Source organism: Erythrolamprus reginae, chromosome 2 (assembly GCF_031021105.1).
Source record: "Erythrolamprus reginae isolate rEryReg1 chromosome 2, rEryReg1.hap1, whole genome shotgun sequence".
NCBI lineage: Eukaryota > Metazoa > Chordata > Lepidosauria > Squamata > Dipsadidae > Erythrolamprus > Erythrolamprus reginae.
In genome coordinates this window covers 203,262,046-203,388,321 of record NC_091951.1, presented here as the reverse complement: position 1 = coordinate 203,388,321, position 126,276 = coordinate 203,262,046, and the positions used below count along the sequence as shown (strand labels likewise).

Below are 126,276 nucleotides of genomic sequence, written 5' to 3'. Positions count from 1 at the left end.
AGCTTAGAACTAAGACACCTTAAACATGATCGAAGCATTGCCCACAAGATTATATGCTGCAACGTCCTGCCTGTCCTATTGTCTCTCCTGCTTCAACCACAACAATACAACAGCACGTAACAGATTCAAGCTCAATATTAACCGCTCCAAACTTGACTGTAAAAAATACGACTTTAGTAATAGAGTTGTTGAAGCGTGGAACTGATTGCCAGACTCCGTAGTAGCATCCCCTAACCCCCAACATTTTACCCTTAGACTGTCCACGGTTGACTTCTCCAGATTCCTAAGAGGTCAGTAAGGGCCGTACATAAGTGCACTAGAGTGCCTTCTGATCCCTGTCCTATTGTCTGTCCTAGATCCCGTATATCTTCCCTTCTATCCCTATATCTTTCTTCTATTCTCTCATCGATTTATTTTATCCTATATTCTCTCTTCTATTCTTTCTCTAATTCTATTTCCTCGAAGTTGTCCTCTATTACCTTCATTGTGTATTATTGTATATTGGAATAAATGAATGAATGAATGAATGAATGAATGAATGAATGAATGAATAAATAAAAAAATAAATAGCAGCACCTATAGCGTCTCCAAGAGTCAGTTTGGGGGTTTGGTAGGCCTGGGTCTCTGCCGGATCTATGGACCCAAGTTGCCAAGTTACTGTTGTGGTTCCGTCTGAGGCCCCTCAGGGAACGGCTGATCTTCTGTCGGTTTCCAGCTCAGAGGGAGAGGCTGAGGAACAGGAGGTGCAGGCAGACGAGGAGGAGGAATCCCAGGCTGAAGAAGAGGGAGGACAGCCAGAGTCCCCCCAGAGGGAGCTCTCCCCAGCAAGCAGCCTGGATTCCTTAGAGGAAAATGCACAAGCCATAATTGATCTGCGACAGAGAAGAGCTACTCAGAGAAGGGATCAATTGGCTAAGTACTTTCAGCATTAAAGAGGCAACAGCTGGGTTTGGGTGTGGTGCTCTTTGGAAAGGCTAAAAGGCAGACCCACCCTTCCTGGCTTGTGGAGTTTTATCTTTGAGAGTCTTGGGACCTGGCTGTGAACTTTGGCGTCTTGGAATCCTGGTTTGTGCCTTTGACTACTGAAACCTTGGGGTGGGTGTGTCAGCAAGAAGCTTGCTGTATTGTCTGGACATCAGGACTCTGCTGTAAAGTATTATAGCCTGTCTGTTGGGAAGAACAGGTTTTCCTCTGTGTTTATTTTTTCCAGCTATAAAATACTTTTGGCTTTTACCAGAGTGTCTGGCTGTTTTTTCCAGTTGGTGTTGAGGTCTGGGGGAACCCAGACAGAACAGTTACTACCAGTCCCATAAAACCAGTCTGAACCAGGAGGAACCCACCTCTGGTAAGGAGCAAGGGTGACCTAAATGCAGGACCAAAAAAAATCTGCATTTACAATGGATTTTTTTCCTTGCTCCATATCCTTCCAAATGAAAGTGACTATGCTTTAATCATTTAAAATCCTATAGGTTCATGGTAACTTTAGCTTTCATCTTTGCCAGCATGGTCCAAGTAGATAAATGAACTGGTTCCAGTGCTGGCTGATCATTCCCATCACCCCAGTCCAATGTTCCTAGAGTACAGTGTTCCCTCGATTTTCACGGGGGATGCGTTCCGAGACCGCCCACGAAAATCGAATTTCCGCGAAGTAGAGATGCGGAAGTAAATACACTATTTTTGGCTATGAACAGTATCACAAGCCTTCCCTTAACACTTTAAACCCCTAAATTGCAATTTCCCATTCCCATAGCAACCATTTAGATTATTACTCACCATGTTTATTTATTAAAGTTTATTCAAAAAAGTATTTATTAAAGGTGAATGAAAGTTTGGCGATGACATATGACATCATCGGGTGGGAAAAACCTTGTTATAGGGGGGGGAAACCGCAAAGTGTTTTTTAATTAATATTGTTGAAAAACCGTGGTATAGACTTTTCGCGAATTTCGAACCCGCAAAAATCAAGGGAACACAGTATATTGTGTGGAGAAAGGCTGATCCGCTTCAAAAGATATATTGTAAATGTCCCTTCAATCATGGCACAATTGTTTAACTTATTACCCTCTACGTAAGAGAAGAAAGGAAAGAGTGCGGGGAGGGGGAAGGAAGGAAGAAAAAGAGAGAGAGAGAGAGAAATAGAGAGAGAAAAAGGAAGGAAGGAAAGAAGGAAAGAAAGAAAGAAAGAAAGAAAGAAAGAAAGAAAGAAAGAAAGAAGCATCTCTTCACATGCCACTTTAATAGTTTGAATTTTTTCCTGGTCTCCAAAACGACTTCATTTAACTTCTATTTACTCACCTGCTAATAAACCTATGCAACTCACCCTGTAGATTTTAAAATAAGACGTTTTTAGAGACTGAAGCCAATATAAACAGAGGATAGTATTTCCATAACCCAGGAATTTTCTGGGTTGAGCCATAACAAGCAAAGTGGGTATCAAGACACCAACAAGTTTTCTCTTGTTCATTTATTCTCGGCTCTCTTTGTCCTTCATTCTCCTCCTTGTGTTATGAGAAGCAAGTTGGCAGGTGCGTTACACAGCGGGTGGAAATGGTGAACAGATGGGACAGAAGGAAGGGCGGGAAAATAAGGAGAGTAACTTTCCAATTGCAGCCTACCCAGAAACTCAGTTTCTCTGTACGTGCATACAAAAAAACCCAAGCAACATCAGATATTTCCTGAAAGGAAAAAAGAAATATTTCCCACCTTACTCTTAAGCTTACATAACCCAGGAGCTCTGAGGTAGAGAATTGCTTTTCTTAATATATTTGAATTTGGATCACATGCAAAACCACCCATGTTGTCCAAAAAAATGATCTTATTCTATATGTATATCATAGAAACATAGATATCTGACGGCAGAAAAAGACCTCATGGTCCATCTAGTCTGCCCTTATGCTATTTCCTGCATTTTATCTTAGGATGGATACATGTTTATCCCAGGCATGTTTAAATTCAGTTACTGTGGATTTATCTATCATGTCTGCTGGAAGTATGTTCCAAGGATCTACTACTCTTTCAGTAAAATAATATTTTCTCATGTTGCTTTTGATCTTTCCCCCAACTAACTTCAGATTGTGCCCCCTTGTTCTTGTGTTCACTTTCCTATTAAAAACACTTCCCTCCTGGACCTTATTTAACCCTTTAATATATTTTATTATTATTTTATTTATTAATATATCTTAATTCTTCTTTACAATCATGCTTTTTCACATCTGAACTCTGAGACCAAAATAGAAGTTACAACAGGTCTGATTCATACTTTGTACTAACCTCATAACATCCATGATTTGCAAATTATATTGACTGGATTCATACAGGTACTAAGCTACAATGGAGTTAGGTTGCTGGTGGTGAGCACAAGGTCCATCTGAAATACGACCTCATCCATTTACAATGCGGTGGGTGGGTGGATGAACAAGAGAATCTGGTGCGTATTACTGACACGTGGTTAAGTGAAGTTGGAGATCTAGTCTAGGGGTTCTCAACCTTTCTAATGCACGACCCCTTAATACAGTTCATCATGTTGTGGTGACCCCCAACCATAAGTCTAGCGCCAATTCTCCCAACAGAGCTTTAAGTTGATTGGCAGGAACGTCAGAGGGACATGCCCACTGTAAACGCCTTATTGGTTGGATTGTAGAAACATGTTCTAAGGTGCCAGAATAGAAGCTATAGTATGTAACACCATGGGAAATTTGTCTTTCCCCATGGTCTTAGGCGACCCCCCTGAAGTGGTCATTTGACTCTCAAAAAGGTCCCGACCCCCAGGTTGAAAACCACTGATCTAGTCCGTCAGCAGCTTTCCCTGAGCTCCTAGATCTAGGACAGATGAGAGAGCTGCCCCAGGCTTATAATGCTAAGGGACTTCAATTCCGCACCATGTCCAAATTTGCTGAAGATTTCAAGACAAAACTAGCTCGTCCTGGAATATCTAACCCCCAATGGAGATCATCACATAGATCTGATGTTCATCTCCAAGTATAGGACATGTGGTCTGAATAAAGAGGACATAATTACCAATCCTTTGACATTGCGAGATCACTTCTTGGTCAAGCCATACATTACTGGCATCCCTGACTCCTTCTGTTAGTATGTCTTGGTACGAAACCTTCAACACACATTAAGCAGAGTTGTTGTGGTGTAGGACAGTGTTTCCCAACCTTGGCAATTTAAGGATATTTGGACTTCCACTCCCAGAATTCCCCAGCCAGCGAATGCTGGCTGGGGAATTCTGGGAGTTGAAGTCCAGATATCTTCAAGTTGCCAAGGTTGGGAAACATGTTGTAGGAGATGTGGATTTGCCAGACAATGACTCAGACTTAGTATCAATCTATATACAACAATATTATTATTTACAAATATACAGACTCAACAATATAATACTTTAAGTTTACAAGCCATGCACACAGCAAGAATACAGCTCACGACAAAATATATCTCTAACAAAGTAACTCCCCCCAAAGGGAATGGTGTTGGCGCCCTCTTATGGCCAGCCAGTAATATTTCCTTAAAGGTACAGTCTTTACACTTTTTACAGGCTAACATGGTTAGCTACTGTATGGCAACACCCAAGTAGGTTATGTTCTATATACTAACAATCTCCCCCCTAGGGGTTGACAATAGTTTCCATTCATTGTTTCATATTGTACCCATTACACTACTCAGCATGTATTTTAGCACCTTGTGCCTTGGTAAAATTGTCAGCTCTGTTATCAGTACTCTCACAATATTCTAGTTTGATTATTCCATCTTCCACACACTGTCTCACATTCAAATATTTCAGGTCCGTGTGTTTAGAGCTAGTCTTAACGGAGTGTAAAAAGCCAATAAGTGTATGAGGATAGCCATAAGATTACAAAGGACAGTGTTCTTGCAGCCACTGTGACACATGTTAGATTATTTACCAATAACATTGCTCATATTCCTTAAGGATTGGGTACCACATGGGCAGGACCATGCATGATGAGTAGGCAATGTCTTGTAATCATATGGGATTCAATGATGTTCTGGAATCTGAGAAAATTAATAGCATTCTATGTACACTAGTGTGAGTTTCATCGTTTGTGGCCTAGGGCAAAGTACATTTAATCTGTTGGAAACTACTTAGTATGGTATTTTTGTGAAGACACTTGGAGACATCAGTAACTAACAGCTCTTTATTGTATAGTAGCAAGATCCAGCAGAGGAACCAGCCAGGAAGCTCTCTCTTTAAATAGAGGACTGCCAGTTGATTCAACCAATCAGGTGTCTTTATTTTCCCACTTCGGAGAGCGGATCTTGGAGTAAACAGTTACACTTTAAACCTTAATACATAAGTTTTCTTGTTGACAGCTGCAGGTAAGAAAAGGTGCCAACGATCCATCTCAAGCTCCATGCCCAAGCATTTGTCTTGAGACATGCTGAATGGATTGGCCAAATGTTGCCATTGAACATCATGGCAACATTTGGCCAATCCATTCAGCTGGCTTTCTCTAGCTTGAGCATCAGGTTTCTCATTTGGCCTCTTTGTGCGCATTGGATGTTAAATTTGCTGGCCATAGAGGCCCACCACTGGATAGAAGGAAGCTGGTTTTGATTTTTATGCAGGAAACTCTAATAAGCTGCTGATATTCTCCAAGCAGCAGACTGACGGGAAAGAAGCAATGCTACTCACCAACCCCAAAACACGTATGTACTGTTTTTGATAGCCCAGGTTGTTTGAACCATTGCAGCTGGATGAATTGCACAATGGGTTCTCCCCCCCCAGCTTCTGTAGCTGCCATAGCATAATGTTAGGATAGGATTTGATATCTGTACTTCTGACATAAATGCTTTATACTCTTTTATTCCATTAGCCAGAACAGGGCTGTACGTAAAGGTCACATAGTGAGTCTGCATTTCTGGTGAAATCTGCTTTAGGAAGTGACTGGCCATAAAGCGGTTCGAAGTAACTCTCCTCGAATAACAAGAATGTGTCAGCAGGATGAGAACTGTGTGATCAAAGGATGCAATTTCCATTTCCTGGGGTAAACAGGACAAAGACTGCGATAACAGACCTTGCTTTGTGGTAAACAGGAGATAGCTGTATTAACAACAAAGGGGCCCAGGAAATTGGCCATGAGAGACATTTGTTCAGTAGAAACTAGTTACGTGCTATATGTAGATAGGAAGGACTCGGAAGTTGTGTCATATCTTAGAGTTACGTAACTGGATGTTTGTATATCACTTGACATGTACGTATAATCGTTCCCAATTTACATATCCCCCCAATAAAAGGACGTGCACAGCTCAATACTTTGTCATTTCACCCAGAGAGAAATGTGTCCAAGTTTTCTTTCTAGGATTCGCGTTCGTGAGTGACCCCCCATGGCTGGGGTTGCTCTAAGTCCCTCTGAAGACTTCGTTCCCCTCAGGGACTTTGCAACACCCTCAAGCTTCCAGCTTAATTCATCAACAGCCTCAACAGGAAATAGGTAAGAGAGGCCTCAGCTTGCAAATGGAAGTTCCAGTGCCCGCCTGCTAAAGCTTGTTCGGATGCATGCAGAATATTCCAACCAAACATATCGATGGGATTCCCCAGATCTTCTGGAGAAGGAAGACAAACCTCTAGACCTCGTGAGGGAGAAAGAGATTATCACTGTTTCGCTGAACAAAGAGAGTCGTTCCACAACCACATTCCTGTTTTCACCAGTTTATTTGACACATTTGTATAGGGGAGGGAAGCATGACAGAAAACGATTCTCACCCATCCCACCAAGAATCTTGAGAAAGTCTCTTCACTCCAAGCAACTCAGCAAAGCAAATGTCCAGTCCAGCAGGCAAGCTACAGACAGGTGGTGCAAAAGGTGGAATATAACTACTGGCCTTGCTACCTGTTTCCCTGTCAAGCACTGTCTTTATGTTGGAAATCTTGTGTGGCTACTCTATTGTTTGGGGTGGGGGAGCATCCGTGGCTCCGTTTCAAAGACCAGGTCTCATTCCACTTGCAGTGGATGCCCGATCAGACCTTCTTAACATGTGCTAGCAAAACATTTGCTAAAATATCAACAGAGGGATTTTTAAAATCATCCTTTGGTCATTAATACCTCCACTACGCCTACACGTTGCTTTTTCCCCCTTTTTTTCTCTTTATCACAGATAATCCATTTAGCTAGAAACAAAATGGAAACACTATTCTACAAAGTAAAAAAAAAAAATCCTGCAAATTCTTCATTCTCAAAAATTTTGAGAAAATGCCCCGGTTCACTTACTCCTATATTCCAGGATTATGATTATTTGAAACGATAAAAATAAAATTTCAAAGCACATTTGCTTTTTAAATATATATATAATTTGCTCTATATCTCACCTCTATTGATCCTTTTCCTCTTTCCCTTTCAAGTTCAATATATATTGGATACTGTAGCCTAGAAGATAATTCTCTGCCTTACAAGGCAAAGGTTGCAGGTTCAAGTCCCAGTGGGTATGGCTAGCTGATGAGGCCAAAATAAGGCCGAAATAGATCTATCCTAGTCTCCCTTAATTTTCAAATTCAGCAAAAAAACATGTGACATATATATATATATATTCCTACATATGTATGTAAGCAAATAGCCCCTATGTCTGTACTTTTTAAAATGTTCCTATTTGCTACTTTGGAATATTGACGTAAAAGAGGGGGGAAATGCACACCAGCATTATAATTGAGGGTATCAGGATACCTGTGGTCTACAGCAGTGTTTCCCAATCTTGGCAACTTGAAGATATTTGGACTTCAACTCCCAGAATTCCCCAGCCGGCGAACGCTGGCTGAGGAATTCTGGGAGTTGAAGTCCAGATATCTTCAAGTTGCCACGGTTGGGAAACACTGGTCTACAGAACATTTTTTAATCCATCTAACACCCTTAAGGGACCTCTTAATGTTGCAAGTTAACCCTTTTATTGTTTCCAAATGCCAAAATACAATAATTGTACTAGGAGTCTTTACTGAAAACTTGATAATATTCTGGCATAAATAAAAAAACAGTGTGCAGGTGTGCAAAGCACCAGCACATGCATTTTCAAAATAACCAGAAGGCCTGAGAGAGTAAAGGCTTGGTGGGATGGCCTGTAGAAGTTTGAGAAGATCCTGTCATAGTCTGCTTGCTAATGTCGATGGGTTTTTTTTTGCAGTGGAACGCTAAAGGCAAACACACCACGTGGATTCATATTCCAGTCCCACAAAGTACAAAACCTGAAAAGCAATGCTCTAATGGAAACAAAGATTCGTGGATGGAAGCAGCCTAGATGCTCAAGCCATCCTACAGATGGTGGTTCACTTCTATTACAGGAAGAGGGATACTACACTAATAGTTTTAATTGTAATTAGCTTGGAGCATCAAGCTCCTCCAGAAGTCCATTTCTTCTTCTGACGGGACCCCACTGGCCCTTTCCCATCAAATTCTGACATTGTCTCCCCCAGCCTCACAATTACAATATAAACTAAAAACCCAACCAAGCCCAGACGTGAAGATTCAACAGCAGGTGGAACAAGCTTTGCTTTATATTACCTACAAGTCAAGCATCAGATTGGCCAGTTGTTTCCTAGGCCAAGGAGATGCAGCAGTGTGACCCATATTTTGGGTGTCGCACAAGCTTCTTCTTAAACAAGCAGCTCATTTTAAAAACATTGCATATATTCAGCAGTGATCTTAACCATCCAAAATCTCACTCACTTACTTTAAATGATTACAACATCGCTCTAAGATCAGAAGGAAGTTATAATTCTTTGGGGAATCTGGCAGAAGGCAGGCATACCCTTTCTAAGGCTCCCCAGGCACCCATCCAATTTCCTTTTGGTCCTGATTCAACTGGAGCTAAGACAGCTCAGATTCAAGAGATCTCAGGACAACTTTGCTGTGGCAGCTCCCAACTCCCTCCTAAAGAAGTCCCAACAACAGAGTTGTCAGTGTATCCCTGCAGCAACACCAGCTTTTCCCCTCTGTGGAAATCTATCCCCCAATGACTCATGAGGGCAGGAGGAGAAATAGCTTCTCAAATCAATTTTGAAATTTACCCCAACAGCTGGCAAAGAATGGCTGAGAGTTTTTTATCTTCCCGCCACCGCGTTCTCCGCCGCTGATTCTCCAGTAGGTTGCTGGCCTCGACGACGGCTAACATGGATGGAAGTGAGGTGAGTAACGCAGCGAGATTGCAAAGGCTCCCACCAGCTTCAGGAGGATGACCTCTGGCCCCAGGCAGGTTGCATTTGAGCCGGCTCAAAGCAGGCTGGACAGTGATGCTCTTGGCTTGACTGAACTCCTGAGCCCCTCGGGGCAGAGATATCCCCAGGTGGGGATGGGGAGCACAAAATGAAAGGATACCCCACACTTGGAGGAGGGTGCTGACGCAGCGTTGGGGCTGTGAAGCCGCATGCAGGAGGGTAGCTCATGCAAGGCAGTGGCCCAGGCTCTTGAAGCACCTGTGGGACAAGACAAGGGTTCATCATTCTAATGTGCCTGCTCTGAGGACAATCTCTAGAAGTTGCCCCTACCCCTTTTTTCCCTGCTCGGCCTTCCTCAGATGCAGCCTATCTGTTTTGAGGTCCTCCCTCTGAGCCCTGTTTTTCTTGTGTGATTATAGATGAGTATCAGATGCATTTTGGTATTGTACGGGTAGAAATAGAAATGGGAATGGGAATTGGAATTGGAATGGAATGAAGTAGAGTTGAGTAGAGTAGAGTAGGGTAGAGTAGGGTAGAGTAGAGTAAGATAAGGTAGGGTAGAGCAGAGTAGAGTAGGGTAGAGTAGAGTAGAGTAGCGTAGAGTAGGATAGAGTAGAGTAGCGTAGAGTAGGGTAGAGTAGAGTATTTATTTTATTTATTTGTTTGTTTGTTTGTTTGTTTGTTTGTTTGTTTGTTTATTTATTTATTTATTTATTTATTATTTAGATTTGTATGCCGCCCCTCTCCGCAGACTCGGGGCGACTCAGGCCCTCTGGAGGTTGGAAATGACCTGTTTCCCAACTTCTGGTGGGCCCAGTAGGCTCATGTTTCGCCCTCCCCAAGCTTCCCTGGAGCCAGGGGAGGGTAAAAACGCCCTGCCCCATCCCTCCGGAGGCTCTCTGGAAGCCAAAAACGCCCTCCCAGAGCCTCTGTGCGAGCCAAAAATCAGCTGGCCGGCACACACATCCACACTGGAGCTGAGCTAGGGCAACAGCTCGCGTGCCAGCAGATATGACTCCACGTGCCACCTGTGGCACCCGTGCTGTATGTTCGCCCTCACTGACTTATAGTATTGGTATATGTAAGGATTGCTTTAGGCAATCCAGAAGTCTGGATGAAATTAGCCGGAAGCAAACTTGTTTTGCAAAGACAGCTATATTAATTGTGACAGACCGAAAGCTGCACATGAGCATTTTTCTGCAGTTAAATAAACTCTTTGGTGTGCAGTCCTAAAAACAGCAACTGGCCTTCTCAATCTAAGACAGGTAATAATTCAGTAAAAAACGGGATTCAAAGAAACCTAAGCTGATGTTAAAGTTATATTTTGCTTTAGTGAACCCACCTCTGGGGGGGGTCACCATTTTCCACGCTGTCCTCCAGATGTTGCCTCTCCAATTTCTTCACCCTCTGCACCTGGTCCCATCTTGGTGATATGGCGTAAAAAGGATGTGGCATTGATTGCTCGCTGAAAAAACAAAAATGGGAATCAGACCCTCCAGAAGGATGGAAAATTGTCTTGATTTATTTTATTTTTTTCATAGCAGGTGAAAAAAAGCTACCAGGGGAAAGTTATCAATGGAACTATTAACATATCCATCAGTGTTAATAAGCCCAGCTATGTAGGCAGCTGCAAAGCTCACAATAATAGCTGAGTAATATACAAAATGATATCATATCTCCTTTGATTAAAGAACACAAATCAGCAGATAATCAAATAAGCCAAAGTTGGAAGGGGTCATATATAGAATTGCAGCAAACCTGTCACCATGAAGGATTAGTTTACCTGTTAGTGTGTTGAAGAAATTCAGGGTGATTTCCTCTCTAAAATATTGAACTTAACTTTTTGTAAACATCACCTTGAGTACTGAAGTAGAACCAATGAAAAAGGAAGGCTGGTGTCATTTATTTTTATTTAATTCTAATTCTAGTCCACCTAATGATCAGAACACATTGTGTGGATTACTAAGTACCCGAACAAAGTAAAACCTTAGAGATGAAAACAGTAATCAATAAACAGAAAAGAAAAAAAAATATACAAAATTTAAGTTTAATTATAGTTCATCTTTAGTGTTGGGCGAACCCAACGAAGTTTGGGTTTGGTGAACTCACCCTAACTTGGCCGCGGAGTTCGGGTAATTTCGCTGAACACGAAACTGAACCCAAACACTTCTCCGTGATGTCAAAGCCCCACCCCCAGAATCCCATCGTGGGATTCCCCATCTCCTTTTGCTTGCAGCGCTGCTGCGGGGTCCTTTTCCGTAAAAATAAAAATTTTAAAAAGCTTTGGACGCAGCGCTGCAAACAAAAGGATCGTGGCTTTATTTCGGCCAGTCAGAAAGAAGTATCTGTGATGTCAAAGCTCCGCCCCTGGAATCCCATTGTGGGATTCCCCACGATCCTTTTGTTTGCAACGCTGCGTCCTTTTCCGGGAGGGCGAGAAGTGCGAGTTGAGCACTGGCTTCAGGGCAGCCGGCCAGGAGCGAGCACAGAGGAAGCTCCGGCCGAACGAGGCCCTGCGCTGACCGATGTGCGGTGGCTGTGGCAGAAGCACGCAGACATCCTTTCAAGTGGGGCTGCGCATCCCGATGCGTGCACGCCCAAGCACCAGGAAGCCCCTGCAGGTCAATGCGAAGCCACCGCCGCTGCTGCCGCTTGCTCCAGCGGCATAAACATGGCGACTTCCCTGCATGAGGGGCCCAAGAACCAACTCGACCTGCTCATCCGTGCCGGTAAGCGGCAACGTGAACCGGTGGGCCTGCTCCTCCCCCCCCCCCAGCGTGGAGGGCGGCCTAAAAAATAAAAAAAGAAAGAAAGAAGTGGCGAAGGGTGGGCCGAGGAGGGAGATGGAGGTTGTGCATGCTGCTCGCAGGCTCTCCTCGGGTGTGGCACTAGAGTAATGGAGGGAGGACAGAATCCTCCCTGTCGTCAAAACTCCGCTCCCGGAATCCCATCATGGGATTCCCCATCTGCTTTTGTTTGCAGCACTGCTGCGGGGTCCTTTTCCACAAAAATAAAAATTTAATTTTTTTAAAAAAAATTAAATTAAATTTTAATTTTTTTTATTTTTATGGAAAAGGACCCCACAGCAGCGCTGCAAACAAAAGGAGGTGGGGAATCCCATGATGGGATTCTGGGGGAGGAACTTTGACATCACGGATATGAGTCATCGGAGAGGGGCGGCATACAAATCTAATAAATAAAAATAATAACTTCTTCCTGGCTGGCCGAAATAAAGCCACGCGCCAGGAAGAAGTCTCCGTGTCGTCAAAGCTCTGCCCCTGGAATCCCATCATGGGATTCCCCACCTCCTTTTTTTTTGCAGTGCTGCTGCGGGGTCCTTTTCCATAATTTTATTTTTACAGAAAAGGACCCCGCAGCAGCGCTGCAAACAAAAGGAGATGGGGAATCCCACGATGGGATTCCAGGGGAGGAACTTTGATGTCACGGATACTTCTTCCTGGCTGGCCAAAATAAAGCCACGTGCCAGGAAGAAGTCCCCTTGTCATCAAAGCTCCGTCCCCGGAATCCCATCGTGGGATTCCCCACCTCCTTTTGCGCCTCCCTCCCAGCCTCCTGACCGGCCGACAGCTCCCCGGTGTTCGCCTTCCTCCACTGCCACTGGGGCCGGCTCCTCCTCCTCTTCTCAGCAGATGACAGTCGGGTGGTGGCGCTTCGCGGTGTTCAGCACAAACGCCAAACCTGAACACGGACTTTTAAAGTCCAAACTGTGCAAGTTTGGTTCGCCCAACACTATTAATCTTTCCTGGTTTTCATGAAGAGCAGAACAATTTGGTCAAAAGGGAAGTTTTATTTACTTTCTCAATTTGCCGTCTAAAATGTAGACTAAAGCATGGTGAGCAAAGTTGAATGCTGCCAAATCTGTATTCTTTCTCAAACGTGACAAGAACTGGGAGCACAGAGGGGCAAGGGGGAGGCTTCACCACCAGGTTTTACAAAAAAAGATAAGTTTTTTAAAAGTTGAGAGAGGAAGCTTGAGGTGTGTAAGAGCCACAGAATGAAAACAAATCACAAAAAATGTGAGTTTGAATACTGTAGAGTCAGGCATTGTTCACAGGAATCTTGGCAAGTAACACACCTGTCAAGAAGCAGAAATCTGCTAGCACTAACCAATTTAATTAAAAGGTACAGCTTTCGTGAGCTGCAGCTCTATCGTGTCAAGAAGGTGAGAACTAAGCTGCTAAATTTTGCAGCAGGCTCCTCTTCTATTTTTCTACCCTTAACGAGGTCTCGCTAAAAAGATATAATTCAACTAACAGGTCAGAGGATAAAAGTAGGAAATCCAGTATCCCTTTCTTTGAAATTAAAAAAGGATGTGCCCAAGGAATGCAGACCCATCCCCATCTTGAGTTGACCTTCAACTTTTTGACCTTACCTTCCATTGACTGCGAGCAAAGTTCTTCTGAATCTGCTCACACACAGATCCATGAATATCCTTCTCCAGAGCTGTATCCCCAGAGATCCTGAAAGGTATAAAAGAGAAGGAAGTATTTCCTGAATTGTGCGTGATCTATTTCCTTATACACAATCAGGAATCTTGACAAGGAACACACCTGTCAAGAAGCAGAAATCTGCCAGCACTAACCGATTTACCCTGGGCTTCAACCACACTATCTGGTCTTCAAAGGGCAAAGATGGCTTGCTGACTTTGCTACTCACTATCATAGGAATTTCTTGGAGGGGTTTTGTACATATCCAACCAAAGGCAAACACTTTAACCCTGCTATTGTGCTCGGGTTTATATGACCCTAAATGAAATTTGAGACCCTGTCGATTATATTATATTATATTATATTTATTTGATTTGATTATTTGTCATGCTGATCTGAAATTTGTGATTAATTGTCTTTTCCTCATTTGAGGGGTTATTACTATGAGTGTGGGTTTTTTTCCATTTTGTTTATTTTTTGCTACATGCTGATTGTTACATTTCATTACACCCAAAACAGTACAAGTGCATAGTAAATGGGAACACAACAGCAGGGGGCATGGGTTAAGGTAGTGGAAGTAGGGGATGCATATAATTTATTTATTTATTTATTGTTAGAGTTGAAAGGGACCATGAAGGCCATCAAGTTCAACCCCCTGCCCAAGCAGGAACCCTATAGCACACCAGTCAAGTGGCAGTTCAATCTTCTCTTAAAAATGTCCAGAGTGTTGGAGTTCACAATGTCCGCTGGTAGGTTGTTCCATTGGTTGATCTCTCTGATCGTCAGGAAGTTCCTCCTTATCTCCATGTTGAATCTCTCCTTGGTCAGCTTCCAGCCGCTGTTCCTCGTCCGGCCCTCTGGTGCCCTGGAGAATAAAGTGATCCCCTCCTCTCTGTGACATCCCCTCGTATACTTGTAGACTGCTATCATGTCCGCTCTGGCCCTCCTTTTCTCTAGGCTATCCATATTTTGTTATTCTTTTTACTTTAACTTTTAAAATATTTTGATTAATTTTCCACTTTTAAAAAGAAAACACAATAGTGAGTATAAGAGTGGTATAAGAGAATATTGGTCTCTCCAGCATCTGCAGTAGGTTAGGACAGGGCAAAATTCTTTATTCTCTATCCATCCTCTGCCAGTAGAAGAACTTCAAAAAAAAATATCAAGATCCATAATCTTTTAAGAGATTGAGAGAATGAAAATTGGAGCAGTGTGGAAGACTAGTTAAAAGAAAAAAAGTTTATCCCCTCAGATATTGGGACTTACCAGGGATGTTGGAGAGCTTGTTCACAAGTGAATCGTTTCTCAGGGTCCCGTTCTAGAAGATGTCGGATGAAATCTTTGGCTACAGGGGAACAAAAACACAAAACCCTCATGATTTAGCTTAAAGTTACAAGAGAAAGCTTTCCCCCCCCCCCACGCAACCAAACAGATATAACATCCCCATTATGTCTATGTTTAAGATTTTAGCCACTGAATCATCAGCTTTGTCACTTAATGTAGCAAAACAAGATGGGGGAGTATCAAGGGAGAGTGATGTGTGCCAGTTTATTATCACTCGGAAACGGTGACAGTCTGAAAGAAAATGCCACTTAAAAAGTCTCATTTGGGGCATAGAATTTTTTTTAATTTTTTCTCCATCTCAAAAAACATACATAAGTGAAAACATAAAATCAATGCCTAACAATATATATATATATATATATATATATATATATATATATATATATATATATATATATATATATATATATATGTAGATTGTTCTGAGTTCGGGTTTTGCCCTGTGTAATGTTTTGCATGTCTATGCGACGTTTCGGTGAAATCACATTCACCATCATCAGGCTGGAGTTCCAATCTTTGTGTTTTTGCAAATGAATATTAGCAACTGACATTTCTTCTTAGCATGTAGTGTGTGCTAAGAAGAAATGTCAGTTGCTAATATTCATTTGCAAAAACACAAAGATTGGAACTCCAGCCTGATGATGGTGAATGTGATTTCACCGAAACGTCGCATAGACATGCAAAACATTACACAGGGCAAAACCCGAACTCAGAACAATCTACATACATATACCCGTGAAAATTTACGAAAACAAATATATATATATATATATATATATATATATATATATATATATATATATATATATATATATGAAATTTTCTTATCTAGTAAGAAATTAACGAAGCATTTAAAAAATTATATTTTCATTTCAGCTATCCTATCTTCATCACTCCAACCATTAAGCTAAAAGCAGATAAGAATAAACATTATATATTTAGAATAATATAAATCTTAAACTACATTAAATGTGTGTTACATAGTTATCTAATGCTGCCACCATTCTCTTTTTATCATCTGGGTTTCTACCATCAAATGTTTAATTCTTTTACATTATTTTCAAAATAATTATTTATTTTAACTATTTTTATCCATTCATAAAATTTCCTCCCAATTTTATAAAATTCCGACTCTTCTTTATCTTTAATTTTCAACCTAGTCTATTCATTTCAGCACATCTTCCTCTCTTTCTGTTGATATTCCATTCAACTTCCAATTTTGTGCATAGATAATTCTAGCAGCAATTACTATATGAACAATTTGATATATTTCTTCTTTATTAAACAGGAATATTCCTAACAGGAATATTTCAGGCTTTAACTCAATAGTCTTTTTCAATAACTTCTCAATCCATATTTGAATTTCTGTCCAATATTTTTTAGCTTCATTGCAAGTCATTGCACATATGATAAAAGGTCTCATTAAGATGGTAGATCAGGAGTGTCTGGAGGGTTGAGGGAGGAGCAGGGGTGGGTTCTGGTTTCCCCCACTGCCAGTTCACTCAGAGCCATGCCGTGCAGGCACATTGTGCTTCGTGCATGCGCAGTACTTTTAAAAACAAGCAAAAAACAAGATGGTGCTGTTGTGGTTGGCTCTGGGCCAGCTCCTGCTCTGAGGACTGTGGATGTTGGTTTGGGAGTATCCTCAAGTTCTCAGAGAGTGGTTTTACTGCCAACAGCTTCGGACAGTGAAGATTCTGGGTCAAGGGCAGACTCTGAGAGTGAAGCAGGATCGGACGGTGAGGTAGATGCAGGCAGCCCATTAGCTAATCACCCCATTAGTGCGTCATCAGACTCAGAGGAAGATAAATTAATAGATGCTCACAGGCGCAGGTTTATGACGAGAAGGGAACAACTGCGCAAGTATCATAGACGATAAGGGAGGACATCTGTGGCTGGAGCAATTAGGCTAATGGGGCTGCTGATAAATTGCCAGCGTCGCTGAGAGCATGCGTGGGAGATTATCCGTTTGGAGAAGGACGAGTGTTGTTTGATTTGGACTGTTCCAGGATTTACAAAAACTTTTTGAGTATTTCACAGTTAAGTACATTTTGTGGACGAGATGTGGCTGTGACACCTTCACAGCTGCCTTTATCTGCTCTGTTTTTGTTTTTGCTTTTCGCAGCATTCCAGGCTTGTGGTTTGTGGGAGAGCACTTTGGCTGTTTAAAGTACATGCGTACAATACTTTTGTTTGGATAAACCGACTCTCTGTTTACTTTACAATAGCGTGTGTGTTTGAATTTACATTTCTGGCTTAATTGGGGTTCGTAACGTAAAGCCCGGCATAACAGGTGCCGCCTATGGTGCAGCTGAGAGAACCAACTTGGAGGCGTGACAGGCCTGGGTCGCTGCCGGTTCCAGCGACCCAGGCTGCCGAGTTACTACCAGTTCTTTAGAACCAGTCTGAACTGGGAGGAACCCAACTCTGGGGAAGTGTCAATAAAAGTCAAAATGGCAGCTTCAGACATGCTATGCATGTTAGAAAAGGGGTGGAGCTTTGATCACATGGTCATAGTCTCAATCTTCTTTTTTTTAACCCCTCCTGGAGGATGTTCCTTTCCTTTGTGCCTGACAAGGCTTAATGATTCTCCTCAATCCTTTGAGAGTATGAAGTATGTGACAGAGTATTGCCAAGCAAGGGTTAAAAAAGATGTACAGAGGTTTAGGGGACCCTTCTTATCCAATTTTAGTGCAAATTTTCCAGCCGATTTAAATCTATAAACACACAGTTGTTAAATTGTTTCAACTCAAAAAGAGTCTATTTTAGAGGGAGGTGTGCATGGAAATGTATTCTGCTAGAAGAAAAATGGTTTGCAAAATCCTTACTTGGCAAAAACTAAAGAACATTATTTTAAATATTAGATTTGTTATACGCTGTTGTATTATTGTTGTTAGCCACCCCGGGTCTACGGAGAGGGGCGGCATACAAATCAAATCAAATCAAATCAAATCATTAATTCTGAACAGGGTTTCTATTGCTTCCAAAGTTAGAACTGGCACAAAGCTCTTCCCGTGCCACTTTCTTTACCCAATTGTGCCACTCACCTGACTCAGAGATATCATCCCAGTAAGGGGAGTCAAACTCATATTCAGCTTTCAGGATCTGGTTGAAAAGCTCAGAGTCGTTCTCATCATAAAACGGAGGATAACCACAAAGTCTGCAGATTGGAACACAGGCACCAGATCTTACATACGCATGCAGGAAAAACATCTTACAACTTGTTCCTTGTGCTTATAAACACAAAAGGATGGAGAAATAATGAAGAAGAAAGATACCCACAGGATATAGGAGATGACACCGAGCGCCCAGGAATCCACAGCTTTTCCATACGGCTTCTGCTCCAAGATCTCCGGGGCTACAGAGACACAATGGCCATGAAGGCAAAGAAGGTACGAGGCTTTATTAAGATCTGTACCCACAATTTAACTTCTTAACTTTGTTTTAAACCAGTGTTTCCCAACCTTGGCAACTTGATGTTATTTGGACTTCAACTCCCAGAATTCCCCAGCCAGCATTTGCTGGCTGGGGAATTCTGGGAGTTGAAGTCCAAATAACTTCAAGTTGCCAAGGTTGGGAAACACTGGTTTAAACTATGAAAAGAAGAAACAGTTACCCAATAGATCAACTACAATTCCCATCAGCCCCAGCCAGTAAGATAAGCTCGGGGTTTGGAGACAACTACTGTGAATTGTTATCAACAAAACCTATTAATGTTGATCTTGCAAACTCCTCCCTTCCATTGAGTAGATGTACTTACAGTCAATCCTCCACCCCTACAGCTGTGCACAAGAAAAGGATTTTTAAACAGCCATTCTGAGTACTGTGGGGGGGGGGGGTTTGTACAGTTAACCATGTGGTTAATTGAAAATAATATTTTGTTATGGTTTCTATTTTATTTTGGTATAACAGATTTGTTACGATATATATACAGTAGTTATGGAAACAAAATATTAAATTAAATATTTAATAAAGAGTGTATAGAAGGCGGCTAAGAAATAAATGACAGTAAATAAAATATGGATAACCAAAATGATTAACAGTGAATACCGATTTTATTAACCAGAAAATAATTTGAAAATAGAAGAAATTGTATTTTCCCTCCTAATATGAGGATATAAATGATATTTCTTTTTGTTGTTGTTGTTATTTGTTTTTGTTTGGTATTTTTGTTATTGTTGTAGTTTTTTGTGTGTCTGTTTCTTTTTGATTATTGTTTGTAATTTTGTATACACATTTGTTTTCAGTTACTATGTTTTTTTTTAAGAAATTCAAATAAAAACTTTTTTTAAAAAAAATTGAAAATAATATTGAACAGAACACATGATTTGTAGTACCATGGACTGCAAAAAGAATCAGTCAATCAGTCCTGGATCAAATGAAGACTTACTGTCTCTGGAGGTGATATTCAGCAAGCAAGCATTTGCATAATTTGGACATAGAGGATAGACTAGAAAAAAATATTGTGCTCAGAAAGACAACAGATGAGGTAAATGAAAAAATTCAGAGATTATTGAAATGTTCTTGGAACAGCTATGTGATGACCCGGGACAGGGCAGAGAGATAACACAGGCACTTGAAGTTCAAACCTCCCCTTTATTGCTCCAAATTTCCCCATACATTCCCACATTTCTGGCAAGTCCCAGAGCAAAGTGATGACACAAACACCCCCACAGACATCTCAAGCAGCCTCTGGCAGCAAATAATCCAGCCCAGCGCTGTGTACACCAAGGCTGCGCAGCAATAAATCCAGCAGGGCAAATCAAGGAGTTCAGGAAGCAAAGGATCCAGGTAATTAGTCTTGGAAAGTTCAAAGGTCAGCACTCAACACTTCAGGAACCCAGCGTTTATTCCTGACAAATGCCCCTCTCCACAGCATCTCCTTAAGTCCCATTCCCCAGGTGTGCTTTGTGAAGATGGGAGGGGCACTGTTCTCCTGAGTAGCCTGCTCTGTCTGCGCTGTTCTCGCCTTCTCTCCACTCTCTCTGCTCTCAGATCAGGAGGGGGGGGTGTCCTTGCTCCTCGCCTGAGCTCTGTCTCTCTGTTCATCCGGCCCATGTTCCTCCCTGTCTACAAGTTTTCCTAATCCTGAAAGGCCTTCCACATTTTCCTCTGAAGCCAATGAAGCTGCCCCCTCAATTTCTTTTCTTTTTGTATTTTTTATTTTTTCCTCCACAATTTCCATTTTATATCATTTTATTAAAATGTCAATAACAGACAGTCTTCGGAGAGGGGCGGCATACAAATATTATTATTATTATTATTATTATTATTATTATTATGCATTTTTGCTCAATCAATCAAAAATCAATATCCTATTTTGCACCTATTTTTACCTTGTTCATCAGTCTTTTTTTCTTCATTCCGTTACACATTCCTTCTATCTCCATCTCCTCCTTCTACCTTCTTACTTCTTCTCTCCCCCTGCTACTTCCCCCTACTCCTTCTTCCCTCCCTTCACCTCTGTCTCTCTCTTTACCTCTCCCTGAGTGCTTCTTATCATAATTCATCTCATATTTAACAGACAGATGAAATATACTGTACATTTTTAAACTAGTGGTGCCTCTTCTATAATCATTACATTTATATCTTTACTGTATATATAGAATAGAATAGAATAGAATTTTTATTGGCCAAGTGTGATTGGACACACAAGGAATTTGTCTTGGTGCATATGCTCTCAACGTACATAAAATAAAATATACATTTGTCAAGAATCATGTGGTACAACACTTAATGATTGTCATAGGGGTCAAATAAGCAATGAAGAAGCAATATTAATAAAAATCTTAGGATATAAGCAGCAAGTTACAGTCATACAGTCAACATGGGAGGAAATGGGTGATAGGAATGATGAGAAAAACTAGTAGAATAGAAGTGCAGATTTAGTAGAAAGTTACTCATCCAATGCTGCCTCTTCCAAACCTAGTTTTGCCTCCTGGGTCTACCACCAATTAATTTTCAATTTCATTCTCAAATTAACCACTATAGCGTCACTTCCAAAATATTTATTGTCTGTCGTGCCTCTTAATTCCAAGACATATTGCTCCTTCCCCTCATTTAATATCGTTATTCATCGTTCACTTCCCCCCCTAATTCTAACATTTCTAAGTACCCTGAATTCTTTTTTTCTCCCTCTCTTATATCTCCTTTCTTACTTTCTTGCTAAAATTTTCTCTATTTTAATTGCCCCCTCAATTTCTGTCGGCTGGTCTTCCCCCGCAGATTCAGGTTCCAACGGGGGCATGACAAGCTATTTATTGTTACAGGCACCAGATCAAGATGCTCAAAATTCATCCACACTGTCAAAAGTTGAATCCAACATAGGGGCATCTAAGTGACTAATCCTGTAATCCTGTCCTTGTAACCCTATAATCAAAGTGCAGAGTTATTTTCCAGACCATAACTGTAAGATTCCCATGTAGATTCAGTGTATTGCTCCTGTTTTGGTTAAATGTAGTACAATCCTTGCATTTATTGTCAGTAGTTAAGACAATAGCCAGTTGCAAAGTCTTGTGCTAATTGTCATCTGTTCTTGACATATCTTTTCTCAGCCCACCACCCATGTAGCATCCAAGCAGCAGGAGGAAAGAGGAAACAGTAAGGGAAAATACATAATATCTCCAATCTCTTTTGATTCTAACTCAAGGCCTCCAGAAGCTTGAACAGCATATTCCTAGAGATAAGGATGGTGCCCTCTTTCCTGCAGTTCTGGAAAGCTTAGGAAAAGCTGGCCTTGGTCCTACACCTGGGGTTGATGTATTATTGTTCATCTAAGACCCCTGTTTGTTTGCATTTTTTAGTGTCTGCAAGGTTATTGTAGTCTGGGCTGCCCATTTGGTTTAAAGATTTTATCTGTTGTTATAGAGGGTTTATGTGCCTGTTTTATGTGTACCACCCAGCATCTGTTGGAGTTGGGCAGCTTATAAATGCCAATCAATTAAAAATAATAATAGTAATAGATTTCTGTGTTCCTTAAGTGGATGAAAGACATTTTTAGCTCTCCCACTTGTAAATGAGCAGATGGGCTGTGAGCAGATGGATTAGGAATCGGGATATGCTATGAAAATATTGCAAAATCTCAGTTTGTAGGTGAAAAAGGGAAACAGAAAAAAAAAACCCAACCCACAATCGACAGCCCTTTTAGAATTGGAAAACGAAACATCCCCAATGGTTCAAAACCTACTAGAATATACGGTTTTGGGTTGCAATTTCAGGTTCTTATATTATGCCCTGTTCGAGACTAGTGAAGCAAATCAAGTGTTGCAAAAAATAATAATTGTATACTCTATAAAACATTTGCATAATGCAGTCCAGGGGTGTCAAATTGGCAGCCTGCGGGCTGGGTGCATCACACGCAGACCATACCCAGCCCAGCTCTGCAAATGGGAAAAACATCGCAAAATGTCACATGATTGAAATGTGATGCGGTGGGTTTGACACCTGCATGATATTTCCATCATGTGACATTTTGCGACATTGAGACCTGTGATGTAGCCTTTCGTTGTCAACCAGTGATGGTGAACCTTTTTTCCCTTGGGTGCCAAAAGAGCCTACACCCATAATTCAATACTTGGGGATGGCGAAAACAGTTCCCCCCGCCAGACGCCCTCTGGAGGCCAGGAATGGTCTGTTTCCAAACTTCTGGTGGGCCCAGTAGGCTCATGTTTCACCCTTCCCAGGCTCCAAAGGCTTCCCTGGAGCTGGAGAGGGCAAAAATGCACTCCCTCAATCCCCTGGAGGCTCTCTGGAAGCCCAAAATGACCTCCCAGAGCCCTGTAGGAGCCAAAAACCAGCTGGCTGTCACACCCATGCGTGTTGGAGCTGAGCTAGGGCAATGGCTCATGTGCCAGGACATATGGCTCCGCATGCCACCTGTGGCACCCATGCCATAGGTTCACCATCACTGTCATAAACTGTTATAAATCGAACATTGAATTCAATGATTGATTTTCTACTGGAAAGGCTTTGCACATCTAGACAAGGATGGATATTAACACAGAACATGTTGAGCCCTTCGCCCGTCCCCACTGGCACACTCACCAACATAGCCAGGGGTTCCGCAAGCGGTAGACATGATGCCATCAGCCTCAATTTTAGACAGCCCGAAGTCCGTAATCATAATCTTGGCATCTTCAAAGGGTGTGGCATATAGGAGATTTTCAGGCTGTTTGGACAAACAAAACAGAGTAAAGTTACATATATCATATTTTGTATGTCTTCCTTCCCGTAAGGACCTTAAAAGAGTTTCTAGTTTCTATACAACCAAAGATAAGAAGAGTACAGCTTTCCTCCCATTTGCACTTCTTTTCTGCCTCTGCCCTAAAGGCATTGCCTTCATCTCCTCACCACCCCATGACTGGCAAAGGTGTAAATTTTCCTTAGCTGGGTCCCGTCAACTAAGCAATGCCGCCTGGCGGGACCCAGGGGAAGAGCCTTCTCTGTGGTGGCCCCGGCCCTCTGGAATCAACTCTCCCCAGAGATTAGGACTGCCCCCACCCTCCTTGCCTTTCGAAAGCTCCTGAAGACCCACCTATGTCACCAGGCATGGGGAAACTGATATGCCCCTGGCTAATATGGTTTTATGTATGGTCTGTTAGGTTGTGTGATTGTTTTTCTTTTATAATAAGGGTTTTCAATTGTTTTTAACATTAGATTTGTACATGGTGTATTGTTGTTGTGAGCCACTCCGAGTCCTCGGAGAGGGTCGGCATACAAATCTAATAAATTATTGTTGTTGTTGTTGTTGTTGTTGTTGTTGTTGTTTTTATTATTATGTCAATACAACACAGCAAACGAGATCACTATGCTGGATTTCGTATTTCATCACCAGTCGGGCGCTTCCCAAGCACCTAGCGGTGAATTATGTGTGCCGATCCCAGTAAAGCGGCCTTTTGCAATTGACAGATGGAGATTTTGTCAATTCCGATGGTTTTCAAATGTCCGCTGAGATCCTTTGGCACTGCGCCCAGCGTGCCAAGTACCACTGGGACCACTTTCACTGGCTTATGCCAGAGCCATTGCAGCTCTATTATTATTATTATTATTATTATTATTATTATTATTATTATTATTATTGTTGTTGTTGTTATTGTTGTTGTTGTTATTGTTATTGTTATACTGGCATTAGTGTAAGGGTATTTCCCCCCCTTATTCCAAAATCTTCAGGGTGCCAAAGAAACCCTTGTATAGATTGGTCTGGCAGCAAAAATTCAGAGGAACATTAGACAGCAAAAAAGACAATTTTAAAAACCTGTGTGTGAGAGAGAGAGTGGGGGAGGGAGGGACAGAGGGGGGGGGGTGCATGCATGTGCACCATCTAATGCTATCTTCCCTTCATGGATCAGTAAGGGGGGCTGTGCATTCCAATAATACTGTGAGCGACATCATTCTGTAATTTCCAGGTGTGTCATAACCAAACCCAATGCTCCATAGATGGAAATAGCAACCCACTCCAGTATTCTGCCAATAAATGGACATTTACAACCAGGAGAATCTCAAAATAATATTGGACATAGACATACACACACAAATTGAAAGCTACCCTACAAGGTATTAGGAGAAAATAAGGACGGTAAGCACAAAGAGCACTAGAGCTTATGATTTGACAAAAGCCCAAGGGATGTCCAGCTGCTGATGTATCCAAAGCAAAATAAAAATCTGATGCTACAAAGACATGTGTATCCTTGGCACGTGAAATGTCAGATCTATGAACCAGGGCAAATTTGATGCTTTCGGAGCAGAAATATTAAGACTGACATTGACATTCTGGAAATCAACAAAACAAAATGGACTGAAACGCATCACTTCACATTAATGAGACACCATATTTTTTGCTGTGGGCAAGAACAGAAGAAATGGAGTAGCCATCGGTGTTAACAAAAGGGTGTAAAAGCCAGTGCTTATATACAACTTAAAAATGATGGAATGATCACAAATGAGTCCAAGGCAACCCAATCAATGTTACAAGTGATTCGAAACTATACTCCAACCATAGATGCAGAGAAAGTTTTATGGCAACATGCTGCACCAAAAAAAGAGGTCATACTAAAAGGGTGTTTGTCTTTTTTGTTGTTTGGTTGGTTCCTTTGAGTCAGGCTTGATTCCTGGTAACTGCTTGGACAAGTTCCTGGAGAGTGACTGTCCTAAAGTTGCCCTATGGCTTCACGCCTAAGGTGGGACTAGAACTGGTTCTCAAAAAGCTATGCCATCTGAAATAATACGAAAACTTTTTTCTGTATTAGTCTCTAAAACAAAGTAGGAGAGAGACTAATAAGAATTCTGGCAAGAAAATTCAATGTTTATAGCAAGTACCTCCTTCCAACAATCTAAAAGGTAACGCTAAACATGGACATTACTGGATGGACAACACCAAAATTAAATAATGTATTGTAGACTACTGGTATATACTATATACTAAACAAAAACAGACTTTGGTCAGTACAAACAAGGCCTGGTGCTAATTATGACACAGATTACTACTCCCTCCCTACAAAATTACATCTTAAACAAAATAATAAGACCAACAGTATTCAACTTCATGTGTAGGCAGCAAGAGTAAAGAATAGATCTTGCAGGCTCAATTTGATAAACAGACTTGCTTGAAGATTTCGAGACAAAAATCTGTGAATTTCTTAAAGATGTAACAAACAACAGTATCCCAAAATGCAAAAAGCAGAACAAAGCCAAATGGTTGTTTGGTAATACAGTATTATCCTGGGGGAGGAGCTGCTCTGCTAAAACAAGAACCAGAACAATAGAGGTCTGAGTTTGATTGTCTTTATTAAGATATCTTCACTTTCACTGCTGAGCCCCAGCCAAAGCAAATTGGGAACCCCAAGCCTGGATCAGTGAGGACTATATAGAAACAGGGAGAAATGTGCCAATCTATAGAATGTAAATCATTACATAGTACAGTGGTACCTCTACTTAAGAACTTAATTCGTTCTGTGACCAGGTTCTTAAGTAGGAAAGTTTGTAAGCAGAAGCTTACAAATTTTTGTAAGTTTGTAAAAGCAAATAATGTGTGCAAACCCATTAGGAAACGCAACAAAAATTCTGTGCTAGATGAAGTAAAAGCTACACCTTTATTTTAGATCAGAGACATAATGCCAAGATAGGAGATGTTGCAGAAGAAGCCATAGACATGGAAAAAATGAAGGTATTTTTTTTTAATGAAGATAACAGAACAACAGAAGATAAAGTGATCAGAGACTATCACTGTTGACAAAAAAGTTATATTGATAGTAACAGCCACGTCATGGAGAGGACAGAAACTGGTCCATTCTTCCAGGCCTAACCCAAAGCCACCCGTAAGAATGGAATGTTTTGCTAGATGACGACTAGGCCTCAATCGCTTGTTTCAGATCACAGTGGCTCTCCAGACTAGCAGTGGTATTGTACCATAGACTAGTGCTCTTAACTGGACAGTTATTGGGATGAATACGCTCATCTCTATCAAACCAAAATATTGCATCTCCTCCATTTCCTAGCGAACCTTTTTTTCCTTGGGTGCCAAAAGAGTGCGCGTGTGTGCTATCACGCAGCTGCGAGTGCCTACCACCCATAATTCAATGCCTGAGTAGAGTGAAAACGGCTTCCCCCGCCCCCCGGAGGCACTTTGGAAGCCGGAAACAGCCTGCTTCCAAACTTCTGGTGGGCCCAGTAGGCTTGTGTTTCACCCTCCCCAGGCTCCAAAGCCTTCCCTGGAACTGGGGGGCGGGAGGAGAGAAAAACGCCCTCCCCAGTCTCCCTGGAGGCTCTTTGGAAGCCAAAAACACCCTCCCAGTGTCTCTGTGCAAGTCAAAAATCAGCTGGCCAGAACACACATGCCCATTGGAGCTGAGCTAGGGCAACAGTTCACGTGCTAGCAGATATGGCTCCACGTGCCACTTGTGGCACCCGTGCCATAGGTTCACCATCATTGTCCTAGGAAGACAGATCCAATGCCAGCATGCAAATGTGGGACTTCCTCGATTCTGCATACATCAATCAGCACAATACTTTTTTTTTCCACGCACACCTGAGCAGTAGCCATTTGCATGGAATTCAATGTGATGAGAAATGCTGAGGTTTCTGTTTTCCTTAGAATGTGAGAACTTATTGCAACCTTGAGGGGCTGTTACAATTAGAAATGTAGCTGAAAAAATGTTTGAACGCAGTCTCCTTTTGAAGATAGTTCCCGTTTCTTTAAACTCAGCAAAATTCATAGCGTTAGATAAAAATGTAACACCGTAGAATAGGAATGTTTTTGCAGTTTGTAACCCACCCCTTCAGACAGCTGATGTGGGAATGGGAGGTGTTTTCATTAGGTACATTAACCTGCGTTCAGCTTCTGTAGAGTGTCAACCCCTGGGGGTGGCCACCATGCTTGGCCAACCATCCTTTTGAATACACAAAGAAAATAAAACTTTTCTGTTCTCTTTGTCCGAATGTCTCGTCTGAATTCTTTTGTCAAAATTCAGCACACAATGACAATTGCACCTCCATTCAGAAGCTTAATTCAGGGTAGTGTTTCTCAATTTTGGCAACATGAAGACGGACAGGTTTCAAATCCAGAACTTCCCAGCCATCATGACTAGCAGGAGAATTCTGGGAATTGAAGTCCACCCATCTTCAAGTTGCCACAGTTGATTTGGGGGATGGAATATTCTCCATGTTTGGTCTTTCCATCCTCCCTCACTTCCTTCTTCCAAATGGCCTATCCTGCCAGACATAATAAATAATAAATAATAAATAATAAATAATAAATAATAAATAATAAATAATAAATAATAAATAATAAATAATAAATAATAAATAATAAATAATAAATAATAAATAATAAATAATAAATAATAAATAATAAATAATAAATAATAAATAATAAATAATAAATAATAAATAATAAATAATAAATAACAAATAACAAATAACAAATAACAAATAACAAATAACAAATAACAAATAACAAATAACAAATAACAAATAACAAATAACAAATAACAAATAACAAATAACAAATAACAAATAATAAATAATAAATAATAAATAATAAATAATAAATAGCAACAAAACAACAACAATAATAATAATAATAATAATAATAATAATAATAATAATAATAATAATAATAATAGACCCCGAATCTGGTTTATTTCTCTGGGGACCACCATTTCTTGCAGGGAACAGCTTTGCATTGCTTTTAGTTCTGCTGACTAAATTCTGACTCACAGATTGTAACAGACACCAAGATAACTGCAGTAACACATGACAGAGATTTTCACATTCTGAATATTGGTCATAATGCAAATAAGATTACGCTTGAAGAGAGAATTAACCATTCCTGCTGCCTCTTGTTCCCTTTCAGGACCTGCCTAATTGAAAGTGGAGATTTGTGAGAACACCAGAGAGACTTATTATCCCACTCCTGATCCTCTCAACTGCCAGCTTTGGGGTATCCCTCATAGCAAAGCCTCACATTTGCTTACTCGTTGCAAAGAGCTGCCATGAAGGCTGGTTTAAGATAAACCTGTCATTTTTTTTTACCCCTAGACAAAAATTAGACATGCAAAATTCAGCTGCTTCCTCCATGCACCCTCACTCTTAGTTTACATCTTGATTACACCAACATGTGGCAGAGACAAAAGCCAAGAGCTGATATTATAGATAAGTTAGGTTACATATTGAAGTAACATATTCAGGGATTTGTAGATCACATTTTAGAATAACCTCTCTTTTTTTTCAGCACTCATTGTCAGGTACTTTGGCTACTTTACAAACATATCTAAGTACCTTGGATATACTATTACAACATCTGTGTTCTCATTGACATCCTAAAAGCAAAGCTGCTTCTGTACAACATGCTAGGCCAGTTTAACAAACAACCCTGGCTTATTTTTATTCTCAATTCAACTGAAGCTAAGAAAAATATATATCAAGTGTTCTGTGTTCAATATCATATCCACAATTCAGGAGTCTAAGCAGAAAAGTTCTCTGGAAACTGGGGGAATGGGATTAAATTTTGCATGGTGTGTGTGGGGGGAAATAAATGGAAGATGGAGTTCAAAAATGGGCCAAATCTCACTGTGACTGGCAAAGAACAAAATTCAGAACAATTTTTTTCCAAAACATCCCTATGGAATGGGTAAGACCTGGAATTAGACTAACTGCACCATTCTTAAGCCTCTTCCCACTTCCTCCAAGTGATTTAACTCTTACAACAAAAAGAATTCCCAAAAGTAAGGGTTTTTTTTAAACCTTGTTTTTTGTGATAATGGCAACTTAGTTTTTGTGCCAAGACAGACCCCCGACCGTCAGGTAGTTTGTAGTTCAATTTATTTTGGAAATCCAGAAAAATATGTCAATTCTATAACCAGGTTAAATCCCACAGCTGCTTTTTTTTTAAGAGGCTGGACTTTAAAAACTGGTTTTTTCTTTGAAGGCATTTTGCTTCTCATCCAAGAAGCTTCTTCAGTTCTGACTAGGTTGTAGGGAATGGAAAGATTTTTACTCCCTGGAGGTTTATCTGTGTCTTCAAGATCAATTGAGTGGTGCATATGGATGTGGAGACTTCTTGGAACTATTGAGATGGCTGTATTGAAGATTGGAGATAGATGATATCATATCCCTCCACCTCTGTTGAGAGAGGGCTGTTCAATGCTGACATACTGTAGGTGGCCTCTTTGACCCCTCTGTCAAACCAGCAGTCCTCTCTGTCCAAAATGTGGACTTTGCTGTCTTCAAAAGAGTGCAGATGGACTGCTGAATCAAGTCCTGATGGGTTTGTTCTCCTATGTTGTGTCATCATAGTTATAGTTTATTAGATTTGTATGCCGCCCCTCTCCGAAGACTCGGGACGGCTCACAGCATAGCAATAATACAATACATTACAAATCTAAGAATAAAAAATTAGATCCATTTAAAAGACATTAATAACATAATAAAACCCCTAGCTATGCAGTCACACACATTCAACCTAATCTATCATGCAGTAAGGCCAAAAATATAATAAAAAGGGGAAAGATGGTAATTATCCCCACAACTGGCGACAAAAGTGGGTCTTCAGCATTTTAAGGAAGGCGAGGAGGGTGGGGGCTAATCGAATCTCTGGAGGGAGTTGATTCCAGAGGGCCGGGGCCACCACAGAGAAGGCTCTTACCCTGGGTCCCGCCAGCCAACATTGTTTGGTCGACGGGACCCAGAGAAGGCCCACTCTGTGGTCATGTGCTTATGAAGTGGTTGTTTTGTTCCCCAATGTACAGATCTGCACATGTCCCACTTTGTTGTACTAATATGCCATATTGCTCAGATTACGTCTGGGTGGACAACCCCAAAGGCTAAATATAAATGTCTATCAACAAAGCATGGCTCCTAGTTCTTGGGGAGGGGTCCTCTCTCTTGTATTAAATTGGGACTTGTTGGACACCCCAAAGCCTCCCAGCAATACTCACTTTGAGATCCCGATGAACGATTCCCAGATCATGTAGGTAATTCACAGCCTCTAGCACCTGCCGGATGAGCTGGCTGGCATCCTTTTCTGTGTAATAGCCTCGTTCGATGATGCGGTCAAAGAGCTCTCCGCCTGTCACACTGCACCCGAGAGAGAGCTGGTTTACATTCATGTGCAGCTTATATGGGTAGTGCTGATTTGTTTATTTTATGCCTTTGAATCAGTTTGGTGTAGTGATTAAAATATCACACCAGAAACCTGAAGATCAGAAACTCTAATCTCACAGTACGCACAAAGACAGCGCTATGACCTTGGGCAATGGATGAAAAAGGGCAAACCACTTCTGAAATCTTACTGGGAAAATTGTCCAGATAGTCAGGGGGAGTCAACACTAATTCAAAGGCATAGTTTATACTCATATATTTAAAAATGCATATGTTTGGAATGATGAGCTCCAGAGCTTCAGTTTATACTAGAAAAGGGTAAACTGGTCCTACAAACTGGGATCCTTTATGTGGGGGGTTCATGGTGCTATCTCTCTCTAGTTCTCTCCTCCAAATTCATTCTTACACGGACTTGGAATAAAACTAAGTGTCTCAAATATCATTTGTTCTTGATTCTCCACAGATTTGCCTTCCCTATGTTATCTGATTATTACAACCAGCCCTTCCCAAGATGATAGCTCTTCAAATGCAGTTCTTCAAATTACAATCAGGATTGCACCAATCAGAAAAAGATTTATTTTAATTGTAACCTCATTGGGTGCAAGCACCTTTTTCTTTGAAAGAACTACATGCATTGTTGTGATCTACAAAAGAATTGTAATGTCATTTTATATCCCCCCCAGAAGTATACATTTATCTCAGAGGACAAATTGCCCAACCCAGACCTCACATGTAGAAACATATTCATACGGTAGGTACTTCTACTCACAGCTGCATGGCCAGGTACAAATGAGTGGGACTTTCATAAATATCTTCCAGAGCAACAATGTTCTCATGTTGAATCCTACAACAAAAATTAGGAGATGGTAGAGTGAAGGACAGCCAACACCCCAAGAATCTACCCTCACCTTTTCAGAAAAAGCATCAGGGAAATCAGGAGAGCTAGGCAAACCAAATATATATAAAAATTTGTTGTAAGCTCAAGGTCTCTACAAGAATCTGAACTACTAACAGTCAAAGGAAATTAGTGGGAGATAAGAAAAGAAAGGAATTCAAGGTGGGCTGGGCTTAGATCTCTTGTGGGCAGGAAGCGAATCATGACTCATGATATGTTTGGCCTTGGGCTCAGCCTGGCCATCTCCTTCATATGTAGGAAGCATAATGAAAGCCCTGTAGTTACTCCTAAGGCTGAAAGTTTGATTAGAGTTGGGTAAAACCCTATTCAGATAGGAATCTCGCTAGGGACTCTTCTCTATCGTTAAATATTGCTCTCCACCAATCCTTGAGCAAAAAAAGTATCCTGGCATAAAACCTGTTGTTCCTTTTGCCAACCACTAAGCCAGGAAATGGTGCTTATTTACTATTTACTATGTTGTAAGCCACCCTGAGTCTTCAGAGAAAAGCGGCCTAGACATCGAAATAATAAATAATAAATATAGAGAAGGACCTGATGGAAGGTTCATACCAGCAGTGCTTTGCTCCTGGTTTGGCCTAGTTCTATGAACCTGTAATGGTGGGAGGTTCCATCTACCCACCAGGGGTAGGTGGGTAGGTGTATGTGAGCACAAACCGGTAGCAACAGGTTTTAGAACCCATCACTGGGTCATACCCCTATTAGCCTAAATTTGCATTTAGGTGTCAGGCTGATTCTGTCCATTGCGCTAAATCAGGGATATGCAAAGTTGGCTCTTCTATGACTTGTGGACTTCAACTCTCAGAATTCCCAAGCCAATGATGCTAGCTCAGGAATTCTGGGAGTGGAAGTCCACATGTCCCAGAAGAGCCAACTTTGCCTACCTCTGTGCTAAACGAATGCTGCCTGATGGGAGAAGACCTTGTTAAGGATGACCTTGTTAAGGCCACTTGGATGTGGGGTTGGCAGTGAGCTGAAGGAGATCATGACAAAAACAACAACCCATCACTGCTAGGACATGCTTATTCCATGCTTAAGGACAAATGGGAAAAACCGATAAGTAATCTTGAGACAATTACTATCGTTAACTTTAACGTAGCTGGAGAAATTCTCAGGAAAAGTACATCACTCTGAGGCTTTGGCTGAAGGCTTAAATGTGGAATAAATAAAATAATCCCGGCAAAATTAACTGAAGTGCCTGCTAAATGTGGTTTGTTTCTTATTTGAGCCCAGACATTCCCAAAAGTTAAAAGAATGGAAAACTGCACTCAAGTGAAGGAGACCAAAACCACAGAGAAACCGCGTTCCCTTACCCAAAGAGAAAAGGCAATGCCTTCTGAGTCCAGAACTGTGATAGGTTGGTCTGTGCAAAAAAAGAATGCTTACAGGTCAAGTTGCCTCTCTGATTTTCCCCTTTGCCATACAGCTAAAAGGACAGACATTGTTATCTCTTTTCCATGCCTGGAAACTGGACTCTTTACAAGATCAGCGAAATTTCATTTATACTTGCATTAAGTTGTTGTTGTTATAATAATAATAACAATTGTTGCTTCTGAGCAAAACGAAGTCCGAATACAAAAAAGGGATCCTGAGCCACGAAACCAGGAAATTAATTTCACATCCTGGAACCAAAGTGCCAAAATGCAAACTGACTTACTTTTTGAGCACAGCAATTTCATTCTCCACAGCTGCTTCTTTACCTCTCAGTGCTTTTTTAGGAATGCATTTGAGGGCTACCAGGCGCTGAGATCCATGTTCCTGGGCCAGGACCACTTCTGAAAAGGCCCCTCTGTAAGAATAAGAATGAAAGGAAGGCGGAATAGAGGCATGTCAGTGTGTAAGCATTCACATGTGGTAAGAAAGAATATCCTTTCTGGGTTCAGTTCCAAGTGGGGAAAAAGACACTGCAATCATAGGGCTGCTTGGAAAGGTGGTTTCATGGAGGCCAACAGGATCACATTGTCTGAGGTCCCAGGGAAAGGGTGACCACATGCCTCAAGGACAGTGGTTCTCAACCTGGGGGTCAGGACTCCTTTGGGGGTTGAATGACCATTTCACAGGGGTCGCCTAAGACCACAGGAAAAGACAAAGTCCCCCTGATGTTAGGAACTAAAGCTTCTATTCTGGGGCTGGGAACATATTTTTACAATCTGACCAATCAGGTGTTTACAGTGGGGGTGTCGCTCTGACCTTCCTACCAATCAGCTGTTGGGAGAATTGGAGCTAGACTTATGGTTGGGGGTCACCACAACATGAGGAACTGTATTAAGGGGTCACAACACTAGAAAGGTTGAGAACCACTAGTTAAATCATTTTTTGGGACAAGGCAACAGAGCCCCAATTCTTTGATTTGCTTCTTTTTTTCTCTCTCAGTTCTTTATAACAGAAGTGAGTTGCTATAGCCCAGTGTTTCCCAACCTTGGCAACTTGAAGATACCTGGACTTCAACTCCCAGAATTCCCCAGGCAGCATTCGCTGGCTGGGGAATTCTGGGAGTTGAAGTCTAATTATCTTCAAGTTGCCAAGGTTGGGAAACACTGCTATAGCCAGCCACCTGTCGGGCTCGCAGCATTAGAAAGGTTGAGAACCAGTAGTCTAGGATGTTGAAGAAGGAGAGAAGGGAGTTGCTGAGAGTCCCTGAGTTTTTTATATCCTCTGTTGGGGGGTGCAGTCAGATTCCGGGGGGGGGGGTCTTAGCCCGTGAAGGGCTACCAAATTTTTTACTACCACACTCTGGGCATGGCTTATGCAGGACGCCCCGCATTTTATTTCAACATCTTTGTGTGCAAATTGGGTGCTCTGGGGTGGGGCTCCATTATTGCTATCCCACTGCATTCTCCCCCCCCTCCGGGCTGTAGCCCACCCCTGGTCTTAGCTAACTCTATAGGCTTTTGTCTGTGTCCCATGCAATCTTCTAATTTTCCCAGGTGCCATTGCTGTGTTCCTGTGTGCTATGTGGGTCTGCCTGAATGGATAGATCTTTGTTATGTAGAATAGACTGGTTCAGGCTATTAACAAAGGGGGGAAGGAATAAGTGAGTTGGGCCATTCCTTGATGGCACATTGACAAAGGTGGGGGGCCTACTAAGAATGAGTCTTTTTTCTGCCTAAAAGCATGTTTCTCCATTTTTCAGCCAGGGAAATTCCATATAATGTTCTGCCTTTTTAATATTTCCTAGAATATTTCATTTTCCTAGGAGAGGAGTTGGTGCCAACTTCCTACACACCGCTACATAAGCAGTCATTTTTAAAAAAATCCAATAGTGTTGCAATAGCAATTCAGCAGTACACACATAAGGTCTGTTTATGTACTTTATGCCAAACTAAATTATTGTTAAGTGTGATTTCTAGGAAAGCTGGGTTTGGTTTGAGTTATTTCCCCCCCCCCTAAATTCCTTGGAACCTTTTACTGGATTGGATGTCAAGCAAAAACAGCATTACATTTGTAAGAGAAAAAAGTGTTGCCATGCCACCAACATAATTCTTTTAACTCCCTGCAGATTGTCCAAGTTTAGAGTTGCTACATGGGGATAAAATGTTCAGCTGGCTTCAAACTGTTCTGGGACAAAGAAGCAATTATGTGTAGAATTATTTTGGACTTACTACACAGACACCCCAATGATCTTCAACTCCTCCCCCCACACCTTTGCTCTACCACAGTGATTTTCAACCTTTTTTGAGCCGCGGCACATTTTTTACATTTACAAAACCCTGGGGCACATTGAAGGGGGGGGGGCTAAAAAAATATTGGACAAAAAAGTTCTCTCTCTTCCTCCCTTTCGCTCTATTTCTCTCTCCCTCTTTCTCTCCCTTCCTCTTTTTCTCTCTTTCTCTCCATCCCTTTCTTTCTCTCTTCCTTCTTTCCTCTTTTTTGCTCTTTCTTTCTCTCTCCCTCCCTCCCTCCCTCTATGTCTTTCTCTCTCCCACCTTCCCTCCCTCTCTTTCTCTCTCTCTCTTGCTTTCTTTCTCTCTCTCTCTTGTTCTCTCTCTTGCTTGCTTTCTCTCTTGTTCTCTTTCTCTCTCTCTCTCTCTCTTTCTTTCTTTCTCTCTCTTGATTGCTTTCTCTCGTTTTCTTTCTCTCTTGCTTGCTTTCTCTTTCTCTCTCTTTCTTTCTTTCTCTCTCTCTCTTGATTTCTTTCTCTGAACTTTGCAGCACACCTGACCATGTCTCACGGCACACTAGTGTGCCACGGCACACTGGTTGAAAAACACTGCTCTACCATACTTATACACGCATTAAAGGGCGTGCATAAGTGCACCAGTGTGCCTTCCGTCCCTGTCCTAATGTTTCTCTCTTACAAGTTTCATGTATATAAATATTGTTATATCTTTGTACACCACCAATACCTACTTGACAAAATAAATTCATAAATAAAATGTTCAATCCCTTGGTTGATGATTTATGATTTTGGAATAATTAAAGCTGAAGCATCTCCGATGTGGCATGTGCAAACTACATGTGAATGGGAATGAATGGTTTTAAATGTTATTCATTCAGGAAAAACTTAATGAACTTAATCTGTATAGTCTGGAGGACAGAAGGGAAAGGGGGGACATGATAGAAACATTTAAATATGTTAAAGGGTTAAATACGGTTCAGGAGGGAAGTGTTTTTAATAGCAAACTGAACACAAGAACAAGGGAGCACAATCTGAGGTGAGTTGGGGGAAAGATGAGAAGCAACGTGAGAAAATATTATTTTACTGAAAGAGTAGTAGATTCTGGGAACAGACTTCCAGCAGACATGGTTGGTAAAGCCACAGTAATTGAATTTAAACATCCTGGGATAAACTTATATCCATCCTAAGATAAAATACAGGAAATAGAATAAGGGCAGACTAGATGGACCATGTGGTCTTTTTCTGCCGTCAATCTTCTATGTTATTAGAGTTTAAAAAAGTTTTTTAGCTATATTAATTGGATTTTTTAGATATGTATATTGTTTTTAACTATTGTTTTTAATTATTGGATTTGTACTTTTTTCGTGTTGTGAGCCGCTCCGAGTCCTTGGAGAGGAGTGGCATAAAAATCTAATTAATAATAATAATAATAATAATAATAATAATAATAATAATAATATTGTTTTGATATGTTGTGAGCTGCCCCATATCCTCAGAGAAGGGCAGCATACAAATCCAATTAATAAATAAATGAATAAACACACATATTTTTCAAGGCTGGCTGACTCACTCTCCTGTGCGACCCTGATCTCCTAGCACTGCAGAGAAAACAACAGGGAGGCAGGCGTTTCCCAACCGGTGTGCCGCGGCACAGTAGTGTGCCGCGAGACACCGTCAGGTGTGCCGTGGCGCTCCTAGGAAGCTCCAGCTGGGCGGGGCGCTGCCGGTGCCGGACCGCCGTATCCGGCATTCTCCTGCTGGGCCCCAAAGAAGGAAGGCGGGAAAAAGGAGGCAGGGGCAGGGAGGTGCGGCAGTAGGAGTAAAGGGAGCCGTGGCTGCTGCTGCCTCCCCACGGTGCCTCCGGCCAAACGCGCCCCTGGCTTCTCCACCCTGCTCCATTGCCCGCCCGATCCGCCCACTCTCCTCCGCCGCCGCCGCCGCCGCCTCCTGCCTTGGGGCGAGCAATCCGGGAGTCCGGGACTGTGTGGCTTTGCGCCATGAAGAGAAAACGGCTGACTTTTCCCTGCTGCCGTTTTCTCTTCATGGCGCAAAGCCACACAGTCCCGGACTCCCGGATCGCTCGCTTCTCCGGCCAGCGCGGCACTTTCCTGGGCAGATGGCTTTGCTGACCGGAGAAGCGAGCGGCGGCGGCGGAGGAGGAGGAGAGTGGGCGGATCGGGCGGGCAATGGAGCAGGGCGGAGAAGCCAGGGGCGCGTTTGGCCGGAGAAGCGAGCAATCCGGGAGTCCGGGACTGTGTGGCTTTGCGCCATGAAGAGAAAACGGCAGCAAGGAAAAGTCGGCCGGGCTAACTGGAGGCGGCGCGAGGCCGGGCGCTGGGGACGTCTGGGAGGGCGAGGAGGCTGATGGCTGCTGCGCACTCCACTCTCTCTCCGGCTCTCTCTCGCTCTTTCTTTTTCTCTCTGTTGCTGGCGTGGTGAACGAGAGAGAAAGAGAGAGAGAGAAAAAGGAGGGGAGAGAGAATGAGAGAGAAAGAAAGAAAGAGAAAGAGAGGGAAAGAAAGCAAGAGAGAGAGAGAAAGAAAGGGGGAAAGGAGGGAGAGGGAAAGACATAGAGGGAGGGAAGGAGGGAGAGAGAAAGTGAGCAAAAAAGAGAGGAAGAAAGAAAGAAAGAGGGATGGAGAGAAAGAAGGGAAGGAAGGAAGAGAGAGAAAGAGGGAGGGAGAAATAGAGTGAAATGGAGGAAGAGATATTTTTTTTGTCCAAACTTTTCTTTAGCCCCCCCGCCCCCCCCCCCCCTTCAGTGTTCCCCAGAATTTTGAAAACATGAATAATGTGCCGCGGCTCAAAAAAGGTTGGGAAACACTGCCCTAGGAAACCTGAGCAAACAAAGAAGCCCGTTCCAGGAATTCGGATTCTCTGCCCTTCATCCAAATTAGAAAGCTTGGTGCAGAAAGGGTTAACCTGTCCTCTCTCCCACCGCCTCCCTCTCCACAAATTCCCTCTGACTCCTGGTCTATTATTGTCCAATGCATGTCAGAGATGTCGGAGGGTTATCATAGCCAATGGGATCGCAGTATGCAAATGAAGCAGATCCAGGCTGCAGCATTCCTGGGATCTGCAGAAGAGGCTTCCAGGGGGAGGGACCACATCCAGCCGCAGAGAGTGAGAGGGGGAGGGAGAGAGAGAGAGAGAAGGATGAGGACCTCAGGGCAGAGAAAGCAGATGGGGAGCAGTCAGCATCATGCTAGGGATGGAGGAGAGTGGAAGGCAGATCTCAGACCTGCAAACACTCTGCAACGTTGCACACATGAGCTCACCTGCTACACGACAGGGAGGAGGAAGGGGGTCACTTTTTAAACACATGCTTAAAATCACACCAACCCAATGCTTTATACCAAAGGCAAGGAGGGAAGCTTGGTTTAACTGCATGGTAAATATATGAGAATTGGGAAAGGGGGGAAAAAGAGAAAATGGAAGCAAGTGGCAGGAAAGCAAAATGACTGGAGCTATAACCACCCTCCTTCAACCTTGCACCCCAAGACTCTGCATCGACATAGCCTATGAGATGCCCAACGATTGGTCTTCCCACGTTGGCAAAGGGAGTGTAAAAGTAGAGAAGGGCTCAGCCAGAGCATGGAAAGTAAATATATCAAGAAATGGAGGGTGAGATGAAGCCCGCGAGGGCAGGATTCCCAGAGCAGGAGAGCGTCCATGCAGATCTCGAACCAGCCCTTCCTTTTTACTCACGCGCCCAACTTCTCCTTGATGTCGTAGACACTGGCAATGTCTTCCACTGTTTTCTTCCAGCCTTTCCCAAGAGGCATTATGAACAACAGCTCGAAGCAGGCTTTCCAGAAAGAGCTGGGGAAAGGGAGGCAGAGAAAGGGAGGGGGGAACAAAAGTCAGAAACGGAGAGGGAAATTTGTAATGGAAACATGTAGAAAGGGGTCAGCCTGTTCCCATGGCTCCCTAGGCCAGAAATCTCCCAGCCACTCCTCTCTCTACTCTATGAGACTTAGGGAGAAATGTTGAGTCTGAAATGGAGATTTAAAAGGCAACACGCAAATATATTTTGGAGCTACACATCACCAGGCAGTTCATTCTCAAATTTATTTATTTATTTATGATTTAGATTTCTATGCCGCCCTTCTCCGTAGACTCACACCAGAGATAAATACAAAAGAATGGAACATATAAGAAATCAAAACTTAAAATATAATCCAAAATTCTTAAAAGCAGCCATCCAAATTCATCCCATAAATTATATATTCATATCATTGGTCGGAGCTGGTTGTTAGCATTCAAATTCGTTCCAAATATTCTTGAAATAAAAGGAAAAGCGGTTTTCTGAAGAGCCTGTGTTCTGTTGTGTTTAATTAATGCCTGAGGAGGTCTCTCCATTTCCAGGGTAGGATCTACAACCACATTGTCCACAAAATTTTGAAAGTCAGCTTCAACCACAACAACACATGAGCACACAACAGATACAAACTTAAAGTAAACCGCTCTAAATTTGACTGCAGGAAATAATAGTTGATGCAAGGAACTTACTATCAGACTCTGTAGCATCATCATCTAACCCCCAAAACTTTACCCTTAGATTATCCACTGTTGACCTCTCCCGATTCCTAAGAGGTTAGTAAGGGGTGGGCATAAGTGCACCAGAGTGCCTACCATCCCCTGTCCTAATGTTTCTCTCTTACTAGTATCATGTACAGTATACAGTATACATATTTTTGCTGAATTTGAAAATTAAGGGAGACTATCATGTAAATATTATTATACTACTGTATCTTTGTATACCACCAACTTGACAAAACAAACAGACAGACAGACAGACAAATAAATAAATAAGAAATTGCCCCAATGTCTGGAAACTACAATTTATCACAAGTGGAGGCCACCGGACTGCCAGAAGACCCAGTTGCTCTTGTGGTGTGTTCTCTCCCAATAGTTTAAGGTTTCATTATAAAGGCACATTTCAACTGAGCAAAAGTAGAGCTTTGTTCAAATCCTGACAATTAAGAAGATGCTCCCTGTGGCCACATAACTGGGGCTGTAGAAAACATGGACCTTGAAGAATTTGAAATAAGAAAATCCCAATCTGGGATAATTTTGATCTGTAAAATGTCATGAGTTCCTATCTAGTCTAGTGGGATAAAAAAGTATTTATAAATAAATAAACACCACATTTGGACCACTTTGGCAACTTCTTGGGTTTTCTTATTCAAGCGTCAATAGTGCCTACAGGCAACAGGAAATGGAAATTTGTCACAGTGGCAAGAGAGGTTTGCCAACTTCAACACATCAATTTGTAGTTCAAAGCATGAGACCAAGCCAGCCTGGAGGCTGTTTTGTCAAGAAAAAGCTTAATATAAACTCTTAAGTAAAGCTGTTCTAGAGAGTAAAAAATAATTACAAAAACAAAACATTTGCGAAAATCTGGCATCTTTGACTTTTCTTTCTGATATTCAGGAAGAATTATCAAAAAATGAGAAAGTAATGCCAGATTCATTAACAGCAATAAATGATCATCAGTGGTTACAGAAAGGAAATTATACAGCGTAAAAGCTGATTAGCTATACTATTTCTAACTGATATTATCACCAATCACTATTCTGTTCCTTTAGTATAATTTACTACTGATATATAAAATAACCAGCTTACTATTTATGCATCAGAGATGCCAGGAAAGGAGTAATTCAATCAATCAACTGATTAGAGACCAACAAAAAGACAAGTAATCCTTGACTTAAGTGAGTTGTGACCCATTTTACAAAGTTTTGCGCCATTGTTATTTAAAGGAGGCACTGCAATTAAGTAGATCATACAGTCATTATGGAATCCGGCTTCCCACATTGAAATTACCTGTCCAAATCTGTCTAGGAAGATGATCACATGATTGCAGGACAACACAACTGTCATAAATAAACAGCAGTTGCCAAGCGCCTGTATTTGGATCACATGAGGCTACAACAGTTGTAGGTGTGAAAACTGGTCAGGAGCCTCTATTTTCAGTGCCATAAAAAGATTGTAAGTCAAAGACAAGGCGTAATTCACTACTAAACAAGATGGTCTGATCATTTGTATTTGCTTTCAGAATTAGAATCTGGTTAAAATCCTGAAAATTTCTCTTGTACCAGAGGTGGGTTCCTCCCAGTTCGGAACGGTTCGCCCAAACTGGTAGCGAGCCGCTGTTGACATCATTATGACATCAGGGAACCGGTTCACTTGGTGTCAGTCCATGGGTCCTGCCATCATTTTTTTTAAAAAAATTGGAATTTTTTAAATTTAAAATTTTCTAGGGTTTTTTTTTCTTCTGCACATGTGCAGAAGCCAGGTTTCTGGCACTGTGCCTGCAGTCACCATCTTGTTTTTGGCTTGGGGGGGGTGTTGGAATTTTTGCCACCACATATGTGAGCACACCCACAAGGCGCAAACACGTGATGCAGGAGGAAGCAAACTGGCAGCGAGGTAAGTTAGAACCCACCCTCTTGTACATATTTCCCACTGCAACAGAGAGATGTCCACTCAAGTGAACAGAAGAAAAATTGATCTGGACAGATTTATTAAGAAGTGTGCTTCGGCTGTCGTTTCAAATGAAGAACACATCTTTTCAAGGGATAAGAACAAGCAGTATTTCACACTTTTATATTCTATTTCCACACCCAACTTTTGCCTTTATAATCTCTTTGTGCGCATTTCATGTGTGAGAGACAAAATCATTGCAGCCACTTAAGCCAGCTTTATTATAAACCACCATCACTTCAGGAAGGAAAAAAGAGAGACAATATACCGTGGTACCTCTACCTAAGAATGCCTCTACTTAAGAACTTTTCTAGATAAGAACCGGGTGTTCAAGATTTTTTTGCCTCTTCTTAAGGACCATTTTCTACTTAAGAACCCAAGCCCGGAAAAAATTCCCAGGAAATTTGAGAGCGGCACGAAGGCCCAGCCAGTTTCCTGCCATTCCCCCTAGGTTTCTCTCTCTGGCGCAGTGTATGGGAGGCAGCCTCACGCTGGGTGTATGGGAGTCACGTGCTCCTCCTCACCAGAGAGTCCCTCTTTTTTTTTTTAAACCTTAAAGTTTTGGATTTTTTTTATTCCCCTCTCCTCACCTTCTTCCTTCGGCAGCGACTCTCCTCTTTTTCCTCTTCTTCCTCCTCTTCCTCCCTCCCAAATTCCGAGCTTTTATTTCTTTCCTAATGCAGGGGTCCTCAAACTTGGAAATTTTTGTGGACTTCAACTCCCAGAATTCTCCAGCCAGCTGTAGTAAGTATGAAGGCCTCTGCCTTAAAGGGCACACATTATTTGCTTTTACATTGATTCCTATGGGAAAAATTGCTTCTACTTACAAACTTTTCTACTTAAGAACATGGTCACAGAACGAATTAAGTTCTTAAGTAGAGGTACCACTGGACCTCTTTTATCCTTTAAATCACTGTCTGAAACAGCCCATATATTGTAAATAGATCAATGTCACACACACACACCCAATGAATCCTTCTACATGTGCCAAGTTCTGTAATCCCCTATACCTGTGATGACAAACCTATGGCAGAACCATATCAGAGGACACGCGAGACTTTGCCCTGTGTCAGCTCCAGAGAGCACCAGCCCTTTTTCTGCCTTGGGAAAGGCCATTTCAACCTCTGGATGCTTCAGGGAAGCTTCCCTGGAGCCCCGGAGCCACAAAGAAAAATAGCCCAATGGACAAACCAGAAGTTTGCAAAAATGCACTTACAATTTGCTGTTATGCTGTTTTCTGCACTCCAGAGGGTTCCGGAGTGAGGCTTCAGGTTTTAAGCCCCGGAATGCAAAAAACAGCACAGTGGACAAACCAGAAGTGCGTTTTCCTGACCTTCTAGTTTGCCCATTTGGGCATTTTTTCCACCTATCAGTAAGGCCTGTGCACATATGCTGGGGGCAGCGCAGGGATGATGGTACATATGCCTGGGGAGAGGGAAGGGAAGGAAGTGGGCACGTGGAAGCATGCTAGCACACCCACCCACACCCTTTTGGCATGTGAACCGAAAAAGGTTCGCCATCACTGCCCTATAATTTAGAGCAGTGTTTCCCAACTTTGACAACTTGACAAATGCTGGCTGGGGAATTCTGGGAGTTGAAGTCCAGATATCTTTAAGTTGCAAAGGTAGGGAAATACTGGCTTAGAGCAGGGGTCCTCAAACTTGGAAATTTTTGTGGACTTCAACTCCCAGAATTCTCCAGCCAGCTGGAGTAAGTTTGAAGGCCTCTGCCTTAAAGGGCACCAGCTTGGAGAATACCAATCTTGGGAAAAGAAGAACAGATAAGAAGGGGAAATCTCATCATTACAGTGGGTTTTTTTTAATTCTCTTCTTTCGAGAAATTTCAGGAAGAAAATATTTTAGAAAAACTACTTAAGGTCAAAAGGGGATTAAACTTCCCTCCTGTCCCATATGCCCCCATCTCTAGGTTTCTCTCTTCCAGAGTAAATAAAGTTTGATGGGCAGGGAACAAATTAAGTCAATGCAAGAAAGGAAAGAACGGCCTGGTCAGTGTACATATTTATCTTCCTCCCATCTTGTTTGCTCTTCCATTATTTGGATTCCAGGGTCAAGCGACACATGGTTCATCCTTTCATGCCTCCTTTTCAATTTCCCCAGAGGACTGTAAGAGTGAAGTGAAGGTGTGCTTTGTGCCCTTGGCAGAGGGCACCTTGAGCTTCCTGCAGTCCTGATCTTCAGCAAACAGAGACTAGATAATGTCATGCCACCTGCCTTTTTTCCAGCCCAGAATTCTTATGCTGCAGACAGAAGTCCCTCCCCGTTGCTCCAACCTTAATAAAGCAGAGTGGGTTTTTAAAAAAATAAGCCTTCACTACTACTATTACTTCTTTTGAATCTGCAAGAATGTACTGTATTACCTAAAGGAATTAACACTCTCACTAACTGGGTGCATTTTTAAAATAAAATCCAGAACCCAGTAGTTTTAGTTGGGAATTGGCAGATGGGATATGTGCGTTTGTCAAATAGAAAGGTACATCACTTGGTGCCTCAGGTAGCCAGGGTGTGTATGGATGACAGGCAATTAATACATGCCATGAAAGTTGAAAAGGAAAAAGAATGATACTTCATGCAGAAACGGATCACAAAAAACACATCCACTTCTTTGAGGAATACCAGTTGATTTTCCCATTGGTCCACCAGATTGCTCCCAAAATAGACACGAGGATTAGTGGCCTTTGGGACAATAAATCTGATGATTTATTTAGCCATTAAGACCTGGCTTTTCCCACGGGCCTGGGAACATGAATGAATGACTGAATGTTTGAGTGTTATTAATAGGGTTACTGAAATGTTTCTTTTTATATATTTTAAGCATATATTGTAATATTTTATATTGTTTTTTAATATGCTATTAGCCACCCAGAGTCTACTGGAGTTGGGCGGCATACAATCCTTGCAAACTATCAAACTATGAAGAAACTTACTACAGGTAGTCCTCGACTTACAACACCTCATTTAGTGACTGTTCAAAGGTACGATGGCAGTGCGAAACTTATGACCATTTTTCACACAGGGTTACGTGATCAAAATTCAGACACTCATCATATTTATGATGGTTGTAATGTCCAAGGGTTATGTGTCCAGGATGGGGAACCTATGGCACGCATGCCAGGGGTGGCACAGAGAGCACTTCTCTGTGGGCCCATGCGCCATTGTCAGCTGCTCTTCTGGTTTCCGGCACCCACAGGCGCACCAGCCAGCTGGTCCTTTGTGTGTGCCAAAAACTAGCTGTCCGGAAGAGTGCATGCCCCTGGTCTTTGGGTTTGTGGCATATGCATGCGGGCCAGCCAGCTGGTCTTCAGGCTTTTGGTGCTCCGGTACACACGTGCACATGAGTGCATTTCGGTTTGGGCACTCGGTGCTGAAAAGGTTCACCATCCCTGGGTTATGTTGCAATCTTTTGAGCAGCAAAGTCAATGGGGAAACCGGGCTCCCTTAACGAGAGTTGTTTCTAACTTCACAACTGCGGTGATTTACTTAACGGCTGTGGCCAAGAAAGGTCATAACATGGGGCAAAATTCACTTAAAAGCTGTCTCACTTAATAACAGAGATTTTGACCTCAACTGTGACTGTAAGTCAAGGAGTACTTGTACAGTAACAAGGTTTTTTTTTACAAATACTAGTTGCTCACAGCTAACCAGAAGGTCTGGTTAGCCGTGCAAATAACAAGTCTTCCTCCTCCAAGTCTGGTTGCTATCCAGCCTCCCCCAAACGGGATTCTTCCTTCCAGATTTGCTGGGTAGAGAATTCTAGGATTCAAGAGTCCAAACTCGTTTAGAAGACCCTGGCTTGAGGAATCCTTTCTTATACTCTTATATTCTTCAAGTAATTATAAATGTTTGTACTCAGTTTTTAGTGATATATATGGTTATTTGGAACTGCTTATTGGTCCTGGAGAATTTCTATGCTTAAAAGCAGAATCACACACACACACACACACACACACACACACACACTATAAACACATACATATACACACATACATACATGCACACACACACACACACATATACACCTATACTTATACCTACTACATACATATATGCACATATACATATACATTCATACTGTGTATATGTATATATATACAGTACATATATGAATAGAATAGAGTAGAGTGGAGTGGAGTGGAGTGGAGTGGAGTGGAGTGGAATGGAATGGAATGGAATAGAATAGAATAGAATAGAATAGAATAGAATAGAATAGAATTTTTTAATGGCCAAGTTTGATTGGACACACAAGGAATCTGTCTCGGTGCACATAAAAGAAAAGATACATTCATTAAGAATCATGAGGTACAACATTTAATGATAGCCCAGGTACAAATAAGCAATCTAATCATTTTAGGAACCAGCTAATGAAAATTGTAAGGATACAAGCAACAAAGTTACAGTCATACAGTCATTTGTGGGAGGAGATGGGTGATGGGAACAATGAGAAGATTAATAGTAGTGCAGACTTAGTTAATAGTTTGAGAGTGTTGAGGGAATTATTTGTTTAGCAGAGGGATGGCATTCCAGGGAAAACTGTTCTTGTGTCTAGTTGTGCTGGTGTGCAGTGCTCTATAGCATTGTTTTGAGGGTAGGAATTGAAACAGTTTGTGTCCAGGATGTGAGGATGTATGTAAATGTATGTGTATATATATACATGTACGTATGTGTGTGTGTGTGTGTATATATATACAGAAAAACACAGAGAATATATGTGCACACAAAGCAGTGTGTCTTGATTAGAGTTCAGTTAGTCTAGGAAGGAAGGTTGTTCATGTATCATGTGTGATGTTTAATTGTTCAGCCTGAGATGAAACTGTCTGAATCCATATAAAATATACAATGCATTGCACTGTACTTCATATTCCAGTGGTATGGTATGTTTACACAATGACAAATATATTGTCGTCTTCAGAGAATGGGAAGAAGCAGGTGAAAATTATAAAATCTACAGTAGTGTCTCACGATTGCAAAAACACACCTAAACATGCAGGCATTGGCTTTCGTTGGGGTTGAAAATATAGGGTTTTTACAATATGTTGCAAAAAAATATTAATACGTGTAGTAAGGGCAGTTAGTCATCAATCCTTGCAAACGGTGCTATGTGTCTTCTCAAATCTCCAGTGGAATAACAAATGTTTCCATGCAGGATAAATAAAGCATCGTGTGTCTGTTCAGGCACGCACGCACGCACACACTTTGTGACCATAAAGGTCTGAGCCTGCATAAATGGTTGACAACCTGTTGCCGTTTGTGTACAAATATAATGCACCGGCATGAAAAGGGAACTGAAGAGGAATGAAATAGGATGAAAAGGACGCTAGAGGTGCGGAAAGGAAACGTGGTGACAGATGAAAAGAAGGGAGGGAGGAGTGTTGGGGAAAGAGGGATCTATTTTAAGGCAGTTGGGCATTCACAGAAAAAGGGGGAATGTTAGGGAGATAATTTTGGAAATGCTATATAGAGATACATACATCATGTTACAAAAATGGAAGAAGGATGTTATGCAGGAAGAGAAGGAATAAAAAAAAATGGATATGCAGACTTAGTTGACTTAAAATAACGCTTGGTAGGGGCTCCACTTTAAAACCGCAACACGTAGGCTTCCAGTAACCCCGTTTAAAAATGAAGTATTCCAGAGTTGCGCATCCCATCCCACCCCTCTTTCAGCCAATATGGTACGGCCACCTGTTTGGAAGCCCCGCGCGGCCAAGACGAGCGCTTTCCACCCAGTCGGCAAAAATAATAAATCATAATAACATAACATTCAACAGCCCCACCCCCACCCCGTTGTTTCCCTGCCGAAAGAACGGCTCGGCAGCGGTATCCAGGTCTAGCTCAGCTATACAGCCGAGGGCAACCCAAAAGCATTTTGCGCTTAAAATAAACTGGGAGACCTGACTTGGTCAGGCGTATTAGGGTCCCAGCATCGCTTTTGTTTACGCGCCCTCGCGAAAGGATCTCCCGGCTTTCCGCTCAGCCCCAGCTTCGGACGTGCGCGTGTGCGGTTGCAAGCGCATCCCTTAGCATCCCATCAGCTGCCTTTCGATTAGGATGGGAAGCCGCGAAGAAGCGCGTAAATCAAGCCAGCTTCGGGCGAAGGCGAAAGAGCTGCATAGCGTCCCTTGGAATCCACCCACAAGACAACCCTGCTTCCCCCTTTTCCCAAGTCCTCCCAGCCCAGGTGGTTCTACCTCTCCCGGTTTCTCTCTCTCTCTCTCCGGCGATCTTCCTCCTCCTCCACCCAACCCAGATCCGCTGCAATCCAGGCTCGTTTTAGATTCCTTAGGCGTCTGCATCCCGCGCGCTTCCCGGAGCCTGCTGATGCAGGCGAGCGGCTGGGTGGGGCGGCGAGTGGACCGAGCGAGAGGCGCGCGTGTGCGTGGGCAAGCGCGGGCCGAGGAAAGGAAACTGACCCCGGGTCCGATTTATCCTCCTTCCCTCGTCCTTCTCACTCACCTACTTCAAAGTCCCAAGCCCCTTGGAGTTAGCCCAGGCCGCGGGCCGCCAGCAGACCCCCTTCCCATCCTCTAAGGCCGCGCTTTGCCTCTCCCGCCAGCCCGCCCGACCCACCTCGCCACGCCTCGCCTGGTGCTGGCTTACTCCACCCTTCCACTCCGTCTTCCTTAGGCGTCTCTTCTTCACCCCTGCCTTGTAAGGCAATAACAGGCGGACGTGGGTTCAGGGAAGCGGCTGGAAATCAAGTGGGACGCCAGGGGTCATCCCGCAGCTGGACTTCTCGGAGCCGCAGCCTGGGAAAGCCAGCAGGGACCGCGGATGGGCAATTTACGCACGTCCCCGAAAGTAAAGCCTCCTAGAGCAGAGGCAGTGTATCTCTGAATCACGGCGGGTGAAGGCGTGTGGTGGTATGAAGTGATTGGCTCACCAATCAGGAGGGAAACCAACCTTCCTGTCTTGCCTCCAGCTAACTCAAGCTTTCTCTCTCTCTCCAAGTAGATAGAGGTGGGGTGGAGAGAGGGAGGGAGGGAAGGAGGAAGGAGACGGGGTATAGAAGGTAAATGGAAGAGATGGAGAGAGTAGGAGGGGAGTGAGAAAGAGAAATACTGTATGAAGATAGACTGATGATTTCATCAATATGATAAAGATGTTGAATTGAATACAGGTTGACTAGAAAGAGATGATAACATGTTATGGAAATGTTTGTATGGTACATTCAGTAATATACGTGTGAATATGGAGTTAACAAAAATAAAAATAAAACACTTTTTTAAAAAAAGCTTTCTCTCTCTCCCAAGTAAATTGTGAATAGTACTGGGGATCAACTTTACAACATTCTAGCAAGGCATGGGAGACAGCCCGTCTTGTCATCTGTGAGCTGGGCAGTCATATAGATGTGATTGATAATTAAATCTATCTGGCCAACTCTAGGGCAGCCTGGTGCCCTCCAGATTTCAGCTCCCTATAATTTCACAGCTGAACTGGATGCCACCACATTGAGGAAACTGTCTCAAGAATGTAATAAAACATATAAAATATTCTGATCATTACTAGTGTCTGCTAATAGTGAGATGCAATGAAATTGTTGCTTTCAAGAACTAAATCTGAAGTTTAATAACATAGGATTTTTTAATATATTCAATTTTCCTGGAGCATGATGTTTTCAGAAGCTTTAATTTTTGAAATTCCAATTGACATGGGGTCTGATGCTATCAGCTTGAAAGTGTGGAGGGACAATCAAGTCAATTTCTGTAGACACTGAAAAACAAAAGGAGCATCCTCAGTAAGTCACGGGCCATCCAAAACCAAACTCTCCCATTTCCAAGACAGGATCTTGTAGGATGTCATCAAACTGCACTCTGCCCAATTGTCATTTAGGCTCTAAGAAAATTTCCCATATTAGAAGAGTGCAAGAGAATCCTTAGCAGGAAGAAAGGAAAGTCAAGCTTCTTGCTCATTTCTGCTCATCTTGGCTTTTAGCAATAAAGATGGCGACATGCTTGATTGTCTCCTGAGATCAAATAAAGAGGTAGACTGGATGCAAATCATCAACACGTGTTAAGCAATGAATAGAATGAAATGTAGCCGTGTTATACAGACATGACCGTAAATTTCAGTGTGATTTTTCTTACATTAGTTTATTTTGAAAATGAGATGACTGTTCAATTATTTTAAATTTTTATCCTTGTCTTTTAAGAGACTTTTGAATAATTATGTGGCATCTTTCTCCTGTCCCCAAGCTAGTCCTTTCGTCTTGTAATAGTGCACCCACTATTGTTATAATTTAACTCCATCCACCTTGTGGCTGGTCATCCTCTTCTGCGCTTTCGTTCCACCTTCCTTCTCCAGAGAGCTAGGTCTTTGCACAATGTTTCTGAAGAATGAGCCTGGTTATTTGTGTTTTGAGTGAGAATTTGAGTTGATTTGTTAGATGAACCATTATTTGTTTGTTTTCTTAGCTATCTACATATTCCTCAGTAGTCTTCTTCAACTTTCAAGTTGTCCATATTCTTTCTATCCAGTTTTTTCAAAGCCCAACTTTCCATTAACTGTCAGAGGTGTCTTAGTGCCTTAACACGGAATGTCTGCCCAGTTCTGATCTTTGTAAATATAGATACACCCCAGCATCTGAATATCTTTTCCAATGCCTTCAAAGCTGCTCCATCAAGTGTTAGTCTGCAGCATATTTCTTGACTGCTGCTTTCTTTAGAAACTGCCCACCACTTCAATACAGTATCTTCATGGCCAATTCTAAGGCTGGCTACTGTGTTTCCCTGAAAATAAGACCCTGTCTCATTTTTTTTTAACCCTGAAATAAGCACTTGGCCAATTGGTCTTATTATCAGGGATTGTCTTATTTTGGGGGAAACAGGATACTATACTTACTATCATTAGTTTGGTCATCTTTACATTTATAAAGAACGTACTCTCATTTTTTTTCAACAGTCTTTGACTTTCATTATTAGACCCTGCAAATCATGGGATTTGCCCCTGTCCACAATCTGCACCCAGTGCCAGGAAGCTTCTGTGTGTCTTCAATTATACTTATTTGTAGACTTAAATAAATGATATTCTGTTTTTCTTTGAGATCGATGCCAGCATGCAGAAAAACTTGCTCTCCGATTTTTCCACAACATCAATCTTGTCAGACAAAGTAGCCTAAGAAAAAAAATGACAGGCTCAGAATCCTAGATTCCAGGATTGAGGGTGATCTCGAACCCAAATCTCCTGGATTAGAGTCTCTTACATTAAGTACTACATCACCCTGACTTTTTATCAAGAGACCTTTCCATTTACTGCCAACATTTGCTGCCAAAAAAGCAAATCAGCAAATTTTGGAAGTTTAATGCCTCTAACTAACACAGAATCCACTTATTTAAAAGAATTAGGATTAACTGAGAAAAGATGACATTAAAAAAAAAAAAAACAACCACAAGGATGATGTATATTGAAGATGAATTAAATGCTAAAGAAATTTCGAAGCTCTAATAATATATGCTAAGAAGGTGTAGACAGGGTGTCATGACAACAGCCCTAGCATCCAGTTATTATACACGGCTTCTAATTATACAGGGTCCACTAGATTTGTCATAGATCGTACAGAATGGTAATTAAGGGGGGAAGCAACTGAAATATCTTAGTTTTTTGCTCCCCTCCTTAAGGAAAGATGATGAGGGAAAGGATATTTGTGGTTCTGCAGTCATAAGGACAAGGTGAGTTTATAACAAACAAACGCTAGATGGCAGATTTGCCTCGCGGAGACAGGCAGTCACGCTAGATAAAGAGTACATTGCAGTACATACTGATTAGTCAGGCGGACTGTGCAAATATAGAGAGATGATGGTAATGATGACGATGGATGATGATGATGGCATCTAGTGATGATTTGCATGGGCAGATAGGCTACCATCATAAATAAAACATCTTGGACAGAGCCTGCCTGTTGCTGAAGCATAGAGAATTGGCTTCCTCTCCTTTCAATCAGATATCCTTGTGGCCAGATTGCAGAAGGGAATGTGCTCCTAGGATATTGCTCAAGACCAGCCCTCCCTAATATTTTAGTTATTATTTATTAAGCTAATCTATATGCCACCTACCTCCTCAAGGACTCCGGGTGGTTTACAAGAAATAAAAAATGAGGATTAAAAGAACAATTTAAAAAATAATGACAAACCCCTAGTAAAAGCCATACATCTCTCTCAATTTATTTATTTATTAGATTTGTATGCCGCCCCTCTCTGTAGACTCCGGGCGGCTAACAACAATAATAAGACAATATAAACAAATCTAATATTTAAGTTTAAGTTAAATTAGAAAACCCTAATTTAAGAAACCCGGAGCCACCACAGAGAAGGCCCTTCCCCGTGGCCCCGCCTGTTGGCATTGTTTGATTGACGGGACCTGGAGAAGGCCAGCCCCATGGGCCCTTGTCGGTTGCTGGAGCTGAAAAATATGTTTTCCCTCTGAATGCCTTGCTCATTGCTTCTCCTAATTCCCAACCAGGCAAATATTCTGAGATTTGCCGTAAAAAGCACATGTAGGGTGCCACATGCAGGGAAGGTGGACATTCAGCTGCTTTGCATGAAGATCCTGGACCTTTCAGGCTTCCCCCTCACGTGGAGAAATATTCCCACCTGAAAATTTCCCCCTCGCCCCTCATGGTCTGGAATATGGATTGCAGAGCAGCAGGATTGCCACCTGGGATGCAAGTCTTGACCAGGGCAAGGACACTGCTAACCACCCTTGGGGTTTGAAGTCCACACATCTTAAGGTTGCCAAAATTGTGAAACACAGACCTATGGAGAGGGGCAGCATACTAAATAACAAATAAATAAATAAATAAATTTATTTCGCAAATTACTCAAGACCCACCTCTGTCGCCAGGCATGGGGGAGTTAGGATATTCCTTCCCCAAGGCATTACAAGTTATGTATGGTATGTTTGTGTGTATGTTTGGTTCTTTATAATAACGGTTTTTAGTTGTTTTATTAAATTAGATTGTTACATGTTGTTTTTTATCATTGTTGTTAGCCGCCCCGAGTCTGCGGAGAGGGGCGGCATATGAATCCAATAAATAAAATAAAATAAAATAAAATAAAATAAAATAAAATAAAATAAAATAAAATAAAATAAATAAAATAAAATAAAATAAAATAAAATAAAATAAAATAAAATAAAATAAAATAAAATAAAATAAAATAAAATAATGAACGAACGAACGAATGAACAAACAAACAAACAAATAAATAAATAAATAAGCAAGCACTGAAATACTACATTGTGTGCACAATTATTAGGCAAGTGAGTATTCTGACCACATCATTCGTTATGCATATTTTCCACCTCCAACCTGTATAAACCTGAATGCTTAGTTGGCAGAGGCAGTATCAGGTGACGTGCATTTGTGTAATGAGGGAGGCTGTGGCCTAAGGAGATCAACACCCTATATCAAGGTGTGCATAATTATTAGGCAGCTTCTTTTCCCGAGGCAAAATGGGCCCAAAAAAAGAGAGAGAGAGAGATTTAACTGACTCTGAAAAGTCAAAAATTGTAAAAAGTCTTTCAGACAGATGCACCACTCTTGGAATTGCTGAGATATTGGGGCGTGATCGCAGAACCATCAACCGTTTTGTTGCAAATAGTCAACAGGGTCGGGAGAAACGTGTTGAGAGAAAAAAAGTGCACCTTAACGGCGAAAGATTTGAGAAGAGGTTATATGAGAACAAGCATTTATTTATTTATTATTTATTTTATTTATTCAATTTTTATACCACCCTTCTCCTTAGACTCTGGACGGCTTACAACATGTTAGCAATAGCACTTTTTAACAGAGCCAGCCTATTGCCCCCACAAGCCGGGTCCTCATTTTACCCACCTTGGATGGACGAAAGGCTGAGTCAACCTTGAGACGGTGATGAGATTTGAACCGCTGACCTTCAGATCTACAGTCAGCTTCAGTGGCCTGCAGTACAGCACTCTACCTGCTGCACCACCCCAGCTCAGCAGGTAGTATGGTATGGCGTCATGCTTAAGGTTCTTAACTGGAAGTGAGGAAACACTGGCTCTTGTCCACCTTCAACCTAATAAGATGACTTTACCGTAACCTCTTAAATATGAGCCAGCAGTGTGCAGCCACTGCCGAAAAAGCCAACACAGTTCTAGACTGCATTAACAAAGGGACAGAATCAAGCTAACTGAAGTGTTAATACCACTCTATAACTCCTTGGTAAGGCTACGCTTGGAATACCGAATTCAGTTTTGGTCACCATAATGTAAAAATGATGTTGAGCCTCTAGAAAGAGTGCAGAGAAGAGCAACATAGATGATTAGAGGATTGGAGGCTAAAACATATGAAGAACGGTTGCAAGAACTCGGCATGGCTAGTTTAATGGAAAGAAGGACCAGGGGAGACCTGATGGCAGAGTTCCAATATCTCAGGGATTGCTACAAAGAAGAGGGAGTCAAGCTATCCTCCAAAGTGCCTGAGGGTAGAACAAGAAGCAATGGGTGGAAACTAATCAAGGAGAGAAGTAACTTAGAACTAAGGAGAAATTTCCTGACAGTCAGAACGGTTGATCAGTGGTATACCTTGCCTCTGAATGTTGTGAATGCCCCAACACTGGAAGTTTTTAAGAAGCTGTTGGATAACCATTTGTCTGAAGTGGTGTAGGGGCTCCTGCCTAAGCAAGGGGTTGAACTAGAAGACCTCCAAGGTCCCTTCCAATTCTGTTATTATATTATATTACTTTAGGCCAATCACTCACTACCAGCTCAACCTCCTGCAAAGATGGGGAAAACATAATATCAGAGGGATGGAAGGGATCTTGGAGGTCCAACCCCCTGCCCAAGGCAGGAATCCTTATACCATCTCAGACAAATGGTTGTCCAGTCTTTTCTTGAAAACCTCTAGTGACGAAGGACCACAAGAGACATGCTGTGTTATAGATTAATTGTTCTCACTGTCAGGAAATGTCTCCTTAGTTCCAGGTTGGATCGCTTTTTAATAAGCTGCCATATCTCAGAGAGGAGTGGCATACAAATCTAATAAATTATTATTATTGTTATTATTGTTGTTATTATTGTTATTATTATGTTGATACAACACAGCAAACAAGATCACTATGCTGGATTTCATATTTCATCACCAGTCGGGCGCTTCCCAAGCACCTAGGACTGGGTGATGTAGCGGCGAATTATGTTCGCCGATCCCAGTAAAGCGGCCTTTTGCAATTGACAGATGGAAATTTTGTCAATTCCAATGGTTTTCAAATGTCCACTGAGATCCTTTGGCACTGCGCCCAGCGTGGCAAGTACCACTGGGACAACTTTCACGGGCTTATGCCAGAGTCGTTGCAGCTCGATTTTTAGATCTTCGTATTTCACTAATTTCTCTAGCTGCTTCTCCTCAATTCTGCTGTCCCCTGGGATTGTGATGTTGATGATCCATACTTTCTTTTTCTCCACAATCAGGATGTCTGGTGTGCTGTGCTTCAGAATTCGGTCAGTCTGAAGTCAGAAGTCCCACAGTTGTTTTGCTTGCTCATTTTTGACCACTTTTTCGGGCTTATGATCCCACCAGTTCTTTGCCACTGGCAAATGGTAGTTCCGGCACAAGTTCCAGTGGATCATCTGTGCCACAGCATCATGTCTATGCTTGTAGTCAGTCTGTGCGATCTTTTTGCAGCAGCTGAGTATGTGATCGATTGTTTCATCTGTTTCTTTGGATCGTTTGTTGATTTTTTATTTTTATGATTGATTTTTTTTAATAATAATAATAATTATTATTATTATTATTATCATTATTATTATTATTTTTTCTTTTTTTCTTGTCCTGCCTTCAGGTCGTATGAGGAATAAATCGACACCCTTCTTCCCTGTGAAAATCCTTCAAGTACTGGAAGACTCCCCTAAGCCTTCTCTTCTTTAAGGTAAACATACCCAGTTTCCTTAGCCATTCATTGTGTGACTTAGCCTCCAGATCCCCAATCTTTTTTGTTGCTCTTCTCTGTACTCTTCCTAGGACTTCAGCATTTTTTATCATGGTGACCACCGGACACAGTACTTCAAGTGCCTACATATGCCATGTCACTCCTCTATGAAAGCTTTGATGTAAATCTAATCAATAAAGCGTAACATTTTCCACACGGCAGCCAGTGGGATCTGAAACAGCCAAACTTGATCAGATCTACAAGCTCTGAAATCAAGTATCTGCTTCGCTGTGCATCAGATTCCCTTGTGAACTAGAAGAGGGAGGGAGGGAGGAAGAGAGAGAGAAAGAGAGAAAGAGAGAGGGGGGGAGAGAGAGAGAGAGAGAGATATTTTATAAATATCTGGGGCAGCCAAATTACACTGAGGCAAACCAAATCCAGCAAAGCCAAATCCAGCAGCCAAATTACACTGAGGCAAACCAAATCCGGCAGTAAAATAGAAAAATAATAAAATTCTGTAATAACAATGTCCCACCCTTCCATGACTGCCAAAATCAGCTACTTGAGATGGCCCCCATCTCCCTTGTGTCATGGTAGATCTTTTCTGTAGAATTAAAAGGCTGAAGAAGCATGAGGTTAAGTAGTAGAGAGCCGTTGAGAATGTGATGAATCAAATGTCACGTGTGGAAAAAAAAACCCTTAGTTGAGTGATCCATTGCCTTCATACTACTAACACTCCCAGTCTCCCCCTTTTTAGGCACAATTATACCTCTATTAACAATGAGTATCCTGTGTTTATCCCCATTTATATCCATTCTAATAAATTGCTATTCTAATAAATCGGAAATAAAACGAGGCAGGACTCTTGATCAGTCTTTGGATCCCCAAAGAACTCCAGAATGTTGTTTAACTTTCTGTGATTCTTTTTAAATTGATGCAAGGTTAAAAAAATAAAAGAGAGAAAGGGAAGGAAATGATCAGAAGAGATCAAAAGAATGATGTACATGATATCCAACAAGAAAACTGAAAGAAAGGAGAGAGGCGTTGTATGGAATTGCACTGGGGGCTGAAACCTGATAAGCAATGCAGAGAGCCACCAGTGAAACCCCTGAGATTTAAACTTCTATGAAAGGTGATAAAGCTGAAGAGATCAAGTGACACAGCCAAGGTCACACAAGCAATAAATGGAAGCGTTCACACTGTCTCCCTTCCCTTCCTTTCAGCCATGCTCCTTCATTCATTTCCTTCCCTTAAAATTATATACACTGCTCAAAAAAAGGGGGGGGGGACACTTAAACAACACAATAGAACTCCAAGTAAATCAAACTTCTGTGAAATCAAACTGTCCACTTAGGTAGCAACACTGATTGACAGTCAATTTCACATGCTGATGTGCTTAATTCAGCTTTGTGCAGATCCAATGGGAATATTTCATTCATTCAGATCTAGGATGTGTTATTTGAGTGTTCCCTTTATTTTTTTTGAGCAGTATACAGTGTTCCCTTGATTTTCGCGGGGGATACGTTCCGAGACCGTCCGCGAAAGTTGAATTTCCGCGAAGTAGAGATGCGGAAGTAAATACACCATTTTGGGCTATGAACAGTATCACAAACCTTCCCTTAACACTACAAACCCCTAAATTACCATTTCCCATTCCCTTAACAACCCTTTACTCACCATTATTACTGGTAATCACCATTGAATAAGACACTTAGTGATTCTGATATTTGTAAACATAATTATTTATTAACAATAATTATTTTTTTTGTTATTTAATTGCAAAAATTATTAGTTTGGCGATGACGTATGATGTCATCAGGCGGGGAAAACCGTGGTATAGGAAAAAAAACCAGTGAAGTATTTTTAATTAATATTTTTTGAAAAACCGTGGTATAGGCTATTCGCGAAGTTCGAACCCGCGAAAATCGAGGGAACACTGTACTTTTCTGAATGCAATCAAAAGCAACTCCAAAAGCAAGCCCTTGCCGAAAGTTTCTGTCCCACCTAGAAGGCCTGCCAGTCAACCCCAAGCCCCAGAAAACTTGCCACGGGGATTGCTCATCCCTTTTGCTCTGCAACTGAGTGAGCACAACCCAACTCACCACCTGGTGATATCCCCCCCCCTCCATGTGCAATAGGTGATGAGTCTCTGTCAGCTGAGAAAGATCTGTCTTCAGGCACGCACCAAACAGTGACACACAGAGGTCATGACCGCTTCTTTTTATATCTAGTAAAACCAAAAGAATGGAATCAGCTCTGAGGAGAAAAGAGATTTTCTTTTCTTGGCAAGAGACAAAATCACACTGGGCACCCTTTGGAAGGCACATCCGTAACGGATTTCTATTTTATTATTTCAGCGGAGACCACAAATCCACATGGCACCACTAGAGAGACACTTTTAGAAAAAGGCAAAGTTTTCACAGCGCTATGAAATGTTTGCAATCAGTGCTCAAGGAAGGAGAAAGCAATGGGAAGCGATGGGGAAGATTAACACAGAGGGTCTCCTCCGTATGACAGCCTTACCCAGTACACGAGTGTATAGGGAAGGGAGAAGGAAGAGAGGGAGTGTGCAATGAAGGGAGAAGGAAGAGAGGGAGTGTGTAATGAAGGAAGAAGGAAGAGAGGGAGTGTGTAATGAAGGGAGAAGGAAGAGAGGGAGTGTGTAATGAAGGAAGAAGGAAGAGAGAGAGTGTGTAATGAAGGAAGAAGGAAGAGAGGGAGTGTGTAATGAAGGAAGAAGGAAGAGAGGGAGTGTGCAATGGAGAAGAGAGGGAGTGTGTAATGAAGGAAGAAGGAAGAGAGAGAGTGTGTAATGAAGGAAGAAGGAAGAGAGGGAGTGTGTAATGAAGGAAGAAGGAAGAGAGGGAGTGTGTAATGAAGGAAGAAGGAAGAGAGGGAGTGTGCAATGAAGGAAGAAGGAAGAAAGAGAGGGAGTGTGCAATGGAGAAGAGAGGGAGTGTGTAATGAAGGAAGAAGGAAGAGAGGGAGTGTGTAATGAAGGAAGAAGGAAGAGAGGGAGTGTGCAATGAAGGAAGAAGGAAGAGAGGGAGTGTGCAATGAAGGAAGAAGGAAGAGAGGGAGTGTGTAATGAAGGAAGAAGGAAGAAAGGGAGTGTGTAATGAAGGAATAAGGAAGAGAGAGAGTGTGCAATGGAGAAGAGTGGGAGTGTGCAATGAAGGAAGAAGGAAGAGAGGGAGTGTGTAATGAAGGAAGAAGGAAGAGAGAGAGTGTGTAATGAAGGAAGAAGGAAGAGAGAGAGTGTGTAATGAAGGAAGAAGGAAGTGAGGGAGTGTGCAATGAAGGAAGAAGGAAGAGAGGGAGTGTGCAATGAAGGAAGAAGGAAGAGAGGGAATGTGTAATGAAGGAAGAAGGAAGAGAGGGAGTGTGCAATGAAGGAAGAAGAGAGGGAGTGTGTAAGAAGGGAGACAGGGAGGGATCCTTCTCTTGCAGGCATCACTATCATTATTTTATAGGTGATCATCTAGCAAGTTATTTAGTGATGCAATGATTTCAGGAAACTTGGAAGGGCTGAGAAATACTCCCGATTTGAGGGAGGCTTGAGCAAGAGATGCTACTGTTACCCCAAGTAACTATATTATTATCGTACTATAGAATTAACATTATTGTGACCAGGATGTAGTGGTGAAATCCAAATTTTTTTACTTCCAATTCGGTGGGCATGGTGTGGCTTGGTGAGCGTGACAGGGGAAGGATACTGTAAATCTCAAAACCTACCCCACTCTCCAAACTGATCAAAATTTCCACTACCAGTTCTCCAAAACCTGCTTGATTTCACCCCTGCCAGGATGGTAATGATGAGCTGTTGTGGGTGCGCCTACATACACCCACATCCCACCAACGCTCCACAAGCTGCACTGGCTTCCAATTAGTCTCCGGACGCAATTCAAGTTGTTGGCTATCACCTTTAAAGCCCTACATGGCTTAGGACCAGACTACCTTCAGGACCGTCTCATGACATATAGCTCCCAGCGACCGATAAGAGGCCATGGGGTTGGCCTTGTCCGGGTCCCATCGCTAAACATCCCAATGCTGACTGACATGAGCCCTTTCTCTGTGGCGGTACCGGCTCTCTGGAACCAGCTACTGGCTTTCTGGAAAGCCTTGAAGACCTGGCTTTGCCGGCAGGCCTGGGGCCATGACTAACCAACACACCTGTGATCCGACCATGACAAGATGTATGATTGTGTGTAATGGGGTTTTAAATTGTTTTTACATTGCCTTTTTATTGTTGTAAGCTGCCCAGAGTCCTTTGGGAGTGGGTGACATACAAATTAGATAGATAGATAGATAGATAGATAGATAGATAGATAGATAGATAGATAGATAGATAGATAAAATAGATAGATTAGATAGATAGATAGGTAGGTAGGTAGGTAGGTAGGTATATAGATAAAATAGATTAGATAGATAGATTAGATAGATAGATAGATAGATAGATAGATAGATAGATAGATAGATAAAATAGATAGATTAGATAGATTAGATAGATAGATGGATAGGTAGGTAGACAGACAGACAGACAGACAGACAGACAGATAGATAAAATAGATAGATTAGATAGATAGATTAGATAGGTAGATAGATAGATAGATAGATAGATAGATAGATAGAATAGATAGATTAGGTAGATAGATTAGATAGATAGATAGATAGATAGATAGATAGATAGATAGATAAAATAGATTAGATAGATAGATTAGATAGGTAGGTAGGTAGGTAGGTAGGTAGGTAGATAGATAGATAGATAGATAGATAGATAGATAGATAGATAAAATAGATAGATTAGATAGATAGATTAGATAGGTAGGTAGGTAGATAGATAGATAGATAGATAGATAGATAGATAGATAGATAGATAGATAGATAGATAGATAAAATAGATAGATTAGATAGATAGATTAGATAGATTAGATAGATTAGATAGGTAGGTAGGTAGGTAGATAGATAGATAGATAGATAGATAGATAGATAGATAGATAGATAGATAGATAGATAGATAAAATAGATAGATTAGATAGATAGATTAGATAGATTAGATAGATTAGATAGATTAGATAGATTAGATAGGTAGGTAGGTAGGTAGGTAGGTAGGTAGGTAGATAGATAGATAGATAGATAGATAGATAGATAGATAGATAGATAGATATAAAATAGATAGATTAGATAGATAGATTAGATAGATTAGATAGATTAGATAGGTAGGTAGGTAGGTAGGTAGATAGATAGATAGATAGATAGATAGATAGATAGATAAAATAGATAGATAAGATAGATAGATTAGATAGATAGATAGATAGGTAGATAGGTAGAGAGGTAAATAGGTAGGTAGGTAGATAGATAGATGAGAGAGAGAGATGAGAGAGAGAGATGATAGATAGATAGATAGATAGATAGATAGATAGATAGATAGATAGATAGATAGATAGATAGATAGATAGATAGATAGATAGATAGAGAGGTACATAGGTAGATAGATAGATAGATAGATAGATAGATAGATAGATAGATAGATAGATAGATAGATAGATAAAATAGATAGATTAGAGAGAGATAGACAGACAGACAGACAAGATTAGATTAGATTTGACACACAAGGCATTTGTCTTAGATAGATAGACAGACAGACAGACAATCAAATAAATAAATAAATTCAGCCAGACAGCGTTGGTAGCTGGGAGTTGCTGCTTAAATTCCTCATAATACATCCAGAAGTCTCCTAAAAGTGTCCTGCCAGGATAGTTGGGGGGGGGGAATTAAATTTTGCACACCTAAAACTGACAGGGAGGGTAAAAATGGAAGAGAATTAAAATGGGAAGAGTCGCTTGATGGCAGTGTGCTTTTTAGGCAAAAGACCCACCCCCTGCCTTGAGCTGGACTTTGTATGGAATTTGGGGGGTGATTTTGAGGGTTCCTGGCATGGAGTCAGAGTCCGCACGGACTCTGGAGGGTGGTGCTGTAATGGGCCTGGGGCAGCACCCACAACTAAGCTGTCCGTTCAATTAAATGGGAAGCTTTAATCAGAGAGGAATTAACATCCTGTCCCTGCGCCGCCGCCGCCGCCACCACCACACCATGTTATGACAACCACAAGGAAAGCAAACAAAGCACGCACAGTTTAATTCCCCAGTCAGTTGGCAACACTACATGAATAAGCCACTGTCCTCTTCCCCAGTAGGTGGGAGGTAGAGAGAGAGAAAAAAGACAGACCGTGGGCATCCCAGGGGGCGAAGCTTCCCCTACCCCAGGAATTAACAGCCAGGGGCAACCTCTGCCCAGTTGGCATCCTTCCATGGCGTCATGTGCCTTGAGCTTGGATATCACGTTTAAAGCAAACACTCCCAGGCAAGGTTAAGAGGCGATTTGGCCTATTCAACAGAGATAGGACAGCGTGTGTGGGGGAAACCAGTGATTAGAGGCGTCCTTTATCTCAGATTGAAGGCCACCCTGGTTGGGAAAAAGACCAGAGAAGAACCAACAACCCCTTTATCTCCATACACCCACACATTCCAGGGCACAACAGGCAAGTGTACATTCTTCCCAGCTGACGAGCAGTTTATAATCCTACAAAAGAAAATAAAACAGCCCGATGGGGGAAAATTACTCCATTTGTAAATTGGCTTCCTCCTAGACCAGGGTTTCCCAACCTTGGCCACTTGAAGATATTTGGACTTCAACTCCCAGAATTCCCTTAGCACAGTGTTTCCCAACCTTGGTGACTGAAAGGTATCTGGACTTCAACTCCCAGAATTCCCCAGCCAGCATTCGCTGGCTGGGGAATTCTGGGAGTTGAAGTCCAAATATCTTCAAGTGGCCAAGGTTGGGAAACACTGTCCTAGACAACCTGTAGGGTTTTACGATCTTTTGTCTCGCTCCTACCAGACCTGAGAAAGAAAAATAAGAACCGATCCCCATCGATGAAGCAGGATGATAAATGAATCCGATGTGCCAAGTTTAATTTGAATGTCTTGTGCTTAGGGAAACAACTTTTGTTTCGTTTTCATCTTCTCTGAAGATGGGAAAGGGGACAAACCGACTGGGCGTTGAGAGAAATGACATCCTGAATAGGTGCATCCACTTTCATTCCGATGTTTTATGTTTAGTGGCTCTATAGCCAATCTGATGGTTTGCAGCATAGGTTTACAAAAAGGAAACAGAGAAACATGGAAGAATGACGGCAGGAAAAGACCTCATGGTCCATCTAGTCTGCCCTTATACTATTTCCTGTATTTTATCTTAGGATGGATATATGTTTATCCCAGGCATGTTTTAAATTCAGTTACTGTGGATTTACCAATCACGTCTGCTGGGAGTTTGTTCCAAGCATCTACTACTCTTTCAGTAAAATAATATTTTCGCACGCTGCTTCTGATCTTTCCCCCAACTAATCTCAGATTGTGCCCCCTTGCTCTTGTGTTCACTTTCCTATTAAAAACACTTCCCTCCTGAACCTTATTTAACCCTTAAAATGAAATATATCAAGAATAAAGACTGGGAACCAAACCCTCCACAAAGCCAAAGAGCAGAAAACCAATCAAAGGGCTTCCATATAACCCAAGGCCCATGAGAATAACCAGCTTCTAAACAGTGTGCACAAAATCAGAAGGGTGGGAACAATACAATATTATTCTACAGGCACTGTCACTAAGAGTGCACTTATTAAATTCCCACGCACTGCTTAATGGATGAAAGGATGTGGGCCCATCCTTCAAATGTATAGTTAGTTTCTTAAGCTCCCTTGAAAACAGGTGGATTTTTTGAAATGGTACTTGAATGTTAGCAATAATAAGACTCAGAAAACCCTTTCTTGAACTTTTATTAAAAGTTTACATTTATTTATTGTTAACGTGGATGTTTTATAGGGATTATTTTGTCAACTGTTTTGCAAACCACCAAGAACCTGTATTTATTTATTACACATATGTAGAAGTAATGCATGAACAATATAATTTCATAGAACAGTCCTGTGCATGCCTACAAGGGTAAGCCACACTCTACAGGAAGTCCTTGACTTATAGCATTATTTATTATTTTATTTTATTTTATTTTATTTTATTTTATTATTTTATTATTTTATTATTTTATTTTATTTTATTATTTTATTTTTATTTTATTTTATTTTATTTTATTTTATTTATTTTATTTTATTTTATTTTTAATTTAATTTAATTTAATTCAATTCAATTCAATTTAATTTAATGATTGGATTTCTATGCTGCCCTTCTCCGAGGACTTGGAATTTTAGTTTTCTTATGTATGATGGAATGTATGATGTATGAAGGTGGCATTTAATTTTGTTGTACGAAGTACAGCGACAATAAAGATATATATAACAGAACTGGAAGGGACCCTGGAGGTCTTCTAGTCCAACTCCCTGCTTAGGCAGGAAACTCTACACCACTTCAGACAAATGGTTATCCAACTTCCAGTGTTGGAGCATTCGCAACTTATGGAGGCAAATAGTTCTAGTGATTGTTCTAACTGTCAGGAAATTTCTCCTTAGTTCTAAGTTGTTTCTCTCCTTGATTAGTTTCTATCTAATGCTTCTTGTTCTACCCTCAGGTGCTTTGGAAAATAGGTTGACTCCCTCTTGTTTGCGGTTGACACTGATATATTGGAAGACTGCTAACATGTCTAGCTTGGTCCTTCTTTTCATTAAACTAGACATACAGTACCTAGTTCCTGCAACCATTCTTCACATGTTTTAGCCTCCGGTACCCTAATTAGCGGAACTTCCAGTTCTGCCTGGTAGTGGTGGCGGGAGGCTCCACCCACCTGTCTAGGACACGTCTGTGTATGCGCAAAAGCATTGTGCGGACAAGCGCGCATGTGAACTGGCTGTAAAGGGATTTAGATCCCACTACTGACCCTAATCAACTTTGCTGCTCTTCTCTGCATTGTTTCTAGGGCAGAGGTCTTCAAACTTGGCAACTTTAAGACTTGCAGACTTCAACTCCTAGAATTCTGGGAGTTGAAGTCCACAAGTCTTAAAGCTGCCAAATTTGAGGACCCCTGTAGAGTCTCAACATCTTTTTTACATCGTAATGACTGAACTGAATGCAGTACTGTATTCCATGTGTAAAGTTAATTAAACTTAACAGGCATATACAGTATTTACAACTGTTGCAGCATCCTGGGGTCATGTGATCACCATGTGTGACATTCCCAGCAGACTTCCAACTAGCAAAGTCGATCAGGGAGGCTGGATTCACTTAACGCATGCTTCACTTAATTGTAGTGATTCACTTTGCCTCCCCCCCCCCAAAAAAAATAAAATCAGGCACGAATCACTTAACAGTCCTGCTCAGCAATGGAAATTCTACTCCCAACTGAGATTGAGGAACTGGTCCTTTTCTTTTACTGCCGGTTCTGTGGGTGTGGCTTGGTGGGCGTGGCTTGGTGGGCGTGGCTTGGTGGGCGTGGCAGGGGAAGGATACTACAAAATCCCCATTCCTACCCCACTCTGGGGCCAGCCAGAGGCAGTATTTTCCGGTTCTCTGAACTGCTCAAAATTTTCGCTACTAAAGTTCTCCAGAACCTGATGGATTTCACCCGACCCAGATTATTTTCAGACAACATGCTTACACATGAGATTCCTTGATCCCTGAGATTATATATTATCTCAGTATTATCACACTGAATCGTTTCTTGGCTAATTTGTGAAGATATGAGGTGAAAATCTGTTTGGGTTCATCTAGGATCAATGTGCCATATGAATTGAACCACAAAGCAAACAAATGGAGTGAATGGGTCACAGAGCCTTCTCTGTGGCGGCCCCGACCCTCTGGAACCAGCTCCCCCCAGAGATTAGGATTGCCCCCACCCTCCTTGCCTTTCGTAAACTTCTTAAAACCCACTGAGACATCTCCCCCTGGCCTATGTAGTTTTGTGTATGATATGACTGTGTGTATGTTTTTACATATTGGGGTCTTTTTCTTTTTAGACTTTTTAATGTAAAACTGTTATTTTAGATTTTAATTATTAGATTTGTTACCATGTATTGTTTTTATCACTGTTGTGAGCCACCTCGGGTCTGCGGAGAGGGGCGGCATACAAAACTAATTAATAATAATAATAATAATAATAATAATAATAATAATAATAATAAATAATAATAATAATAATAATAATAATAATAATAATAATAATAATAATAATACACCAGAGTATTGTTTATTTAGGGAAGGGCGAAGCCATCATCTTGAGTTGGAGTCTTTAGTCTGCCACAAGTAGAAAAGTACTGTGGGAATTGGGGAGAGGTAGTTGCCTGAGAGAGAAAAATATTAGCCGCAACAAATTATTTTCAGAGAGTCAAGGTCATTCTTTGTTCAGCATCAGCCAGAAGTACAGGGGAGGATCGTGGATATTGAGAGAACTAGAGTGGTCCATGTGATGAACTTGGGGTGTGGGGACAAGGGATGAACCTTAACCTGGGTGGAGAACTGTAGAAAAAGATAGTATCGGGTTAACTATAGTTTGTGATCAACATGGCTCTGTTAATAAATTGGAACTTGGAACTTGGACTCTGATTTATCCCTCTGATGTTATTTGGAATGCTGGCAGAAGTGCTAAGAACACATGGTAAAGGTTTATGAGTGGGGTAGTAGGGAGGTGGAAAGAAAATATTTCATGCTGTCAGGTGAATGGAATGCAGGTTGTCAAAATGAAGTTGATGGGCATGAATAACACAATCTGGAGCAGATAAAACAAAATACTTTTTTCTGCAATCTATTTCAACAGATTAACTTCCCTGAAATGTCGTAATGGGCCCTAGCTTAAATAGTTTTAAAAAACAGGATTGGACACATTCAGAGATTAAACATATTAAAAATTGGATATTTCTGTATGTGGCCAAAGCCCACATAAAATATAGGTGGTGCTTGACTTACGACCCCAATTCAGCCCAAAATTTATGTTGCTAAGTAAAACATTTAAATGAGTTTTATATTTTGCAACCTTTCTAGTCATAGCTAGAATCACTGCGGGTATTACCGCATTTTTCAGAGTATAAGACACAACTTAGTTTTTTGGGAAGAAATGAGGGGGGGGGGATCTGCCTACCAGGTGTTCATCTGGGTACCATCCTTAGTCTGGTCAGCTTCAGCACATTACTTTATCCTCTGGTTAGGGCTGGAAAAGAACTTATTCGGAGCAAGTAGAACAATGGGGGGAAAGCCTGCAAATACAGTACTTAGTACTGGAAAAACATTTTTCAGAGGGAGTAACAGCGAAAGAGCCTGCAAGCCCACAAGAACTGGGAAGATCATTTGCCCCTCATTAGGGCTGGGGAAAAAAGCTTTAAAAAAGCTACATACAGAGTATAAGACACACCCAAATTTTCAGCCTCTTTTAGGAAGGAAAAGGTGCAACTTATACTCTGAAAAATACGGTAAATTAGTAGATTAACAGAGTTGGAAGGGACCTTGCAGGTCATCTAGTCCAACCCTCTGCGGAAGCAGGAGACCCTACATCTGCCTTTATGCAGGATCAAACTCACAGCCTCCTGATTGTGAGACAAGAGCTCCACTTCTAGTTAGTATCACGGTTGTTAAGTGAATCTGGTTCCCCCATTGACTTGTCTTGCCAGAAGATCACAAAAGGTGACCCCCAAGGAAATGCAAGTGGCCATAAATATGAATCAGTGACCATGTATCCGAATTTTGATCAGATGACCATAGAGATGCAGCAACAGTCATAAGTGTGAAAAACAGTCACAGGTCAATTTTTCAGTGCCGTTGTAACTTCAAACAGTCACTAAATGAATAGTTGTAAGCTGATTACTACCTGTATTCAATCTGGTGCAAGCAAACCGAGTTGGAGAGGGCAGAACACCTGCTGCTCTTACCCAGTGGGCCAACTTTCTGGAACCCAGAAGATCTCAGAGAGTGGCCCTAGACCAGTGATGGGCAACCTTTTTTTCCTTGGGTGCCAAAAGCATGTGCCCACACCCATAGTTCAATGCTCCCACTGCATATGTGTGTGTGATCCCTCTGTGCTGCCCCTGTGCATACATGCACAATCCCCCCACTAACCCATTTCCTAACTTTGGGTGGGCCCGGTAGGCTCATTTTCCCCCCACCCAGACTAGAGAGGTTTTCTTGGAGCCTCAGGAGGGCTAAAACTGCTTCCCCTGTTCCCCATCAGAGGCCCGCTGGAGGCCAAAAATACCCTCGCAGAACCTCAGCACAAGCTGAAAATCTGCACACATGCACACTGGAGCTGAGTTGGGGTAACAGCTCGTGTACCGGCAGATAAGACTCAGTATGCCACCTGTGGCACATGTGCCATAGATTCACCATCACTGCCCTAGACACCTAGGCCAGGGGTGGGAAACAGAACCTGGGAAGCTCCCACACGAACGGAGCTGATGAAGATTTGAAAGGCTGCAACAAAGAGGGGGTGGGGGCAACTTATTTTCCAAAACACCAGAGGACAGGACAAAAAACAATGGGATGGAAACTAGTCAAGGAGAGAAGCAGCTTGGAATTAAGGAGAAAGTTCCTAATATTGAGGACAGTTAACCAGTGGAACAGCTTGCGTTCAAAAATTGTGGGTGGTTCTTCATGAGAAGTTTTTAAGAAGAGACTGGACAGTCACTAGCCTGAAAACTGTATAGGGTCTCCTGCTTGACCCTGTGCTTGGATTAGAAGACCTCTAAAATCCCTTCCAGCTCTGCTCTGATTTTTAAGATTTAAGATTTAATTGGATTTGTATGCCGCCCCTCTCCGAGGACTCGGGGCGGCATGTACAGAAAAAAACCCCAGGAAACAGTAATAACAATCCAATTAATAATACATTAAAACAATATTTAAAATTCTAATTAAAAAACTATCAATATCATTCATTCAACAGTCATCCTCAAAACATTCATTGGTCATGGGGGAAGATCTGAGGAGCCCCAGGCCTGGTGGCAAAGATGAGTTTTTAAACTCTTTCGGAAGGCGAGGAGGGTGGTGGCTGTACGAATCTCCGGAGGGAGCTGATTCCAGAGGGCTGGGGCCCCCACAGAGAAGGCTCTTCCCCTAGGTCCCGCCAGCCGACATTGTTTGGTCGACGGGACCCTAAGGAGGGAGACTGAAGGTAGCCTTTGCTCAGTTTCTGTGGCTGGTCTTGGCAGATCCAGTTTAAATCTGGACTGAAAGGGGATGTCAGGGGAGCCCAAAAGAATGGGGGAGCAATTTCCAAAGCCCCTTAGCCACGTCATCGAATGCAAGCAGACGTGTAGAGAAGCATGCTTTACTATTTTTCATGCAACCTCTTGCAAAAACATCTTGCCGTATGGTGTTGAGTAAGGCAGCCTGATTAATGGGGAAAGGAAGTGGGAAATTGCGAAGTTCAACAGAGTGGTAAATTCTGTGCATTCATAAAAGCCTTCTGATAAAAAGAAAATTGATTAAGTCACCCACAGTTTCATGAACTTTGCTTGGTGAGAGGCATTCAGACTGTGCCAAATGTGGAAGTGCTGGAATACGTATCACTTAGAATAATTCCAACATTACTCAAAAGGCTAGGTAAAAAGTTCAATTATTGTTGCTACTATTATTTTGATCAGGCTTATTGTTGGTGATTACAAGTAGCCCTCAACTTACAACCGTTTGTTTAGGGACCATCTGGTGCTACAATGGCACTAAAAATGTAACTTGTGTTTTTATTATAATATCAACAAACAAACAACATAAAACATTTATGCATACCTATCTGTATACATATTATACCTATCTATATACATATTATAATAATAAAAATAAAAATAATAAAAATATTTTTTAAAAAAAATAAATAAATAAATAAAATTGTAACTTGTGACCTGTCCTCACACTTACGACCATCAGACTCCCCAAGGTTACATGATCAAAATTCGGCAACTTAACAACTACATGTAATTGCAACTTCTGCAGCATCTCAGGTTCATGTGATTGTAATTTGTGACCTTCCCAGTCAGCTTCTGAGAAGAAAAGTCAATGGGGAAAGTCAGATTCACTTAATGACCCAGCAATTCATTTAATAACTGCAGTGGTTTCACTTAACAACTGTATATTAAACATCATAAAATAATTCACGTAAAAGCTGCCTTGCATAGCAACAGAAATTCTAATCTCAATTGTAGTTATAAATCGAGGAACCATCTGTATTGTTCTTTAGTATCAGGAGTTAGAAGGCAACAAATATTAAAGCATCATAGCTCAGCACAGTACATCATAAGAGTTTAAGAGATTTATTTTCACTGCCAAAGTTTGGATTTGGGACATAGCACAGAAAGTGCTTTGAATACAGGAAGAATGATTTTTGCAGCATTATTACAAGCAGTTTCAATGATGATGCGAAAAGACAACAATTCCAAGCCAGGCAATTCAAACTGATGCATGTGGTTTTTTTTCATTCACCCATGCCCAGTTCTCAGAGACTTCCTGGACAAGTGCCTGCAATTTTCTTGGCAAGATTTTTTAGAAATGGTTTGTCATTGCCTTCTTCCTAAGGCTGAGAAAAAGAGGCTGGCCCATGGTCACTCAACTAGCTTTTTGTCCAAGGTGGGAGTAGAACTCATGGTCTCAATCCACCTGTTGACATGAGAAGGGTCATATGGTTTTGGGGTGGCTAGGAGAAGGAATGCAGGGGAGTTCAACACAAGGACTAAAGACCTGCAGAAATCAGAGGTAATGGCAACTACGGAGTAGGGGCTGGATAGCTTGGGCAAAAGAATTAAGCATTTTTTGTGTATTTTGTGTATGGGGTATTTTGTATTTCCTCACTATTCAGCATAATAGAAGAGAAATCTGGTTAAAAATGTGGAGGCATATGTCTTTCATTAGAGTACAGGAAAAATGTCTTTCTAAATTAAATTGTAAATTGTGGTTGCCACTCATGAAATCAAGAACAGACGTCTCTGCCTTTCGAAAGCTCTCGTGCTATTTCTTGCTGTCTCTCCTAATGAAGGCATTCAGTTCATTTTAGCAATCTCAGTTCCTTTTCCTACTTAGCTCAGCCAATATTGTTAAAGGCTAGAAGTTTGGGCTATCACCACATGCCAGCAAGCAATATTCTTGTACAGTCATAAAAGTATCAAGTCCTTTCAATAACATTTGTGCTTTCCAGCCCTCACCATCTCATTCTGGTTCTCAGCAAACATGAAGGGATGCAAAATCGCCACGACACCGGGACCATTCTAGTGGTTAGGCTCAAACCTTGCGGGAACTAAATGAAACTGAAGAGAAAATAAATAAAACCACCAGCCATTTGCAAAAACCTAAAAGGGAAGCTGTGCTTGTTACAAGCAAATAATAGAACAATAGAAGAGTTTTGGGGAAAACTGAAAAGATACAGGTAGACCTCAACTTACAACCCTAGCTGGCACCAGAATTTCCATGGCTAAGCGAGGGGATCACTAAGTCATGCCCAGTTTTACGACCATTTCTGCCATGGTTCTTAACTGAATGGCACAATTGTTAAGCAAATGTGTCCTCCGCCATTGAAGACAGGTAGGAAAGTTGCAAATGATGATGATCATATGTTCTCAGGAAACTGTAATTATTGTAAACACGTGCCGGTTGCCAAACACCCAAATTTTAACGGTGGGGGATGCTGCGATGGTCGTAAGTGTGAGTACTGGCCGCCAGGTCACTTTTTTCCAGCAAGGTTGTCATTTTGAGTGGCTACTAAATGAATGATTGTAAATTGAGGACTACCTGTAATGCAATGGTAGTCAAAAGATTTAGAGCCCATAAAGAAGCATCTGTTACTGTGGGTTCAGCTATATAGAAGCTTATGGCCTGTAAAAGTTTATGCCACCAAATATCGATTGCAGCACAATCTTCTGTCTGTTCACTTGATTTCCCCTATCCATATCCTATCCAGTCCTGTGCAGCCTCCTCCCCTTCCCCTGCTAAGCTCTGCCAATATTGCTAAAAACGAGGTCCCTAAAAATTGAACAGAACAGATTGCTAGCTAAACAGATGTGGGACTGTATTCAGGTAATCTTGATATAGCACCTAGAACAGTGTTTCTCAATCTTGGTAATGTATGTGGCTGGCTGGGGAATTCTGGGAGTTGAAGTCCATATGTTATTTAATGGGTCTAAGCCAAGGGCCTTCAACCTTGGCAACTTTAAGACTTGTGGACTTCAAGTCCCAGAATTCTGGGGGTTGAAGTCCACAAGTCTTAAAGTTGCCAAGGTTGGAGACCCCTGGTCTAAGCAGACTTATAAATGTTAGTCCTGTTATATAATCAACATTCATATATTCTCTGGAACCAAGAAGTTAAACCAGCTGCTGGCAGATTTGTTGTTTGTTCTGTATGGATTAGCTATGACTAATTTAGTTTTCTATTCGCTGCATTATCTTTTGTTGGCTTAATCCTCTTTGTGCTGCCTAGAGCCACTGCTTTGAGATGAGCAACCTTATTAATTGTTTAAATAAATAAGGAAAGATTCGTTTCCTTATTGCCATTTAATCAGTTATATTATCTCTCTTGAGTGTATGCTGCAGGGGTGGGAGCATAGAGATGGGGCTGGTAACTTAGTCCATGTTGGAAGGTACACGATTTGATAAGAGGTACAATATATCAATAAGTTCTTAAGTAATAATACAGAAGGAAGAAACGCTGAGCATGGACTGAGTATTTTTCCATTCACATCTCTAACAAGAACCAGTGTTTACTTCTGGGGCCACAACTGTCCTCCGGTTCAGTTACTGGGAATTTACTTCAGAGGAAATATGTATAGAATATCCCACTATAGGTTGACTATGTGATAAATCATTATAAGGAGTTGCCCACTTTCTAGATCAGTGTGTTTATTGCCACAAATTCCTATAGAATAGAATAGAATAGAATAGAATAGAATTTTATTGGCAAAGGGTGATTGGACACACAAGGAATTTGTCAATAGGCTCTCAGTATACATAAAAGAAAAGATACATTTGTCAATGAGGCACAACACTGAATGACTGTCATAGGAGTCAAATAAGCAATGAAGAAACAATCAATATTAATATTAATATAGTTGTTTACATACAATATGCCTAGATAAATTCAAAAGAGAAGGGAATGTTGAAAAGACCCAAGTTTCAAGAGATAAAGCTTCTAAATATATTCATTTAAAAGGAGCTGTGCACATCTTTCAATCCAGATGAAGAATATATACACTGCTCAAAAAAATAAAGAGAACACTTAAACAACACATTATAACTCCAAGTAAATCAAACTTCTGTGAAATCAAACTGTCCACTTAGGAAGCAACACTGATTGACAATCAATTTCACATGCTGTTGTGTACATTCAACTTTGTACGGAACAAAGTATTCAATGAGAATACAGTATTTCATTCAGATCTAGTATGTGTTATTTGAGTGTTCCCTTTATTTTTTTGAGCAGTATATTTTCAGATGTTACACTTTAGCAAAGGGTATCATGAAACAAAGCAGCATTAGGCACAAAGTGGCAAACAAAACATTTAGCCAAAGCTTCTCCCTCAAAAACTTGGTTTTGAATTGACAGTGAAAGAACAAAATGTTCTGAGAAACAGTGGGGGGCTGGAAGAATATTTCTGTGGGTGCCGTCACCAAAAAGGCCCTCCTCCCTTTGTTCTCACCAGTTGAAACTGAAGCAAATGTTTTTATCAAAAAGGGTGCTTCCAAAAAGTTAAGGACTTTATAAATTAAATCCAGAATCTTGAACTCAGCTTAGAAACACCAGATACTATACTGTTTCTGACACTTTTTAAAGGTTACCTCCCCTTCCCTCTAGAATAAATTCTACTTACAGTTCATCTAGTGACAAAGTTACAACAGCACTGAAAAAAGTGACAATTTTTCACCCCATTTTTCACACTTACAACTGTTGCAGCCTCCTCATAGTCATGTGATCAAACTTTAGACGCTTGGCAACCAATTCATATTTATGACAGTCCCAGTGTCCAGGGGGAGTCATGTGATCCACTTCTTCCATCTTCTGACAAGCAAAGGCCAGATTCACTTAGTAACCCTGTGACCGACTCACAAATGCAACGTTTCACTTTAACAACCTCTGCAAGAAAAATCGTAAAGTGGGGCAAGCTTAACAAAATTATAAATTTGAAAAAATAATATGAAATAAAATAAAATAAATAAAAAATGCTTCATTTTAGCATTTTAATCTGTTATGTAATGATAATGGAACTATCCACTTAGGGAAGGATTTATAGGGTGGATGGGAATTAGGAAGGAAGGAGAGAAAGGGGAGAGTGGAGAAAGAGTAGAAAGAAGGAGGAAGGAGAAGGGAATGGTAGTAGAAGGAGGGAGAAGGAGTAAGAAAGTAGGTAGTAGAGGCGGAACACACGCCAGATAGAAAGAGGGAAGCGGAGAGAAGGTTGGATACAGATGAAATAATATACAGCAAACCAGGAGTGTGATCTAGTTTATTGTATAATGATTTGTGTGTATATATTTATGTATGGAAGGTTTGTTTTGTTTGTTTGTTTGATTGATTTCTATGCCGCCCATCTCAAGGCGACTCAGTGTGGCATACAACATTAAATATAACAATATATAAGAAATCTAAATAACTATAAAAAAATATGAAATTTACTTTAAAAACATTTTTAAAAGACCCCATGTATACTCACACACATTCATCCAGTCAAATCATATCTAGTTGTATATTGAATGTGGGGGGGGGGGCAGTTAAAAAATTGCTTCATTTTAGGCAGCAAAAATTACGAGGGCCACTTGTATGATAGACAGACTTGTGTGTGGAGGGGGGGAGGTTAATGGGGGGGGAGCGAGAGCGGGGATCTTCTCAGCTCGCCCCTTCCCAGACGAAGAAAACCTGACAGAAAAGGGGGGAAAAAACAAAAAACCGCCCAGCGGCCGCCGACGCTTCCGCCTCAGTGCACGTCTACACACACAGCGGGTCACAGACGCGGGAGGAACTGCAGCCGAAGCGAAACTACGGACTGCAAAAAAATCCCCGCGTGACTCGAGACGCGCCTTTCCTCAGCCAAACTCCGAAGGCGAAGTCCAGAAAGGCAAGAAGAGCGTTTATCACCGTAGGCAAGCGCCGTCCAGGCAGGGAGGGAACAAGTGCGCGGTGGAGGGGGGGGGCGAGAAAGAGGGCGAACGGGAGGAAAAAGAGACGGCTGCTTGCAATTGAGTCCCGTCCCCCCCACACACACCTGTTTTACTCCCCCTGCCCACGGCGCTAAGGAGAAGCAGGGGGGAGAGGGGGGGAGCAGTCAGCGAATCCCGGCGACGGAGGCGGCGGGGCGGGAGAGCGGAGGGAGGGAGGGAGGGAAAGAGGGGGCGGGGCCATCTGACGTCACGCGGGCTCTCGCTCTCTCTCCTAGAAAGGGGCGGCGATTGCGAGGAGACGGCGGCGGCGGCTGCACCCGGAGCGCCGAGCCTCAGAAGCGACCGGAGCGGCGCGAAGGCGAACGGACGCGCAAGGGATCCGGGACTCGTCCACCTTTCCCCCCTCCCCTTTTCTTTCCTCCTCCGCCCCTGCCCAGTTGCCCTGCCGTGACTCCGGGCGGGGTGCTGTGGGGGTGTTTTCCCCCCGGCGGCTTTCGCCGACCTTCGCCCTCGAGCAGCCCTCTTCCCCGAGTCCACTGAACACATGAGGTTTTTCAGGTTGACCTTCAAGTGCTTCGTGGATTGTTTCTGAGGCGCGGCGCCCAATATATATATTATATATATATATAATATCCCTGCCTTTTCCCCCTTCCGAGCCGGCTTACCTGCCCCCTCAGCGAGCCCCCGGCCCCGGCTCAGAGACCGCTCCCCACCGCCGCCTCTTGTGAGGAGGGGGCTTCTGCCTGCAAACGCCCCCCCTCGCCCCGCACCCCTTTCTCCTCTCTTTCTCTTTTTGAGCACCATCTCCTCGAGCCGTCTGGAAGGGGGCGACCGGGACTCGGGGATCCCCCCAGGCGCCATGGCCAAGGGGGCTTCGGCGGAAGGCGGCGGCGGCGGCGGTGGCGGCGGCATTTACAGCGTCTCGGTGGAGCCGCAGGACAAAAAGACGGGACCCCCGGCGGCCGCCGCCATGTGCCAAGGAGCCTCGGTGGGGAGCAAGCTCGGCGAGGCCGCGGACTCCTGCAGCAAGCCCACCCTGGCCTCGCCGCCCCGCGAGAGAGAGACTTGGACCCGGCAGATGGATTTCATCATGTCCTGCGTGGGCTTCGCCGTGGGGCTGGGCAACGTCTGGCGCTTTCCCTACCTGTGTTACAAGAACGGGGGAGGTGAGCAACCGGCGCGGCCGGGAGGGCTTGGGTGCAAGGGACGAGGGGGGTCTCCAGGATCCTTATACACTTTATTATTAATTAGATGCATTAATTAAATTTATATGCCGCCCTCTTCTCAAGGGATTCTGGGAGGCTCTTAAAGGGGGGTGTCGGTGGTTCTCCAGAGAGTCGGATGGGAACCGTTATGCAGTAGCATTTAGACTTATATACCGCTTTACAGTGCTTTACAGCCGTCTAAACCAGTGTTTCCCAACCTTGGCAACTTGAAGATATTTGGACTTCAACTTCCAGAATTCCCCAGCCAGCGAACGCTGGCTGGGGAATTCTGGGAGTTGAAGTCCAGATATCTTCAAGTTGCCACGGTTGGGAAACAATGCTCTAAACGAGTCAGCATATTGCCCCCCACTAATCCAGGTCCTCATTTTACCCACCTTAGAAGGATGGAAGGATGCCTAGCTCTGGAGCCGGCAACTTTAAGCTTCAAGAGGCCCATTTGGGAAAAAGAGGGACCTGAGGAAAGCTTTCTGGGCTGGCTGGCATCCTAAACTCCTTGAGTAGTTTGTAAGGCAATCCAGGCAGGACCTGGAGTTGGCAGCGAGCTGCAAGAGTGGATGGTTAAAGGTGTCCTGGAAAGGAACAAAAAAAAAGCTCTAGCTTGCACCCTTTCCCCCCAGAATGGAATTTTGGCCTTTGGCTTTAGCCCTCCAAAGGCTCTTTCAAAAGTTAGGGCTGGATCTGGGAATAGACGAGTTCATATGCTCTGCGTGGAGGGCCTTTCCCTGTCTTTCTAAGCAGGCGTATTTCAATCCCACCTCTATCTGGAAACTAAAAGCCTCAAGGCAGGACCCCACAATTTAAAAAACAAGTCTCAAAAGTGAGTCAGATCCTAGTAAATTTTTGTTGGCTGAGCGGATGGAATTCCAGAAGTGAGTTTGGAAAGGGAGCAGAAGTCTTTGTTGGGAGATGGGCCCTAGGGGAGTCCCCCAAAACCTCATCCCACCAGAGATATTACCACCACCACCACCCCACAAAAGAAATGTCCACATGAGAAGGTTAAGCTCCTTGGAAGATTTATCCAGACTGAAACATGAGCGTGGGGCAAGCTAGAGCTGTGATCAGATAGGGGAGAAATCCTGCCTTCAGTGGGAATGTTGCAAGGCAGTGAAGTACACAAGTAGTTGGCACCGTGTTGTCACCACACACATCTGTGGCTAGGCAGGGAGCAAAGGGCAGCTGCCAGCTTGCAGGAGGGAGTGCCGTCTGGCCAAAGGATCGCCTTCTAGCAAAGTTGGGAGAGAACCATGGCTGCTCTTCAGAAGGGGGGTACAACACCTCCCCATCCTGCTACTTGGGGATCCCAAAGTCCCTCAAGAGGGGGCACATTGAAGGGAAGCAGGAAAGTGTCCCCAGCCCACTTTAACTTGGGGACTCACCTCTTTCCAGCTGCAGTGTTTTGGGGCTCTTGTACTACCTGGCACCTCCTGCCATAAAGGGACTTTAAGAAAGAGCTTGCTCTTGTCTTCTTTCCCACTGCAACAAGTGAAGCAAGTGAAATCTTTGTGGGAGATGTCCTATGGGAGCCCCTCAAAACCTCATCCCACCAGGGATATTATTACAAAAACAAAATAAATAAATTCCCACAGGAGAAGGTTGACCTCTTTGGAAGATGCAAAGCCACAGGGTGGGATGAAGACCCAAGTTCTCTTTGAGATTATTTCGATGCTTAGTTGACAAACTAGAAAGATGTTGGGTATATGCACATATGCGCACGCGTGCTTTCCGTGTGCACACGCGTACAAACACACACTGATGAGAATGAGCCACATCCATAGGGCATTTCTCCTGGGCCCATCCTGAGTTATCCTGCAGATTGATTCCGTGGTTAGATTCTTCCAAACCTCTCATTCACTTCCCCCTTATGCAACAACTGAGCCTCCAGAGTTGCAGCCCCTTTCAGGACGCCCCAAGTCAGATGCCTCACCCCTTTCAAAGTTGGAGGAATAATTACAGGGGGGGGGGACCATGTGGGAACTCCAGAGAAGGGCAAAGAGAAGGCGTAGCTGACTAAAAGGAAGGCCGTGGCAGGGTAGTCCTTCCTGGACGACTGAGTCAATCTTGCCTTCCTCAAATTTTATTCAAATAATGCAAAATAAATTTGGAACAAATTGTGGAAAGGCATTTTATGCGTGAATTGGTCGGAACAGAAACTTCTAGCACCTTTTGGTTGCTTTCCAATCCTCCCCACTAACTGCTTTGTCCTCCTTATTTTCTGTATATTGGGAAATGCAATTGCAGAAAACACATAGCTAATCACATTTCACAATATAACATATCTGGACAACCTCCAGCTCGAAGATTTAAATATGACACATGTCGGCTGGGAGGAGGCGACTGTTTACATGCTATTGTTATTACATTATTTCTCGCCTCCTTTCTAAATAATTCCTAGTGGTTGTTGCCTTTCTCCCACTTTACCCTCACGACCCTGAAAATGCCTGGCTGAAAGTATCCAGTGAGCCTCATGGGTGGCTGGGACCTGGGTTCATTGGGCCCCCCTCATCTGGCGGTGGTGCCCTTGAGCCTCACACTTAACTGGCTTCCTTAAAAATATGGGTGTCATATTTTTCCCTCCCGTCCACCCACCCATGTTGTCTCAATAGCCTCCTGGCCCCGGAGAAAAGCAGTGAGGCCATCTGTGGTTTAATAAGCCATAAACATTATATGGGAAGCAGTTGAGCTCTGGCAGGAGCCAGCGTGCACGGATTGCTGCCGAGAACTGCGGAGAATCCCAGGAAACACGGTCTTTCCACCAGGCCCCTTTCCATCATCTCCAAGAGGGCTCCTCTGGCATCCTCCAGGCCCTCTAGCTTTTGTGTGGACCATTCTTGGATGTGTCCATTTTTCCGTCAATTGATCTGAGGAAGGAGGACAAACCGAGTGAGAAGCCAAAGAAGAGCGCATGTCCACTCTGAAGTGTGGAACATGCTGGTGCGACATCACGCTTTGCCAAAGGCCACGCGAAGGACAAATCTGGTGGGGACTGGATTGGAGGGGAAAAAAGGAGACCATGCATGTCTTCCTAGACTTAAGCTTAAATTCCCTCTTCCAGAGTGGGGCTTAATCCCAAAACATAGGAAAAAGAAGAGGAGTAGAATATTCTCTGTTCAGGGGCATGGACACCACCTCTGTAAGATTATCATGGCCAATCCCTGCAGATTTAAAGTCCTTAGCTTGCTAGGTTTGCCCCAGTCCTCCCCAGTGTCTCTTTCATTAGCAGTGAAGTAGAGGGAGGGGCTCTCCTCCTCCTCCTATTGTAGAATTTTCGTAAATGGAGGGGCTGGGATCCCACTGTCTCCTTGTCCCTCCCATTCTGATACAATATCTGTACAACGCCGGGCCAAAATTGCTATCTCATTCTCCCTTAAGGGATAGGTGGTTTTTTCTCCATGCTGCTTTTAGGAGAGGGGAACAGAAGAGCAATGCTGTTAGGCCTGCCATGGGCTGATGTGATGCACATCGTGTCACAATCACATGCTGCCTGGCTCTTGGGTAAAACAACCGAGTCCAGCTGATGCTTTTGCAACTATTACTCTCTGGACAAGTGCTGTTAGTGATACTACAAGTATCGCTAACAGCACTTGTCAGAGAGTAACAGTAATAGAGAGTAATGGAATACAATCTCCATTCCGATTTGGTGAACTTGGACTAGCACCTATTTCTAACCTTTAACTAACTTCAAAAGTCAAACTAAAACGTGAAGAATTAAGTGGGATGTTCACTATTTTGCGCCCGTTGGAAGAAAAGCGAAGCAAAAACATTCAAAGACAGTCTTTTAATAGCCAAGGACAAAGAGTCTCAATTTAGAAAACCCTGCAAAGGACCAATGATATCTTTATTTTTATTTTTTATTTTGCAAACCCTGCTGTCCAAGGCACCCCCATCACTGATGGTACTCTCTGCCTTTTTCTCCTTGCATTTATTGATCAAGAATACTTCCTTGTAATCTGCCCTTTCTGTTTAAGACTGTTGTACGTGCAAATGGAACAAAAAAAAGTACTTTGGCAGACTACTGAAGAGAGACAGAACTCTCAGCTGCATCCCTGGAGCCAGTTTTCATCTGATGTTTGCATGGGACAAATTTAGCAGGTCTCAGTCGCCATAAGCCTTGGCTGTTCCTTTTTCAAGGCAGAAGAGCAGAAAGTGAAAGGAAAAGATTAAATGACCTTCTCAGCCCTGACTTAAGATGAAGCAGTAGAAACTGATTGATCACAATAGAAAAGGCAAAGATTTAGACAACCCTACTATTTTAAATCAGCACCTTCTGAAAAAGATACATTTATTTCTTCTTTCTCCATTGAAAAATTCTGAGAGCTGTTGTTCCTGAAAGTTTAGGCATTTCTGGTCAATCTTGTTATGCAAACAAAGAACGGATTCAGCTTGACCTGACAACCGGAGAGATTGCCAAAACTTTGAACTTGAGAAGTGGGTTAGAGATGCTGTTTCATTTTATATGTTTTTGGAGTGGCATGTGACTTCTGTCACCAGAGATAATAATCCCCATTGAGATCCAGATCTTATACAGCAACTGATAATGGGCAGAGGGGGTGGAAATGGGGGAAAAAAACTGCTTTCCATCCTCTAAGCCAGTGTTTCCCAACCTTGGCCACTTGAAGATATTTCGACTTCAACTCCCAGAATTCCCCAGCCAGCAAATGCTGGCTGGGGAATTCTGGGAGTTGAAGTCCAGATATCTTCAAGTGGCCAAGGTTGGGAAACACTGCTCTAAGCCAGCAAGTATAAGCATGCGACCTGATCTCATAACCAGGATGTCTTATTTGCCCTATCAACTCTTACAGCGCGTGAGTTTAAACTGCTCTGATAAAAAGTTTTGAAGCTTACAAGGAGCTCAGAAAGGACAGAAAAAGTGATCCAAACAATCAGAGGAGCTGGGTTAGATAGGAAAGAGGAACTTGGACAAGGCAGTGTTTGGTGATAAAGGAAATTGTGAGAATGGTAGGAGAGATAGTCCAAGGTTGAAACAGAGATGCATCTTTCCAATTTCTCCAAACCTCCAGGAGTAGAATCATTATTTTTTTTCTTCTGGGGGAAACTGACTGGATTGCCTTGTGCTTAGGCTGAGATAATCTCCCTCCCTCCCCTTTGAGGCCCTGAGAACTTCCTCCTTTTACGCGGCTGACAGCCGGGAGAAATTTCTTTTGTGTAAAAGCCACAGCATGGCACAGAGCAGGCCACAGCTGCTGGGGGCAAATTCCAGGAGAAAACCGTTGCCTCATTCATGTGGTGTGGGTGGGTGGATGGGGTAGAAGCTTCCACTCCCAAGCAGTTGCACCCAAGCTGGTGTGCTTGGAGCATTGTACCTGGGTCAGCACATTCACAAGTGCCGGTGGTCACAGCGTTGGGTAGAGACGTAGGCTCGCATGGCTGAGTTGAGATGGAGAGCCAGAATAGAATAAATCTGTGGGTTTGTCAAGGGGCGTGAGGAGATCACAAGGAACGAATGATTCAGTCTTTCTGGCTCCGTGCCCTCCAAGGAATCTGAGCACCCAATCAGAAAGGGATCGGTGGCCAGGATTGGAAAAAGAAAAATGTCAGTGCTTTCCTCCAAGTGTGAAAAATTGTTGCGGACAGAACAGTGGCCACTTCAATTAATGAGGTTTCATTTCTCCAGCTCTCACCTTGCTTCTCCTTCTAACTCATCAAGAGATTGAAACATCTCATTCTTCAGGCTGCAGTCAACACTGTCTCATCCCTATAAACATCTGTCTATGAAAATAGGGTGAATTCAGAAATGCACTTTGATCGCCTCTGTTCCTACCTTGAAGGGGTCATTGCACTACTATATATGCACAAAGGCAACATCGGAGACGTATTCATATTGCAGATGTCTGTGACAGTTTTCTCTAATGTGCAACGACCTGTATATGGTCACCTGGCCTCAATGGCTGGGGAAAAGGGAAAGATGTAGCTTAATTCCTGGGGAAAGGCTGGTACATTAATTGCATCATATATTAATTTTCAAACCTGAGAACTACAATTTGGAGAGACTGCTGAGAATTCTGTCTGCAGTCTGCCTGCTTTGGCAAAGATTTCTAAAATCCATTGCACAGAGGGAATGATGGACCAATCTCAGTCTAACCATGATATTTTCATACAGTCACTATGCCTTACAGAGTCGATAATCGAAAAACAGAAAGAGAGAATATGAAAACTGATAAGAAGCCATTTTAGTCTATTTATTTAATGGAATGAGGCATACATTTTTAGTGTTCCTAGAAGCAGCCTTTAGTATTGCATAGCGCATATTTCAGACCTTAATTGGTCCTACAAAGGCTGTTCCAAGAAAGGGTAGTTTTTGAGTCTCGGCTGATTTATAGGCATAAACTTGTATGTAGTGGTAGGTATCAGACTGCAAGTGAGAATTTATTTATTTATTTATTCAATTTTTATGCCGCCCTTCTCAATTTGAGACTGAGATGCGTTTCTATGCAAAACAAAACAAGATCATGCCAGAATTGTTTCCCCTACATTGTTATCTTTCTGTGCGTAGGGATGCAGAAAAAAAGAAAACGAAATATTGAGTCATATGAAGCCTCACCAATACTCTGAAATGAATACAGTGCAGGTTTACCATCGGAGTTAATGCTAGATTTCAGATAAAGCCACACACATACTCACACCCAAACACCCACCCGTGGGCTTCATTCACTTGATAAACTCCATCTTGTTATTGCATTAATCTATGTCCCGAGTTTGCACACTCCTTTGAACCCGTTAATTAACCAAAACCACAATATACTCACCTACACAAATCCCAAGATTAATATTAATCAAACCTAGCCACATTCCAGGAATGTGGCAGCTACTGTTTTTTCAACTGATCTGGTTGAATGTGTAAACAGGCACAAAATCCCATATCATCTTCGAGTCAGCCTTAGCACGCACACTGTTGTTTTGCAGCCATGGTGTACCTTAGCCGCTCCATGTGCAGAGTCATAGATTCACCGCCATTTGCATTTCCTGGGTGATAGATGTCCCCGCCTATGAATGAATTCCCCAACCGTTGCCTTGCTAATCCCCATGGGAAAGAGTTTATATCCCCAAGATTATCCTTTTAACTAGGGATTGGCAGGACGAGAAGCAACACTTGGGCCTTCCCTTAACCCAGCGATCGGTACTATAAATAGTCTTTTGATGTGATTCATGCTGAGGCCCACATGGACACAGGTATTTGGGGACACACCAGCCTGTCCGTCACAGCCATGGGGCTGGCACACTTGTGAACAATGGGGAAGGTTGAGAGCTGTTTGTGGGGAAAGAGGGAAACAGATCAAGATCACAGGGCGGTGACCAGTGTGGACACTGCGAGGGAGGCTGACAGATTTTTTTTTTCTGATCTTGGGAGCCTCAAAGAAGCCCCTATGAATAGATGATCAGGAGACAAGAGTCAGAAGGAAAATAATTGAGAACAACGGAGTCTGCTTTTTATCTATCTCCTTTCCAGCTCCATAGCAGCTACCTTAAGGATCTGGTCTTCCTCTGGATATTTGGCAGACATTTGTACATAAAGACTCTTGCCAACAAAATACCTCTGAATAGAGAGCACGAATGCGTTTTGGCTCAGCCATCTTTCTCCAGCATAGCAGCCTTAAACATGTTTGAGGCACGTAATCCTGGCAACAAGGCTGATTCTCAATTGTGCAATCTCAAAATTCTTAGAATGTGACAAATTGGAAAAGGTTAAGCCAAGCGGTGGCAAAGGGGAGCTGGGAAGAATTAAAATGCAATAAGTATTACAAATCCAAGTAACCACAGAAGTCACAAATTCAGGTACTGATTTAAAAAAAGATTACAGATTCTAAGATGAATTTCATTTCATTGGCTCCTCCCCAACCTGCAAAAACCTTCTGAAATCCTTGCATATTTTAAACATTATGACATCTGTGACTAATTTTCAGGGTGTGCCATGATCTGATGGTATCTCAGAACTCCATATCGACTAAATATGATTTCCATTGAGAATGATTTTAGTTGACACCCTTACGCTCCTCTCAATCCACAAACTGAAGCAGAATAATTTATGAAAATGGCAACCTGTTTTCCATTGTTTTTGGGGCAGGACTCAATTTTGCACAATTTAGATTAGATTAAATTGGATTAGATTGAGATGCTTTTTAAAAAATGCTTTTAGTATAACGAACCTACAAATCTTCTGTATTTATGGGGAACAGCTAAAGTAGTCTAGAATTGAAGAATGACACTGTTGCTTACTTTGTGTTGCTCACCTGGCTACAGGTGTGTTCCTCATCCCGTACATTCTTATTGCCCTCCTTGGTGGGATTCCCATCTTCTTCTTGGAAATTTCTTTGGGGCAATTCATGAAGGCTGGAAGCATCACTGTATGGAACATAGCGCCGCTTTTCAAAGGTAAGAATCTCTTTTTCCAACTAATCCCCTTTCTTTCTCTCTATTGGTCCTCAGGTTCATTGTATGAGTTTATTCCCGGGGAAAGATTGAGCTTCTAATAGCATCTTCTCTCAGCTTTCCAAGTCAGAACATCACTGTGAGATCTTTAATGAGAACCAAGGCGGATATCAAAAGGTCCAATAGATTGAACTCTGAGATGTGCCCAAATTAGAAGAATATGTAGAGTTGGCAAAGGGGGTCAGGAGGTATTAAAGAGGTATCGAGTACTTGGATGCATAGAGAAGAATTGCTTAAATATAGACATGATTCTTTTGATGGCCTATGGTACAGAAATAGCCAGGCTGAGATCACTGGCTTTTGATACCCAAAGCGTTGGTAATCAATATGTCAGTGAAAAACTACTTGAGCAGACAGTATGTAGTGTAAAATTACACACTGTAATCTTAGAAGCCAGGAAAAGAAGTCCTTTTCTTTTTTACTAGCGATTAGAAATGGGTCTTTTTCATCACTCTTTCCTCCTGCATGCAAAGCCAAATTAAATTACTGTTTGATGAAAACAGTGTTCTGTTTCCAGAATTTAAAATATGGACATTTAGCAAATGCGAGTTGCCTTTTATATCACTCATTTTCATTGTGCAACAGTGACTTTTACCCTCTAGGGAAAATAAGCCCATTCTTTTTTTCCAATAACTGAATTTCTCCAAACAGGACTGGGATTTGCTTCCATGGTGATTGTCTTCTACTGCAACACCTACTACATCATGGTACTGGCCTGGGGCTTCTACTATCTGGTGAAGTCTTTTACAGCCACCCTGCCCTGGGCAACCTGTGGGAATCCCTGGAACTCCCAAGAGTGCGTGGAAATCTTCCGACACGAAGACTGTGCCAATGGCACTGCCAGCAGCAACCTTACCTGTGATGAACTTTCTGACAAGCGGTCACCTGTCATTGAATTTTGGGAGTGAGTTATAGCATTGTACCCTTCTGTCCTAAGCCAGCTTTCTAATTCTCCGTTCTGAGCAGGGCCATATTCACCTGCATAGAAGGAGACCTTTTTAAAAAAAAAAATGTTTTTAATTGAATTTTATACATTAAAAAAAAGCACAAACACAACATTTAAACAAACAACACAAACACAAATCCAGCTATTTTTTCAAGTAAGTTAACATCCAATTATTTCCTTCTTATCCATGTACTATAGGATTATATATCTATACATATATTCTAATATCATACACTTTTTATTATAAGTCAGTTTTCCTTTTTCCTATCCATTTGTACCACAATGTCCAGATATTATAATAGTCCGAGACTTTTTTATCATTTATTGCCCTAGTTAGCCAATCCATTTCTGCACAATCATACACTTTCTTAATTATTTCTCTATCCTCTGGTATTTTGGGGTCATTCCATTTTTGAGCATACATAATTTTTGCTGCTGTCACAATACGTAGCAGTAGATATTTTGTATTTCTTGAGTAGGTTTTCTTTATAATTCCTAATGAATAATTCCGGGGTGAATTCAATAGCAGTTGCTGTTATTTCCTGTAACCAATTATGCAGTTTTCTCCAATATTTCCTTACTTTGGGACACGTCCACCATGCATGAAGGTGCCCCGCTCTTTTTTACATTTCCAACAGACCAAATTGCGATTTGGATATATTTTAGCCAATCTGTTTGGGGCCAAATGCCACCGATAAAAACATTTTATACTGATTTTCTTTATATGCTGTTGATTTAGTTAATTTTATATTCCTTTTCCAAATTTGCTCCCAGCCTGACAGGGCTACATTATAACCCTTGTTTTTGGCCCAGGCAATCATAGAAGGAGATCTTTGATCACAGGGACGTCCCTTTTGGGTAGTCACCCCTTTCTCCCTCTGTTTGCAGGAACAAGGTGTTGAATATTTCAAAGGGCCTGGAGTACCCTGGGGCTATCAACTGGGAAGTGACCCTGTGCCTCATGGCTTGCTGGGTCCTTGTCTACTTCTGCGTTTGGAAAGGCGTCAAATCTGCAGGAAAGGTAGGAAGCTGTAGGGAGACGATCTGAGTCGATGTGGAAGGGAGGAGAAGGCGGGGAGGAATTGTGAATGGACTGTGGCACTGGTCACACGAGACTCCAGAAGATGGGTAAATTCCTTCTCTTCAGAGCACCCCCTGGCAGTCGCCTGCTTTCCGAATCCTCCCTGCTTAAGTGCTCATCAGGCCCCTCTGAAGGACCTTACCTGTGGAGATGATGTGGCTCTTGAAGAAGGGGCAAGGAGGGCCAGGTGGAGGGTGAATGGAAACAGGTATATTATACACACTCCCAGGCATGAGAAGAGAACGTTGAATGAAATGAAATGACATGAAAATAAACATATTTGGGGGGTGGGAGTGCATTTTGGAAATAACTATGGGTGAGGGGAGGTACGTGTGACTGATGGGTGCCTACAGCTGGAAAGATTGGGTTGATCTTTGGAAAACTGTGAGGCTTGCAGGAGGTGAATAATAAGCCTTGAGCCAAACCTCTGGAGGCAAAGTGTTTTCAATTAAGGCAAAGAAGAATGGTGGCTGCAAAGCATAGAACAGTAGACCTTCACAAAGGTCAGTCAGGAAATAGAGAAAGAGCAAGGACTCAAGTTAAAATTACAGCTAGGATGAAAAAAAAGATGTGCCTAAAAACATTAGACTCCACCGGCTCCTGATTTGCTGAGTATTATCCTTTGCAAGAGATCACCTGAGACTTTGTGGGGGAAATCTCTCCATGCATAGTTGATATGTTTTTGACATTTGATTTGTACACCATCCACAGTCCCTCTATGAGGGAGAAAACTTAGGCGCATTTCAGGGTTCCTGTTTGTGAAAAGAGCAAAACAGGATTTCTGCAAAGTGGGTGGAAAAGTCTCAGCTTCTCGGGGGTAGTCATATCTGTCCACTGCAACTGAGACACCAGCCTTGTGATCTGACTTCTTAAAATTAAACTTCCCTCTGCAGCTCTGAAGAAAACCGTAGTGGTTGGACATATAAAACTGCCATGTCCAATTAGGTTGTCAATAGTGTTTTTCTCCGACTGGAAGCAATTCTCCTGGATTGCAGGGGAGATAAGATGACATCTGGTGTGGCAACTACTGTACAGAGGCCTCTGTTTTATCAGGTCTGCCATTCCCAAGTACAAATGCAGCCAAGGAATGAATTCAGATCTTAGACGTGAATAGTGTGGCCCACGATCTATTCTTTCTGAATGTAAATAGGGGCCTTCCTTTGCACATATCAAATTTTCTCTCTTGAGTCATATGTTCCACCCACCCAGACACTTAATGCCTGCTTCTCTTTTTCCAGTGCATAGCCAGCGCATCTAAAATCCCACTCATCAGCAAGCCCCATGCCTAAGAAAGGCTGGCATTCTTAGCAGAGAGCCACTGGAGTTGAAGGGGCCACAAGGCCCACGTCTCAGCAGACGGGCCTTTGTACGTGGTGCAGCCTCTCACAGCTGGCCACTCTTGCAGTCCCTGTGGCCTTAGTGAGGAGGAAGCATTGCTGAAAGTCAGCTGGGCTGCCTGTCCAGAATAGCATTTCTTTCCCTTCTGGCTGCAGAAGTCCCGAAGGTCTCTTAGGAAGGACGGGAAAGCTTTCAGAGGCAGCCAAGAGCTCTTAAGTGTTTCTCATGAGATGTGTTGGAAGACGGTTTTTGAAGTCGTGCCTGAGCATTTTTTCAGGGACAAGCCATTAGTTACTCATTCATGGGCCTTCTTATATCATTGAATAAAATTAAGTCCACTCCTTGAAGCTTTGATCTTCTGCACATTCTCAATATCTGTAATTTTTCTCCCCATTGACAACAAAGGATGCCTTTTAATCTGGATCTCGCTCGGTGGTTCAGTGGACCTCTGTCTCTGGGCTCATAAATGTTTAGGATCTTCAGGTCAGCATCTCTGAGAATGTATCTGTAGTTTTAAATTTTCTGACGCTGCAGGAGATGAGTCAGCTGCCAATTCTATGATCTTTGTCTTCTGCTCCTCTCCCCCCAATAAGCAGAAAGATGACCCCAACCATCACACTCATACCAGTCATTCACTCCATGCACAATATTATATCTACCCCAATCATCCATTAATTAAGAGACCCCCCAATAATATTAAAAATGAATTAAATTAATAATAGTTAAAAAAACACTAATAAAATATATCATGATAAATAAGTATAAAATAGAGAGTAAAAAGAGTTCATAAATTAATAATTGATAATATAAAATTAGATCTTAGTTATTAATTAATGTTGATTAAAGAAAAGATGTTGATTAAAGAAAGAAGTAACATATTCAGACATACATGATACCTCTTATAACCTATTTGTACAGCAGGTCCCCAGGTTAAGAACGACCCATAATTAAGAATGGAGCCTACTATAGCAAAATGCAAGTTAATCACACAATGATTCAAGTTAAATACACAATGATTCATTACACAATACTATACTATAATACTATTCCAGCGTACATAGTTTGTAGTAGTTTGGTTGTCTTGTGGGGCTTCACAAATGAATTAGGATGCCACCTGCAATTTATTTATGACTTATCAATCCCATGGGACTCAGGGCAGTATACAACTATAAATAATACAATACAGCGTTAAAAGTCAAATATAAATAGTAAAAAGTAAAAAAAAACCCACCCCATTATACTCACAATTAATAAACCCTTGACAAACTGTCCAGTCAGACACACATACATACCAATCACGGCTTGACTGCTTCTGACTTAAATCATGGAGCATGACATCCAAAGGCAGTCCAGATCATTAGAGTATCTAAGTCAGAACTTCCCATAAGAGCCTTCCTCCTCCTTTGAATCTCCTGTCAAGATGTCTAGATTCCCTGTCAGTCATCTCCTTCTGCTAACAGAAGATCTGACAATGGTTTCTCCATCCATGCACTGTCTCCTACTCAGACTTTACAAGGGGCATCAGTAGCAGGGCTAACTGGTGCAGGATTGAGTGCTCGGTAAGAATATTGGTGCTTGAAGGAACCAAGCTGGTTCCAGGCTTTCTGCTAATTCTATGCAATTTCCCTGTCCATTAGTCACTTTTTTAAAAAGTAGAAAAGAGGAAGATATTCCAAACTTTTCTACATCTTAGAACATATTTTACGCAAACCTGTATTTCAAAGGAATTGGGAGGAGTATTATAAAGCACAGGGCACAGTTCCCAGAAGGCATCGGCTTGAAAGTTTGCTTAGCTAAAAGGAGAAGCGCACACCTTAGAATACACTGAATGCTCCCTTAGGGTGCACTCTAGTGTGGGGAAATCTATGGCAATTGTCCAAGGAGCAGGTCAGGTGTCTCTTCAAGGGGAATTCTGCAATAACCTTTAGAGCAGCCCCAAGGCTTCCCATACTAAAGTAGAAAGCCTCTCGCCTGACCCATTAACCCTCTCCTGTGCCTGCAAAGGTTTTTTAAGTGAAAGGAAGATCTTGCTTTGCAGAGAATGTGCTATTTGTCAGATGGATTATTCTTTTCCTGGCCTTGTATCTTTTACAGTGACAGCAGGCAGGGACATGATGCATCAGCAAGAGGGAATTTGTGTTTTTTTAATAGTGACATGACAAGCACGCACACAGCAAAGGTGCAGGCACATGGCCAATTTTCAATCAAAGAGAGGCTACTACTAAAAGTCCACAGGGGAAATTGATATGAGGCTTTCTCACTGCTTGTTTTTTAAGAAAGTTGAAAGTGTTTTGAGTTGCCGCCTGTGTGTGCTTAATTGCTGGGCTGGGCTGCAAAACAATTTTGGCTGCTACTGGTTTTAAATTAACGTTTTCAGTCGATAATTCAATTTGTAATTGCTGTTATTTAATTCAGTTTAACGTTTTATGCAAACTCTTTGGAGAGCAGTGTGGTTTGTAAGGGAAGTAAATATTAGAGTAAAGAAATAAATATTATTTTTAAAAGTTGATTATTTCTCTTTTTGAGGGAGTTAGTGAGTTGACAGATTACCTCCTACTTTGGTCTTCTAAACTGAATAGAAAACAACAAAATAAACCCATTTTCCATAAAAGCTTAATTCTTGCTCTCTTTGCTCCCCCCTCCCCACAACATAGATTGTCTACTTCACTGCTACATTCCCTTACGTGGTGCTCATTATACTGTTTATTCGAGGGGTGATGCTGCCTGGAGCTCAGGATGGGATAATTTACTATCTCAAACCCGACTGGTCCAAACTGGCTTCCCCTCAGGTAAGTGAGAGGCATACAGGAGGGAAAGGGTTAATATAGACCTGCCAACTGGTTAGCCAGATTTTGCACTGGGGTGTCGTTAGGAATGAACAACACACAAAGGAGAAGCACTACAGCCTTGAAGTAGATAACAAGCCAAAAAAAAAAAGTGAACAGGGACAATATAGTTTGCCCCTGTTCACATTTTTTTTTGCTTGTTATCTAATCTACTTGTTACATACAATTTATATTGTCCAGATTTTAGCTGCAAAATCTGCAGAATGCAGTTCTGCAAGGAGTTCGGCTTCGGTGAACTGTGTTTTTATTGGTTAAAGGGCTTGCTAGCAGCGACAGATAAAGCTCTTCACCAAATAGATATCAGCTACACACCCCTTGTTAATGGCAGCAGTAAGTGGCTGTCCAGGATGCAAAGAGCTGTTGAAAAGTTGACAGTTGTATGCTAAGGCAGTGTTTCCCAACCTTGGCAACTGAAAGATATCTGGACTTAAACTCCCAGAATTCCCCAGCCAGCGAATGCTGGCTGGGGGATTCTGGGAGTTGAGGTCCAGATACCTTTCAGTCGCCAAGGTTGGGAAACACTGTGCTAAGGGACAGAGGAAAAGCTCTCTAGTTCTAGTCCATTGTATTTCAATATCTCTCTCTCTTTCTTTTTTTTTTTCCTTCTTCCCTCTCAGGTGTGGATTGATGCTGGGACCCAAATCTTTTTCTCCTATGCCATAGGACTGGGGGCACTCACTGCCCTGGGCAGCTATAACCGGTTCAACAACAATTGTTATAAGTGAGACCCCATTTCCTACATCACCATAGGGGGGCAAGCAGGCAGAGCATAGGAAGAAGAGGCTCTGCCGGGTGTAGAATTGCCACCACCTCCTCTTCTCTCTCTTTTTTTATACCTGCGCAGCAGGAAGGCACTCAACAGGCAAAGCTCTGTGACGGGAGGTTTGCCTGATGAACTGTGAAAGTGTTCACACGGTGGCAGCTGCGTGGCTCTGGCAAACGGTAGAAAGGATGCCAGCAGATTGCTGCGTGTATCTCCAATGGTTTTGGGGGGTAGGAGAGAGAGAAGTTTCCTTTCTTGTTTCGTTCTGCTGGGTTGCCAGGACTAAGCTGTCTGCCTGGTTGATTCATCCAGTCTGCAGATTAATTATAATCAGGAAAAGCAATGGTTTTTTGGTTTGTTTGTTTTCTTCATTTTTACTCTGCCTTATTTGTTTGTTTGTTTGTTTGTTTATTGGACTTATATGCTGCCCCTCTCCGATGACTCGGGGCAGCTTAAAACATTTTCATAAAAAATACAATAGATAAAACATTCTAGGCCAATTAATAGGATAACAACTTTTAAAAATTTCTTAAAACTAAATATTTAAAATCAAAAAGACACACCTACTCTCACACCAGATATTGGGTCTATCTTAAAAGATGAAGAATGTCTCCCCACCCCACACGCATACAGACGCCCTTTGACAGCAAACTCACTGAACGACAACATGCATTGCCAACAGTAGACTGTCAGTGATGGCGAACCTATGGCCCGCGTGCCACCTGTGGCGGGCAGAGCTATATCTGCTGGCACGCGAGCCCTTGCCCTAACTCAGCTGCAGTGCACATGTGCGTCCTGGCCAGCAGATTTTCGGCTTGCATTGAGGCTCCGGGAGTGCGTTTTTGGCCTCCGCAGGGTCTCCAGGGTGTAGGGGGGAGCCATTTTAGCCCTCCTTAGGCGCGAAGAAAACCTGCGCATGCACAGGGGGCATTGAATTATGGGTGTGGTCACCTGCATGCACGCAATAGCATGCACACATGTGTTTTTGGCACTCGAGGAAAAAAAGGTTTGCCATCACTGGATTATGCTGTCCTGCATCGATGGGGTTTATAGTCCATGATATCTGGGGAATCGACTCCAATTTGGGAAAAGCAGAGGTGAATAGTCTGGTGTGGCTTCTCCAGTCATTTTATCATTATGGGGATCTTAATTTCTAATAATTCGTCACTTTACTGGTTCCATGGTGATCCTCATTTCTGGGGGGCATCAAGGACATCCGAAGAGATTTTATTCCTAGGAGGTGAATTTTGCTTGTGAACTGTTGCCTGAAAAGCAGGCAGCATAGGAAAAGCACAAACGCACACACCAATATCTGTCTCGTTAGCTGGGGACCACAATCTCTTACTGTGCCATTGTTGCTCTTCTGGCCAGCTGCAAAGTCTAATCCTACGCAGTGCTACATACCTGTGACACTGAGATCATACGCAATGAGTTGGAACTTGTAACCATAGAAAGGAAAAACCGTTCTTTTAAAATTCCTTTGGGTAGAACATGTAATTATTGGAAGCTGAAGTCCCAGAACATCTGACATTTGCAGGACACTATTGTGTGTGTGTTTTTTTCCCTCTTATGGAAACTTTTCATGCACATTAATACAACGTGTGTCTTTTTAGCCTTGTTGGAAAAGAATAGTTGGTAATCTGGGATTCCAGGAAAATCTCTTCATAATCTACAGCAGAAAGCCATTCAGTAGGGAATCTGATTCTGCCAGGGACTGCTTAAGGACATTCACAGATTATATCACATTGCTGACTAAGCCAAACAGTGCAGCATAAGACATTCTTTCAGTAGCTACTCTTCAAAGGCTGCCAAACGCTTGTACATTTAAGCTATTGCCCTGTACACATTTGTCTGGGGATAAATCAGAATGAATGCACTAGGTTTTAAAACTTGCATTGTTAAGGGGAAAGTGTGATGGAAATTCGTCTATTTGAAGAAGAACAGTATCTCACTATAATATGCCTCGATTGAAGAATTGCTTCCCCTGTTTACTGTCTGTGCCAAGTTCCTCAAATATATAAGGAAATAGCAGGGAGAAATAGCAAGCATCTAATACATTGGGGGAAATTCCCACCGCCCCCATATCATTGAGAAAAAAGTGTCAAAGTGCTTTGCTTGGAAGTCGCTTTCCTTACTCCTCTTCATGGGCTAACTCACTCAGTTCCTTTCGCTTGTTCTGAATGCTCTGTGGCCCCCTTGCCCAACCTGTCCTGCTAGTATGTAACATCTCCTTGAATGTGTCTCTAAAATGCATGCATGCAGTGTGAAATGTCCTTGGGGTCCCTCGGCCTCCGTTTCTTTCCTCCTCGGCTGCCGCTTGTGCTGGGCTCCAAGGCACAGCCTGTCTTGTAAGCTCACTCATCCTCTTTCCACCTTACCATGGTGAAAGCAATGCGCTCGCTTCCTTCTGCAACTCAGCCCAAACTCTTTCCTGATGATGGGTGGGTGTGCATAACAAAGGGGCCACTGTACCTTGCTGCTGTTTCGTTTGAGCCCAGTCCCATGCAGGATAAGACATGTTTCTGTCTGATTTCAGGTGTCCAAGATTCTGTAACATTGAGCTATGCACTTGCCTCTGTTACCTGAAGGTCAAATGGAACATAGGGAGCATCCGCTAGGAAGCTGTGCTTGGTATGGTTTATGTTGCGGGATAACCACCACAAAGCCCCTTTTTGTCGGATCACTCTCTCACCGTTGTCATCCTTTGCCTTTTCTCCCCTGCAGAGATGCCATCATTTTGGCACTGATTAATAGTGGGACCAGCTTCTTCTCTGGTTTTGTAGTCTTCTCCATCCTAGGCTTCATGGCTGCAGAACAGGGAGTTGATATCTCGAAAGTGGCAGAATCTGGTGAGTGCTCGTGAATTCAAGGATGGTAAAGCTGGTTGGGTGAGGGGTTTGGCTGTTCTCCAATTCTGCGAGAAGTACAATTTTAGGAGGAAATAAATACACGGTACATTGGCGGTCAGGTGCAGAACATAATTTAGTTGCCTGGATTCTTAAAATTACGCCTATGCCTATAATTACACCTTCTCCTGCTATACCAGAATTGTTTGATATACAATACTCCATTTTTATCATTCCTTCCCATCCTGATCAAGGGGAAAGATCAGTATAATTGGAACTACCCCTGTCCATCCGGTATTTCCAGACTATTGCAAAGGGAGGACACATCACTATACACACACAATTTAGAATCAGATTTGTAACACTGAACAGGTATGCAAAGGGTTGCATGTGTGTACATTGTGAAGTTTTCCTATTAGCGTTGTCATTTTGCCAGAATTGAATATATATATATGTATATACTGTATATCTTGGCTTTCAATTTCAAAGCCAAATTGTATTCCAATTCATCCAAAATAGCTTTTCAGATTCTAAATGAAATCTTGAGACTATCCTGATGCAAAAGTAAAATAAAAATCTACTGCTTTTGAAAGTGTGAATCTGCAAATAAAAGAAAAGAAATGCTAAGCATTTTGGGACATTCTGTTTGAGACAGCACCATGCTTTTCGGGATAGGGGAAAAGCTGGCTAGAAATACTATATTTTTCAGAGCATAAGATGCACTGGAGTATAAGACCCACCTTAGTTTTAGGGGAGGAAAATGGGGGGGGGATCTACCTACCAGGTATTCATCTGGCTAGTGTCCTTAGTCTGCTCAGCTTCAGCACACCATTTTATCCCCTGGTTAGGGCTGGGGGGAAAAAACCTTTTTCAGAGGGAACAGCAATGAAAACAAGCCTGCAAAGACTTAGAGCTAGAAAAAATCTTTGGAGTTAGCAATGGAAAAATCCAATCGCTAGCACCTCATTAGGGCTGGTGGGGAAAGCTTTGAAAAAGCTACATTTGGAGTATAAGACACATCCAAATTTTCAGCCTCTTTTGATGGGGGGGGGGGAAGGTGCGTCCTGTGTTCTGAAAAATATGGTAAGTGACCATTTAACTGATTACTTTTTACTGAACTGGAAATGCAGGGGAAGCTGTTCCTTCTTTCCTGAAGCAAGAACGTCTCTGTGTTAAATTAGCCTTCTTTTGTTCCTCTTTTTCGCCCCTTCAGGACCTGGCCTGGCTTTTATTGCCTATCCAAGAGCTGTCACTCTGATGCCAGTTGCTCCTCTCTGGGCTGCCCTCTTTTTCTTCATGCTGCTGCTTCTGGGCCTAGACAGCCAGGTGAGACTTTAAGGGGGAGGGACAGAAAGCAGAAGGCGAATGAGTAGCCAACACCATACCAGGAAGGACAGGAGATTCCATTATCCTGCCTTCAACATCTTTGCAATGGAGTTCTCCATACTTTGCTTCTCTTCCCCTTTTGTACCAGTTTGTAGGTGTTGAAGGCTTTATCACTGGGATCCTGGACTTCTTCCCATCCGTTCATGCCTTCCGATTCTATAGAGAGATCACCGTGGCCATCTTCTGTGTCGTCTGCTTCTTCATTGAGCTGTCCATGGTGACTGAGGTATGGCCACCACTGAAGCATCCTTAGAGGGAGGGGAAGGTGGGTGAACAGCAGAGCTGTGTAGGTCTGTACAAGCCGATAAGAAAGAGGCTTGGGACATTCTGGAGGTGACCAACCAAGGCAGTAAGTCCAGATCTCCTTCTTGAGATAGGTTAACCCCCTGTTGACAAAATTCCTACATAAGTATTGCAATGAATGGGAAAGTTGTGCTTGTGGGTTTGGGAAGAGAGATTTGTCCGATAGAGCACAATGCTGTCTTTCACAGCACACCTAATGCACTGACCCAGCATTGTTCAGAAACAATGCTTTTCGGCAATGCTTCAAAAACATAGCAGATATCTCTATCCTCCATCCTTACTTCCAGAACTACAATAAAAAGCCAACTGAGAAATAATGTCGATCTTTTAATTGTGGGCAGAGAGAATCTGTTCTTAAACATAGGCTTAAAACTGCACAAATTGGCATGGTTCATATTCCACTACATACAGGCAACATATATTAAACTTTTGTTCCTTTAATTAGTCCATTGCAATCTAGACATACGTTGTTTTCACATGATAGTAAATCAGCTGCAAGTCACCTTGTAAAACTTCAGGTTCAGGTTTAGATTTATCGTGGTTTGTCAAACAAAGCTTTCCAGAGTATTCTTTGCCAGCTATTTCTTGTGAAATTTTAAAGTGTATAAAGGTATGGGTTTCCCAAACAGCAAGCATTCATTAAAGTGTAAGTTGCAAGGGTATGCACATTTATCTGCTAGCATGGGAACACCCAGACTTCTCTGAGTAAACACATAGGATTTGATTGTTAATTTTTGGAAAAAAAGAGAAAGGATTTCTATTAAATGAACTCTGTGATCCTAAAGTCCTTTCCTTTAATCCTGGTAGCAGGGGTAGTTGTCAATTATTCACTGTTGCTTACACTGGAAAAAATTGGCAAGTACACCCGATTATAGTTACATAATGTGAAACTATTTATATACGGTATGCACACAATGCACAAGCCAAATAATACAGATAGATGAAAACAAAGCATTTGTCTGAGGTGTATTGGCTAATGGAAACTTATTTGAAAAGATTGGTTAGTTATTTACAGGTAGTCCTCATTTAATGACTGTCTCATTTAGCAACCATCTGCAGTTATGACAGTAAAAAAAATAACAGGAAAAAATAACTTTACAATCAGTCCTCTTATATATGACTTTCACAGGTCTTAAGGCAAAAGAAAGCTGAAGGAAGATCACATACACAGATGCAGTTTCACTGAGTGACTGCTTTGCTTAACAGCAAATTACCAGTTTTGATTGATTGATTGATTGATTTGGCGGACAAGTATAGGATTGTAGTTTGTATATGGTATGTTATACCATATAAGTAGAAAGGTAATAATAAAAGAAGAAATTAGGACAGTAGGACAGGGACGGTAGGCACTTTGGTGTACTTATGCACGCCCCTTACACACCTGTTAGAAAAGGGGAGAGGTCAACTGTAGACAATCTGAAGTTAAAGATTTTGAGGTTTGGGGAAGAAACCACAGAGTCAGGTAGTGAGTTCCAGGCATTGATCACTCTGTTGCTGAAGTCGTATTTTCTGCAGTCGAGTTTGGAGCAGTTTACATTAAGTTTGAATCAATTACGTGCTCGTGTGTTGGAGTTTATTAGTTTATTTAGTTCCTAAATAAGTTGTGGTCACTCAGTAAGAATGACTTCTATTGCTTCAAGTTACAGTTAGGGTTGTTATATACTTTTCTCTGGCTTTAGATTAAACTTTTTTTTTTTGACACGTTGTCTTTTTGTATTCTGGGAGCTGCCACTTATAGTATAGATCAATGATGGTGAACCTTTTCGGTACTGAAAATGAACTTCTGGTTTCTGGCAGGTGCATGCACACTGGCCAGCTAGTCTTTCAATAACGGGTGCGCATGCATGCACGACAATCAGCTGGCTGGCATGCATACACACTTCCATTTTCCAGCAATGCCACACACATGAAGCCCAGCTGAATGTCGTGCGCACATGCACACGAAAAAGCCAGAAGAGGAACGGGCAATGCCGCGTATGCCAGGTGAAATGGCTCCATGTGCCACTTTGGGCATGCGTGCCATAGGATTGCCATCATGGCTATAGTCCCATATTTCTGGTTCCATTTGGCACGATACCTGTTGAAACATCCTAGATCAGGTGTGGGTTTTCACCTTTATTAGCGGGCAGCAATATTTGGAGGCCTTAGATCTCCATTACTCGTCTAAAATAATGCTACGATTTCTCTTGTGTAGATTCCCATCCAAGATTTTGGAGCTTTTTGCCACTCTTTTTACTAAGGACTTCCTCATAGTGTGTCCTCTTTATGTCCTGGTGACTGTGTTTACATTAGCCAGGTGTCCTCTGCTACAGCATCCGCAGAGCTATGACTGCTGCAGCTCCTGTCTCCTTTCAATGCCAAGCTCAGATGGATGTAGGAGCAGGTTCTATGCAGCATTGATTGGCCTGAGGCATATGTCATAATTGCCCTTCCCCTCGTTACCTTATAATTTGATGGGGGGGGGGAGGTGAATGGCTAGTGTGCAAAGAATATGCTATATGAGCTTTTAATGGCAGAGCTGGTATTCATGATTAAACCAACCAGCAAGAAGCAGCAATTTAAGACTCATAGGAAACTTACAGCTCGAGGCAAATACAGCAGGGGCCCTTGTGTGAAAGAAGCTGATTGTGGCAGGGCCTCTTCTGTTTAGATAAGTGTCTGTACTGGGTGATTTCCAACCAGAAATTCATTTATCAGAAGACTTTAACTGTAATCAGAGCACATGCCTAGGACCGAAGTGTGCCTTGAAAAGTTCATTCATCAGGGCGAATGCCACAACTGTTGTGTTTCTAGGGCAGGGAGACCTCTGCCCTTACTGGAAGCTCTTCCCTCTCAGCCAGAATTTGAGCAGTGACATCATCCCAAAGAAGGCGGGAGGGGGGAAGATGCGTTGGGATTCCCAGATGCAGCAGCCTGCTTTTGTAGCAGCTGACAGGTGTAAGGGAATCCCTGAAGCTTTGCCATGGCCTAGAAAGTGCCTGAACCAATCCCCGATTGGTTGAGCGAGCAGAGAGGGGGACACTGAGAGAGAGAGAGAGACTGTCTGAACTCCTGCTCTTCCCTGGCTGGAGAATACCTGCCTTCCCTTCGGGGAGCTGACCGAGAACACGCTGTGAAGTGTTATCTCCAGTTGTAATCTGGGCAGGAGCAGCTCAATCTGTTACTCATCTGCTGTGTGGAATCTCAAACACAAGAGGCTGTTTTTAATAAGAGCGGCCGTGTACCTATTGTGTCCCATTTGGATGAGACTGTTCAACATACTGGAACAGTCATGGCGAACCTTTTTTGGTTTGTGTGCCAAAAGGGTGTACATATGCACACTGGCGCGCATACATGTGCCCACACCTGCACATGTGTACAACCTCCCCCAGCCCCCCTGTGTGTTTATAGACCTGACTGAAGCCTGGGACAGTGAAAAAACCAGCCAAACAGACAAAGCAGAAGTTTGGAAAAATGGACTTCCGGTTTGACTGTTTGGCCATTTTTTTCACAGTCCAGGCTTTAGGGAAATGTCCCTGAAGCCTCTGGAAGGCGAAACAGCCTTCCCGAAGGCCAAAAACCAGCAGACCAGCACACTCACATGCATTGGAGCTGAGATAGGGCAATGTGTCACATGCCCTCTGATAGGCTATGCCTGCCACCTGTGGCACACCTGCCCTAGGTTCGCCATCACTGTACTAGAACTTGCAAGTGATCGTTCATCCTATGGCTAATTCCCAGTAGCTCAGGTTTAGATACTACTACCCATAGATGGAAATTTATTTATTTATCTATCTATCTATCTATTGGATTTGCATGCTGCCCCTCTCCGTAGACTCGGGGCAGCTAACAACAGTAATAAAAACAGCATATAACAATCCAATATTAAAACAGTTAAAACCCTTATTATAAAACCAAACATACATACTGTACAGACATACCATGCATAAAATTGTAAAGGCCTAGGGGGAAATAATATCTCAGTTCCCCCATGCCTGGCAGCAGAAATGCCCATCTCTCTTTTCCCCTTCGGCTTCAAGCAGAGTAGAGCAGTCATGTTGCAAAGAAGGGGAAGGGCCATTCCTTAAGACTTTCAGCTGCCCGTTGGCTAAGAAGGGTGTGAATATTTGTGATTTCTTGTTTTTGGTTTGTTTTTCTTTTCTTTTTTCCTATTCTTTTTTTAAGTTCCTTCTGTATTGGGACAAGTCTCTTTTCTGCTGCCTTGAATGTGTGTCTGGGGAGTAAGAAGGATTTGGATTAAAGGACTTGAAATACCCTTCATATGTAACTTAACTTTCTCCATAGAACCGCTCCACTTTGCCCAGCACAATGAGAAAGGATATTTGCCTTCCTGTTAGACCTTCTTTCTTTTTCTACTACCGTCCTTTTCAGGAACATTAGTCATTTTTGAATTACTCACCCACAATTATTTGTTAGGAATTCCCATGGGGTGGGTCGCTTTATAGGTAATGTACATGTTGATTTGGGTTTGATGAAAAGTTCTTACTCTTCCATTTTATGGTAATGTGGCCAAGACGTTTGAGGAATTCTTCTGTGCTTTGCTCAGCTTTCCCTCCTCTGCTGTCCCAAACTTCAGAACTTCTGGTCCCATCTTCCTACTGCCTCCTGGGAAGATAGCAGAATGAAAGTCAACTCTTCTTTATTCTTAGTGCCTTGGTGGATATAACCATGTTATAGAAAAAGCAGAAAAAGACCTTATTTGAGTCTGCCTTTTGAGGGTTTGGGGGGGGGGGGGGTTCTTATTAATTTATGTATTATTTTATTTATCATTTTAATTTTAATTTTTGTCGGATGGTGGACATGTGTTTAAACCAAGCATGTTAAAACTCAGTTATCAAAGTGGTTTCTGTTCTTCTGGATTTTGTTCTTACAACCATGGGATTCTCTAATGCAGTGTTTCCCAACCTTGGCAACTTGAAGATATCTGGACTTCAACTCCCAGAATTCCCCAGCCAGCATTTGCTGGGAGTTGAAGCCAGCATTCGCTGGCTGGGGAATTCTGGGAGTTGAAGTCCAGATATCTTCAAGTTGCCAAGGTTGGGAAACACTGCTCTAATGGTCTCCCATCTAGACCTTCACTAGGCCTTGCTCTGTATAGCTTCCCACCCAGAGAAAGTCAGACAGGCGCTGCGGCCTACTCAGGAAGTAAAGCTCCCAAATGTTTTAGCCACTGCCTTCCATAACCTGCTCAGCGAGATAAAATAGCATGGTGTTAGGAGTTGCCACATATTCGTGGTCTTTCATTCCAGAGGGTGGGAAGTAGCTTTGACAAATCTACCCTTTGTGGCAAGGAACCTCCCATCTTCCCTTCCTTCTTTTTATTTTTTTTCAAGCAGGTTTAAGGAAGGAATGTGGCTCCAACTGTCTTGGGGGGCGGGGAGGTGCTGTGCTTAGCAACTCTTTTGTGATAAGGCCAACCTGGGTTAGAAGGACTAATTTTGTGGAGGCGCCCTGAGTAGGGAAGAGGAAGGGAACCTGGAGCCAGGCAAGGGAGGCCATTTTGAAAGTGCCCTGTTGCATCCTGCTGTCTCACGGCCTGCCTCTCTCCTAGGGGGGCATGTATGTCTTCCAGCTCTTCGATTACTATTCAGCGAGTGGCACAACACTACTGTGGCAGGCCTTCTGGGAGTGCGTGGTTGTCGCCTGGATTTATGGTAAGAGAGAGTTGTGTTAAATCCTTACTGGGATGAAGGACTGCAATCAATGGTTAAGAACGATTCTTTATTGAACAAGAGGTAACGGGTTACACAACAGAAAACAAGACAAACATGGCCGTGCCTGGCAGCTATATACCGTATTTTTCGCTCCATAAGACGCAGTTTTTTTCCTCCCAAAGTAGGATGAAAAATCAGTCCCGTCTTATGGAGCGAAGATGCAGGCAGGGGGGGGGGAGGCGCTGGAGCAGAGGGGGGGCGGCGATATACAGTAGAACCTCGACATACGAATTTAATTGGTGCCGGAAGGAGGCTCGTGAGTCGAAAAGCTCGTATGTCGAAACATTGTTTCCCATAGGAAACAATGGAAAAGCGATTAATGCGTGCAAGCCGGATACTACAGTACTGGCAGCGAACTGGAGCAGCAGCTCCGCCTGCGTCCCGGGAAAGCGGCCGCCCGGGCCGAGTGGATGGAAGGAGCCTGGCGGCGGGCGGGGCTTGGCAGCGGGCGGGACGCGCGAGGGAGCGAGTGATCCGGCGTGTCGGGCTGCCCGGGAAGGCGAGCGGTGCGCGGTAGGCGCAGGGACGGGGACAGGGGGGGGGAATCGTCTGAACGCGGTTCTGAGTTGGGGGTTCGGGAAGGGGTGCTGGAAAGCCCCCCAGGCCGGCTGCGATCTTTTAAAACAGCCGCGCCGCTTCCCAGCTGATTCCTGAAGCCAAAAGCGAACTTCCGCGCTTCAGGAATCAGCTGAGAAGCGGCGCGGCTGTTTTAAAAGATCGCAGCCGGCCTGGGGGGCTTCCCAGCACCCCCCGAACCCGCTTCCCAGCTGACTCCTGAAGCCGAACGCGGAAGTTCGCCTTTGGCATTTGGCTTCAGGAGACAGCTGGGAAGCGGCGCGGCTGTTTTAAAAGATCGCAGCCGGCCTGGGGGGCTTCCCAGCACCCCCCCGAACCTCTAAAATCTAGGTGCATCTTATCAGCAGGTGCGTCTTATAGAGCGAAAAATACGGTATATGCCGGGCTGCCAGGCTGAGCCAACCAATCACCTGGCAGTATTTTCCCGCCCAAGGAATGTGGGGCGGGTACAAGGCCTAAGTGTCCTCTGGACACAACAAGTTGCATGATGATTCAAGAATCACCTGAAACAAAGCTGGCAAAACAAGAGGGTGTTTTGCCCCAAATGTTGACACTAGATACAGATCAACCCGCATGTCAGCCACTTGGCACAAATCAGTAAAGCAGGCACGAGGGGGGGGGGGGGGGGGGATCATTTCTAATTCTCAAAAGCACAAATGAAGTAAATGTGATGTCTAACCTGCTTCTGAGGGTGAATCATTTACTGTATAATATTTAGTAACTTGCCTATGCACCTATGCTTGCAGAAAGGCAACTGTGTAAAACAGACCATAATTAGCAGGAAAAGTGCTTGGGAGGCTCAAGGTTATGCCTTCCTAAAAAGCTTTTCAGTTCTAATCTAGACGCATGGGGGCTCGTAGCCAAGAAGCACAACATATCTAGTGCTTCTAGCAAGTGCCATTTAGAGAAGATGGCTCTCTTGTTAATGTGAGCCGCTCAGAAGTCGCTTAGTGATTAATCAGTAGCATAAAAGAGGGAAACATATGCTACAGAGACTTAAAATTTCAATTCAATTCAGTTTATTCGATTTATAGGCCAACATGGACTCTGAGTGGTGTACAACAATAAAAACTGTATACAATAAATAAAAACTCCAAATTTAAAAACAGCCATCCATCAATCATTCAATACTTTGGTCCGGAACTGTATGTTGTTGCTCAACGGCCCCAGGCTTGCATGATTTTAAGGCCATTTTTGAAGGCCAGGAGGGTGGGGGCAATGCAAATCTGTGGGGGAAGTTGGTTCCATAGAACCGGAGCCACCACAGAGAAGACCCTCTCCTGCAATCCAGCCAACACTGTTTGGCTTACAGGACCCAGAGGAGGCCAACTGTGGGATCCGATCGGTTGCTGGGAAGTGTGAGGCAGAAGATGATCCCCTAAATAATCTGTTCCTAAGCCATGTTGGGCTTTATAGGTGATAACCAACACCTGTGGCAGCCATCTTGCTCTGGAATTGCACCTTATGGCTTTCCCACATCACACCGGCATGCCTTTTTCACATGTAAAGTAGGATGAGATCACATAAGAAAGAAAGGTGAGGCTGTATGGACTGAGCTCTCTTCCCCCTCCTCCCCATGAAAAGAGTGGCTAGAGTGAGTTTAGTACCTGGGTGACAGGCAAAGGTTAAGATCTGGAGATCTAAATCGCATCATTTGGAAATCAAACCACACGTATTTCATTGTCGTTTACAAGTTGAAAGAAAATGATCAAAGACAAGAGGGCTTCAATCCACTGAGTCTTGATTCCTTGCATTGCAAATTGGCATTCCAGGGACCAAAAAATTCTTCTGCCTCTCCAATTCAGTGTGATGTTTTACTTTGAAGACTAATTGGGCTGCTGCTGGTATCATCTTACTTCCCAATCACTCTTTACATCACCGAATAGCAAGGCAGAGATGAAAAGGATCTGGGCTTCTGGCTTGACCCCAGCAGGTCTCCAGGGCACTCACCTTGCTAACAGCCCGAACTGCTTTGTTGGCAGCCCTACACTTTCCTTAATGCAGGTATGAGTAGAATGTAAATAATAAAGAGATAAATGTTGAGAGCTTCCCTTGTACCTGCCTTGATTTATGTGGAAAGGGCAAAGGGCAAAGCAATCAGAGTTCTTCTTGACAGGAACTGAAAGGTTTCTAGCTTGGTCCTGCGTGTGCTGCCTTGACTGGGCTGCAGGCAGTGGTACAATTTCTCTGCAGGTAAACCAGCATCAGGTATGTGTGAGTGTGTGCGTGCATGCATGCGCGCGCGCACACACACACACACACAGATAGTTAATATTCTATAATGTCTTTAAAAGTTGATTGCCATATCTCTTGTCCTTGATGGTTATGAGCACTGGACTATGGGATGGGACCCATCTGGTTTATGAGCACTGGAGCCTATTTGGAAACACCTTAGTCCGAGCTCCATCCATTTTGAGGTATGGCCTCTCATGGCCTGCTTTGGCTTATTTGGCTTCAGGGTGCATATAAAATTAACTGTGTCAACCCAAATGCCCATTTTCATTACCAGTGACTCCAATGCTCTTTAAACCTCATAGCAAATCTGGAACTACAAATTGTGTAACTGAGCAATGCAGGCCTGAGGGACAAGGTCACTAAGCATGGATTATTTTAAGGGCATGTGCTGTAACAAAACAGTTCTAGGTTTCCCATTTTAAACTCTAATGATGCATGGAGGAATTAGGAAATTTCACATATGGAGAAAAAATTATTGGTGGTTTCTGAGTTTGGTTGTTTTCTTGAGAAGCCAGGGAGCACCAAGGACACCTGATTTCAACCATCAGCTACAAATATTCTCCTTTATCGGAGAGAAACCCATGTGGAAAAGTAGTCTGCCAGATTATTCTACCCTTAAGAAAAACAGGGAGTTACACTTAACCACCATTCATGCATGCACATTTTCAGCCTGAGATAGGAAAATCTAGTAACAAATTTGCTATGTGATCCGTTGCTCAAACATACTCCCCCCCCTCCAGTCTGTAATTTTCTTGCAACGTTAGAGAAGTAATATGCTTTTTTGGAGATTTTTCAACTTCTCAAACTAACCAGCAGCTCTCGGATCTCCCCCTCCAAATAGCAATCAAGCGTGGCCTAGCTTAGCATCCAAGATCCCTGTCGCCCTCGCATGGCCAAAGAGTAATTAAAGGGTGTTTCCCCCCCCCACTTCACCCTGTCAGTACTTGCTCCAACGGGGAGGTGAACCCTACCCAGCATGACACATACACCTCGTTTTTAATTATCACTTTCCAGCTTGGAGCTGACAATAGTCATGCAGATATTGGCACTTGGGAGAGGCAGAAGATCCTCCCATGAGGCCATTCTTTTATCCTAACAATTGAGAACATAGCAGCATTTTAAAAATAAATGTTCCCTCTCTCATTGTGGCGCTCAAAGCCAACAGGAGGTGGTGTTTCAGTTTAATTTGTCAGGAGTCAAAAAATGAGGTGTGATCTTGTGTATGCAACTAATGTGGTCAAAGGTTGGACTTTATAGACATTCTGTTATGCTCCATCAATCAAAGGCACCTCTGTTTTTCGTCTCCCTCTCTGGGCTGCTGAGACATAGCTATGTCCTTGAAAGGTGGCCATATAATCTGCAGTCACTAGGAGGGGAGGAGCAGACCGGCTGGGCTGTTGTGGTGAGGCAGAGGTGTGCAGAAAGCTTCAATGGAAGACCCTAAGGACCCTTTCAGCCTTGTCTCACAGGGATTCTAGTACCTCGCTTAGCCCCAGTTGGCCACCGTCCAGAATAAGAAAGCTGGATGGATATTATACCTCTTCGCAGTTCAGAGATTACTCCTAAGGGTGGCTTTGCATGGAGGGCAAGCATGGAGGCTGCACTCATTGAACACTCCAGAAGTTCTGTGATCATGCAAGATCCAAGGCTCTAATGTTTGAAGCAGGCCCAGCCTTCTCCCTCTCTGGTCTTATCCAGCAAAGCTCCTCTTCCTTTCTTAGAAGCCTCTCACTCTTTTCACTGCTTCTCCTCTCCTTCCAGGGGCTGACCGTTTCATGGATGACATTGCCTGCATGATTGGGTACCGTCCCTTTCCTTGGATGAAGTGGTGCTGGACAGTCATAACTCCTCTCATATGCCTGGTAATTTTTTTTTGTGGGGGTGGGGGAGCTCTTGAGCAGGGGTTTCCAATCTTGGCAACTTTAAGACTGGATGTCAACTCCTGGAATTCCTCAGCCAGCTTTGCTTTTCTGGCTGAGGAATTCTGGGAGTTGAAGTCCACAAGTCTTAAAGTTGCCAAAGTTGGAGACTCCTGGAGATTCTTAGTGGTGGGTGAAGCTAGATTTTGGTACATTATTGCTTAGTCCCTAGAGTTTTCCCACCAGTGCAGGGTCCACTTTTGGGGATCAAATAAATGTTGATCCAATGGTTGCAACAGGAATTGACTGACCAGCTTGCTGCCCAAGCCATCCTGGGCTGAGAGAGTGACTGCCCCAAAATCACCCAGTCGACTTTCAGGTCTAAGGTGGGATTATTATTATTTTTAGTTATTAGACTTGTATGCCGCCCCTCTCCGAGGACCCGGAGCAGCTCACAACATGCAATACAAAACAATATGTATACAAATCCAATAATTAAAACAGTAAGCTAAAAAACCCATTATGTTAAAAAACAGTCAGTCTACTCAATCACATCCACACATAACATTTAACGGTCAGTGTAGTGAGGTAAATAACAGAATCTCACAAGTCTGTTCCAAGTTTCTCCCGGTCTCGTCATATATTAAAACAAAATCAAGGCAAAGTTACTTACAATTCCCCCCCTCATGCTTCCAGTTACTTATTTATTTGGGACGTGCAAAGAGCCACCCAAGTTGAGACACTGGGGCAGCATCTAAAACCATGAAAAATTCAAAAGGAAAAATAACACATGCTCCTGAAATAAACGAAGACATTAAATGGTGATCAGGACTAAGGTTGGGTGCTGCTCAAAGTTACCTTTAGTAAGATGACGATCTATATAAATTTGATAAACAAAGAAATCAAGACTAAAATATACCACTTTTCAACACAAGGGGAATCTATTAGTCTGACCCCAGATACTAGGGAAAGAGCCATTTATTTTATACTACTTTACTGCCTTTCTGAAGGTCCTCAGCCTCCACCTCACCCCCTTTAATTACTCATTCCTTTCTTTCCCCTTAATGGTTGCCTGATACCTTTCCCAAGATCCTTCTAAATTCCATCACATGGACTTTCTTTAATGACCACGTTCATGCCCCTTTAAAGCTAAGAGGCTATTGGGGCTCCTTCCCCTCCTTTGATTTGCTAAAAAGAAAAAAAATTGTAATCAAACCAGCTGTGCCCGCTCAACAGTATATGGTGCCCTTAGGCCACTTCAACTAACGTTTCCACTTCCCTCCAGTGTGAAAATTTGCTTTCCTAGGACCATTCAGAAGTGGTATCCCAGCTCAGTGCCTACTCAGCCTGCAAAGCTGCCCTGCAATTCTGGCATAAGGGCCATCGCTTTCCCCCAAAACATAGAAACATAGAAAACTGATGGCAGAAAAAGACCTCATGATCCATCTAGTCTGCCCTTATACTATTTTCTGTATTTTATCTTAGGATGGATATATGTTTATCCCAGGCATGTTTAAATTCAGTTACTGTGGATTTATCTACCACGTCTGCTGGAAGTTTGTTCCAAGCATCTACTACTCTTTCAGTAAAATAATATTTTCTCATGTTGCTTTTGATCTTTCCCCCAACTAACTTCAGATTGTGTCCCCTTGTTCTTGTGTTCACTTTCCCATTAAAAACACTTCCCTCCTGGACCTTATTTAACCCTTTAACATATTTAAATGGTTCAATCATGTCCCCCCTTTTCCTTCTGTCCTCCAGACTATACAGATTGAGTTCATGAACTCTTTCCTGATAAGTTTTATGCTTCAGACCTTCCACCATTCTTGTAGCCCGTCTTTGGACCCGTTCAATTTTGTCAATATCTTTTTGTAGGTGGAATACTGAACACAGTATTCCAAATGTGGTCTCACCAGCGCTCTATATAGGGGGATCATAATCTCCCTCTTCCTGCATATCAAAGAATATCAAAGTGGGCCTACATACATATCCCAGATGCACTCTCATTCCAAATGCCAGCACGCATAAACTATTAGCCTCTCCAGAGAGCATCTGCCGGCACTCTGTCCCTCCCTCATTTCCAAAAGATGCTGCCGTTGTCAGAAGCAGCTGCTGAGGTAGAGATAGCTGTGATGACGGCAGGAGGCATTGCCTGCAAAATAAAGAAGTCAAGCAGTGTTGACTATTGACAGGCTTGCTGGGGGTTCTGGGGATTGGAGCTCAGCACATGGTTGGGGGAAGCAGCTGTAGAGATTTTGTTTCTCTAAGAATGCTTAAGATGTCCAAAAAGGGACCAAAGAGAGTGGTTCAGTCTCTTCAAAGGAAGCAAAGAGAGAGAGAGAGAGATGTTAAGCAAGTATAAGCCATTTTGTCATATCTGGGACGCACTAGAAGGGTGTCTATTGCTGTAGGGCTACAAACTGAGAAGAGGAAGAACTGGCTTATTTTTAACCCATTGGTAACTCCTTTGCAGGGTATCTTTTTCTTCAACATTGCCTACTACAAGCCATTGATCTACAACAACAGCTACGTTTACCCCTGGTGGGGAGAAGCCATTGGCTGGGGCTTTGCACTATCTTCCATGTTGTGTGTCCCTCTTTTTGCTCTCTACAAATTCATCCGTGCCAAGGGAACGCTGGCTGAGGTGAGGCTCTCTCTCCCCACATTGCGAGAACAGAAGGCATGGATTGCAGGGGCTGGGGCTGAAACCTCTATGCATAGCTGGGAGGTGGGGAGGGCTTTCCAGCTCTAGGAAGCAGGGTTTGCTACTGCCACCCTCATCCGCGTCAAGCACATGGATGGGAGTGTTAGGAACCTCAGGTTTGTAGGCATGCGCTGAGACCGCACCTAGGACCCAAACCTGTCTTCTCCCATTGACTTGGCTTGTTGGAAGCTGACTGGGAAGGTTACAGTTTGTGATCACGTGACCCTAAAGACAGCGCCACTGCCATAATTTTGATCACATGACCATGGGGAAGCTGCAACAATCATAAGAGAAAACATATCATAAGTGTTGTTTTAACTTTGGTCACTAAATGCAAGTCAAGGGCTACCTATACTTGTTTTATGAATGGAACTATTGTGAGGTGGGGACATTTCTGCCCTGCTAAAATACTGGTTCCCCCCCCCCCCCCAAATAAAATTGCCTTTCGCAAGACTGAGGCAAAGGGAGGAAGTGCTCTGGAGAAAGAGTCCAATACTACCATCCATCCAATTATTGACAGGCCGGAAAATCTCTTAGTTGACAAGAATGCTTTTTCTCACACTTCTCTCTTTGGGTAGAAATGACAGTTGTATTATTATTTATTTATTAGATTTCTATGCCACCCTTTTCCTCAGACTCAGGGAGGCTCACAACAGCAAAATACAAAACGTGTAAAAATCTAAGTCTAAAATACTCTCTAAATCCCCAATTTCTTTTAAAAAACCTAATCACTCACATACATATAGATACATTCATCGCCCGGGGCTAGGTGTTAATTTAATGGCCCCAAGACTGTCGGCAAAAATGGGTCTTTAATGTCTTGCGAAAGGGGGGGGGGTGTTAGTACGAATCTCTGGGGGGAGTTGATTCCAAAGAGATCCCTTACAACAGGCTGGATGCTGTCCCTTCCCTCCTGACCATGTGATCTCGGCAGGGATTTGTAGTCCTCACAGGCTCTGAGAAAATGAGTAGGATTTCCTTGCCAGAAATTGATCAATAGTAGAATAATAATGGGCTACTCTATGAGGAAAGGCACAAAACATAAAAAGGTATCAGCAGTAAGTGAAAATACTGAGTATGTTTGAAAAAGAGAGAAGGTGAGGTTGATATGAATGAATCAGGAGGATGAGATGTGTCTCGTAGGTGGGATGCTGGGAGGAGGTGAAATCAAAATAGAGGCAGAGGCGAAAAGGTGTTTCTGAAGTTTGGTCTGACCCCCCCTCTCTCTTCCTCTGCTTCTTCGCAGCGCTGGCACCACCTCACCCAGCCAGTCTGGGGTTTGCATCATCTAGAGTACAAGGTGCCCGAAACGGACGCTCTGACCACCCTCTCGCCTGTCCTGGACGGGGGCTCCAAAGTCGTCATCTTGGAGAGCGTCATGTGACCAACACTCCCCCCCCACACTGCAAGAGGGGCCCTGTTGGGGGGAAAGGATTCCATCTGTGAAGCTGGGAGGGGGGGAGAGCTCCCCCCCTGTGGGGAAGAGGTACTAGGGATTCTTCATCCATCTCCACCTTTTCCTCTCAAGCACCAGGACAGCTGAGAGGTGGATTAACTAGGTTCCCTCCGATCTTTGATCAGAAGGTTGGAGTACTAAAGGCCATAGGGGTGGGGGAGGGGGAGGGAGGTGGGGAGGGGAAGAGAGCCTTAGATTTACATTTTTTTAAAACAAAGAAGTTATTTTTTAAAAGATGAAATATTTTAAATTTCTATATACAATACATACAAAGATACATACATATATGTGTACATACATACATACATATATACATACATGTAAATTTCTGTGCATTCGGGCTTTTTCCTGTGTAATATTGTTGAGTATTTTTGCAACGTTTCGGCGAGATCCCATTCACCATCCTCAGGCTGAAGTCTTTGGCTTCATGCTGCTGTGAATCCAGTTTGTTTGCAACTGCCGTGTTTCACAGCAGCACAAAGACTTCAGACAGGGTGGCGAGGGTGATCTCGCCGAAACGTTGCAAAAACACAGGGAAAAACCTGAACACACAAAAATTTACATACACGTACCCTTGAAAATCTACAAAAACATATATATGTAAGTATGTATGTATGTATGTATGTATTACACACACACACACACACACACACACACACAAAACCAGATACGTATAGATACAGATATATCTTTAGCCAAATGCATGGAACACAGATTCCTTCCCATTCAGTAGATGACTGAGTTGGGATCCAGAGCACTGCACTTTTATTCCTTGCTTAGGTGGGGGGAAGGAGGGTTGATCGGGTTAAAAAGAGGGGCTGTATATCTGGGCCCCCGTTGTCTCTGGTTTTGTCAAGGAAGCAGAGTCTGGCACTTAGCAGAAGCGGGAAGGCTTCCGAAGGGAGCTGTAGTGGTTTACTACTACAGTCAGCAGAGAGACCTAAAGATCAATTGCAATTAGCATTGGGGACTTTTATTCTCGAGTTTTGTCCCCCTAGCACTGAAGCAGCGTCTCTCGTTTTTTGTGCCCTCTTGCCCAGACCTGTGAGGGTGGCGCTCCCCTCATGCCAAAATGGCAGCCCTCCTGGCCTGTCTTTATCAATAACGGGCACTGAAGGCCGTTCTCTCCCCACCCTTCCCATCCCTTGCCAACCGAATAACTTGAATCATGGGAACCCTTTGTATTAAGACTACACGATGAGTTTCACAGTATTAACGAGTTTCATAGTATTACAAATTTGCCCACCATGAGAATACAGGGAGAAGGGATTGTGTGCTCTAAACCAGGCCTTGCTCCTGGAGAAAACACAGCCCTTTCCTGAAATGTCTTGCATTTTACACATCCCCTCCCCTGCCGAGATGGACAACACTATTTGGTTCAAATGTTTCAAGTGCCTCCTGTGTTGCCATTGTGCTGCCTCATCCCAAAGCATTCAAACCTACTTTGTGAAATGGTGCAGGCAGCGCTTTCTGCCTGGCACCTGCAATTTGCAGGAATTACCTTCTGGGTTGGGGACGGAAGGCACACAAAAGTTCTCCACAGATGTATTAGGAAAAAGAGTTCAGGGTTTCTGTAGGATTTGTAGCCAGAATTAGAATCCAACACACACGTACACACAGGTACACACCGGCTGCCTGAATAAACCTTGCCAAAGTCTGCTTCCATGTCAAGAGCAGAAGAGCCATGGATATTCAGGTGTTGTTAGACTACAGTTCCCATCATCCTTGGCCGTATATTGTGAAAACGATGGAATTTGAAGTCTAAGAACATTTGAAAGGCCATGGATTCCCCCACCTTTATTTGGCATCAAATCATTGGTGCCCCTTTATGCCAGTGTTTTTCAAATTTGGCCATTTTAGGAGGTGACGGTGACCCATGCTGACTCTGGAATTCTGGGAGTTGGAGTCCACACCTCTTAAGGCTGCCAAGTTTGAAAACATTGCTTTATGCCATCCTTTGCCAACCTGGTGCCCTTTGACATATGTGATGGACATCACCCAGATTTCTAAGCCAGTACAATTAACAATTGTGCTGGCTGGGAATAGCCTCCTTGTTGAAAGCACCAAATTCAGGAAGGCTGCTATAATGCTTTTATGCAACTCCTGATAAATCTTCACTAGTTTTTTTTTAATTTGCACATTTTCTAAGAAAGAAAAAGTGTGTTGTGTAAATATACATTTATTCGCATATCTAAATATCCAAGAGAAACCGATCCTTAACTGTCGTAGAGAGCTTAATACTTGTCTATTTTTAAAAAGAAGCGCTTATACAAGAAATAGAAATATTTAATTTTCTTATATTTCTGCAGATTGTACAAAAAAGGGTGAATAAGAAAGAAATTACAGAATTTTATTTTGTGACAAAAGTTATAAATATTTTGTCTATATTTGTTTAAAATAACAATTCAACCTCATGAAATAGGGAATTGGATGCTTTTGAAATTTTAGGATTAGTATATAGGATGATCATGTAACAAAATAAGCAACCATTTGGGGGAAATGAACAAGGTTTGGCAGAGAGGGTTGAACTGATCTTCATTAACTAAGAATTGTGTGATTCATTTCATCTGCTGCATGTAGTTTGTATTGTCTGTAGCTAATACTGTTTTCTGGTGTGATCAGTTTTAAGGCTTCTGATGTTGTTTAATTGCTGCTTCACAGAACAACTGTCAATCACCAAGCCAGGCATGACAACATGCCTGCCTGAAAAGCTAAATAGAGCCTCCATAGCCAGTTATTGTGTACCTTTGAATATCAGCTGCTGGGGAAACCTATGGGGAGAGATTCACATGCTTTATTTGTGAGTCCCTGGAAAGCTTCAGAGCTGGTTGCCATTACAAATAAAACGCTTGGGCTGCATGGGTACCAGATCAAATTCAGCAGAACTCCTTAAATTAATTATGTTTACTTGCAAGTCAGAAACACTATGCAAGATGCTGATACCGCATCACATCCAATAAGCAAACCTATTTTTCATAATGCTCGGTTAGGAGTTCAGTGCATCCACACGCAGTTGTTAAATATGACAATCTGCAAGCGAGCTGCATGTGTTTCTCACATTGTTTTCTTTTTTTAAAAAAATGCATTGTAGAGGTTGTTATGCCGCTTTTGGTCATTTCTGTGTCTATGCAGCTAATGCATTTGACATGTCAGTCCCATCTGAATTCTTCCTCAGTTTATCCCTTTGGGGAAATGGGTGTTTTCATTGGAGTTCTTGCCCACATTTCTTCCAGCTGCCTCCAACAGATCACTGACTCTTTGATTTATTTGATTTAACTATAGCGTGCTATTACCAAGATCTCCATACAGGTGTCATTTTGAGAACCGCATTACCTTGTAAGCAAAAATAAACCTATGACTCAGTATTAAGACTGAAAGGCCATCTTTCAGTACCTTTCTCTTCCATTTCCTATTAATGCAGAACACAGTAACTAAAATCCGCTTTAGAAAGTGTGTTGTTTTCAGCCACAGCTTCACACCCTCCCTGAAGTTAACCTTTGCAGGACTCTTCCCCCTGCTTGTTGTCACTCACCCGGCAACAAAGACCCTCTTTCATCCATTTGCACACAAGAGCTACTGTCGTCTTTTGCTGTCTGTCTTTCGAGAATTTGCCTTCACTCTTATACACGCCAAAAACATTTTTTTAAAACATTGATGGCAACAACCAGGCAGACTATGCTAAAGAAAATATTAATGCATGAAGGGGCTCTGCAGGAAAGAAATGAAAGAAACACCCACAAAGTGAGGAGGCCAATGTTGTCTCGACCTAAATAATAACAATAACCAGTGTCCAAGGCCAGCTGTTCACACCTTAGCTGCTTCCATGGATATTTCTGTCCTGCAGACTCTGTTCCCATTGTAGATGTGTCAGCTCGATGGCAGAGATTGCCAAGTGCCGCAGTTCACAAATCTTTGCCCTTTCTAAATGCTTTTACTGCCTACACTGACTAGGAGTTTCTAGGAAAGGAAGGTGGGATGTTGCTTGATGATTTTGACCTGTGCCTGCCTGCCCAGAAAGCTTTGCCTTGGTTGCAAGGCTTCTCCCACCTGCTTCATTCATCACCTCTCCCTCCAGCTGAGTTAGCAGGGAGGTCCCCCTGGATTGTGGGGCTCAGGTTTTTCACTGGGTTGTCCACATCTCTCATCAACCTTTTTTCCCTCCTCTCTCAGTCCCCCACCCCTCAGTTGCCTGGCCTTTTCACCCTCTGAGTCTCACCCTGGTCCCAAACACACGCAAGCCACAAACCAGAATGAGTGTCCTAGGTTACGATACTGATATGGATCTGAAAGCCAGCAAGATCCCAATTGGTTTATCCAAGGCTATTGGCTACTAACAGAGTTTGCGAAAATAAGGCCACAAAGATTTTGTCCCAGAGCAAAACAAACTCCCGATGAGATGATACCCTCAGTTGCCTTCTTCAAATAACAATTGACAAGAAATTTGCAGGTCTCGGTTTAATGATCTCAATAGTCTCCTGTTTGTTGCCTTTGCCTGGGAAATTCCTGCCTGCTGTTCTGACACAGATCCTTCTTGGTACAGATTTTTACACCGTTTTCATCTTCCTTGTATTAATTTGCCAGCCAGGGCTGGAAAATGTAACCCGGAATCCATTACTGTCGAATCTTAAATTTGGACAAAAGAAATGAAATGGCATAGAATATTCCGATGAAATATGTTAGTCAAGAAATATTACTCTCAGGCGTAAAATAAAATGGAGATTTCCGACCACTTTCACCAGCATCCGTCTGCAAAAGGGTGAGACCTGCCCCATAGTCTGGTCCAGAACAAAAGATTTCCAGCTGCTGCCATTCAAATACTCCCAGCCTGTGCAAATGCCACTCTTGTTTTCCATTTTGCAAATGGAGGGAGAAATGGTGATCACCAGCCTCTGCTCAAGACCAACTATGATCTGGGAGATTACATTCATCTCGCACACACATCAGGGCACATGCGTGCATGCACACACACATTGGTCTTCCAACATTGCAGCTTTAATCCCAATTGCCAGTATTAGCTCGGTGCCAGGTATATTGCAAAAGTTCTTCAAGTCCCATTCCTCTGTAATCAACTGCAGGTTATATGTTGTCTGTAATTACTTTTCGTATACAGTGTGTATGCGCGTATGCGTGTGGGTATGCTCGCTCTATCATGGAACATAGCAATAAAAGGAGCCACCTTGACCTTCCACCCAGGTTAATGTGTCTTTGTTTGTGAAGCGTGGCTGGGTTGGGGGAAAGGCAGGAGGAAGGGCAACCTGGCTTCTCTTCCTCCCAAGCTTGGCCACACAGGCTGGCTGGGGAATTCTGGGGGTTGCAGTCCACATATCTTAACGTCGCCAAGGTTGAAAAACACGGTGCCAAAGCAATCGTTCATCGATTACGAAATTGAACATGTGCAAAGATGGGCAGGCCCAGACCCACACCCATCACAACGTTTCCTGGAGGTGTTGAAAACGAAACTCGCAGAAAGTGGAGATGTGACTGACTTCAGATGCAGTGGATATCTTTAACATCACAACCTTTCTATGCGGTAGGCATGGGAGGTCTGCGTTTTCATGCTCCTGTTTGTGGATTGATAACTGTCACAGAAATAATAACTTCCAAATATTTGTTCACCACTGCGATTTACCTGACAATGAAAGGAAACAATCAAGATTTCTTTTGCAATTGCAAACTATAGACCCTTGATGGCAAACCAATGGCACATGTGCCACAGGTGGCACGCGGAGCCTTGAGCCATAGTGGCGCAGTAGTTAGAGTGCAGTACTGCAGGTTGCTTCTGGCTGTAGTTCACCAGATCAAATCTCACTACCAGCTCAAGGTTGACTCAGCCTTCCATCCTTCTGAGGTGGATAAAATGAGGAACCCAGATTGTTGGGGGTGACGTGCTGACTCAGTAAACTGCTTAGAGAGGGCTGTAAAAGCAGTATGAAGCGGTATATGAGTCTAAGTGCTATTGCTATATTGGAGAGCACACAAGGCCTTGCTCTATGTCAGCTCCAGCACAAATGCGCACGCTGACCAGCTGATTTTCATTCTTTTCGGCCATTTTCATTCTCCTCAGGCTTCAGGGAAGCCTCCTGAAACCAGGTGATGGCGAAAAACAGCCAAACAGAAGTTCGTTCTTTTGAGCTATTTTCCGCAGGCTTCAGGAGCCTGTTGCGAGGCCTGTGCAAATGTACAGGGGCAGCAGGGGTGTTGTGACCATGCACAGAGGAAGGACATGCGCACACTAGCATGCACTCACACACCCTTTTCGCAAACGAAAAAAGCTTCGCCATCACTGCTACAGACATTTGATTACATTTGGTGCTTCGCCAGCAACCCAACTGAGCTAAGGACTCAAACCATCTCAACTCTTACACCAAATATTACGCAACTAAAATTGGATTGTGGTTTCCATGGTGAAATCAGGCTATCGACTGAAAAGTAACCGTTTTCACTACTGACCTTTAGATTTCAAGTCTCCTGCTGTATGTCACGAATTCACTTTTATATTGTTCATAATTGACTTAATACAGTGTGCATTCCAAAAGTAATGCAATTATTTTTTTAAAAAAAGTAATTTATTGAACAGATTTGCAGAAACACTTAAAATTCTTCAAAGTACTGTCCTTGGGCCTCTACATATTTTTTCCAGTGACTCTGCCATGACCGGTACACGTCTTTGGAGACCTCTCACAAGGTCTTTGTCACGGCTGATTGGATCTCTTCTATGAACGAAAAATGCACCTTGCCACAACGCACTACGAGTCTGCGAGTTCCTGGCCAAACACCAGGTGCCAATGCTGCCCCACCCTTCCTGTAGTCCTGACGTCACCCCAGCAGACTTCTTTTTGGTCCTTCGGATTAAGGCAGTCCTGAAAGGAACCCATAGAAGAGATCCAATCAGCTGTGACAAAGAGCTTGCGAGACGTCCCCGAAGACACATTCCAGGGTGCATACCGGTCATGGTAGAGTCACTGGAAAAAATGTGTAGAGGCCCAAGGACAGTATTTGGAAGAATTTTAAGTGTTTGTGCAAATCTGTTCAATAAATTACTTTAAAAATAATAATTGCATTACTTTTGGAACGCACCCTGTTTTGCTAAAAGGTAGCAGAGAGAAGCCACACAATTAATGGTAGAGGCACAACATTTAGCCACACACATCTTACCTGTCCCTGTTTCTGACAGGTGCAGCCAGATACTAATGCAGAGAGAAGGGGATTTTATGCCCAGGGCAGAGATGTAGTCTATGCTAGAGATCAGCTGACAGGAACTTTCTCTTCTTTTCTCTGCAAAGTCAGTAAAACAGCCTGAGGTCTGTTCCCAAAGCAAAGAGAAAATCTGAAAAATTAAGTCCCTGTCAGGATAAGAAAAGAAATACAACCCCCCCACCCCCCCGCCCAAAGGATTATTTCTGGAATATAAGTAGGTGTCAGTGTGGTTAATGAATCCCGCGAAAGGGTTGCATTATTCTAATTAAAGCAATTTGAAATGATATTTCTGTGGAAAATAGGGCAATTGGTTCCAGCTTCATAGACAATTAAAATTTCTAAACGTATATTTTCTTTACTAAATATTACAGTAAGGATAATAAAAACAAAACCAAAAAAATCGACCAAAGACTCAGGCAGTCCTACATCTCCTATTCTTGTGTTGCCATGACCACATTCGTGTCATTCAGTATCATCACATTTTTGCTCTAATATGTATCTTCCATTTTAAACTAAACAGAGGAAAACTATTTTCCTCTGATGGAATCTTTCTTCTCTCCATTTTGCGAGATTAGCAGCATCTTAGACATAGAATAGGGTAGGATAGGATGATAGGATAGGATAGGATATGGAAGACTTTGGAGGTCTCCTAGTGCAGATCCCTGTTCAAGCACGAGGCCCTATACCAATGAAGGTGAACCCATTTTTTGCTTGGATGCCAAAAGGATCCTGGGAGAGGGGCGGAATACAAATCTAATTAATAATAATAATAATAATAATAATAATAATAATAATAAAAACACATGCTCATACCCATAATGCAATGCCCTCTCCCCATGCATGCATGCACCCCCACCCTGTGCTGCTTCCCTCTCACCCACCCCCAGCAGGGCTCACTGAAGCTTCTAGAGCAATGTTTCCCAACCTTGGCAACTTGAAGATATCTGGACTTCAACTCCCAGAATTCCTGGCTGGGGAATTCTGGGAGTTGAAGTCCAGATATCTTCAAGTTGCCAAGGTTGGGAAACACTGCTCTAGAGCCTGTGGAGGGCAAAAAAACAGATTCCAGCTTTCCTGAAGCCTGGGGAGGATGAAAAACAGCCCAAAGGCCCAACCAGAAGTTTAGTTTCTGAACTTCCTGTTGGGTCATAGGCAGGGATGGGCTACTGCCTGGATGGGGGGTGAACACAGTGAGGGTAGCAAAAATGGAGCTCCACCCCAGAGCACCCAATTTGCACTGAAAGATCCTGAAAGAAAATGCATAAGCCATGCCCACAGTGTAGTAGTAAAATTTTTGGTAGCCCTTCACTGGCCATTGGGTGTGTTTTTTGCCATCCACAGGCTCCGGAGGCTTTCCTGAAGCCTGGGGAAAGCAAAAATGACCTCTCCCCGTCCTCCAGAAGGCCAAGAATCAATTGGCCGCAATGCACATGCATGCTGGAGTTAAGATAGGGCAACGCCTTGCATGCCCTCAGATACGGCTCGGCGTGCACACGTGCCATAGGTTCACCATCATGGCCCTACACCAGGGGTAGGCAAAGTTGGCTCTTCTGTGACATGTGGACTTCAACTCCCAGAATTCCTGAGCTAGCATGGTTGGCTCAGGAATTCTGGGAGTTGAAGTCCACAAGTCATAGAAGAACCAACTTTGCCTACTCTCTGCCCTGTATACCCTTACAGACAAGTGGCTGTCGAGTGTCTTCTTAAAAACCTCCAGTAATAAGCACCTACAATTTCTGAAGGCAAGCCCTTCCACTGATTTAACTGTTCTGTTAGGAAGTTAAGAGCCAGGATGGCACAGTGGTTAGAGTGCAGCACTGCAGGCTATTTCAGCTAACTGCTAGCTATAGTACAGCAGTTCAAATCTCACCAGCGGCTCAAGGTTGGCTCAGCCTCCCATCCTTCCGAGGTGGGTAAAATGAGGACCCAGATTGTTGGGGGCAATAGACCGATTCTGTAAACCAGGGCTGTAAAAGCACTTTGAAGCAGTGTACAAGTCTAAATGCTATTGCTAAGTTTATCCTTAATTCTAGGCTGCTTCCCTCCCTGATTAGTTTCCAACCATTCTTGTCCTGCCCTCTGGTGCTTTGGAGAATAATTTGAGCCCTTCTTCTTCATGGCAACCCCTCAAATATTGGAATACTGCTATCATGTCACCCCTAGGTCTTCTTTTCTCTAGACTAGCCAAAGCCAAATCCTGCAACTGTTCTTCATATGTTTTAGTCTCCAGGCCTTTCTTTAATTGCACACACACTAGCCTCCTGTTAACTGAATTTGGGGTCACATTAAACATGACCTGGAATCAATTTATAATCTGCACTAAATCAAACAATGTATTATTTGACCTTGCACTAAATTGCGACCTACCTGTTTACAAATAACCAACATAAGAGGATCATCCCACAGCATGATTGATTATTGTTTCCAATAGATAATATCAGATCCATTTACTTTAGAAACCTGGTGGTCCTATTACATGGGTAACATACATAAACCTCAGGACTGGCACTTTTGCTCTTACATAAAAACTTGAATGCTGGCATTTCTTTCAAACTAGTATTGGAGCTTACCAAACGGCGTGCTTGGTGCAAAATTAGTAAAATTGGATGGCTTTGCACAAAAGGAAACTGACTAGCTGGTATCTCATCGATTTGAACCAGTGGAGTTAAATTTATAGCTCAGCATAGAGCAGGGGTGGGTCCCAACTTACCTCGCTCCCTATTCCCTTCCTTCAACACCAGGTGGGCGCATGGCGCAACTGCTCAGTGGTGGAAAAATCCGAGGGGAAAAAAGCCAAAAACCAGATGGCAACCGCACGGTGCCAGGAACTTGGTTTCTGCACTTGCTCAGAAGTAAAAAAATATTTTAAGTTTTTTTTAAAAAGATGGCAGTGCCCACAGACCAACACGAGCCGAAATGGGTCTGTGACATCTTCGTGAGGTCACCAGCCGGTCGCTACCAGGTCAGTTGAGCCAGTCCAAACCGGGAGGAAGCCACTCCTGGCATGGAGTGAGAAAAAGCAAACAGATATCCGGTCACTTCTAGTTCTGAATGGCTGAGTCTGTTCTGCAAACAACAGAACACCCTGCAAAAGCCACAGGGCGTCAAAGCACAACCCCACAGGATTGGTGCACTCCTTGGGAGGAAATAGAACTAAAGAGCGGAATAATGTTTACATCTGTACGTGCACAGTATATATAAGTATGTGGATATTTTTTGCTGCGGCCCAAATAATATCTCCCTTGAGCAAAGATATATAGGTCAGTGCCTTGCTAAATCAGACAAAACCACTTTGGTTTTCACTCACAATTTGGCACTGATCAAATTTATTTTTAAAAATGGCTTTGACCCTTATAATGACAATTATAAGATTATGAAAAACCTGGGAAGCAAAGTGAATAAAATATAAATACTATAAAGTATTTTATATAGTAAGGTCTCATTGTCCCATGTCACTGCCGTGGCTTGTAAATTCTACAAGCCGGTTTGGGAAGAAAAAACAATTGCTACCAACCTGCCTTCCACTGAGGATCTGTATACTGCATGAGTCAAAAAGAGGGATGTGAAAATATTTACAGACCCCTCACATCCTGGACACAAACTGCTTCAACTCCTACCCTCAAAACGATGCTATAGAGCACTGCACACCAGAACAACTAGACACAAGAACAGTTTTTCCCCCGAATGCCGTCACTCTGCTAAACAAATAATTCCCTCAACACCTGTGATAGGGAACCTATGGCACAAGTGCCACAGATGGCATGTGGCGCCATATCTACTGGCATGCAAGCCGTTGCCATAGCTCAGCCCCAATATGCATGTGTATGCTAGTCAGCTAATTTTTGGCTCACACAGAGGCCCTGGGAGGGCATTTTGGGCTTCCAGAGAGCCTCTAGGATGGGGAGAGCATTTTACACAAACACACGCTCCAGGGAAGCCTTTGGAGCCTGGGGAAGGCAAAACACGAAGTTGGGAAACAGGTCATTTCCAGCCCCCAGGGGATCTCCAGGGGGGAAGCTGTTTTCACCCTCCCCAGGCATCAAAATATAGATGTGGGCACTCGCACATGCACAATATTGTGCACACATGCTCTTCTGGCACCTGAGGTCAAAAATGTTTGCCATCACTGCTCAACACTGTCAAACTATTTACTAAGTCTGCACTACTATTAATCTTCTCATCGTTCCCATCACCCATCTCCTCCCACAAATGACTGTATGACTGTAACTTTATTGCTTGTATCCTTACAATTTATATTGACTGGTTCCTAATATGATTGATTGCTTATTTGTACCTGGACTATCATTAAACGTTGCACCTTATGATTCTTGATGAGCGTATCTTTTCTTTTATGTACATTGAGAGCATCTGCACCAAGGCAAATTCCTTGTGCGTCCAATCACACTTGGCCAATAAAACATTCTGTTCTGTTCTGTTCAAGTTCTAACCATTGCTCAGGGGAGTCAGAGAGGGTGTCAGAGACCAGAGGGTGATTTCAAGCTGGGAACAGAGCAAGCTTCAGCTGCCAGTGGTTTGTCCTTGTTCCTGCCTCTTCTCATTTGCCAAGATTGACAATTTAACTACAGCTGACAAAGATCCAAGAAAGCCAGGTTGGGTTGAAAGAAAAGTCAGGCTCAGGAAAAGCAAGTGATCAATTCCTTGAACCTGCTAAAATACAGGATTGCCACTGTCCTTTGTTTTATTAAGTTGCAATAGCATTGTCAAACGCCAAATGCTGCATTGGGGGATTTTGTCACAGGTGGCTCAGGGAGACAGAAGAATAGCAGCAGCAATAGCACTTAGATTTATATACCACTTAAACAGTGCTTTACAGCCCTCTCCAAGTGGTTTACAGAGAGTCAGCACATTGCCCCCAACAATCTGGGTCCTCATTTTGCCCACCTCGGAAGGATGGAAGGCTGAGTCAACCTTGAGCCTACTGAGATTCGATCTGCCAAACTTGCTGGCAACTGGTGATCAGCAGAAGTAGTCTGTAGTACTATACTCTAGCTAGCCACTGCACGACTGTGGCTCAAGAAAGGACGAAATACAAGAAATGGCAACCTTATAATAATAAAATCTTCAAACCTGAAATACTATCAGGACCTCCTTTAAATGTTCAGTTATGCAACCTTCGTTGATGCTGGGGAAACCAGTATCCTCAGCCCCAAACAGGACTGTTCAACTTCCAGGTAACCACTATGCCCCCTCCCAGCATCTAACAAACTAATAGGTGAATGCTGATCTTGAACTTCTGCAGCTGCTGGTGAGCAACACTGAAATTGGCAGTTCAGCAACATTTTTATTTATTTATTTATTTATTTATTTATTTATTTATTTATCTATCTATCTATCTATCTATCTATCTATCTATCTATCTGATTTGATTTGATTTGATTTGATTTGATTTGATTTGATTTGATATTTGATTTGATTTGAATGCCGCCCCTCTCCGTAGACTCGGAGCTGCTCACAACACAATAAAACAATTTATAACAAATCTAATAATTTAAAAAACACTAAAACCCCCATTATTAAAAGCAAACATACATACAAACATACCATACATAAATTGTATAGGCCCGGGGGAGATATCTCAATTCCCCCATGCCTGGCGGCAAAGGGTGGTTTTAAGGAGTTTGCGAAAGACAAGGAGGGTGGGGGCAGTTCTAATCTCCGGGGGGAGCTGGTTCCAGAGGGTCGGGGCCGCCACAGAGAAGGTTCTTCCCCTGGGACCCGCCAGACGACATTGTTTAGTCGACGGGACCCGGAGAAGGCCAACCTAAGATAAAATACAGAAAGTAGTATAAGGGCAGACTAGATGGACCATGAGGTCTTTTTCTGCCGTCAGACTTCTATGTTTCTATGTAACTCTGTGGGGGACCTAATCGGTTGCTGGGATTCATGCGGCAGAAGGCGGTCCGGAAGATATTCTGGGAGAGATACAATTTCCTTTCCCATCAACTATCAAAGATTCAAGAATCAAAGTGTCTTATATTTTTTTACTTTTATTTTGAAGGCAGCTCTCAATTTAGTGTGATTTTTGGAGGCAATGGAGGATATTCTGCTTAGAGGGAGCTTTGAGAGATTTGATTTCTTTTTTTAAAAAATTTTTTGGCATACCTTGGGACTCAGAATATAAAGCACAGAATGAAAAAAGCTAAGCTTCTTTTTTTAACTTGATAGCAAGCCTAAGTAACTAATCATAATTATACGAGGCATTTTAAAATTGGGAACAATTAATGTTTTGAGAGCCATTCGACACCATCCAGGGTGACTCATATTTTTCTTTGAGTTAATCAGTCTCCATTTTCTACATAATAAAAACTCTGCAGCATAAATGGCAAACGGTGCGTTTGCCAATCCTAGAGGTCCCATCTTGAAACATCTCTGCTCCAAAGGTGAGGTGGAAAGGAGATGCCATTGAATGTGAATGACAAAACAGTGTGTGTTAAAGCTAATCCACCATGACAGCAACCAATTTTTTCTTCTTCTTTAGCTAGCAGTCAAGTGAGACTATCCTAATGCCTAGAGCAGTGATGGCGAACCTTTTTTTCCTCAGGTGCTGGAAGAGTGTGCGTGCATGCTATTGCTCATGCGCAAGTGCCCACACCCATAATTCAATGCCTGAGGAGGGCAAAAACAGCTTCCCCACCCCCCGGAGGCCCTCTGGAGGCCGGAAATGGCCCATTTCCCAACTTCTAGTGGGCCCAGTAGGCTCGTGTTTCGCCCTCTTCAGGCTCCAAAGGCTTCCCTAGAGCTGGTGGAGGGTAAAAACACCCTCCTCATCCCCCAGGAGGCTCCCTGGAAGCCAAAAACGCCCTCCCAGAGCTTCTGTGTGAGCCAAAAATCAGCTGGCTGGCACACACATGGGGGCTGAGTTAGGGCCTTCCGTAAACTCCTTAAAACTCACCTCTGCCGTCAAGCATGGGGGAATTGAGGCCTTCCCCCTCCCTCCCCCGGGCCTATGGTGTGTATGTCTGGTTTAATAATAGGGTTTTTAAATGTTTTTCAACTGTATTAGATTTGTTATGAATTGTCTTATTGTATGCTGTGAGCCGCCCCGAGTTTACAGAGAGGGGCGGCATACAAATCTAAATAATAATAATAATAATAATAATAATAATAATAATAATAATAATGGCTCATGTGCCAGAATATATGGCTCCGCATGCCACCTGTGGCACCCATACCATAGGTTCACCATCACCGGCCTAGAGGCTATGCAGGTGTGGCTAGGAAGGAATGCCATCTATCCTACCAAGATTGAGTGGCTGTGAGTTTTGGAGCAGTCTGGTTCTGGGGATATTCCATCTTTGACATTGGATGGGGCTGAATTTCCCATTCAAGGATGACACACAGTCTGGAGATCTTCCTGGGCTCATTCTTCCTGCTTAATGAGCAAGTGGCAGCCATGGCCTGGACAACCTTCTCACAGCTTATTCTGACACACAGTTTTCTGGATCAGGCGGCCGTTTGGTTACTCACGCCCTAGTTCCGTGATAGCAAACCTATAGCAAGGCATTGCCCTATGTCAACTCCAGTATGCATGTGCATAGTCAACTGATTTTCAGCCTTCCGGTAAGTGAGGGAAGCCATTTTTGCCCTCCCTGGGCTTCAGGAAAGCCCCCAGAGCTCGTGGGTGGGCCTTCCAGAAGTTTGACCCATTGACAGATTTTTTTTGCCACCAGAAATTTTCCTGAAGCCTGAGAAGGGCAAAAAATGGTCCAATGGGCCTACCGGAAGTCTGGAGGCCTCAATGAGACCTGTGCACATGCATGGAGGAGCAGCCTGAGGGAGTGGGGGTTGTGCACGATTGTGCAGAGGGAGGGCATTGCATTATGGGCATGGGCACACGAGCACCCACCCTTTTGGCACAAAGTTAAAAAAAAGGTTTGCCATCATTGCCCTAGTTATTTCACCACTCAGCAAATGTAATACACTCTACCTGGGGCTGCCCTTGAAGACCACCTGGAAGCTTCAACTGGCCGAGAATGTAACGATACAGGCAGTGAAGGGCATCTGGTTTTGTTTGTTGTTTCAGTTATATTCATTTAAAATGTTATAGCACATTATGAGGTTGCAACCTGAATGTTTTTAATGCATTTCAACCTGACAATTTCCAAACCATTAAAATATTTATTTATTAGATTTGTATGCCGCCCCTCTCCAAGATATACATATCTAAAAAATTCAAAAAAACAATATACATATCTTAAAAATCCAATTAATGTAGCTAAAACACTTTAAAAATCTCTAATAATATTTAAAATCATTCCCATTCACACAGCAAGACATACTACACTCGTCTAATGGCCCCAAGCCTGGCGGCACAGATAGGTCTTTAAACTTTTACGGAAGGCGAAGAGGGTGGGACAGTGGGAATCTCTGGGAAGAGATGATTCCAGAGGGCTGGGGCCCCCACAGAGAAGGCTCTTCCCTTAGGTCCTGCCAAACAACATTGTCTAGTTGACGGGACCTGGAGAAGGCCGACTCTATTCCAACGATAATAGCAACAACACTAAAAGAAACTACTACATATTGATAAAAAAAATATTCCTGGAACATTATGTGCATCTATTTTGCATGATGAGCAGCAATTAGCTGAACACACCATATTTTTTTAATGAAAAGATGCAGCATCCCTGCTGTTGGTTGAGAAAGCGTGATAGTCAAAGGGGCAAAACGTGAGCTCAGACAACCATTTGTCAAGATATCAGGTGGGACTAAAGCATCTTGGATAATATCATGGAAGATTTTCTACTGTAACTACCCAAAATTGAAAGCCAGAGGCAGCCAAAGGTCTAACAAGAATGGTCAATGCCTTCACTCC

General features: G+C 42.7%; 2 protein-coding genes across 5 annotated transcripts; one reads left to right on the top strand and one right to left on the bottom strand.

Annotated features, from left to right (window-relative positions):
• Nucleotides 1-6,658: 6,658 nt before the first annotated feature.
• PNCK (pregnancy up-regulated nonubiquitous CaM kinase) lies at nucleotides 6,659-74,723 on the bottom strand. Of its 4 annotated transcripts, none has more exons than XM_070741355.1 (13): nucleotides 74,627-74,723; nucleotides 73,310-73,500; nucleotides 38,787-38,900; nucleotides 33,117-33,248; nucleotides 31,316-31,390; nucleotides 30,384-30,522; nucleotides 22,996-23,119; nucleotides 18,235-18,310; nucleotides 18,000-18,112; nucleotides 14,875-14,953; nucleotides 13,554-13,641; nucleotides 10,503-10,625; nucleotides 6,659-9,418 (listed from the first exon to the last, which is right to left on the bottom strand). In XM_070741355.1, the coding sequence occupies exons 2-12, from the start codon at nucleotides 73,420-73,422 to the stop codon at nucleotides 10,515-10,517; spliced, it is 1,164 nt and encodes a 387-aa protein (XP_070597456.1). In that variant the 5' UTR covers nucleotides 73,423-73,500; nucleotides 74,627-74,723; the 3' UTR covers nucleotides 6,659-9,418; nucleotides 10,503-10,514. The 4 variants fall into 4 exon arrangements, with proteins under 4 accessions (XP_070597456.1, XP_070597457.1, XP_070597458.1 ...); XM_070741356.1 differs by lacking the exon at nucleotides 74,627-74,723 and adding an exon at nucleotides 74,078-74,617; XM_070741357.1 differs by lacking the exon at nucleotides 74,627-74,723 and adding an exon at nucleotides 70,583-70,684 and having other exon boundaries at nucleotides 73,310-73,396.
• A 71-nt stretch (nucleotides 74,724-74,794) lies between these two features.
• On the top strand, nucleotides 74,795-115,434 carry SLC6A8 (solute carrier family 6 member 8). Its single transcript, XM_070741354.1, has 13 exons — nucleotides 74,795-75,688; nucleotides 84,005-84,136; nucleotides 84,845-85,097; nucleotides 86,028-86,160; nucleotides 90,213-90,347; nucleotides 91,022-91,125; nucleotides 93,892-94,016; nucleotides 95,227-95,339; nucleotides 95,488-95,625; nucleotides 101,254-101,356; nucleotides 105,989-106,089; nucleotides 108,560-108,730; nucleotides 110,037-115,434. The coding sequence occupies exons 1-13, from the start codon at nucleotides 75,382-75,384 to the stop codon at nucleotides 110,172-110,174; spliced, it is 1,953 nt and encodes a 650-aa protein (XP_070597455.1). The 5' UTR covers nucleotides 74,795-75,381; the 3' UTR covers nucleotides 110,175-115,434.
• The last annotated feature ends 10,842 nt before the right edge of the window (nucleotides 115,435-126,276 follow it).

What these genes read in the sequence shown, in the direction of transcription:
- SLC6A8 (XM_070741354.1), top strand. Translation starts at nt 75,382, where the DNA reads ATGGCCAAGGGGGCTTCGGCGGAAGGCGGCGGCGGCGGCGGTGGCGGC. An exon ending in CCTGTCATTGAATTTTGGGA is followed by an intron (nt 85,098 to 86,027) that starts GTGAGTTATAGC and finishes CTCTGTTTGCAG; the next exon opens with GAACAAGGTGTTGAATATTT. An exon ending in CCAAGGGAACGCTGGCTGAG is followed by an intron (nt 108,731 to 110,036) that starts GTGAGGCTCTCT and finishes GCTTCTTCGCAG; the next exon opens with CGCTGGCACCACCTCACCCA.
- PNCK (XM_070741355.1), bottom strand. Translation starts at nt 73,422, where the DNA reads ATGGAAGAAGTGGATCACATGACTCCCCCTGGACACTGGGACTGTCAT. An exon ending in CGGAACCCCTGGCTATGTTG is followed by an intron (nt 18,311 to 22,995) that starts GTGAGTGTGCCA and finishes GTGTCTCTGTAG; the next exon opens with CCCCGGAGATCTTGGAGCAG. An exon ending in CAAGCTCTCCAACATCCCTG is followed by an intron (nt 13,642 to 14,874) that starts GTAAGTCCCAAT and finishes TATACCTTTCAG; the next exon opens with GATCTCTGGGGATACAGCTC.